The sequence below is a fragment of the Antennarius striatus genome, chromosome 3, assembly GCF_040054535.1.
Source record: "Antennarius striatus isolate MH-2024 chromosome 3, ASM4005453v1, whole genome shotgun sequence".
NCBI classification, from domain to species: domain Eukaryota; kingdom Metazoa; phylum Chordata; class Actinopteri; order Lophiiformes; family Antennariidae; genus Antennarius; species Antennarius striatus.
This window is the reverse complement of record NC_090778.1, coordinates 18,371,459-18,478,572: the sequence shown is the minus strand read 5'-3', so window position 1 is coordinate 18,478,572 and position 107,114 is coordinate 18,371,459. Positions and strand designations below refer to the sequence as shown.

General features: G+C 39.0%; 5 protein-coding genes and 1 pseudogene across 13 annotated transcripts; 3 read left to right on the top strand and 3 right to left on the bottom strand.

Moving 5' to 3' along the window:
- Positions 1–16,035: 16,035 nt before the first annotated feature.
- On the bottom strand, positions 16,036–47,894 carry agtpbp1 (ATP/GTP binding carboxypeptidase 1). 4 transcript variants are annotated; one of them, XM_068310517.1, is made up of 27 exons: positions 47,780–47,894; positions 44,496–44,553; positions 41,769–41,899; positions 36,972–37,039; positions 36,403–36,466; positions 35,937–36,083; positions 35,358–35,489; positions 35,086–35,179; positions 34,894–34,931; positions 33,345–33,553; positions 33,067–33,244; positions 32,777–32,818; positions 32,032–32,132; positions 30,542–30,658; positions 29,625–30,400; positions 29,140–29,223; positions 28,800–28,889; positions 28,440–28,588; positions 28,110–28,197; positions 26,427–26,571; positions 25,806–25,956; positions 25,073–25,253; positions 24,750–24,879; positions 24,073–24,204; positions 22,841–23,017; positions 21,301–21,452; positions 16,036–18,700 (listed from the first exon to the last, which is right to left on the bottom strand). In XM_068310517.1, exons 2-27 carry the CDS (start codon positions 44,525–44,527, stop codon positions 18,520–18,522), a joined length of 3,789 nt encoding a protein of 1,262 aa, XP_068166618.1. In that variant the 5' UTR covers positions 44,528–44,553; positions 47,780–47,894; the 3' UTR covers positions 16,036–18,519. The 4 variants fall into 4 exon arrangements, with proteins under 4 accessions (XP_068166618.1, XP_068166619.1, XP_068166620.1 ...); XM_068310518.1 differs by having other exon boundaries at positions 16,036–18,697; XM_068310519.1 differs by lacking the exon at positions 32,777–32,818.
- A 38-nt stretch (positions 47,895–47,932) lies between these two features.
- Positions 47,933–56,970, top strand: naa35 (N-alpha-acetyltransferase 35, NatC auxiliary subunit). The gene is made up of 23 exons (XM_068310375.1): positions 47,933–48,196; positions 49,094–49,222; positions 49,326–49,359; positions 50,006–50,120; positions 50,302–50,376; positions 50,715–50,882; positions 51,089–51,155; positions 51,312–51,355; positions 51,458–51,508; positions 51,931–52,014; positions 52,169–52,283; positions 52,460–52,638; positions 52,738–52,797; positions 52,940–53,046; positions 53,163–53,229; positions 53,527–53,625; positions 53,707–53,885; positions 53,979–54,115; positions 54,228–54,295; positions 54,419–54,559; positions 54,701–54,823; positions 55,001–55,081; positions 55,351–56,970. The coding sequence occupies exons 2-23, from the start codon at positions 49,102–49,104 to the stop codon at positions 55,408–55,410; spliced, it is 2,175 nt and encodes a 724-aa protein (XP_068166476.1). The 5' UTR covers positions 47,933–48,196; positions 49,094–49,101; the 3' UTR covers positions 55,411–56,970.
- Positions 56,971–58,115: 1,145 nt separating this feature from the next.
- golm1 (golgi membrane protein 1) lies at positions 58,116–67,532 on the bottom strand. 4 transcript variants are annotated; one of them, XM_068310378.1, is made up of 12 exons: positions 67,373–67,532; positions 66,511–66,679; positions 66,006–66,140; positions 65,319–65,498; positions 65,099–65,153; positions 64,878–64,980; positions 64,638–64,749; positions 64,108–64,267; positions 63,710–63,937; positions 62,988–63,143; positions 62,266–62,358; positions 58,116–61,719 (listed from the first exon to the last, which is right to left on the bottom strand). In XM_068310378.1, exons 3-11 carry the CDS (start codon positions 66,132–66,134, stop codon positions 62,267–62,269), a joined length of 1,215 nt encoding a protein of 404 aa, XP_068166479.1. In that variant the 5' UTR covers positions 66,135–66,140; positions 66,511–66,679; positions 67,373–67,532; the 3' UTR covers positions 58,116–61,719; position 62,266. The 4 variants fall into 4 exon arrangements, with proteins under 4 accessions (XP_068166479.1, XP_068166477.1, XP_068166480.1 ...); XM_068310376.1 differs by lacking the exon at positions 66,511–66,679; XM_068310379.1 differs by lacking the exon at positions 66,511–66,679 and having other exon boundaries at positions 67,287–67,374.
- Positions 67,533–68,462: 930 nt separating this feature from the next.
- On the bottom strand, positions 68,463–78,896 carry LOC137593110 (G-protein coupled receptor-associated protein LMBRD2B-like). Of its 3 annotated transcripts, XM_068311729.1 has the most exons (18): positions 78,760–78,896; positions 76,898–77,124; positions 76,610–76,716; positions 74,943–75,041; positions 74,512–74,679; positions 74,137–74,347; positions 73,767–73,841; positions 73,524–73,628; positions 73,254–73,437; positions 72,444–72,625; positions 72,222–72,355; positions 71,948–72,053; positions 71,682–71,779; positions 71,152–71,255; positions 70,439–70,485; positions 70,200–70,308; positions 69,780–69,852; positions 68,463–69,666 (listed from the first exon to the last, which is right to left on the bottom strand). In XM_068311729.1, the coding sequence occupies exons 2-18, from the start codon at positions 77,069–77,071 to the stop codon at positions 69,618–69,620; spliced, it is 2,025 nt and encodes a 674-aa protein (XP_068167830.1). In that variant the 5' UTR covers positions 77,072–77,124; positions 78,760–78,896; the 3' UTR covers positions 68,463–69,617. The 3 variants fall into 3 exon arrangements, with proteins under 3 accessions (XP_068167830.1, XP_068167831.1, XP_068167832.1); XM_068311730.1 differs by lacking the exon at positions 74,943–75,041; XM_068311731.1 differs by lacking the exons at positions 68,463–69,666; positions 69,780–69,852; positions 70,200–70,308; positions 70,439–70,485 and having other exon boundaries at positions 71,152–71,215.
- A 10,010-nt stretch (positions 78,897–88,906) lies between these two features.
- Positions 88,907–99,413, top strand: slc1a3a (solute carrier family 1 member 3a). The gene is made up of 10 exons (XM_068310193.1): positions 88,907–89,043; positions 89,408–89,734; positions 90,123–90,260; positions 94,345–94,549; positions 94,795–94,837; positions 95,454–95,722; positions 95,798–96,031; positions 96,199–96,393; positions 96,658–96,792; positions 97,506–99,413. The coding sequence occupies exons 2-10, from the start codon at positions 89,560–89,562 to the stop codon at positions 97,711–97,713; spliced, it is 1,602 nt and encodes a 533-aa protein (XP_068166294.1). The 5' UTR covers positions 88,907–89,043; positions 89,408–89,559; the 3' UTR covers positions 97,714–99,413.
- On the top strand, positions 99,338–99,442 carry LOC137593266 (U2 spliceosomal RNA; annotated as a pseudogene).
- The last annotated feature ends 7,672 nt before the right edge of the window (positions 99,443–107,114 follow it).

The following is a 107,114-nucleotide window of genomic DNA, read 5'->3' as shown; positions in this document are numbered from 1 at the left end:
TGCCTCTTACCAGAGGGGAGACTCCAAATGTTTGTGCCCAAGGTGGGAGGTGTCATCTATTATCTTTGCCACCTGCTTCAGGATCCTGGAGGTGTAAGGATGGCAGATTGCAGCCAATCACCTTCTAAGTTTAATGGATGAGACGCTGCAATCTGCCCTGTCCTTGGCAGCGGCAGCAGGACACCAGATGGTGATGGAGGAGGTGAGGACAGACTCAATGATAGAGGTGTCAAAGTGCAACATCATTGACCTTAGCAGGCTGAACTGAAGCTGTGACAACAAGAAGCAAGAAGCTCTGTGCATCCCTTGTCAAGCTTTTTTTGTTTTGTTTACGGAACTGATGTTCAGCTTCTATTTGATGCACTCCCAAGAAACAGAAAGTCACCGTGGTATTGACTGGGGACCCCCATAGATTGATGGAGGAGGGAGGAGAGATAATATTGCAGAAGTCTCTTGAAATGATTATGCTGTACATTTTTCAGTTGTGATTATCTCTCTTTGATGGCTGGGGAATGAATTTCATGATACCATTGATCAAGCTCCTGTTTTGATTATTGACAGGCTTAACTGTAGCTGCCTCTTACTGTTAGACTGTCTCTTCATAATGAGATTACTAATTAAAAAATACACCCCCACATACTGTATATGCATATACAGTTCTTGAAGTCATTCACAAGGAATTTTGTGTTTGTGGTTTACAAAAAATGGTTTCTGGGATATATGTTATGTATTTCTCCCTATGGCTTCCACTCTTGAGAGAAATTAGAACTGCCTTCAACTTCAAGGCATTATTTGTTTCAAAGAATGTAAAGCTATTTTCGTGTTGAACCTCCTATGAAAATGACTTTGGTGCTAGCATATAGACACACAGCCAAAACCAGACACCTGCCAACTGACAGCTGAGTCCCAGCAGTCCAATCAACAGTCTTTAGTCCAGCTGAAAGTTCAAAGTGCTGCAACATTTCTCAGCTGTTTTAAAAAACATCAGCACTGTGTTTTAGGCATTCAGCCAGGTCCTCCATATGCATCCCCACCACTGACATTATCTGACCTTGATGGTCTCAAGAGCAACAGAAACTTTACCTCACTCCAGCATGTACTGAATAAACTGAACAACACCCATTAAGAGCAATGTAGGCAATTTCTATGGAGGACTCTGGTCTCTGATGGCTGATTATACCAGTACATCTGAATCTGGTAAATCAGCTTAATAATTTGTAGTATTTAGTATTTACTTAGTATTTAGTATTTTAGTATTTGCAACGTCCATGGTTATCAATCTAGAGCTGAGACTAGCTGACCAGAAAGTGTTCATTTATGCCTGCAATTAACAAATGGTAATGAGAAATTCCTATAATTGTGATTAAACTATTTCCAGCACATGGAGACAGACAAACATGCAGAGAACCCAAGCATACAGGGAGAACATGAAAACGCCACACAGAGCAGGACTTGAACCGTGCCTTGAAAACTTATTTTTTTTAAAAGTTAAGTGTTCTTTTCTTAAAATAAAGTTGCTGCAGCTGAAAACATCAGGAACCACATGTTCTTACAAAATTTATTCATGCTACATAGATATAATTTTAATAAGACAGGTTTTATTTCTTTTCCCCTGTCAGTCTGCTTGGGTTATGATATAGAGAAGGGTTTTTCTGTTCATCTTTTCTGTTATGTAACTCAAACATTACAAAATTTAATCTCACACTGAAAAACAAAGGAAAAAAGAAATAGATTTGAACTGAAATGGTGGAGGAAAAAACACATGCATGATTGCATCAAGCACTTCAGCAAATATGTTGACTAAATGTCAGTGAAAAAGGTGCACTTATTACACAAAAATGTTCTCCTAGAGGATGACATCAACATGGAAAACATAAAAATCGGACAACATCATGAACGAAAGTCATTGCTCATCTTATGTCTCGCCCTGCTCCAGCAAGAGTTTCGTATTCCACTGAAACGGAACAGCCTTTGGCTTTATCAAGATTTATGAGCTAAATCATCATTGGAAATATAAGACACTTGTTGGTGCGGAGAGAAAGAGTGGGAGAGAGTGAGAGAGAGAGAGAGAGAGAGAGAGAGAGAGAGAGAGAGAGAGAGAGAGTGAGAGAGAGAGACAGTGAGAGAGAGAGAGAGGGGATGATGTTGATGAGAGAAAAGGAAGAGCAGACAGAAAACAACAAAGTGAAAGAAGTGAAGAAAGACAAACAAGGAGAAATAGGAGATTGTTGGTAGAACAGATGTCTAAACTTGATCCAATAAACATCTCTGATATTTTATTTCATGCTCCTGCTGGGAGGTTTTTTCTCTAAGTTTACTGACATCCCATTTGAAAGCTGTTATCAAGGGGAATGCTCGAAAAACAAGTATCAGAGATAAAGGGCTGAAAAGACTGGAGACAAATGGAAAAGGAGGTGAATCTCAAAGTCCATCAGCAGCAGCTGTTGTAATACACCACTCTTCTGATAATGTGATTCTTTTCTCAGTTCACATTTCCCCCCCTTGGCAACACAGCTATAACACACAGAAAACAGTGCTCAGTAAAAAGGGACACACAGATTACAATGGCTACATCACATGGCCAGTTCCCAAGTGGCTCAAAATGGTGAGGAGCAGAAGAGTAAGTTAACAATTTTTACAGAGTAAAACGAGATGAGAGGATGGCTCAGTCTCATGTCTCTGCATTAATTTGATTTACAAAGCACAAGTTAGGTGGCCTTTATCTTATCTCATATTATCATCTCATTTTATCATTTCATCTGAGATCATATCATCAAATCACATCTCATCTTCATCTATCCTATATCTTGATTTCTTAGCTTATCTTAAGTTAAGGTCAGGACATTTGTAAAAAAAAAAAAAAAAAGACTGTGGTCTGATTTTAGTTACATGTTGCCTAACATTGTTGCATTATCATTTGCCGTAGATCCATTTTTGCTCAAATCAATGAGCACTTTTCATTCTTGTTAGAGTGAGTTATATAAATCAAAATTCAAACTACAACATTGAATACTACATTGACGTTTCAAAGTGCACTCTGGGGAATTTAGACCAAGCACTATAATATTTTATATTAAAATATTTTAATATTTTAACACCACCAGTCAAAAAAAGAATTCATCAACACCTGCTAATAAGTGACCTTTGCTCTCATTGAGAAACAATAGTTAAATCGTTAATTTCCATGTCATTCAGTTCAGCAATGATTGGCTGTGATGTAAATTAGAACTGGGTAGTATGTTAATAGGACTCATTTCTTGGTTCAATGGAATTGGGGGTGTTAAAGTTAAGTAGCGCTTGAAGCTTCGCTCTCGTGATTCAAAGGCTGAAGTAAAGAATAATTGAAGGTAGTGACTGAAACAATGGCGGATCTTCATTTCACTGCACGTACTGTATGGTCAATATTGTTTTCTACTTTTCTACTTCGGTGTGTTCTACTTTTCCCTGATTTCCCTGATGTTCCTGACATTGAATGTTATGTGGAGAGAGAAAAAACAAGGTAAACTTATATTCTTGTATTAGGACAGGGGTAAATAACTACTTTTTAGTGATCTGCAAACCCTTTGCATATGTAACTGAGCAAGTATTTAATATCTCTTCTATGATGGCATGATTTGTACACAACAAGCTGGTGATGCCTGTTCAGCTGTTCAGTTCAGTTCAGTTTTACATGTGCAGTGCCAAAGTGTAGTAGTCAATTGAATTTAGTAATTTTAAAATACACACAATATGAATTTTTCCCATTTCATTCCAATTCCTCATCTGGCTGCCTTTCATCACATGAGAATGCTTCTCGGAAATCCTGAGGATGGATGGGGCGAGCTGACATTGTCAACTTGAGTTGATGATTTGAATGATGCAGACTAAGCTCATACCATCTGAGGCCTTTTATGATTTATTTTGGTCCATCATGTCTCTGTCAGTCTCACCGTCCTTCCCACCAGCCACATTCCAATTTCCACAAACATATTTCCACTTGTCTACCAGATGCCCATGGGATTTTCTCTCCTTACTCCACCTGTTTCTAACTCCATCATCAATACTGTACTTCTGAGTCTGACTCTACTCTTCCCTGTCAGACCTGCATGTATGGTTAGTCTACATGGACTGTTCTTCTGTAGCTCCTCTCTGGTCCAGTTGATCACTCTTAGTGCTTTACAATAAAGGGCAACATTCACAGATTCACACAAGAACTCCTACAGTGGTGGTAGAGGATACAATGTAAAATTCATCGACCTGGCGACCATTCAAGCAGTCACTCACACCCCAATGAAACAATCACTGGTAGCAATTTGGGAATATACATCTTGACCACTTGGACACTCGCTTTCAAGAGTGGAAAATATAGCATGACTGCTCTGACACTGAACTACAGACATCTATAAATGATGCTCAACAGAATTTAATAAGTATATATTAGTTGTGAGTAAATTTAAACACGGTTGTCCTTTGGCAGCAGAAACAATCAGTATCTTCCCATTTAGAGAGACACAACAGCTTAAATTTGTAGATTATTTTTCATCTTCAGACAGAGACAGGATCAGTAAGGATTGACTATTAATTATTATTCCATGTTCTGCAAAGCAGAAAGGTCAGGCAAAGGTTTGATGATATGTTCGCCAGTAAGGACATGACTGCATGCAAAGTCAAGTGGAGTAAAACCATGTGTAGATTAAATTTAACACTGGTGTGTTTTTGTTTTCTTTTTTAATTGTCTTTTTTTTTCTTAACAACACACAAATGTAAGAAAACAATGCTACTGAATATTCTCTGACGTGAAGGAAAAAATGAAGTGCTTGAAAAAATAAAGTGAAGTGCTTGATAAATGCCAGTACTCATTATTTTGCAGATTGTATTGTCACTAATGAGTCTGACATTAGTACACTGAACAATAAAACACTCTTAAATGACTGCAGAACAAACTGTTTCTCCAAACTGAATCAAACGTGCCTGCAGCTACATGATTTTCACATGAAAAGATTTAGATGGCGGCAGTTTTCCCTCTAAGCTGTGCAATTGCACGCTGCTTGCACATTCTCAGCGCACAAGAAAATTTATGCAGTGCATAAAATAGAATTCAATACAAACTTATTAAATAATATCTAATATTAGACATAATCTGATTAATTAGACCAATACTATTGTTTTCTTTACCATTTTGCGTTGTAACTCAGTGAGTGACAGGTGCCCAGCCAATGATACGATAAGGTTCATTGACAACTTCATTGATAAGTTGGAAAAAGGCAGAGCGAATATTGAGGATGACAGAAAACAACCAAAGGAATGAGGGACAAAGAGAGCTTTAATGAACACAGCAAAAAAAAAAAGGGAAAGAAAAGACTGAATCCAACCCAGGTGCAGACACTGCAGTCAAGCATCGGGAGCCAACAACAGGAAACACTGGGGAGCTTGATGCAGAGAAAGCAATAGAGCGAGCAGCAAAAGAGAGCCAGTGGACGGGGGATGAGCTTTTGATGGAGTCTCTTCTGGAGTGTTTATGACGAGGCAGCGCCAGCAACGTAATGAGTTGACTGATCAATCTTTCCTCCTTGGCCCATTGGATCAATACCACTGTTTTGACATCCTACATTAAGCTCTAACTAATTGCTAGATTGCTAAATGCTTTTAAGAAGGAAGAAAAAAAAAAACATATCAGGGTAATCAATAATGCAGTCACACCAGTGACTCTTCTGCACCGCTGAGAGGAACACAGATGTGCTGGTGTGTGTTTGTTTCTATGTGTGAATACAGTCAGTGTTAATAGCCACGTTGTTACCTGCTTCCTGGTCGTCAATAGAATTGTGGATAATTATCATTTGTGTGTGTGAGCGGTGTTATAGCAGCTGGGAGTTGTGGTCGGAGGAGAGTGGTGGTGTATTTGGGGTTTGAACCTCTGCAGCCTCAGCGGGACAGTTAGGCGGCTTGGCTCACTGCTTTGTGGCTGAACCACTATGATTCAAAAACAGCACTCACTGACAGGGGAAATGAGTCTTAACAGATTCATTTAATAATGGTTTTGTATTTAGGCAGCGAACAATCTGTACGAAGAAGACCTGCCAACCTGGCTTTAATGCTTGTAGGTGCTTGTACGGATGTCGGTACTGTGTTTCTTTCTCTTCTGGCTACACTGTAACAACCAAGGGTATTACAGGGAATAATACAGCATCACTGTGTTAGTGCCATTGTGTCTTTACTTACTGTTGCATGCTGGTTTGCTGTTGGAAATCAGTTTTCATGATTCATTATGTGTTATAGATACTTCTGATGAACAAATATTTCAATAATATTTTCATTGCAAAAACACAAGGTTGAGGTTAATTTCAATGCAGATGTTATTCTGTTTGTCTAACAAGTTATGAATATAACTTCTGTTGAACCTGAAAATCATTGTAGGTCTCTGGATTGGCCCCACATAGTGCATTAGTTCACCACAGTACATACAGTATGTACCTTGTTTAAACTCTGGGTTAAGTGAACCTTTAACTGAACTTGACTGACTGACTACCTCCAGTCGGACACAGTCATCTTTAACACAATGTCTCCAATCCTCAGCTATGCTGTTTTTGAGATTGTTTTGCAGCTTTAACTGAATTAAATCAATAAGCATCGAGTATGAAGTACTTAGGACAGATGACTAAATATTTTAGTATTAAGAATAATTGGTTGGAGGTTGAAGTCATGTTAAGAAACTTCCCTACTTGCTGTGACATCATTACATTGGGTTTGGTATACACTTAAATATAGTGTATGTTTTTATTTAATTATGGGTTAAAATCAGTGAGGTGATTATAAAAGAAACTGGTGTTCACTCTCCGTAATAGATGGGACGTGAATAGCAGCTGAATAAGAGAAGACCTGTGAAGAGATAGAAAACTATAGTATATAATACTGTATATGACATATGACAAGAAATATGATGATAAAATCAAGCTCAAATTGTAATAAATAACAATAAACTTATCAGTCTTTCTCCTGCTTTCTTTCTGTTTGCACGTGAGATGTGTTGCAGTACAATGGGTGAATAAGTAATAAACTGCTACAATGTATCTGTGTGTTTTAACATGTCTGTAATGTATGGAAGCTTCAGGCCCAAAACTCTATTTGTCCACCACTAACAGGGTCAGCAATGCATCAGTTGACATCAGAAGACAATCTCATTTTTATCCACAAAACAGTGTGAGATAAAAACCTTTTTTCATGAATTTTTCAGAAAAGCGCTTCTTCTCAGGCTGAAGAGTCTCTCCTGTACAGACGGTTAATAAATTTTTAACAAGGGGAAACACACCGGACAAAATGTCACAGATTTAAAATGCAGGTATAAATGTGGCTGACCTGGTGTCTCATACTGTTCACCCAGCCAGCAATGAATCAAAGGACGAATTGAAAAGGCGTCCCAACAGAGGAGCACAAACCACAAAACTGTGGATGTGTCAGTCAGCATCTACAAATCAGTACAATATAAAATAAAATAAAATAAATGACACTAAAAAAAACAGCAGAACATATTTTACTGAAACAAACAATTTTTATAAAAATTATTCTCTAGCTTTAAATGTTAAACTCTTAACATCAGAATAATGATTGAAGGAGAAAATAATTTAATGTAAAAAAAATATTGAGATGACAACAAGTGCGTAACAACTGCAGTTTAAAAATGCTACAAACACAAAGAAATATGAACCAGTTCACTTAAGCTGGTCATTGATTATGCTGACTCATTGATTATGCTGACCAAAATGCCTTTAAGATTAAGAATGTAAGATTAAGAAACTGGTTTTCTTGAAGAGACCACCACCATTTACATTTCTCATTTCTCCACTGTAATATCCTGGTTTTATTTCTGTTTTGTTTCAGGGGGTTTTACAATAATAAACTAAAGGCTTTTTTTTTTAAAGAACCTTTCCCAAATCCACCGTATAGTACCACAAAAGAAGGAAATACTGTACCAGATGTGAACCCTCATTAAATACAATTATTTACAAAATACATGTGACTTCAGCATCGTGTAAGAATGTCGATGTTATACGAGGTGCTCAGTTACTATTTTACACTGCTGCTAATTACATTGAGAGAACTCCACAAATTATGCTATAGCTAATGGAAGGAGATACATTCATACACTATCAGAGCTGTACGACAACACAACAGAAAGACAGAAATCCTTCTTCCTACTCCTCCTACTACCTCTTCTGGTTCCAGCCCTACCCCCTGCTGTTCTTTCTCTCCCCTCTTTCCATATCTCTGCTATTAAAACAACTAAATTATTAAAACTATAGTGATAATCAATAATACTCTTTCTTAGAGGGATTGACCGCTTAATAATTGACTAATCTTGAGGGGACCTATGCCCCCAGTGAGTGTGTGTGTGTGTGTGTGTGTGTGTGTGTGTGTGTGTGTGTGTGTGTGTGTGTGTGTGTGTGTGTGTGTGTGTGTGTGTGTGTGTGTGTGTGTGTGTGTGTGTGTGTGTGTGTGTGTGTATGAGCCAATCATCGTTTGCATTTGCGCGTACCTGCATGAGCTCATTGTTACCTCCAATACAGACGAGTCTTATTGAGGAAGATGAGATCTTTCAGGGCCATCGAAGATGAATTTAACCTTCAACTTTCATGTCAGGAAAAGAAAGAAAAGAGCCTTTAATGGATGTAATATAAGCGACTAAGGCATGGGTGCAAAAGAAATACAAACACACATGATACTCCTTTTCTCCACTAACAATTTTCCAACTTTATGGTGAGTGGTGTTTAATCATTAGTGATGTACTTCTGAGAATTGTTACAGGATTTAGTTTTGACTCTATTTCCTGATCAGTCAAAGGTCAGCTTTTGTTGAGGGGTTTTAGTTTTAACATTACATAAATCACCCCATTGACTTTTAATTCATTTGCATTTCTTTGATACAACACATGTAAATTAAAAATCTTACATTTGCTCGTAGGCAGATTTTTAAACAGCATAAGGTCTTAAAAAGGTCAATTTTCAAGTAATAATACCTCCAGCAATGTCACTTTTAAACATTCACTCAGTAGATTGTAAACTATGATTAAGTTCTGGTTGTTATTGTCAGGCTCAGGTATTGTATTTCATGTTCATTAGGACTTGTTGTATTGTACACACGCTGATGTATTGTGCATCCTGTGACTCTGTGCTCTTAACATACTAAAGTGCTCTGAAACCTTTTCAGTCAGGAATTCACTTCTCATCTCATCTCTGCCTCCTGCATCAATAACAGCTCTTCTTTCGAGCGCCGGCTGTCTCAATCCCTAAATTACCTCCTAAATCTTACAGGAGGGTCCACACGACTACTTTTTTAGTTGATGGGATTGGAAACTACCTATTATCCTGACAGACACTCATCCCGCCTCTGGGGTCGTGCAGGAGGTCATACATCCCTACCTTTTGGTGGATTAGAGATGTTTTGATTGACAGGTAGAATGTGAAGACATAGCATTAGCAGAAATGATGACATAGCCTTTGTTGCAAAAAATTCCCTGGTGAAACCCCATAATACACCTTCCTATTTACAGTTACGTCAAATTTCAAGAAGTTGAAATTGTGTTTTTGATTGATCACTAAACTGAGAGATGCTGGTGTTTTAAATAACAAGCCTGTCTGTCACCTAAAATACCTGAACTCCCAACAGTCTCCTTGTTGCTGCTGAACTATCATCTGTTTCCATCCATTAACTCTCCTTTGATAACCACTGCTACCAGTTAAAGAGGGGAAGAGATGTAAACTCCTGCACGAGGATGGAATCTGCAAAGCTGACTTTTTATTACATTATTGTTTGTATTTGATGGTTTTATGGTTAGATGCATACGTACAAGAAAGCATGGTGTCCCTGAAGGCATCACTCTGTCTTTGCTGATATACAAAACTGAAATAACAATCATCATCAGTTTGACACCTATTAAGTATAACAAAACTTTACAGAAGGACCCCAGCCATATATTAAAAATGAGGCAGTGAGTGGAGCCATTGCTTGTGCAACAATACTTTCCAGTCAATCATAATTTGCTTAATTGTGGAATAATCAATGGCTTATAATGATTAACCAGAAGTTTAGTAAAGAAGCTGAAATATGCCAGTCTTTGCACCCCTAAGTTGGACTGTTGACGCACAGATTTGATAGGTTTTTTGTCTTAACTGTCACATGAGGCAACAACAAGAGAAAATACTTTAAGAGTGACGACTGTAGTGTTGGTATTCGTATATCAGGACAACCAACCCATCTCTGATGAAAATCAGGTCATTCATTTTCAATCCCGGGAAATTTGGTGTGTGCTGTGTATATTATCTGTGTATTTTGTCGGGGCGATAGATGTTTTTCATCATTTGCATGTGTTTTGCTTCAGTTGCGTCTTAAGGCTGCTGCTGAGCCCGGTCCCTCATATATGTAGCAGATGTACTTTAACTTCCACATGAATTGCACTCTTGAGACAGAGTGTGTGCCACACTGTCTGTGTCTCTCTGGATCCATCTTCATCACACACTCAGTTTCAGTCTTTTGTTGTTATCTGGTGTATTGTATTGTCTCTACTCCTTTCTTTGTGTTAAGTGTTTCTGTGTGTGTTACACAAACATGTGCACGGTGTGGTTAGTGTATGAAAGTAACAACATTAACTTGAAGGTTATGGCAGTTGACCTTGCTGGCGTCCACCCATTGACGCCCACCCGTCGCGCTGATCTGGGGTCTGACTGCATGCTGACACATGGTCTGTCTTTTACTTAACAACCTCTCCCTACTTGTTTTGACAAAATGCTGACAGACGACTGTAGGTCGTACCTTTTCTGAGGAGCCATTGTACCCCAACCAGGGGTGGATATTAACGGAGTAAATTTACTTAAGTACTGTACTTAAGTACAGATTCTGAGGATTTTTACTTTACTCAAATACTAGAATTCTTTCATACTTATTACTCTTCATACTTATTACTCTTACTCTTATTACTCTTTCATACTTATTACTCCAAGGCAAAGATTTTTGCTCTTACTTGAATTAATTTCTGAGAAGGCTCATGAATACTCGTTACTTTTAGGTTTGCCTGTTGTTGTTTTTTTGTCCCCACCCCCAAAAATGCAATTGGCCACACGCAGTGTTCGTCAAAGAAGGAAACCTATCACAGTACGGGATTCTACGTAAAAGCTGAAATACGTCATCCCCTACCCAATCAGCTCAAAACAAGATCACGGTGGCAATGGCGACTGCCGAAGAAGCCTCCGTTGAATCTGATGAACATGATGAGCCGGAGTTTTATGAGGCGGAGGAAGAAAACCCATGGCCTCATCTTAAAGATATGTTCGAGTTTGTAGAAGTGAAAAAGGACAACGTGGACTCAGACAAGAAAAAGGACATTTTTAAATGCTTATTGTGTTTGCCGAAGAAAAACTGACAAAAGTCACACCTAGAGGCCTCTTGTCACTTAATTTTACAGTACTACAGACTGACAGACTGGCAGACACAGGGCCACAGAGACACACAGACTGGGGGGCAGGGGGAGACACACAGATTGGGTGGGGGGGGGGGGGGTAGACAGACAGACAGGTGGGGGGAGACCGACAGTCTGGGGGAGACAAATATTGTGGTACTGGGATATGTCCTTCCTGTAAACATTGAGTTGTTGAAGGCAGAGATTTAGTTTGTTGTAAAGCAGTGGTTCTCAACCAGTAGTCCACCAGTGTGTCCTTTAGGGGTTCCAGTTGGTCCCCAGTTAAACGAGTTGGTTGGGCCTGTATAGCTCCGTTTGGTCTTGGAAGGGGGGAATTGTTTAATAAAATGTGAAAAGGACATAATTGTCCTCTTTGATGATTCCATTAATTTTATTTCCATTTTTATAGATGTTGGGGAAGGCTTGGTACAGTATAACATAATGGTTCTACAGGCAAGGACATCAGTGCAGGTGGTTTCAAAGAGTTTTCTCTGAAACAAGAGATACAAGGTGCTATATATAAAATTGTAAAATGACAGTCAGGTCCATTCTCACCAAAGATTAAAAAACTAGGAATTTACTCTTACTTCTACTTTAAGTACATTTATAAGCATTTACTCTTGAATACTTAAAAACATTTAAAAGCAAGTACTTTTTTACTCTTACTCAAGTAATGTATTGACTGGGCTACTCTTGTAGCGGAGTAAATTTTGACCAGAAGTATTTGTACTCTTACTCAAGTACTGGGGTCAAGTACTCTGTCCATCTCTGACCCCAACCTTTTCTTCCTTCTGTCTTTCTTTATCCAAATGCATGAATTTGAATTGCTCTGCATATCCTCCCTCTTTTTCATTTCCCCATCTTGAATACTTGGTCTCTCTGCATTTATATCATTATTTTAATAGCTACTAAATTGATTAATTCACTTTCTGTGTGTAAATGAGATAAACTTTTGAAGTGAATTTATTGTGGTTAAGCTTCTTCTACGTTTCTGCATCCACATGGCATCTTTGTGTTATAGTTCATTGCTCTTAAGAGATATAATCTTTTTCCTACTCTTGGTGTAATTGATTGAATTGATTTATTACTTATGAATATGAAATGCTGCTTCAAGGATTCAGAAATGTTTTTCTTTTCTTCTTTTTCTGCAGGAGTACATTTATCTACTAAATGGTAAAGCTATATTAATGGCGGGGTGTGTGAATGTGTGTGTAGAGTGCATCTGTATCACAGCAGTAACTCCAGACTTTTGCCCATGGAGCAATATACACTTCCTATTTCCTGCTTTGTTGGCCAATGATAACTTGATACACCCTGGAGAGATCTGTGCAGTTATCTAGGGGGGAAGTGAAGGAAAAGAATCAAAGGATGAGATGGGAACAAGGTGAAATAGATGCATTGATAAAGTGATGATGCATTTGTGTTGTAAGCAAAAAAAAAAAAATTAGTATATAGAAATAAAGTGATCAGTTCAGGTCCATTGCCCAACTCTGAGGTAAATATACAGACAGGTATCAGCTTCCATATTGTGTCAAAGCCTGAGTCATTATCTCTGTCCAACCACTGACGATACAATGATGTTGGTTATTGTATTCTTTTTAATTGGTTTCAAGTCTGCCTCATTTACATGTACATGCTAAGAGTTTATCTTATTGGAAGAGAGCTGACAACTGAAATGGGTTGAAAAACACCCAAAGAGAGAGACAGAGAGGGAGAGCGATGATAAAGAAGGCTAAAAGGAGGATTGAATGAACAAACAAGTGAATAAGACAGGATCTGAGTAAGTACTTCAATAAAAATCAGTCTTTCAGGTTACTATGGCAACGAGAAGTACAAGCTGGCTCTGCTCCCTACCTAACCAATTATGTGTGCGCGCGTGTGCGCGTGTGTGTGTCTACTATCTAGGGCTATTGATATGCAAAAGAAAAAATGACTCCATGTGAGCTTCTGCAAAAAATGTTTGCAAGACATACAATTTTAACATGGTGTGTTTACACCTGTTATGTGTCCACTGTCACATTAACAACAGTGGCAATTTATACCACACACACACACACACACACACACACAAACACACACGCACAATGTTACTTCACATTAACACTAGTGTGTGTGTTATGAAGAAAAGGTTGAAAAAACCATTCTTGCACTGTAGCTTTGGTAGACTGTTCAAAAAGCTTCGAACCAATAGCTTCAGGTTACTTCACAAGCAGCTTTGTAATACAAAGCACTGTACTAAAATACACCACGATACACAAGAGGATTTTTCTATAAAGGAGTAAACTGTTAGGTGAACTACTAGGGGCACTCCACTAATCTATTGTTCATTTCACAGTAAAGCTCCGTTAAAATCAGGAGGGTTTCAAACAATGCATTCAGTATCCAAGGAGTCGTATTGTGGGAACCGTGGAATTCCTGTTTATGACCTTGAGTGATAAAGGAGGCTCAAAGTCAAAGTATAGCAATTGCCCAAAATCTGTTTCTTCACTGTAACATTTTGCAAATGGATACAAAATTCCAAATATAAAACCATTGTCAGTGTTAAGTTGCTACAGGAAAAGAACAAGGGACAGAGACAAGCTTCTGTGGATCATTTTCTGTTGTTTACATTTTTCAGGATTTTTATTTATGTATTATGGGCACAGACATCTTGTTTTCACCATTAGTCATCCACTGATCTAGCTAAAACACTTGCATTTGTCAGTCTGGTTTGGAGATTAAAACAGTCAAAATCTGGTCTCAAGAGTGGAAACAGGGATTGAAGTCAGGCTTGTACCTGTAAATGGGTTCAGTGTTAATGTCAGCATTTTAAACCTTTCAACCATTTTCAAAACCACTCCCTATAATAACGTGTACCAGTTTATACTGTTTATTAAGGATTTCTAATGTTGAATTACAATGAGATCAAACACATGCATGCACAAGTACGCATGCTTGCACGCACACATGCATACACACACACACACACACACACACAAACACACACACACACACACACACACACACACACACACACACACTTAATGTCTTGTGCAGGTGGAACATGCAGCCTATATGCACAGATCTCTGTTAGGCTGTTTTTTGTGGTCTTGTACCTTTTCTGAGGAGCCATTGTGCCCCACAGTGGGACCACCAGTGAGTTTTAGAGGTATCTAAGTTAGACTTTGGCAGTAATTGGCTACGCTATTAGAGACCCACACAGCCACACTTGGACAACTGAAAAAAGCTCATCAATAGGAGAAGGGAGGCTGGGCATGGTGCCTGTGAGATTGAGGAGATTGATGGAGAGAGATTTCTAATTAAGGGTCTCTGATTAACATGAGAAACATACAGAAATGGTTCAAAATCCTGCAAGGCAGACACACACACACACACACACACACACACACACACACACACACACACACACACACACACACACACACACACACACACACACACACACACACACTCTTTCTATCCTCTGACCACTACACAGTTAACTGGTTGGTATTTGTGGAAATTGGAGGGTGTATGTGTGCAAGTGAGTGGGTGAGGGGTGGGGGTTGGGGTCTTTTGTCTGAAATACTTCGGCTGCTCTGATTGACAGCAGGGACAGGAAGTGAGGGAGTGGGGCTTAAGAGAGGAAAAGAGCTTTTCTTTTTTCGTGGCCGACTTCAGATTAAAATTCTCCTCCACTGCTGCTGATTTTTCTCATCTTCCTCTCCTTTTTTCTTCCACTCCTGCTTTCACCCTATATGACATGTCTTACTTTCTTTTGCTTTTACTTTCACTCTGTCCATGTCTATCCATTTATATTCAGCATGATACAATAGTCCATTTCTTTCACCTTATTTTTGCATTCTTATTTGAACTAGAAGCAAAAGATAAGCTTACTCTGGGCATTTAAGCAGCAGAGGTATGCTGCTAAACAAATGCCACTGACATAAAATGATTCAGTGTCAACTTGAGTTCCATTAGTCCTGAAATAAATCAGCTCAACCCAAACCTAGACAGCGCTCTGTAGAGAAGGTAGTGGTGTTAATACCAGGGGTGGTTTGTCTTTCAGGATAATTGTCATGTTCTCAGGTTCATGTCATGGTTTAAGAAAAAAAAGGAACAAGAAAAACATTGAGGATAGAATAAAAACTCTTTCAGTGATGTACAGAGAAATAAACAACGAAAATCTTGACAATTTGTAAGATTTGAGGATGGGAATAACCAGTAGAATACCAATGATGTCATGAAGCATCAAATCCTCACCTTCTGACAGTCTAAACAGACAGCCTTGTTTTTTCATGCTCACATGCCTGAAAGTACATTGATGCAAACCAGCTTCATAAAATGAAGTTTCAACGCTCTGAGTAAAATCCAGTGAACATGTTCCACTGCACTGTTTATTCAATCAAATCCTTTTTAGAACCGCTGTTTTCATACTGAGCAGTGGTGGGTAGCATGACTGTAACTTTGGAAGTAAACCAATTCATTTGTATAACTCAGACTGCTAAGAATTCATATGAACTTCAGTCGAACAGCGAAATGATTTTTATTGCACAGAATTAGACATGTGTCACGGCTTGAGCACGACTGGCACGGGGAACCCAAAAGCACGACTGACAAACGGGCAGATCAAGAGTCTCAGAGCAGGTTTAATAACGCAGGCAGAGGTCAGGTTCCAAATAATCAGTCCAATAGGCAGAGGTATCCAAAAACGACAGGCACAGAATCCAGCAGGGTCAGGCATGAAACAATCAACAAACCAGGCATGATATGATATGTTGATGGCAGGAAAACAAACAGTAAAATCACAAGACAGAGACGTGACAACATGAGAATTTTTTTCCCTTTCATCACTTGAACTAAAAGAGCAGTAGTGCACATACAGAGATGATTACAAATAACCTGAGCATAGCCTTAAAGAAATGCAATATTGAAGATAAACACACTGCCCAGTTTGTAATGCTACAACACTAATCCCACTTTAAGCATGCAAATCCCATAAATTGGTAATAATAAACTGGAAGTTGAAATGATTATTTTCACACTTTATTTGTCACTGTTCAGTTAAGATTTTCCTCACCGGCTTACTGCAGAGAGCTGACACACGGTTCATTGAAATTAAGATTGATCATTTAAGAAAATCCATTTAACCAAATTATTTAAACCAACATCATCTATGAAAATGAGACTCAGTAATACGACCCCACCCCAACCCCCATGTGTTTGAGCTGCCAATCACATCTCTTCTCTCATAACTCAGTTAGGTTCTGTTTCAGCGCCAATGTTTGTGAGATGGGACTCCACAAGGAGAAATGTTGAGTTAATTCGGAACAAGCAAAAGAAACCATTTTGTACAAAGAAAATAATAACTCAAACACTGTGATTCTACACCACACATTTTATTTTCCATTTTCATTCTAAGCTTTAGTTTTCTGTGACAATCAATTACAAATTTGTATCTGCCTCTTCAAACAAATAAAACACAAAAGTAGCCCAGCATTGTGTCAACAAAAACTAAAAAGAAATCCTTGTGACAGCTATACACAAACAAGAGAAATGTAGCCCCAAAAAAGGAAATAATGCAGTATGCTACTTTATACTTTCAATACAAACTAAGATTTGTTATGCATGGGTCTCTCCGAAGCAAGTTCACAGAATGTACACACAAAATGAAAAACAATTCCAGTATATTCTTTATAAATATCACAGCAAAGTTTCCATCAACTTTGGGTTGAGCTGAGAACTTCAAACCAATGAGGTCACTAAAGTTGTGTAATGGTGCTTCATACAACTTTACTTTATTTCTCTTTGTTTTTCTTGATGCTCTGGATAATTACCCTGCATCTAACCCACAATATATGTACATGCTTATTCATCCTGCAGAAAGGAAGCAAAGAAAAGGGGGGAAACAAGCAAGGAAGGAAAAAAAATAGTAAAAAATTTAAAGTGCAAAGTGACACTACAGATAGAAAGAAAGAAAAAAAGAATACAAAGGAAAATATGAAGGCAGGTTGGTTAGGTCTTTAAGCTGGTTGAAGGAGAAGATCCATAACTCTCCATGACCAAGAGTGTTATAACTAAAACACAGACGCAGGTGAGGGAGGTTTCAAACAGTACTCTTGCACTGCTACAGCATTACCAGATAGATGCAGCATAAGAATAGCTGTGAAAAAAAGGAGCCTTTACCAAGGCTTCAAGTCAAGGATCAGTGGTGCTGCACTGGCTAGCTCACTATATGTGTATTTCAGAGGCTATTTGGTGGCGGAGGTCATGGGTCACAGTTTGCAATGCAATTTTAACAACATTCACAGGAACCTATCCTGTCTAAAAATAAGGCCACGTCCACACATAGCCAGGTCTCTTTTCCTAAGGTTAGGCGTACCATCCACACGACAATGCATATATCTGTGACAAAAACAGGTTTTTGAAAACGCCGGCCAGAGTGAAGCTTTGTGAAAACGCCGGGTATGTGTTTTCGTGTGGACGGCTCCAACCGTCTGTATATGTCTTGCCTGCGACAAAAACTGCTGTGACGTCATGTGTGTGTGAGACCCCTGTTCACATGTACAAACAGAATGGACGTGTTGGTGCAAACTATTCTCCAATCATTATTGGCCACCTTGTTGTTGAAGCCGAGGTGCTGCTGTTGCACATTGAGAACAGAGAAAAAGTCATCCTCCAGGAGGAATGGCGTGAATTTCCAGGTCCGGGTCCTCGCTATTGTCGTTGTTGGAATTGTTCAGGTGTTTTTATGTTTATAAACGTGTTGATCAATGGACTAATGTGGTTATGCGTGGACGGAGATTTTTTTGCAAACTGTCGTGTGGACGCAAATTTTTTTCCACTGCGTAGGAAAAAAATTGCGTTTTCAAAAAGTAATGGCTACGTGTGGACATGGCCTAAAAGACAGACTGGGTTTGCACATTCAGGAACAACAGGGTTGGGAAAAGAGCAAGTGGAGCCGTTATAGCCAGCACAGATACATCAAGTGTCTATAGAGTAAGGGTGCTTGTAATTTAACTTATTCATTCACAAATCAAAGTGAGAAGTGAGGGCTCTCACTATAAAGCTCAAACTGCCAGAGTAATATAGAGGAATAAAAAAAAACCTCAGCGTTAGTCCCTGTGATTTGTTTCAGAGTCCGACTGATGATCCTGATGATTGGAATTCTCACTGACTTCAACCCCATGCTCGCTTTCAGGTTCAACATCTTCATCGTTGCTCTCTGCGCTGTAGTCTATTGCCTCCAGAAACGATGGTTCATCCTCCTCCATCACATAGGTGGTGGGGCTGCTGCTGGATAAAAAAATGGACATTTCTCTGAAAAGAGGAAATAACTGCAGCCATATCACATCAACAAAGGCATATGGCTCCATTGTATTATATGCAAGTATTTCTGCAGGTTGTTTTAAGAAAATATAAAAAATTTATAGCACAACACTTTTGTCGCACTTCTCAAACACAAATCCATCTCTTCATAAGTCATTTAAGTATTAAATATACTGTAGCTATGTTATTAAGACTACTCTGGAAAAGTTAAACACCCAAGGAGGAACACTTGGAATGAGTTTCATTGTTTTTGGAAAAAAAACATTTCTTGGAAACACAAATAAACTTAGCATTGAACGTTCATGCAAAATGCAGCACTACAAATATGTCAGTTCATGTAGATGAATGTTATTTTTCCTGTTCATTCCTGTGTTCATTTAGAAAGAAATGTAGATGAAATCTGTGACTTCACATCTTACACACAGATAATGGCAAATGCCAGAAATTTTCAAGAGCCTCAACGTGATTTGTTCAAACTGATATGTTTAACAGCAGAAAATTAAAGCAATAAAAGTAGCAAATACTTTATTATGAGGAGGTGGAACTAGGCAATACTTTTAGATGAATGATTCATATAAAATGTCTACGTATTCATTTACCAATCAAGTTGTTAATTCAGTTCTGAATAATGACAAAATAAAACACTGACATAATAAAAAAACAGATTGACTGACTGAAATTTTCAGGTTCAATAAAATGTTTGAAGTCTTAACAGACTAAAGCAACTTGTGCTTGGATTTTGTGACAAGTGAAGCTAGAGGTTTTTTTCCTGTGGGTCTTAATGGTTAAATGGTTGCTGGTTCTTTGAGGTTTTAGTGGCTTTAGTGGGTTTTTAATGGTGTTAATGGTCTGAAATGTGATCCCTGGGAGACAGTCGATCAGGGGGCTCAGACAATGATCTCCCACCAAGCTCAGCAGTGGGTGAGTGCAGGAGGGAGAGACAGAGGGAGAAATTGTGTGAGTTTAATATGTACAGTAAATGTGGGTGTGCGTGTTTGTGTGTGTATGTGTATGTGTGTGTGTGTGTGTGTGTGTGTGTGTGTGTGTGTGTGTGTGTGTGTGTGTGTGTGTGTGTGTGTGTGTCTGTGGATTGTCAGAAAATCGTCCTAACAGATAATGAGGGCTGTGAGTCAACCATTATAGGCCATTATAGAACAACCAAAACAAGAGTCTTCTGGAGAAGACACACCCTGCCCCCCCCCCCCCCCCCAAAAAAAAAACTGATTAAGAAATGCTTCAGTGTGACATGTCCTCCATTCTTCTGGTGAGCCTACAGTACTGGATATAGCTTTTGATATATGCAATGACGAAGCAGGGAAACATTCAAAATCTTCTAATATGAAAACTTAATCAATCCGATTAATGCAAATACTAAAGGACACAATTACTAATTTACATACTTCACCTATGTAATCTTTGTTATGTTTGGTGACGTTCGAGTCTACTTTGTGAAACACACTGTGGACAAGATGACCACCATTTATAGTCTCATTAAAAATCATGTTTCCATGGAAACCACAAGAAATAAAACTGTGACAATGATAAAAACGTCCAGATGACAACCAATTATTATGGTTAGTGTGTGTGTGTGTGTGTGTGTGTGTGTGTGTGTGTGTGTGTGTGTGTGTGTGTGTGTGTGTGTGTGTGTGTATACATACACACGTATGCCAATTTTTAAGACTTCCACGTTTCCAAAACCTCCCACATGACATGCGTATGTCTCTTTGTGACTTACACCCATATCCAGCCATTTACTCTGAGACACGGCTGTTTGCCGACGCCCCCCAATGGCCACAACATCATTGTTATGATGACCTATTAAATGGTAAGTGCTAGTACACCAAGCCCCATGAATAAAACCATAAACCTGGCATGAAGAGCTACAAATCCCTGAGGATACTCACACAAACAGACAAGCACAAGAACACTTTTGGATTCCCTTAATGATCAGACATGAATGATGAATGAATATATCAATATGAGAGTGGAGTAGTTTGGTAGAAGAGAACAGAGGAGAGACAGAATAACACATGAGAGAGAAGTAAGCAATAAGTGGTTTTGAGTTTAAAGCAATTCTTTCTGTTGCTTTAACAAATCAGAGATGGAGAAATATTGAAGACAAATAAATTAAGATTGTACTTAGCCAAATTTAATAACCAACTGCACTTTTGAACTGCAGCACAATATTAGTTGGTGAACTTTATCTTTTCTGAGAAGTAAAATATGCTAACAGCTGTGACTCAGCATTTAAAGGTTTTTTTTTTTTTAAAAATGGATAAAAAAAATTGTAGCTGTTTTACATTTTCTTAGAAGAGACAAATAATGACGACTATATTTAATCCACATTGACAGAATTTCAAATACAGCCCTGTATAAATGCTGGCCTTCCTTTGTTTCAGGTATCCAGAGTAGCAGTCACAGCATGGAATATATCAGTGCCAAAAAGAAACATGTTTGGAAAAAAGAAGGGTGGTTTGTGCAGATAAACTAGATTGTAACTAGGCAAAAGAAAACACTTTTATGAAATGTGTTCATAAACTGACTTTTTTTCAGCACACTGCACTAACCTGACTACTTTAGTGTGTGTTCCAATGATGTCACTCTCCAAATCCAGAAGGTGTTGGTGATTGTGGAGCACTGTCAGCCTCTTCAGCCTCAGCAAGGCAACACAGAACTGAGCTCCCATCTCCTCCAGCTCCCTGGTGCCCATATGAAGACCCTGAAAATGTGTTTATGCACATCAAGGTAAAATTTAAATACTAAATAATAATGTTCACCACAATGAGCTATTACATTACAACACATATAACGTGTGCCCATTTCCAATATGCAGCACCATGTTAAATATAATTTGAAATGTTTCAGCCCAGCTTGTTTAAAAATCATTTTTATAGCTGCTCTGAAACTTGGTGATAAAGCTGTTGTCCATCTTCAAACGCCATGATTCTCAAGGCTGGAAAGCTCTAGCTGAGGAGACTTTATAAAAAATTTCACTTGCTGGAAGCCCTATTTCAAATTTCTGTTCAGTCATACCTGGAAACTGTAAGTTTTCTCAGTTGTGTCCCAGTCACACAGACACAGCTTACCCTCTAAACCCAACCAAAAAAAAAAAAAGGTTGAGATTCATTTTCTCCAGAGAGCAGGGCTAGGAACATCAAAACTTGGACGGGGAACAGAGATACAGAACCCTAATTCAGTATTTTAGTTTTTGCACATCTGGATAAATGCTTTGAAACCAGTAAAGGAGCAGATCTGTGCCAAAATGGCATCCTACACTGCCTATGTATGCACAAGATGTTGTTGACACTGGCAGAATTGAGCAGGAAGGAAATCAGCTGGGATGGAAAGACAGAGAGCAAGAAGAATGTGAGGTAAAGGGGTCAAAGGAAAAGAAGAGACTTGAGAAGAGGTGAAAGAGAAAGACGAAAAGGACTGCGTCTCCCCCTGGTGGGCATATGGATACATGTATGACACCTTTCTCTCACTAAAAAGGGTGAACACATTTAAGCACCTGTACAAACTGATAAAATGAACACAAAGGTCCTTTACAACCAAACGTTAATCAACCCCTTTATGTCTTTTTGGAATGCCATTCCTCACATCTGCCCATTATTTCCTGTCATTTCTCTGTTTGACTTCCACAGAATGGTAGATGCATAAGAATATTCAACAAGGCAGTCGAAGACTGCAACATCCCTTCAAAATTTTACCATGACCTACTTGCATAGGTCAAAGATAAAAGCTAGAGCTCTGACCTACTGTCATTGATCAAAGCACTAGCTTTGATCTATGGTCTTACACTGGCCTTCTCCCTCGTCTTTCTATGTTATAAGGTTCCTGAGTGTACAAAAGTTGAAATTTGACCTTGAACTAGCTTTCTCAAGGTCAAGGTCATCATCTCATTTTCATCCCCTTAGCCGCCTGAGTAATGTGCTTTTTGATTCATCTTTCTATCTGCAACTGTTGCAAAGATATTTGGTGGACATACTAATGAACGAGCGGACGGACGAACGGAGGGACGCACACGAACACTGAAAATAACAATACATCACCGCTTTGAAGCGGGATGTAATTATATAATTGTTCTCAAGTCCTCCTTAGTCCTACTTTGTATTTGCCCTGGTCACAACCACAGAGTGTGCTCTCCATTGTGTAGCTGCGTTGCACTCCAATCTCTCTCCACACAACAACACGTGCAGTTGACTCTTTGGAGCGCTCAACAACAAAGCTACAGCTGGCCATGCTGAAAGCTGGAGCAATCTGGGACAGGATCTTGGGAAGAGCCTGAAAGAAAGAAAAACATCTGAGATGTTTGAGTTTTTGTGTAGGCATGTTTATTAAAGTAACAGGGACAGCTGATGGGGTACATTTTATAGCAGGGCCATACACCTGCATGTAACATAAAAGAGTATGTGTACAGAGGAGTCACTTGGAAAAGAAGCCCAGTTGTGACTGCATGTGTGTATGTGTGAAACTTGTATGGAAGTCTTGCTGATCATTCTGTCTCTCACTCATTTGACAAGAATTCTGCAGTGAATGAGAACATTGTCTGATTTACAGTGAAAGCCAGAGATTACAAGTCCTTCCCACCAGACTCAGTCTTTCCATCTGGTTCCCTTCTACTCAAAACCCTCATTGTTAGCATCACACCACAGAACAGGTCACTGAAACAATGTCACACATCTTAAATGGCTGTTATGTTTACAGAGGACTGTACACAGTACATCCTGATAGAATAGTGGACATGACAACTAAGGTGTTTGAAGAAGTGTTGAATCTTACTTGTGTCAACATACTCCATATTTCTTCTCTAACTGAATCTCAGGTCACTTTTAAAATATTACTGCCAGTAGTCTGATGATATCATCCAAGAGTCAAAATCAGTATATGTTCTAGAGGTAGCCTGCACCTTTGACTCTGGGCTAAAGGAAGCCTTTATGAGGGTTGTCAAACACCAACCACTTTTTAATTTCCTCTCAGAGCTGAGTTACAGATGCAAGCTACAGGTTTTCATATTAAGCAACCTATGCCATACGGAAGGGAGGCCAAAAGAGTGTTTAAACAACTTTTGATACCCAAAAAGAGGGCTAAATTACTTGCCGCATTTTGTACGCTACATGCTGGTATTGGTAGCAATAAAATAGTCATGCTGCTATCAAAGCCCCTGAGAATAGCCACGTTTTTCATGATGTCAAGTCCACCTAATGTCATTGGGCAATGATTTGTGAATGCACTGCATGTCTGGTACTGTTCTCTCCGATGGGGTAGTAAATAAATGTTCAAGCGTGCAAGTGTGTGTGTGTGAGTATGTGTGTGTGTGTGTTTGTTTGTCAGTTCACCCTGTAGCCAAGGTCCTCCTGTAAGTCACTTGATGTTGCTTTGATATCAGATTGCCAGACTGTCTCCTTCACGCTGCAGCCATACATGAACACATTTTTCTTTCTGGAATGACCATGGTAGTCGCAAAACACCTGTGTTTATGTGAGCACACATTCACATAAAGAAGGAAATAAAGGGAAGAAAGTATGAAAAATGTAACACAGATAGTACTGTATTTTTCAACACAACATGGTAAACCAAAATTGGGTTAATCTCATCTTCCCTTTCTTACAAACCCTTTATCTGACTGTGTAAAAGCTAAAAACACATGAGCAGTCTCTTTTGAGAAGAGGGAAGGTTGCTTTGCTTTGTCTGTCTCTCTGACTGTAAGGCCATTACCGCAACAGTACAGTGAAAAAATCTCTTCAAAAAAGCAATATTGCAACAAGCTAACACAGTAAATGATGGAGGCAAGTAGAGGCTGTTGTTTATGGCAACTGTGTTACAGCTAATGTTGTGATTTACTGAAATGACATTTTGTGAACATGCAGCCATACACAGCATGCATCTCAGCAGAACAAATTGCTGTCGTTAACAAAGAGGTTAGGACATGCTTTACACTCCTCAAATGAAATATGATGCAGCAACATGCAAAATTTTCCAAATTAATTTAAAATCGGTTGTCCAGGGATCATACCAGTGGTGCTCTTTGTATGTGTGCAAGGTACTGCAGAAGGCCCTTAGTATGGTAGATAGTGGGGTGGAGCTCAGGATTGGGGTTCTGCCACTGGCGATTCAAATCCTCTCCACTCAGAGAACAACGATGACTACAGCAGACAGGAGATGTCAAGTAACAAGAAAGGGAAATATAGAAAGGAGGAGAAAAGAGGAACAGCTAGAAAATCCCTTCTAAGACAAGACTTTGTCCGTGGTATGAATAAAGTTAAGACCACCGTGAAGGTCCAGGTGCAGCAGGTATTTTGAGTATGCATTTAGCTACTTAAATACTTTTTTACTCACTTTCCATTCACAACTCCATCAGGATTGAGCATGGGGACTATCTTGAAGATGTAGGCCTCTCTTAGACTCGCTGCTAGTGGGCTGATGCCCATCAGGAACTCAAGTGTGCCTTTCATCACCCAGCTCGCATTGGTTTCTCCAGGGTGAACTCTGGCTGAGAGGAAGATCAATGGACGATTCCCTGAAGAGGGAGAGGTAAGGAACGGGGACAAAAGACAAACAAAAAAAAATCAATTAAAATGGGTTTAATTATAAAACCACAGGACAAATCTTTAGCTTTTTTTTATTGAATGCAGGATATATTGCAACTCTTTTCAATTCACCGAGAAGACTAAAGAAATAGAGACATTTCCTGAAGAAGTCAATGAGATACAGTTTTTGGCCATAAGTTTGCTTCACATAAAGCATTCTTTTATTGTAGTTCATTATTTATTTCTTTTTTTTTTATTTAACTTTGAGGAATTGCGCTTCAGGACTACAATACAGTTTCTTTTTTCAACAAGACAATATACCCCTATGTACAAAGGAAAATATCATGTAGTATCAACAGGCTATACAGAATGACAAACAAGTACCCAAGATGAAGTGTGCACCAAAAGCCTGTGGAACACTTTGTTTTGACGTGGACCCATCACCATGATTTGGTGATGCTTCAAAGGTTTCTCCAAGACGTGAGAAAATACAGCAGCAGAGACTGCTCTACATTCACAAATACCTACGTTGATTCACTTACTAAACTGACAGACGTGATCATTAGAGTTGGAGTCAGGCATGGCAGTGATGGTGAGGAGGGGGCAGTCGTTTCCTCCTAGGGATTTACACAGGACGTCCTGTCTCAGGTAGATTTGACTGGTCCGCAAAGCCTCTAATTTAGACAGGTGCATCTGAGGATCAAAAGATGCAAAAAACTTTATCATCTTAATTTCTTACAAGTTGGATTTAAGCCCCCACTCCTTTTGGGTTCTCAACACTTGAGTGCCATATCGCTGCACTGGCTACATATTAGACCACTTGTGATTAGTCATATTCTTGCTGTTGCTTGTATTACAACAAATTCTGCTTAGTCACTGTGGACAAATGAAGACAAATGTAATTATAATGACATTACTATCGACCAAGATTTGAGGCCAAATGTCATCAGCTTGAGACTGAAGTAGTTAGCTGACTTTACAATGTAAGGATTTATAACTGATAGGACACTGGAGACAAACAGTGAAATCTACCAAGAGGCAGGTATATTTGATGACATTGGTTTAACAATAAGGGATCAAAGAAAAAATGTTTGTCTGTGAATGTAAACACTACTAAATGTTATGTTCTCTAGAGTTCAGTACAGAATGGACAGTGTTACTACCTTAAGAGTAGAGTATGTATACGGGTAATGATAGGCAAAGTAGCAGACATCATCCTTGTGGCTGAAGTTCATGCTGAAGGTCATTGTGTAATATGACTTTCCTTTCTGACCACCAGTTGCAATGGAGCTCCTTGCAAAATGATTCCTAAGGACAGAGGAAGACATGTCATGAATAAATGCTTTATAATCTCACACACATATACATATGCAACTGAGATGCGACTACAGGTAGTCCTCAACATGTGAACACAATTGGTTCTGACAGGTTGTTTGAAAAATGAATTGTTCGTTATTTAATAAATCGTTACTTATTAAATTTCAGTCTACAGTATAATTGCCATTAGAAGTTATTTAAATGCCACTACTGCTCTAAATCTGAAAGTACTATTCCCTAAGACTTACCAGAAACAATAACAGGTCATAGAAACAACACATAATAAAATAAAATACAGGTACAGGTCATTTTGAGTTAGTTCAGTATCTATTATATTTCAGTTTTCAAAAGGAAATACACAGAAAAATAATAATCAAGTTCATGTAATTTTACTTGACTTCATGTCCACCACAAATACTGGACTCTTAAAATCACTAAAAAAACCATTAAAGCAAATAATTTCATGATATTCAACAATAAATAAGGAAAAAAAAAACATATACTGTAATCATATTAAAACACATGTATGGTTCTAGTATCTATTGTTATACGTCAATCATGACTCACGTGACGTTTTAATTCAGATTAGTTGACGGTAAGATTTTGCTCCTTCTAATTTAGTCCTTGAGAGTAGAAGAAGAAGAAAACACATCAAGGAACTCTCAACCAGTTTCTTCAGTGCATCTAACAAAAACAGCCAGAGTCAGCTGTTGATGATCCACTATACGGTACTGTAGCATGTAGAATGAAGCTTAAGTTTAAATCAAAGGCAGAGGAGGAGGAGGGAGGAATTATTGTCGGAACAAAGGCAGAGTTGTCATCAGAGAGACTGTTCCCACCACCACTATTTTCACAAACCTTTGCCTGATCATACAGGATAAACAGTAAAGTATCCAAGGCACGAAATGTGACGCCCTGAGATGCTCAGAGAAAAAATAACAAACAAGAACAAGTGTTGCTCAGCAGGGTTTGTGGCAGACAGGGAAACTGCAGTACACTATTTTGTTCATATGTCCAAATGTTTGTAACTCAAAAGTCCATTAATTCAGGACTACCTGTGTATGTGCCATCTAGTACATTCATAAACAAAATAGCACTTTTCCGATAGATTCTACCATGTTATTAATGTTCTTTCTTCGGTAATATATTTAGAAATGTGTAAATTCCATTATTATTTATTACAGACGGGATAGTGGTATACTACAGTATTATAACGACAGGCTGTTTAGCTGCCTTTCCTTACAATTATAGACATAAAAGTGCATTTAATGTTATATCAGTTGTTTTAAAATTCAGTGTTCACTGTATCAGATGTATCATGTAAAATTACCACTGACTGTTTGCAACATAATTCATACAGTGGCCAACACATCCAAAGACAAACAACCCTTTACGCTCATATTCACACCTACAGGCAAGAAACCTGACAATTCAACTGTAGTGTAGTATTTGTGTGGTGGATAAAAGCAATGATTTTCCCATATATACCTGTCAAGTTAGTTTTCCCATGAATGTCAAAGTTTACGTACTTGTAGTAACAAATATCCGTTCCTGTCCTGGCCCAGCAAGGTCTGCCACTGATTGCCTCTTGCACAGAGTACATCAGCACTTGCATGCCTGCGTGCCAGCACACACACAAACACAGACACACATAGACACACACATAGACACACACACACACACACACACACACACACACACACACACACACACACACACACACACACACACACACACACACACACATGCACACACAGAAACTGTGTAAATCAAAAAAAACATGCAAAACTTCTGCAGATAAAAAGCAGTTTTACCCGTTGAAAAACCGTTTAACACCCAGATTCAGTTGTGTGTCTCACCATAGTTGAACTGGCTGTTTGACTTCTCAGAGTTGATAATGTTGAAGCGGTAGGTTGTTCCAACTCGCATACCGCTCACCTCAAAGTAGAACCACTGGTGATGATGATTACTGTTGATGTCTGAATTCAGCAAGAGGTCATACTCATATCTGGAGAAACACCAGAAGGATAACTAAAAATCAAAAGCTACAAAAAAGTATTGATGCAACAACACAGTTGGGTGAAGAAATACACTGATATACAAAAGCAGCAAAAAATTTTGACAAGAACTTGATGTGATGAAATGTGATTTTTTTTTAAAAACACACTTCAAATTCTGTTATCTTATTCATTCCTCTGTAAGAGACAGTAATGACTTACTTCCTAACTTGAACAGCCTTCCTGAGATTGCCAGACTCAAACTGTGAGTTAAACTTTAGGGATTCGCCATTTCCTTCAATCACAGGACAGCTGAAATTCAATGAAAAATTTTAGGAGGGACAAAGGTCAAGTCATTACCCTGATGAGTATCACTGATGATGTATTAAGATCATCTGCTTTGTGAATGTCACCCATCTCATTATTACCACAAAAAGGAATAAACTGTCACTTTTGTCACTGTGATGGCACATTGAGAGAAATGTTGAAACACCAGTTCATGATTAGCTCCATCTATTCTGAGTGATGCTTTAGGTTAGTATATTCCTTTCGACATACTCACCTGGGAATGTCCAGGTCATACACTACTTTATCCAGGATATCATTGGGATGAATCAACCTCTCAATATCCTGGAATATTTTCAACCTGCAGGGATAGACATACAACACTAACTGGACACATTTTTTGCATTAAATTTTTTTTATGAATAAAAGTAAATGAAATTACTGATGTCACCACAAAATACTATTTCTGCAATAATTTTCTTCTACACAGCGCAGAACTTGTGTACAGACTAAAATTACAATTTAGACATTCCTTCATTTCTTCCAAAATTTGGCATTGAAAATGGACAACAAACTTTATTAAATCATAACTATTACTGGAACCCTAGAGGACACCTGGAAATGTAACATACTGTATTTGCTGGTTTTTTCCCTACTCTTAAAGACTTTTGATTTATTCCCTAATTCCTAAAATCTGTACAAACTCTTCAGTCTGTATCGCTAAGCCATTTCTGCAAACCATAATTTTTATTGACGTCTTACCTCTGAACACCATAAACTCTCTCCAGAAGAGGTTCTCTACATTTTGGGGTCACATGACCAAAGTAGTCCGGGTAAGCTACTTCAGCATACTGGGGTACAGAGTGTGTCCCCTTTACCATCTCCACATAAAGGTCAGGGTTATGAAGTGGGAGGAGTAGCGACGTGTCTGGAACCTCCAGAACTGCTCCTTCTCCTCCTTCATCGTCAGCTCCTTCTGAGCCACAATCTGAACCCCAGTTACTTCCTCCTCCTCCCACACGACGAGTAGTGATACCTCCCAAGAGTAGTGGAGACTGAATATGTCTTGTGGAGTTGACTGAGGGCCCTTCCTGTTTGACTTCCCTGGCTTCCCTGGGCATTTGCTCCTCTATAGACACAGATTCCAACACATGTGACAGTTCCTGTTCTTTCACTTGCTCTTGAGAGAAAGATCCAGTGAAGTTGAGGGAGGACAACGATGTTTGTGTATCAGCGGAAGGAATGTGGACATTTTCTTTGTGGTCTTGTTCCTTGGTGAGGTGGATAGCGTCCAGTTCTAGATAATTTAGAGAAGCAGGAAGAGTAGAAGTGGGAGCAAACAGAGATGGCTGCATGCTGATTCCTTTGGTAGGGCTGCAATCCGCCTGACAGCTCAGCGCAGGGACGTGTTTTGGGGAAAGGGCCTGATCTCTTGGAACTATGATTGGCTGTGTGGATTGGGTTGAAGCTGACCATGAAGAGAGGGAGACTGATGAAGGTGTTGTGGAGGAGGTCTTTGAGGAGTCAATGTTATAGCCCTATATAAGTACAAATTAGTGATAAGAACAATTAAAGAATTTTGAACAATTTAGAATAAGTTTTATTCTCTGAGATTCCCAAACAGCATGCGATTAAACAAAATGAGAAAAAAAAAATTCAAGTCAGTTTAAGGTACTGACCTGAAAGTCTTCGGAAAGCTCCAAAAAGAACCTCTCATAGACCCTCAACTCCTCAAATGGACGTCCAAGGCTCTTTTTAGGGTGAAGTTTGTTGAGGTCTGTCTCTATGTCATCATTCTGATTAAAAATAAACAAAGAGAGAAAAATGTAAATACGGATAAGTGTCATGCTTTAGACTGATATCTGTATTGCTCAAGTCTGTTGCAATTTCAGGATAGAGACAATGATTACCAATAAAAATAAATAAATACAGAAAATATAAAATAGCAGAAGTGGTAGTCCTGAGCAGCGACACCAAAATCTAATTATTTTGAGATGTTGTTTGATTTTCGGAGGATTTTAAGGGTCTTGGTGAATTTCTTTGTCAAAGTATAAAAGCATTTCAGAAAAGGCTTACATTACTGATGTAGATGCAGCCTTTCCACAGATAGCCTGTTCATTCCCTTTAATTACATTGTACTCATTGTAACCGCATAGAAGGTGATCACAAAGGAACAATTGGAGGTAATTGCTGAAATGACTATGTCCACCTATTTCATTTTGTTTTTTGAACAGGGAAAGCAGTTTTGTCCACAAATTAACATTCTAGCTAAAAATGCCAATTGGTCAGTGAAGGATTTACAACTGATAATGTATAACAACCTTCCTTGAATCTGTCATAAAAGCTACATATCTACATAAAATTAAATTATATTAGTATCTGATGAAGGGGCAGTAAGTCTTTTTATTTTGACATTGTAATTTAGACTTGGTTAATTTTATAGCAGAGATAATCCACCAGGGTGTAACACTGCAAAATAAAATGGAGTGCAGTGGTTAACATCACACCTACTTAAAGAACAGATTTCACAACAAATAAAGAAACCTAAAACTAATGTGTTGTCTCTTCCCTCTAAAATGAAAACATGATGAAAGACAGAAGAACATTTTTGTATATTTTGAACATTTTGGGGCTTCAGCTTCATAGACACCCATTCTTATTGAACTATGTTATGTTAACACTCTGGAGACACTCAGTAAATTTTGAGAGTGGAAAATTTCTTTACCATTGAAATATCTTTGACTGACATGAGAGCAACAGCCTGGTGAGATACGACTGCCATCTGCTGGCGATATATAGCAGTGTAACTGAACTGTGTCAGTCCCACGTAATACTCCTCTCACATATGTGTCATAATATGCTAATCTAATGGTTCGTGTAATGTGAGGTTGAAATGTTTAGTAATTCACACCATGACTGGGTTTCAAAGCTAAATGACCTATTTATGAATGAACTTTAAATCAATTACTATGTGAACATTTTTGTTTATCAATTTTCTTGTAGAAAGCCTTGCAGGACCCAAGTCATCTGGAGCCTATCCCAGTTGGCTATGGGTAAGAGGTGGGGTACACCCTGGATGAAATGCCAGGTCATTGTGGGGCCACATATTTGAATACTTAAAACTGTAAAATGCAAGATTTAGAGTGTAAATATGACTGTAACTTCTTACCAAAGAGCGCTGCTCCTTCTCTTCCTCTTCATTGTCAGTGTCATTCTCTGTGTCTGCATCTGCCTCCTCGTTATCATCACTTTCATCCACAACATCATCCACTGGTTACGCACACACACAAACACACACACATGGACAAATGTTTTTTTACGTGAGAGTCTTTTCAAAACCACATCTTACAGTTTGCCTTTTCTGCCCACAGGCTGGGGGTTTGTTTCTGTGCAAGGCTAATACGTAGCTATAACTCTGTTAATTGAGTTTAATTGTAATGATGGGAAGGAAGATGGAGAATGTTAGCAAAACAAAGTGAGCATCCATGATCTAGGAGTGAGTGAGGGATCTACAGGACAGAGGTGTCTTTCTTGTGAGGCAATTTGGACCAATTACTGCACTGCAGTTGCCAGCAGTTGTTAGGGAAAGGCTGTTTGATAATGAACGGTGCAAAACACAGTAATAAATGAATAGTGTGATTATCTAAATTATCAAGCAGATTCAAATAATCAACAGCACTCTAGATTAGATTCAGAAGGGGCTGAAATATTTAATACAGCCTCAAGACGCTAATATGTTTCGTAGAAAGCAAGCAAAAAGGTCTTCTAGCGCATAAAAAAGCACTTAGCGGTGTGCACTTAGCATCTTCATTACATATTTACTAACATACCATGAGTCAGTTTGGTGAAATTAGAGCATGATGTGATGCAAATAAGAAAGAATTCTGAAGATAAAGATGTGGTTTATGTCTCACCCTTTTTTAAGAGCTTGTTGCAGAGCTGATGAGTTTTTCTTCCTACAAAGCACATTGTGTATAGCGGTGTCAAGAATTTTTCCTGAAACTATTTAGATGTAGGGATGCAATCATTATTTGTATCCGTGCTATAGCAGAATCTGATCAAGGAGTAATAAACGTGTGTGCATTTGTCCATATTGCATCACCCTTAATAAAAGGGTATGTACTGTATATTGTGATAAGCTGGGCTGTACTCTAGTTAAGCGTGCGTGTCTTTGTGTGTTTGTGATTATGTTCTGTGCTCTCACCCCCAGGAGGCTGGCTGTACAGCTGTGCCACAGGCCCTACAGCAGGAACATGTGGCAGCTGGTAGTGGAAGGCTGATTTGATGGTGGGCAAAGGAAGACGGTTCTTGGGAAAACACTTCCTCATGATAAGACTGGAGATGTTGATCAAAGGATCTAAAGTCCGGACCGGGAGACATTCCTTAACAAAACCAAACAGAAAGTAGTTAGCAGGTAAGGCTGGGTGTATGCGCATATACACATATATGTGCACTAAATACGTATGTTACGGTGTCACTTACAGTGGATGAATTGTAGAGGATTCTCATACCATCAGCATCTATGAATGCTTTCCTACCAAGCTTGATATTGGTGATGTTCCTGAGGCAGACCAGCAGGCCTTTGCGAATCAGCATGTGGCGATGCCGAGTGTCATTGCGATGCCAGTCCAGGTACAGAGCGAGTAAAATGGGCACATATTCACCATCCACAGCACGACGAGCATTAGTTTCTGTAGAGTAAATAAGAAAAGGGAGGTGGGAAAGCTCTGGTAATTTGTACTTCTCATAAGAGAGGCATGGGATGGATTTAACAAAAGGCAAAGCATTGACAGGACAGAGTTGGGGATTAAATAGCTTCAAACAGTCCCATATTGTACTGATTCATTTTATTCATTCATCTTCTCATTTGCTTCTTGTGCTTTTTGCGAGCCACAAGGGTTGCTGTAGCCTATCCCAGCGGACTTACAGGTGAGTGGTGGGGGACACTCCAGGCATGACACGCAGCCACATGAAAGACAAAAAAACACTCATGCACACACCCGCACTTATGGACAATTTAGAATCGACCAATTAAGCTAAAGTGAATGTTTTTGGAGGTGGGAGAAAGCTGGGGAAACTGGAGAGACCCATGCAGACATGGGGGAGGACACGCCAACTCCACACAGAACAGGACTTGAACCCAGAATTGTCTTGCTGTGAGGTGACAGCACTACCCACTGCACCACTGTCCCACCCCATATTATACTTGTTTTAACAAATTTCACACTGCTGCCAGATGTCCAACGACACTGTATTTGAAATGTATTGTCCCAAACTGATCCTTGATGTCTTATATTAAAAATTGCTGAAATGAACTCCCTTGTTAATGCTGTGTTTGTCTGGGCTGACCATTAAATGTTGATGAGCTTCTTCTGTCAAAGCTTGCTGCATTCCCCCGCTGATGTTGTGCGCATCATGGAGCTACTTTCTCAGTCAGCCGAATGTAACTCCGTGGCCACATTGTATAAACACGAGATCAGCTGATCGAACTTAAAACAACCGGTAAAAATTGCAGAGGATTTGTGGAGAACAGAGCAAAGTAGTTAGTCAAATACAAGCTGAGTGTAGCTCTGAGCCAAGTCATTGCCGTACACTGCTACCTTCGCCTGAACACAAACTTCATCTTGTGGATGAACATGCCCTTATCTGGAAAAATGGGTTGTTCGACTGCAGATGGGACAGGTTATATCTAGCACTCCTGTCAATCACTCTCGTCATTACGTCACAAGAGGCGCTGAATTTATCAGGACATATTTAGAGTGCTAGATGTTTTTCTAGACATTACAGTCGATACAGGACCCATTTGTTTTTCAGATTTTAGGAGTTGGTAGGCTTACGAAGGACCACTATGTATCTGTAGACACTTAAAAATAATGTTTTTCATAATAGGACTCCTTTAAAGTATGAGTTCAACAATCATTTCCCTTAGCATTTGCTTCAATGTAGGACACAGTGAATAAATGACAGCCAAAAAATTAATGGTGTTGGATTTGAGAGTCGAAAGGACAACACCATAAAACAAATCACTCACTGGATTTGAGCAGAGCTCCAAGTGCGTCCAGAGCTACCCTGTTGGTTAGAAATGAGGAAAATGGGATTACGTGGTCTGTTAAACAAATGTGAGTGACAGATGTTAAAGATTTCTCGAAAGTGGAGAAGAAATGTAGCCTTCTTATTAAAACACCACATTCATGCTGGCACATTAACACAATAATCATTTTACTTGAGCAAGCTGGTGCTCTTCTTGATGTACGGCACAATAATCTTGAACATCAGCTCCACTGCTCCATTCTTGCCCAATGAAATAGCATTCACCACTTAAAAGACAGTCACATAAATAAACATTAAGCATAGTTAAATGGTTACCAATACACATAAATTTTTGAACAGTTTTAGACTACAGTATGTTGTTTTTCTTGCAGGTAATCTGCTTGTAATCCTAAAGAGAATGGTGACATTTTTAAAGAGTGTATTTCATAGTTCAAAATCACTTACAGTTGGCCGAGTAAACCCTGAGGACCTGTAGGCAGGGAAGGAGCAATTTGGAATTTTGTGGGTTCTGTTTAATTAAGTTGACTGTGACGTTCAAAGCTCCGCTCAAACGTGCCTTAACACCAAACTTCCTGTCTGAACACACAGAGGTTGAAAGGTCAGTGAATATGCAGAGAATGAGGTTTTTGTCACTTGGTTTTTAGAAAGCCCTAATAATGATCAATGCCACAGAGCACTGCTGTTGTACATTCCAGTTCTGCAATGCAGATACACAGACGCACATTCAGGCATGCAAGCCCACAGGTGGTTCATCTCACATATCGGAGGTTTCACACTGGCCTACTGAATAACATGACCATTAATGAACAGATGAAGAAATGCAGCAATACACCAAGGACAACAGGCATGGATGTGGACAGTTCACAGTTTACACACTTGAGTTGAGTTTGCTAATGTATTGAATCTGTAGTTTGGCTTTGAAACATAATGTGGTGATAAATACTGAACACAAACTAACTGGTACCAACTGTTGCTATGGATTTAATTGTGTTAATTGTGTGTATTTTGTGGCATCAAATCTACCTTTTGAGCCAACCTTGGCCAGCAGGGAGTGGAGCTGAAGCATCAATTCCTCACTGGGGACCAGCTCTTTGCTGGATGTGATCAGAATATGAAACAATATCCCTGTGCCTCCTTTAGACACAAATACTCCTGCCCTACGGCCTCTGCCTAAAACAGAAAAACCAATGAAATAGTATTAGATGTCATATGATAGAAAGCACTGATATAAATATAAATAAATGGCCGAAAACAAAACGTTTTACAAATTTAAAAATTGCTACAACTGCATAATTTATTTAATTTTACCTAATTATAAAATTTGAATACTTCTCAGATTAACAGAAAAGTACAGAAATGAATGACGTTCCTCCAAGCTCTCTCTTTAAAACATAAAAACTCCAACCAAGAAACCACTCATCAGTTCTCAAGGTGTGAACTGCTCACAATGTTAACTAAATAAAATAAGAAAACTTTATTCTCCACTCACCCACAGTCAGTAGTTCACTGAGAATGTACAGAATGTTCAGAATCGTCTGGACATCCTGAGTGTTCTGTTGAGGACACACAGAGCGCTATTCTGAGACAATATGCAGGAACATATTACAGAATTACAGAGCTGTGTACAATTACATACTTATTTTCTTTGGCATCAGTTTGCAATTTAATCTCAAATCAATGTGTCAAGCAGTAGGTTTCTCATATCTGTTCATACAAATGCATTGCTACTTCTCTTATTTTCCTACATGAAATAGGTTAAAAAGTCAGATAATTCTGGCAAAACTCTCATAATCATTACCAAGAGTGCAACTCAAAGAAATGTTATAAAACTAATAACAGCATGTGCTTTATTGCTGAGAGTTGGATAATGTTTGGTAAGATGTATGTCTGTGAAGTCAGTATGAACCTCCTGTCAGTGGTTTACTTAACCTAGCTCAGAGATAAGTATTTGGTTAAGTTAAATTTAATCACTTTATCCTTTTCTACTAACAAAAGAAAGCATAAAATTAAAGCATAAAGCTAAAAGACTGCAATTTCCAGCTTTTTGAGTGAGCAAACCTCCAAGGACGCTAGGATAACTTCCATGCCACTGGAGCCTTTGGACATCACCTCTTTTCCACTTTTCTCTGAAACACAAAATAGCACAAAAAACGATCAGAAATGTGAAGTAGAACTGCACTGCATTTGTGTAAAACAACCAGGAGTCATCTCACACAAGCAGAGGACTGTAAGTCTAAGTAAAGCAGGTTGTCCTGTATGTGTTGGGTCAAATGTGAAACATAAGACACAAGAGATTAAAGTAACAGTAAAAATAACTGTTCTGTTATTTGTCCTATGAAGTATTCCACTGCATTTCACCATCAATCTTAATCTTTGAGGTAGTTTTACAACATGTCAATATTAGCTTGTTCAGAAATGAACTTTACCTCATAGAAACAGTCCTACCAACAAGACAAAAGTAGTTTATCTAGTCTAGGCTTCAGGTCTAGGCTTGCCCTGTGATGACAGATTCCTGACCTCTCTGAGAAGTTCTCATTGAATGGTCCTGTCTTAAAAGAATGCAACTTATGACATTAATGAAAGTGTAAGGCAGAAGATTTAGAAAGATGCTAACCTCATATAAAAGTAATGGGAGACTTCCATCACAGTGTAATGAGCCTATGGGTTCACCTGCTTGAATAATTACTGATTAATAATTAATAATTACTGACCACATGGAAACAGCAAGTGAAAATGGATCCATCCATCCATCCATCCATATATGCACCCCTTTACCCATCCATCCATTTTTTTCTGCTTGTTGTCCACATTTGTCAAAACAAAATGGCAATAATCCCAAAAAACACTACCCACCAAGGGTAACACATAAAGCTTTGAGCTATTGAGCATGCCAAATGAGTAGAAAATTAAACTTTTGAAGGAAGAAAAGAAGAGTCAATTCAGGCATTACTGAGTTCCGGTGAGTATCACGTTGCTTTTATCCTGATAATTTCAACAACAGCAGTTCATAAGAACAAGGTCAAGCAGCAAACATTGGGGACAACAAAGCTACAGACCAGCACAGGGTGAAAATAACTCATCACTGAATGGGGTGGCCAACTCATTCAAATGTCACTCAACAAAACATCAAGTGGCCTACAAAAAGAAGGGCAAATGACAGCTGAGGTGAAGTGCAAGGGAAGACTGGTTCAAAATGGGCTCTACAGGACAGGGTTGAAGTCATGTGAAGCTAGGAAAAAGCCTGTCATAAATGAATAGCAAAGAAGGCTGAGGTTTGCAAGAAAACATAAAGATTAAGATCCTAAGGACGGCAGTAAGTTTTTGCCCAAAACCTCGCCATCTAATGGTTTACAACGCTTTAGCAAGGCTGGAATTGCAAAGGACGAATGTATCGAGCCACGTACATGGTTATCCTGGACGGTCACATGCCCTAAAACAAATAAAAGCTGTTTGAATTTTTGGACCAGTGGTATAAAGTCAATTTTTATGTACATTTTTGGAGTGGTATAAAGTCAGGGTTACTCAACCAAATATTGATTTTATAACTCATTTATTCATCCATTCATTCATCAGATCATTCATTCATTTTCGTGAGGTGGGTGACACTCCGCGTCCGACGTTGGTACACAGTGGAGCCACATGATTACTGAACTGAAGTAAGATAATTAGTATTGTTTTGTTGGAAAATGATGATGAACTTGTTTTCTTTCTATCTATCTATCTATCTATCTATCTATCTATCTATCTATCTATCTATCTATCTATCTATCTATCTATCTATCTATCTATCTATCTATCTATCTATCTATCTATCTATCTATCTATCTGAGATCTGAAAAAAATATTTTTGGTATTTTGACCAGTTGTAACTTTAATGTAATGTAATATTTTTGTGTTTTATTTGGAAAAAATGTCATTCAATAGAGTTAAACGAAATGTTGATTTTACTCAAACTCACACCTATAAATAAAACCACAGACACTGAAAAATTTGCAGTGGTCTCTCAATTTTTTCGAGAGCTGTAAGAGCATTACAATAAAAAGCTATTAGAATTTTGACTTTAAAATAAAAACTTGCATTCTAATGAGAAATAATATGCATTTAAAAAGAGAAGCAGCCAAATATTTTTGTCATGTTTTCTTCAATTTAACTAAGCACATGTCATTAAAGTTTTTAATGCTGAATACAATCATTAGTTTGCTGAGGCTAACTGCATTGTCTTCATAAATGATGTTTTTTTTCTATCTGTATTTGTGTCTTGAAGCTTTTTTGAAATTATGACAGGTTACATACAATTTACTTTAACCAGTACATTTTATGTCTGTCTGGGAGGTGAGGGTTTCACCAATGTCTGTTCTTTCTGTTGGAAGAATTATGGTAAGCTAAAATCAATTAACCTATTTCCACAAAAATGCATGAAAGGGTATCGCAGGCATCAGACAATAACACATTAAACTCTGGTGTGAATCTGGAGGGGGGTGTAGCTGTAGCAATGCAAGACAGAGCATTTATACACAGTTTCTCAGGAAGTTATCAAAGAATCTTACCCAAACAAATCGCATATTTATGGTGCTGATATCTGTCACTGTGTACAGTGTAGATCAAAATGGGTATATGCAGGGGTGATCTTCATTAAGCTGCTCTACAATAAAAGATGAACATGCATGAATAGGATTGTTCCGGTAAAATGCAAACTATAGTATGCACCTTACCGGGTGTAAGTTTGCCTCCTAGTTTACCTGGTTGGTCCAGGGATTCCAGAGACCAGCGGTATCTCCTGGTATAATGGTGCTCCATTTCAAAGAGCAAACAGATTTTGCAATATCCCCAATTACAAGGTCAATGACTGGCGACTCACAACTTTATATTGTAGATCTGCTGTGAACCAAAATGCTTCAGCCTGACAGCCTACTGGAGCAGTAGTGTTTTTCTAAGACTAGCAGTAAACTACTCAGCTAGGAAATCCTCTGAGCACATATGTACGCACTGTGCTGAATGGCAGGACACTTTGAAACCTAGAAATCAGCACCTCCCTTTGCATGCTACCAGAAACTCTACCACCAACCCCCCCTATAGAATATATGCAGGGCATACTTCTTACGCAAACTCACTTTCTCTTACTCAGTGATACAAGGGCAGCTGTCATCTTTTTTGCTAGTTAAACATCCTTCTCCCCTAAACCAAGCCAAACATCCTATGATCTGTGGACTGACTGTTAAATATTTTTAGGGTATTTCTTTACAGATCTATGAATGTGTCTATTCGACTTGAAATTCCTGGCTTTCCTTTCTCCATGTCATCATAAAAACTTTCCTTCATAACTCTTGAGCCCCTCCTAAACTATCAGACTCTGAACATGAGACCAGAGTACAGCAAAGACTTTACTGGGGTGTACAATTACTGTGAACAGTCACAGACCCCTAGTTTTCCCTAGTCAATGTCATAGTCATGGCATATCAAGTAAAGCTGCAGGCAGGGTGTGACAGACAGAGAAGCCGAAAATGAGAGATGAACAGCTGAAATGCTACGACCGATGGGGTCGCAGAGAGTAACCTTTCCACTGTGCTCATCAGTTATGATGGATTAGCAAAGACCTACAGTACCTTCTAGTAAGATAAAAACAAAGAGTAGCAATAAGTTTAATGCCAGTATAAAATATGCCAACAGGCCCAAAATAGACAATGATTCAGCAGAATTCATCACTCTAAACTAAGTCAAGTGTATACAAGTTGTCCTTACTCAATAAATTCACACTCCAGGACCAGTTTCATGTCAGAACTCCAGACGAGCATGAAGTTGGTGGGCTAGCATTCATAATAGCAGTAGCAAGAGTTAGCATTCACACACACACTGTATGTGTCTGTGCATCAATCCATGCTCCGCAATGAGCTGGCTTCTCAAGGCAGATAAGTCTTGCGGGTCACAGGTCTGCTGGAGCCTATCCCTACATTCCAGATAAGACTCCAAAAGTCATGACAACTATGTCTTTTTCTCCACTAACAAAAATGAGATCCAGTCTAAATTGATACAGTGTCCATCCACCAAAACATGGGAAAGAATGAGATCTGGTCTATTACTGTACATCCAACCGTCAACTAGTGCCTGTGTCTCAAAGCACAGGTTGTATCTCAAATTTTGCGCATGTCGAAAAAAAATAAGGACAGCCCTATAGCTCATATCTCAAATAACTCATATGTCGAGCAGCTTGTATGTTGAGGTACTACTGTATTTCTTTTTGGCCATCTGACAAATCCATGAACAAACTTTTACTTGCAAGGACAGAGAAGTGACGCTTGCTTAAGAGATCTTTACTCATCCTCAATCTTCAATGGTAGCTAGAAGCAATGGTGGCAGAGATATACTCATGTTTCATTCTGATGTACAAAGCAGTGTTGTGAAATGCCCTCATCTGCTCTCATCATCAGCTCTGCTTTCCTTTCAAAATAGTAATTAGAGAAGCAGATCGAGAGACACGGTCTGCATGTACTTTTACTACCAGCGCACATCTCTGTTTACACAGCAACAACACTGAACACATTATTAATGAACTCATCAACTTAGCTTGATAACCTGAAGTTTTTCATTAATTTTTAAATAGGAACCACATACATTTTACAGTGACAGCAGATGCTATTCCACTTGAAAACAAGTTTCCTTTTATTGGGGATTTCTATCACTGAAATTCAACTGTCCTTTGCAAAGGCAGGTACCAAGAGTATCAAAGCAGTACTGGTATATTAGTATGATCCTTGGTCTTTGAACAATACAAATTTACAGTAGATGAAAAGGCAGGATTTTGTGTTTTCTTTTTGTTTTGCTTTTGAGCACACATTCTTTCTCTGTGGTTGGTCTCACCCTGAGTCTGGATGAGATGAAGTATCTTTGCAGTGACCTGTCTTGTCATTGCAACATTCTTCTCCATGGCATCTCCATTCATCCTCTCCAGTTGACTCAAAAGCATCAGCACCCTCGAGTTACTGGGAACACTGGAAATGCAAACACAAACACACATTTCTAAATATGGGAATATTGTAATAACATTTCATGTACAATTCATAAATATATTCCTAAAGATGTTTTGGATAACAAATAAAGAAGGAATAAAATGTGGCATAACAAAGTTCTTCTGTGGGGGCGATACCACACACAGTGTTGTGTAATAAAGTTGTATTTACAAAACATTGCAGAAATTTGTCATAATTCCCAGTCCTGTATCCAAGATCATAAAAGAAGAATGGATCAGACTAATACACACATGAGTAGATAGCAGTGTGTGTCAAGGAGAAAACGCACAAAACAGCCCCTTATATGCAAAAATGCCCTTTTATGAACACATTGATCAAAATGTGCAGAGCAAAAAACAGACCTAAATAACAGAAATAGAATGTTCCATAACATGGCCCAATGTCAAAAAAAGACTAATAGGAAAGTTAAAAATACACAGGCAGTGTGTTGGTGCTTCACTATTTTTGGGAAAGTGACCCCTCCCCCATTTAACTTTAGGAATGAGGTATTCAGGCTGAAGGACAGGGTCAAGGGTCAACTGTTGGTGCAGCAACAGTAAACATGGGGGAGAGAGTCAAAACTCTAATTGTACCCGGCGAGTTTGAGTTTGTAAAATTTCCTTATAAAGACACATTGAGAAAGAGAGAGACAGAGAGCACGGAAGACACAGAGAGAGAGAGTGAGCGACAAAGAATTACAAGTGTGTGTTGTCAGAGAAAAAAGTAGTAAAATGGCTGAATGAATAAGAATGTGATGCAAGTCTTGGAATCAGAAAAGTCTATATGAGTTGTAAAACCTAAGGAAATAATGTATAAAGCTAAATTATTTGTGCAGATCAACTAGAAAATGAAGAAATACTAAACATGGAAAGTTGATGGAAATGGAAGAGGACTGACAAACTTAAAGGTGTTAAGATGTTATCTGTTCAACCATAATTAATCTATATGCATTGTTAAAGCATAATCAATCATATAATCAACCTACTTGAGTAATTGTGATGTTTGCTCAGATATATGCTTACTAAATCATGTAATCATTTTATATACCTTCCTAGTGGGAACCCGTGGAAATTCCACAATACAAAAATAATATCAGATTTCATACCAAACATATGAAAACAAATGTATTGGTATTATAAACCAAGCGTACCCAACATTGTCAAAAATCAACGAGGTGACGTAACGACTTTGTGTTAACGAATCATGGATTGCGCTGGGCGGGCATTGTGAAGCCATAGATGAATGTTAGCAGGCTAACTGGAGAAAGAAAGCTAACTAATAGTGAGATTGGGAATGGAGATAAAGTTAAAGGAAAAGGCACCTGTCAAAAGTGCAAGTGGAAAAGAAATTTTAGAGAAGTGATAGTTCTGTTAGCTGATTACATGAACAGAACTGTATGTAGTTACTTAAAGAGCGTTTTTGTCAGATGCCCGAGGAGCATTTTGGATACTAAATCGATTGTCCCATTCCACATGGAAACCATAGCTGGACAGACTGTTGGTGCAAGCCAGCTAGTTTCACTCAGAATTCGTTGCTGTTTTCTGTCTCGTTCCTGCTGTTTGGACTCTGTTCAAAGACATGAACATTGTAGGAACAGTTATGACACTAAAATTATATTAACTGGGAAGTCCATGTATACTTATTTCTTCTCCTAACATAGCAGAAGCCTTGTGCCATGTTGTTCAAGTGATTGGTTGGGCGCCCTGATTGGTTGGGCACTTGAATGGGTGGGTGGAGTTGGTGACAGCGTGACAGCATGAGACTTTTCAAGTGAGCTTATTCAAATATACAGTTGGGGATATCTATACTTTAAAAGTTCATTCACTGTTAATTTGTAAAATGGAGTCAGTCCTTAAACATATAGTTCCACATAGTCTCATATGTTTAATACTGAATGTCCTGTTCCACATGGACTCAAGGTCTGGCTGATAAAATCTTGAATGTTAGAGTGTTCAGACCAGATAGCAGAAACCATCTAATAGTCAAAACATGCCAGGGTCATTCTGCATTGTCTGTAGGCAGATGAATGATTAAGATGAAATTATCCCCCCAGAAAGACTATTAAGTTCTTAGCATAGTTTACACTGTTTGTTCTTCGAAGATTGGACTTCCTCTTGGTAAGATGTGATGTCATTGAATGAACCCTCTGTGGAATATATATTTCAGTTCATTCTGTCTGATCAATAAACACTGTGATCTGCTGAAATCTGACATCTTTGTCTTATGCAATTACTGGAATAGACAAACACGCTCTCCAGGTATGTGAGGACCAGAGAGTCCTGGTCGGCAGACCCCTGACAAAGATTATAAAATAATAAGAACTGTTAGAATAATATATTTTGAAACATTTATAAGAAATAGTTGTATGAAGGCCATCTAATCATCTGCAACACCACACAATAATCTCATTCATGCAACATGAGAACAAACACTGTTGCAATAATGGTTAAAATGTTGAATAGCACCAGAGCAGGATCACATCATGGAAGCTGACAGAAATTTCTCAGCATGAGAACAATTTTAACACATATTCATCAGACACCGATTTTTTTTGTCTTCAAAAGCAAAAACAACTCACCCTTTCTCTGTGGACATTTTGGGTTTGTTCATTTTTTCACTTCAACATTTCATTTTATCTGCAAAAAAACAAAAGAAAATACTTCAAAAAAGACAATTCCATACAATTCTAGGAATAACACAATCATTCTTGGCCTCCATGAATCAAGAGATTGGACTGAACTGACTCCATTGTAATCTCTTGTCCATGTTGGAACTACAGTATATCAAAGTCAGAACTCCTGTAGTTTTGAATGAAACAAATCACCTATACCATGCTGTGTGATGACCAGAAGTTAAAGTGGATTCAAATGCAAAATGACACAAAAACACAATCAAAGCTTACTGTGTAGCTTGAGGCAATGCACCACAAGCCAAAGTAAAAACCTTGCATACATCTGGGTCACGACTAGACAGTGTGCAAACATGTAACCATTTTGCGGGATTTAGGTTCAAAATACTATAAATGGAGTTGCAAAAACAATACTTTTAACTAGTATCTTTGGATGCTAGACATAAAAGGAAACATATTTTAACTGTAACTGGAAAGGCATTTAGCTCCAGTCCCTGAGGTGATCCAGCAAAGGGTAACTTGGTTGGGTAGAAGGATGGATAGAGCACGTACATCCATCAAGGCCCAACAATTACAAACTTTAATTTACATTTTAAAAAGTGAGTGGAACCCTCCACAGAAATGTCTGCTCTAGCATTTTACAGCACCATGCAATACCCTCTTATATGTAATTGGTCAGGAGTCCATTCTACGGCACAATAATGAGGTAAAATATGCCCCCATGCTATTTCATAACAACATCAGAAGTGCTATTGAATTGTTTTGGGGAATTGTTGTCATATACCTTTTTAATTACAGAATTAGCAAAGTATAAATAAACCAGAACTGCAAGTCTGACATAGTACTTGTATTAACTCCTGATTACATAACAACATTGGTTGGTGCCAACTGATTTTGAACGAATATCAAACATTGGGAAAACATCAACCCAAAGCTGGACTAATCATTTAACTTCACTATGCAGTCCCTTGGTCAGTTTGATGATCGGTCAAACACAACTGAAGGGTTAGTCTGCTGCCCAGCCAGAAATAACAGAAGTCAAGCATAAAAAAAAGCAAATAAACAGGGAAAAAAAGTAGGGCACAAAAACATCAGCTCAAAACTGATCCTCTATATCTAAAAAAAAATTAAATGCAGAGGATTGGGCAATAAAAGACACAACAACTAACAACGAAAATGACTGGAAACAATACAATAATTGTGGAACAATACAATAACAATCTCGAAAAAATAATGGTCAACAATCAGGAGAGTGAATTTGAGTTATCACAGCTATACTAGTCCATGTTGGTTCAACCTACGGATGAAGAGGGATAGCTCAGATTAAATGTCCAAGAACAGAAATAATGCCAGACACACAACTGGAAAATTTCTGTCCAACTGACTAAAAAAGATGCTCTCTCTACTAAAAAAGCTCTGTTTGTGCTGATGTGGAAAAACCATAGTCATAGTGAATGTCTCCAAAACTAAACAATTATGAGATGCACATCATGACAAAGAATTCCATCTGCTCTTGACATGTGGATGTATGCTACCCCCTCCAGCGAAGGCATACTGTAAAAGATACCTCCACGTGGCCCGTTTCAGATATCTAAAGAGAGGAATTGGTAGACGAAATAATATTAAATGAAAATACTGAAAAACCCTTTCTCTCACCTCCAAAAACCTGCACTTCAGGCGAAATGGCTGGTCTCAAATTGTCCGTAGGCGTGAATGTGTGCTTGTGTGATTGAGTGTCTACATGTGGCTTCGCAGTGCACTGGTGTCACGCAGGGAGTGTACCCTGTCTCATGCCCCCAGTCAGCTGGGATAGGCTCCAGCAACCCACGACCCGCAGCAGCGGAAGTAGTGGGTATTGGCGATGATGAATGAATGAACAGAATGAATGAACAGAATGAATGAAATCTATCACAATGGGCCAAAACTGGAGATGATTATTTTACTGATAAAAGTTTCACTGAAATTAAAAAAAAGAAAAGTTTACCTAAAATCAGTTCTATTATTGATATTTGATATCTGCAGAATTCTTTAAAAAAGAGGTCCGTGCAAGTTTTTGGTGTTTTGGGTGCAACTACTCAATTTTGAGAAGGGTAAACAAAAGAAAATGTCAGACAGCCATTGCATAATTTCCCTCCTCTGTGAATTTGCTGTTTCAAAGTCGACTAGCCTGAGGCATGACAAAACCCCTCAAAAAACTAAGCCACCAAAATTTAAACCTGTTTGTCAACCAGAACTCGCATTTAAAATTACTAAAGCCTGAAAGTGACATTTTTTAAAAGGTTGGCTTGTCAGTCAGTTAATTCAAAGATTTGAAGCCATCTAGTCTTTAAGCACAATTAGGCATTCATGCTGGGAAGGTGAATGTCACCTGTGTGACAATGACAAGAAAAGTGAGTTGTTTTACTATTTTGCAAACAGGGAATCAACAAAGAGAGCTTAGAATTCGTCCTTAAACACCTTTCATTAATAATGTTATGACCCACACTATCAAAGCACAAGTATTGATCATTCATGTGCATCAGCATTTCATCAGAATAGCATTGATAATTTACAATTAATTTGAAACTATTTTCTTTAGTGTTATTTGATCAATGCAACTTCTTCTAACGCATACTTTTAGCATGGTACTTTAATAACAGAGTTATGACGGTTCATCATCATTCAAATCTCGCAGTGACAGTGACAGACCGAGCTACCACCGTGTTACTACTACACAGGTATAGCCTGACACACACATCAGAGGATAGAGGTGTTACCTGCATGGACAGATGGAATTAGACCCTAGTCACACAGCAAAGATTCCTGTGTGAGTACCATTCCTCTGAAGCTTTCCCGAAGGCACTATTACTAATGACATGTTATGAAGGCTAGCTTGCATGGTGCAGATGGTGGTCTGGCCAGAGTCATCATCCCAAATGGATGTGCCTTTCACGAATAAAGGTTAAAATATATGATAATCTATTATCAAAACACCAGCCTTTCCTGTGGTGTACTTTGGTTGATAGTATCATCATGTCATTGATAGCAAAGTACCATGTTAGGTACGGCACATTTCTTCTATTATTGTTATAGCTGAGGCACCTGCTGGTCAAGTCCCTCAATAAGGGCCGTCTGACTGCGACGAGGCTAGCGAATGAATATGCTAACAATAGTGCTAAATAAAAAGCACACATGCGACGTTAGCTGAAGTAATAGTCCTGTATAATACTAACAACAACGAGGGGGTTACAAACCTCGAAGGTGAGGAACCGTCGTCCCATTCAGTGTGAACCAATTAAACCATAACAGTGCCCGTTACTGTGCAAGTGAAGGCTGTCTGAAACGCCCAATGAATGTAGTTTAGAACCGCCCTGATATTGTGACAGCGGAGTAAATGCGAGACAGAGTGATCGCTTGTTATCCTCGCGAGAGAATGCTATTCTATGGTTTGGGGTCCAGATAAGGAGAGGAGAACACTGCTTTGGATGAGCCAAAGATTAAAGATAAGTTCCGAATGATCAAATAATCAAAGCCATCAAAATGTAACAGTAATGTGTGTTTTGAAAGGCGATACATTCAAAGAACTACATTTCCCATATGTACGGTGGAATATGACGTCAACTTTATGCGCCAGTCTTCCACACTTGGAAGACCTACATATTAACTACATGGTGAGTGTAAAATACTGAGGTATATGCTAATTTACAAAGAAGTGTTGTCTTTTTATGACAGCACTTTGGTTGTTTTATCCCTGGTGAATTAAAATATCCTGTTAATTGGGTGGTATTTTGGGTGTGTGTATAGTATACAGTCGCCGGACATAATATTAGCTTGCTCGAAGTAGCAAATGCTATGTCCGCTGCCTTGACGTTGATAATAGGTACAGTAGTTGCATTTTACCTAGACGCAGGAGTAAACTTAAAACCTTTTACTTATTGCTTTTAGTGTATTTAGTTTTGGTTTTGTACGACTCCGTAAATCACAAAAGCTAAACATCTGTTACCCCTGTGTTTTTGTTTATTTGACTGTTGCCCAGGTTCTTTTTTGTAGACAATGCCTCCTAATGCCAAATTGATGGGGTGTATGAACGTATCTTGCTCATAATGTTATTGTATTACTGTAGGTGTTCAGGTATAGTTGATATGAGTATGTTATGGTATTGGTATGTCAGTGGATGCTGCTGTTACCTTTTAATATAATAATTGCATATTAGTAAATGTGATCATATGTCTGCTTAGTGGCAGTCGTGAGTACAGACACCTCAGCAAGTTAAGAAATATTTTTGGACAATGTGTTCTTTCACTATATAGCATGTTAAATGGTTTCTATAAGGCTTTTATGCGACTTCCTTTTGTTGGCTAAATTGGATTATATTTTTGGTAGGACTTGGATGCCATTGGAATGTTTAATATAAGAGTTAATTGCTTGAAAACAAGGAGCTAATTTTATGACTACAAATTGATATTACATTTTACCGTTCTGTGTAACTGCAATTTCAAAGTGATATTTTACTTTGAAATTGTTGTAATGCTTTGCCTTGATTTGATTTGATTTATGGTCCTCTTCAGACATCACTATGGTGATGAAGTCAGCAGTTGAAGATGAAGATGCGGGGTGGGGCCTTGGCGTCCCTGAAAAGATGAAGAACCACGCCAACTGGGTTGACATTACACATGAATTCAAAAGTGCATGTAAAGGTATGGGCACTAGCAGTGAATGTGCTTGAGGCTCCTATGTGAGCAGTTACTAAATGGGCTGATATTGTCTTCTTTTCTACTTCCTCATCCTATATTCATGCAGATTTGAACCTCGGAGAGTTGCTTCATGACAAACTGTGAGTAGGACAAAATGCTTTTGCAGACTCATACTTAAATGTTGGCTGTGTTCATTTTACATAAAACATACACCTGGACAGAATATTGGGATTCCTGGCCCCACAGGCATTAATATGTAGTTGATGCTCATTAGGGTTGATGTCAAGGCACATTGCAGGCCAGACAAGTTCATCAGCACCAGACTCACCAAACCAGTGTTATGGACCTTGCTCTTTGCACTGGGACACTGTCGTGCTGGAACAAAATGGGGGATTTCTCAATTTTGTTTCACAAAATTGAAAATAGAGAATGTCCAAAATGTCTTACATGCACAAGCACTGTGGTTTCTTGGAAAACATCCCAGTGCCATTATCCTTCCTCTGCCAAACTGGCACAGGGCAGTCAGTCCGGTAACATTTTCCAGGCATCAGTCAAACCGGACTCATCCATCAGACCGCCAACCAGGGAAATTTGCTCTATATACCATGAGAAAAAAGAGTATAATATGGGACATTGAAAATTGCTTGGCACAAACATATTCAACTTAACCATATTGATGTCTGCATAATCACTCTACAAATGACACTCATTGGTATGAGTTTACAAAGTTCAACAACTTTGTATCATGGACACAAACTGACACCAAACCTTCTGCTGTGGGGGCAGGTTTGGGCTTTTTGAAGCCATGTCAGCCATAGAGATGATGGATCCTAAGATGGATGCCGGAATGATAGGAAACCAAGTCAACAGGAAAGTGCTAAACTTTGAACAAGCCATTAAGGTACAGTACCATTTTCCTCTGTTAGACAATGAAAGACATTGTCAGAAAGAAATACTTTTTTTGTTTCCATGTATGCCACTAAGGGCTATTTAGTTGAGGTGTTATTGTAAAAGTAAATACAGTAATAGAATTTTTCACAATTTTCTATGGGATTAGCTTTATTTTCTTGTGTTCATTGTAGGAAGCTGCCATCAAGGTAAAAGATCTCAGTCTTCCTGAACTCATCGGGATCATAGATACATGCTTCTGCTGTTTGGTGAGTTTCACTATGTGATAAACAATGTCTGGTCTCTGGATGTTATGATTTTATAGGTTTACATTTTCCTGAATGACATTCAAGAGTTCCTGAAATTTTAAAACCAGAGGAATGTGTTGCGGATAGAGGACTAGTTGGGTTTACACTAATGGTAAGATGGTAAAGTTTGTGGCTGACTGCCTCCCACTGGTTCTCCTGCTGTATGTTACCCTGAGTTTACAACTTCATGCTTGGAATATGTGGCAGTCATGTACTATGAACCATCAAATATGTCAGCATATGCAGCATATCTGCAGGAAACCCAGTAGTTATATTTGCATGTGAATGTATGTCCCTAGATCACATGGCTGGAGGGCCATTCCCTGGCACAAACTGTCTTCACCTGTCTGTACGTTCACAACCCCGACCTGATTGAAGAACCTGCCCTCAAAGCCTTTGCCCTGGGCATCCTGAAAGTGTGTGACATTGCCCGAGAAAAGGTCAACAAGGCTGCTGTATTTGAAGAGGTAAGCTTTGGAGTGTGTTGTGGTTGTTTGATGTTATACTGCATTGGAAAGGGGACATTAAAACTCGTGTTAAATACATAACACATTAACATTTCAAGTGATTGCTGCAATCAGCTTGCTGCAAATATTCATTTAAAGTTATCATAACTGGTCATGTATGTGTCATATTACGTTGTCTTGATGATATAACTTATGTTTGCCTGTAGGAGGATTTCCAGGCCATGACCTATGGCTTTAAAATGGCCAGTAATGTCACAGACCTTCGAGTGACAGGTACAAGTACTGTATTGTGATTGTTCATTTAACCTAGAGCTTCATGTTTACTGTGGATTACTGAAGACATTACATATTAATAGTCTTGGCATAGAAGTATGAAAGGTACAAGGAAAGCTGACGTCAATTTTCTCTGTCATTTGTTCTTTTCTCCAGGTATGCTGAAAGATGTGGAGGATGAGTTGCAGAGGAAAGTAAAGGTATATATTTCCTTGTTTAAGCCACAGCTTGTTTGCAGTATCAATAAAAGACTGTTGCTACAAATAATAACTATTATCGCACTTATTCTCCTTCTGCCTCAGAGCACACGCAGTCGACAAGGCGAGCAGCGAAACCCAGAGGTTGAGCTGGAAGTAAGTCTGGCTGTTTCTTTTTCCATAGCTGTTTTAATATTTGTTTTCTTATTTTATTTTGGAATGGTATTAATATTGGGAGACTTAAAATACGTTGTTCTAGTGTATTTTCCATCCATTTATATCAGCCCGTGGGAATCTGATGACCTTTTGTGATGTCACTCTGGAATGTTCAAATTCTTCATTACAGTCATAGTAATAGTAATAATAATGACAGACGCCAAACCTAAAATGGATATTAACTAATTATAATATTGAAAACTTCAGTCCCAATATAGATATTGTCTCAGTGGGCCAACCCAAAATAAATAAATGAAGTCAACCCTTTGTATTTTCTTGTGTCAAATTCAAATTTGTGAGTTATATTTTAAATACATTTCATCTACATGCGAGCATATTCTGATGTTGTCATTCCTTTCTAGCATCAGCAGTTTTTGGCACTTTTCAATAGAATCAAGTTCACACGCCTTCTCCTGACTGCACTGATCACCTTTACCAAGAAAGAGGTAACATACCTAAAAACATTATAAACCTGACTACAATGAAGTTAAAAATATTCCAATACCAAGCACTCTATTGGAGTTTAAAATGTAGAGACAGTCATTTGTCTGTTAAACGATTTTCTTCTTTGTTTTTCTGAATGTTGTGTCTTTTCTACAGACAAGCTCAGTCGGGGAAGCCCAAAAGCTTGTGGCACAGGCGGCAGACCTCTTATCAGCCATTCATTCCAGTATTCAGTATGGCATCCAGTCACAGAACGACACCACCAAAGGAGGTAACACAAAGATCTTGTTGATATTATATGCATATACATTCCATTTTCCATTCATACAGGTTTGTAGTTATTTTGATAGATGTGATGATGTACAGTAAAATCCTTCATAACCTTTTATGGATAATGACAGTTACAAAATGCACCCAGTAAAAAGATCCTTTCTGCTTGTGCTACAGACCACCCTATCATGATGGGCTTTGAGCCCCTAGTAAACCAGAGACTGTTACCACCTACATTTCCTCGCTATGCCAAGATCATTAAGAGGGAAGACATGGTGGCTTATTTTGGCAAACTCATAGAACGCATTAAGACCGTCTGTGATGTGATCAACACCACCAATCTGCATGGAATACTGGTAACCACACATCTTCTTTTCATATTTTATATTTTTATAAATGTCCATGACACCATCAGTGATAAAGACACTGGAATCATGTGTTTGTGGGTTCACCAGGACTTCTTCTGTGAGTTCAGCGAACAGTCTCCCTGTGTGCTCTCTAGATCTCTTCTTCAGGTAAGTTAATAACTGATGTTTAATGTCACATATGTCAAAGTTAATACAACTTTTAGCCCACAATATAATCCTGACCTTAAAAATATATCACTGGCAAAATTCAGTAAATGAGAACTAAACTCTTTGTTTTGTCAAAATCAAGACAACCTTCCTGATTGATAATAAGAAAGTGTTTGGGACCCACCTGATGCAGGACATGATTAAAGATGCTCTGAGATACTTTGTGAGCCCACCTGTCCTCTCCTACAAGTAAGTTTGTCATTGGTTTATTGATTAAGCACTCCACAAGTAAATAGTCAGAGCATTTCATTTGATGGAAGGCATTATTTTTAATTGTGCGTATATGTCCACCCGTCTCTATCCAGGTGTTGTCTGTTCAATAACCATCAGGCCAAGGACTACATTGACTCATTTGTAACACACTGCTCTCGGGTATGTTACAGTGCCTTTTGATCGCTGTCTACCTTAGTGACTGTAGTTTCGATACATTTAAATTTCCTGAGTTGGGTGGAGCTTCTTAATAACATACTGTGTAATGTAGGTACGTCATAACAGGTTTGTTAGACATGGCATCCATTGAGATGGAAAAATAATAAGGATTTTTCTTATTATGTGACGAATGTGTGCATTATGTTATTGTCACTTGGCTGACAGCCAAGAAAATTCAATTCTTTATGACATTCATATGTAGCTGGTGATGTTTATGCAACATATCGATTCTCCTTACAGCCATTCTGCAGTCTGATCCAGATCCATGGACACAACCGGGCTCGACAAAGAGACAAACTGGGTCACATTCTTGAAGAGTTTGCCACGCTGCAGGATGAGGTGACCTTAAGCGTTCTCTGAAGATCCTCCTGTTTGTTCCACATGAATGAACCCCTTGATCTTTACTTTTCCATTCTGCAGGCAGAGAAGGTGGATGCAGCTCTGCATAGTTTGCTTATGAAACTTGAGCCTCAACGGCAGCATCTGGCCTGCCTCGGCACATGGATCCTCTACCATAACCTGAGAATCATGATCCAGTACCTGCTGAGTGGCTTTGAACTGGAGCTGTACAGCATGCATGAGTACTACTACATTTACTGGTGAGGGCACACTTCAGTTTGAAGCTGGAGTGACGAGTTTATATCACACAAAATCTTACAAGTTCATCTGTGAATGACTGTTTTTGACTGTAGGTACCTGTCAGAGTTCCTGTACGCATGGCTAATGTCCACTCTGAGCCGGGCCGACTCTTCTCAGATGGCAGAGGAACGGATTTTGGAGGAGCAGCTAAAAGGTCGCAGCAGCAAAAAGACCAAGAAGAAGAAAAAGGGTAGGTCTGGCTGAGGTCTGATTCTTAGTGAGACTACGTAAACCATGACCATGAAAAATATACAAGTGTAACGTTGGATAGATTTTTATTTCTTTCTTGATTTCCTCTACAGTCCGTCCCCTCAGCAAAGAGACAACAATGAGTCAAGCATACCAGAATATGTGTGCTGGGATGTACAAGGTAGGACTGGGCAACTACTGTATTCACTTTGCTCCTCTCTTTTCCTGTTGCACACGCAGACACACACACACACACACACACACACACACTATAGTATTGCCCTCTCTCTGTTTCTACCCTCAGACAATGGTAGCTTTGGATATGGATGGTAAGGTGCGAAAGCCTCAGTTTGAGTTGGATAGTGAGCAGGTTCGCTACGAGCATCGTTTCGCTCCATTCAACAGTGTGGTCACACCTCCACCAGTGCACTACATCCAGTTCAAGGTACTTCCACAAACATGTTTTCTTATCCATCCTTCTCCTTACCTCTTTTAATACCCCTGTCCACATCGTATTCCTGTCACCTGTTATCTTTTCTTTTTGAACTCCTGTTTTCCTTCTCTCTGCCTTTGTCGCCCTCTATAGGAGATGTCTGACCTGAAGAAATACAATCCCCCACCAGGCTCTGCTGACCTCTATATGGCTGCCAGCAAACACTTCCAACAAGCCAAACTTATCCTTGAAAATTTGCCTAGCCCAGACCCTGAGGTCAGAAAATTTTACTATATCAGATATTTGTTTTTGTCTAGTTAGATCTGGAAAGATTCTCTTATTTACATCTTAAATAATTTCAGGGTATGAAAATTTAAATGGTTTGTACTGTGTAGTGTTTTTTATATTGTAAGAGTTTCTGCTATTCCATAACCAGTTAATGTTTGGCAACAGGTGAACCGTATACTGAAGGTGGCCAAGCCCAACATTGTAGTCATGAAGCTCTTGGCTGGAGGGCACAAGAAGGAAACCAAGGTAACATGATAAGCACATTCCCTGGACTGCTCTTTGGTTCCGTGAATGCAGATACAGTATGTTTATTAAAGTTGTGTTAAACTGCAATATTAAAGAAAGCAATTAAAATCTTGAAGTGAAGCATTAATAGTCGGTAATGTGTATGCAGTTGTGTTTAGTGGTCACACATTGTGATAGGCTTCATTTAAAGTTGGTTAATTTCTCTTTTTAGCAGCCTCCATATTGTTAAAACTTGATTGGAGTAAAATGTTTCATTTCTACATCCCCAGTTTCTCCCAGAATTCGACTTCTCAGCACACAAATACTTTCCTGTGGTCAAGATTATCTGATTCTGCTCTGCGTGTATGTTAGAGTTCCATCACAAAGACCATCAGCCGTAAAGACGACCTTCATTTGAACAAGTGGATGACGGGACAATCCAGTCCACATCTGAACAATGTGTAGCTGTAAAGTTGTATAAAGGCAATTTGTTTTTTCACCTGAATGAGAAATGTGACACCAGAAATCAGAAACAGAAGCGCACAACTGGCCCGAGTGACAATATACTTTGTGTATGTGTGTGTTTATGCCTGACTGTGACTAATGTACCGGTTTGACTGCCTTTGTGCAATCAATTGGCCAATCAATTTAATGGGCTGCCTAAAGAACAGTCTTTTTTAAGAAAAATTTGCATGTGTTCATGTTGTTGAAGGAATGAAAATGTTGACCCTGACAATACCACCATACCTTGTCATAGAAAAATGGTTTGACATGTCGCACCACCTGTTCAGAGATATATTTTATTTTACACTTAACAGCAGCAGCACAGCAAAGTGAACCATCTGAACTACATCCTTAAAGCGACACCAGCAACAGACGTCTGAAACGCTAGTGACATCTCGAGTAAAACCTGTATTGACTGTGGTATTAATGTTATTTAATTTGATGGAAAGGAATTTCATATTTGACGCAAAAATAGTTCAGGACACTCCAAAACAAATCTAATGTGACAAATGATTTCTATAGATTTGTATATTTTGGTGGAGAAACAAGCATAAAAATGAAAAAAAAAAAATTGAACAGGTATTAGATGAATTACAACATACAGGTTAGTTTGTTATCAAATATACATGACTTTCTGACTGTCACATTTCTAGAGTTCTTTTTGTCCCTTTTTGAGTACTACCAGAATGTGCAAGTAGTAAAACTACACATGGGACATTTCACATTCAAATCACTGTACACAAATGACCTCTGTAAGGCCAGATATTTGAATGGAAAAATGGTTTGACAGGAGAAAAGCAAAATGTAAATATAGCACATTCAGTCAAATCACTGAGTGTGTATTCATTTTGGAATGGATTCCTAGTTTTTTCAGTTGTATTTTAAATTAACACAAAATGAAGTTAAGGAGGGCCATGGTGACTCATGGAAATGCATCTTGACTGACATAAAAGAATGTGTGATCTGATTCCTCACATTTGTTCAATGTTTTCTCTGCAGCAACAGATCTCTTTTACAATCACACTTACTTAAAAACAGGGTCGCTGATCATTTCAGCTACATGATTGAGAGGTAAGACATTGTACTGGGGGCTGAGAAGTGAAGCCCCGAAGGGAAGCACCAGAACACGCCCATGGAGGCAGGGGTCTACCACAGACTATGCAAAGCAGGATTAAGATGTAAACTGGGACAACACACAGAATTATGCATCTGAAATTTAGGGTTCAGATGTCCCAAAGTCCCGATGGGACACAACACTGAACTTATTTTAGATTCACTGGGATTTCAAAGTCCTCAACATGTAGCTGCTGGTTAAGCAGTCAGACAGCAGCTGAAATGTGCAGTTGTGGAATAGGTGACAATGAAAAAACAATCAAGATGCAGAAGGGGCTGAGAATCGGAATCAATCTTTGTCATGCTAACAGACGTTTCCACATGAGAGAGTACGAAATTCCCCTCTGAAGGTCCCAGTTAGCCCGTTGGCTAAATACAAGGGAAAAAAAAGAAAAATTGAATATGTAAAATATATAGTGTCTTAACAGAAATTGTATGTACAATGTGACAGATTACAATGTGACAGAGGGAACAAATGTGGAGGATTCATACTCTCCACATCTGTAGCACCATCTGGTATGGATGTCTGTGAAACTAAAGCTACAAATGTCACAGCAACTAAACATTTGCTTAAAGATTGTTGGACAGGAACTTGAAGAAGTGTATAACTCCATGTATAATAACAGCATGCTGAGGCCGGCAAAAAACTTCACCTCAAACACCAGTCAAGTTTATATAGTGAATAGTCTACTGGCCTCAGGAAGGAGATACAAGGGAATACCTCTCAAGAAGGTTAGACTAAAAAAGTCCATCGTTCATTAATCGACTTCAATGCTCAACCAGGAGCAAAACTGGAGATAGGCTGAGTGGGTGATAAGCCCTCTCGACTATTATGTTTCCATGTTGTAAATATGTGTCATGTCAATGTGTGTGATATATGTTTTTCTTCTGTTCCATAAAATGGCTACTGGGTCACAAGACAAATTTCAGCACCTGCTGACCAATAAAATTCATGTTCAAGTGGTCCCAGTGGTGATGGGATAACAGGAAGGAAATCCAAACTGGTACGGCTCTAGCAAATTCTATAACATCTGAAGCCTCCATCCAGAAGAGACTAGTCATTGGAAACTGAAACCCAAAATTCCCAGGAGTCTGGTAGGAACATTAGACATGATCTTATCGTCTATACATATAGTTTGCGACTAAAGACAACCAATTATGCCCATATATTTCATTAGTAACGTTTGCTTCAGATTTGCCCATATGTTGAAATGTAAATGAAAATGTTTGGTCGTTTCATGTCACCATTAAATTTCATGTCCCTATTTATTGAGTTTATATTTATTTGGGGGGATATACAACTGGTGCAACCATGCATGTAATAAATGAAATTAAGCATTACTGGTTTGAACACTGAATTCAAGATGAAAGCATGACATTATATTAGTGATAGTAAAAACAATTTTATTCTCTATGATCAATAAAACCAAAGGTTTAACTCTTACATTTGTTCAGCAGTTCAGAATAAAATACAAACACATGAAATCAGAGAAAATAATGGTTCATTTACATTTCTTCCAACCACAAAAAAAGGTGACTACAACAATAGGCTGACCAAGCTTTGTGGTGTCAAAGTTAACAACAAATTACAGCAACCTTGACAGTTAAATTATAAAATACAATTATTAGAATATCAACAACAATATTTTCCCTGCCAGATAAAAAATCTGAAATCAGCATTCCAAATCTATGAAAAACATAGAAATCACATACATGTAATAAAAATGGCAAAATTGTTCCTTGTTAAAAATACATTAACTTTTAAAATGTCACTGGAAAAAAATGATTCGAAGGATCTTGATCAGGACTGTTCACTCCACAGCATTACTTTTTTGCATTTATATATATATATATATATATATATATATATATATATATATATATATATAATTACGTCAATTAACTTTAAGAGTCCATAGAATGTGACAATGTCTACTATATGGTATGTTCTTTAAATGCATCTTCTTTGAAGGTAATGTATATTGCTGAGCCTTCTATTAAAAACACAAACTACTACACACAAACTTGTGTGTTCTTTAATGGAGGCACATATCAGTCAAATTCAGCATTTGTTTGGAAAATTCAAGAGCAAGAGCAGCAAATTATGTCTTCAGCCTCATTTTAAGACAAAAGTGCTGAAGAAATTTAAGATAAAATAGATGATCCTTCGATGATCAAATGTTTAAACAAATGTAGCCACTAAATACAGAGTTACAGTTGGTATTGACATACGAATAAACACAACTTTTTTGTTTGTGATAATCCACATCATTTCCAGTTATGTTCAGTTTAAAGGTCCCCTATTATGCTTTTTTTAATTCATGTCATTCAGCTGCCAGATGTCCAACTACACTGTATTTAAAATATCTTGCACTAAAGTGATCCGTGGTTCTCAATATCTTTGATTAAATATTGACAAAATCACTTCTGCCCCCAAATGCTCTGTTTTAATGGGGCATAGCTCTCAGCTCCCTATGTTCACCCCCCCTCCCTCCTCTGAGCTGCCTCTATCAACACTTCCCTCCCCCTCGTGTTCACGTGCATTTTGTTTGCACGAGCCACTTGAACGCGCACACACTAGCATTCCATCTGGAACTTTTTAAACTTTCAGTAACTTTATTACCATGTATTTCGCTCTTAATTTTCTCGTGTTTGTCTCTCTTGCGAACAACTGTCGATTTCTCTGCACTGAGCGTAGAGCCGCTTTCTAAGTCAAACGTGATTCCGTTGTTCATTATGTAAACACTGCATGGGCTGATCCTACGTAGTGTTTACATAGGATCAGCCTATGTAGTGTAAACACATAGGCTGATCCTAAGTGTCTACATAGGATCAGCCTATGTAAACATCGCGAAGAATTTAAAACACAGTGTTTACAAATGGGACAAAAATCAGTGGCGACGACAACAGATGTTTACGGACAGGACGTATGCCGTTTCTCGACCATCATCACGGACAATGAGAGATTGCAGGGAGAAAAACTATTGCAGTCTAAATGAAACATGGATAAAGTAAGCCAAAGCAAGTACTGTATATTGAATGACTGTTAGCGCCGTCCCCATTTATCTATAGTGAGGAAAATGCAGGGGTTTTCCACTCTGTAATGGATACAGACACTTCTATTTCAGTCAGATTACCGACTTCTTATGACACAGGGTGCAGGGGATGTTTTGTGTGTGTGTGTGTGTGTGTGTGTGTGCGTGTGCGTGCATGTGTGAACGTATCCAGCCTTTGTCTCTCATAAGGCTGGGAATGAGTGATAATTTCAACTCAAATTCTGCCTGGATTATTTCACATGCAGGGTTTATGTTGACTGGTGACAGTGAATATCTGTTAGGCTGTAAATAAAGGCTAAGGCTGTTTGTTTATGAGCAGTGTGGACACAGGCAGCTGTGTTCGCTATGACGACGAGGATGCGCCTTTAGCGGACACACACACACACACACACACAACTGAAGCAGACCTAACTATTTAGCCAAATGCTAGCTGACTTCAATAGTTTGTGAGGAACTTTCAGTGTGTAGCTCTGAGCCATGTCATTACCACACACCGCTACCGTAGTCTGAACGAACTCTCCCTCGGGGATGGCCAAGCCCTTGGGCATGTCAACCAATCAATATCGTCAATCACTGTCCAATCACAGAGCGCAGCTTGTGACGTCACAAAGGGCAACTCTAGCAAAATCCGATCGTTTTGACTCGATCCAGGCCATGATTTCCTAAAATTGCAAATATTCATTGATGCAGGAAGCGTTTGTTTACCAGACTCTAGGAGTTGGTCGGGTTAGGGAGGACCACTATGTATATGTAGAGACCTGAAAAAATGAGATTTTCATAATAGGACCCTGTCAGTCACCTGACAGACAATTTTTAATCACAGCTACTGAATAGTTCACATCTACTGGATTTGAGAGGTTCTTAAGTCAAACATACTGTTCCTTCATCAAAAAAATATTTTTCATGTTCTTGCAGCTACCCTGGACTCAAAAGCACCTGACCTCATGGAAAATCTAGGACTCACAAAATCGCTAAGACATGCTTACAAAAAAAAGATGGTTGATCTGCAAATATCCCATTCCTTATAGGTAATGGGTTTTTTTGTTTTACTAATCTCACATCAATAATGTGTTGTTGCATCATTTTATGTGTAAAAATTAAAAAGCTTAATCAGTATACAATCCAAAAGATAAATTTGACTGCCTGCACATTAAGCCAACTTTAATTTTTAAGCCATTTTTTGCTAAACTCAAAATAAGCTCCTTTTTTTTCCATTTTCTTTCATTTCAGTTGAATAGGTTTCACATCAAAATGACATAGGTCAAAACATTAATCTGGACTTAATATTAATTTCTTCACATTTACTGCATTTACTTTGTTGAAAGCCTTGTAAACATTCCATGACAAACACTTTGTAGAACAAAATGTCTTGAAGAAAAGACCCTTCAGTAGGATCCTTTCTGTGAGAGACTCTTCAGCAGCAGCTTAATGTACTGAGCTGCAGAGTCCGATGACAAATGACTTTTGCCAGAGGGATCACTTGGATTATATTTCACAGCTCCTGACTGTATAGGGGCCCTGGTCATTATCACCATTTACACTGTCTTCAAATTAAAGTCATTACACAGAGAACATCAAGGACACATCTAATTATTACATCATAAAAACTGATTTCATGGTACACTGCAATGCAGAGGGGGTTTGATTTGAAAGTAATTAATCAAATACCCATAATGAATGTGAGTGCAGGTATGATCCCGAGAGCACCTCAGGGCTACAAAGTGAATTACATTAGAGCAGACACTTCCCAGACAATTGCAATTATCAATATTTTTTCATTTCTTTTCCAGAATATTGTGCACTGGATAAGCACTTTTTAATAGTTTGGATTCAGAAAAACATTAATGAATTAACCCTTCAACCTAATGTGACTTTGTTGTTTTGCATTTACAATATGATGTGGATTGCATTGGCCTGATGTGCAGATGCGTATAACAGGTCCTGTGTCTGAGGAGACAGTGCAAGGATTGTCCTCCAACTCCAGTCCTGCAATAAAAATTCAGCAATCTGTTAACCATGGCAACTTTCTGTTTATATTTTCTTTCACATTATGTGTACATTGCTGACCTATATTACAGCGAATAGAAGTGCTAAAAGCTACATACAAATGTCAGACAGTGTCTGACTCAGCTTTTCCCTGTCATTTCTTCAACTGCATGTGTTAGAATCCCAATACACTGTCTGACAGGCAGTTGTAGCGTGATATGATCCCTTAGTCTTTTTCAAATGACACTGGTCATTAGCAAATGTTAATGACAAGATATAGCCATACCATTTTGTACCATATACTGTGAAACCAGTATCTGCTCAAATCTTAATTATGGTGAAAACAAGTGAGATTAAAAACCTTTATCAGTTTTATCAATTAATTTAGTCCAAACAGACATTTTTGACAAGTTTTTAAAAAATGCCCTTAAGGAATTCCCGTGTTGTACCACTCCATCCATAGACATGTATATATGTGAAGACATTTCTGTCACTGAGGCCTCGAAAAAAAAGCAAATAAATGGAAGTAAGGAGCATAGTGTGTACCTTAGATTTCAGCAAGTTCAGCTTGCTTGTCAGCTTCAAACTCGCCTTCATTCTCATCATCCCCGTTATAGTCGGCCAACTCTTGTGCCAATTCTATCAGAAAACATAACGTGGTTGTTGACACAAAATAAACACAAATCACATTTCAGCACAGTGCTATGATAAAATAAAAACTAAAAAAAAAACTGTCCCTCATTCAAATCTGATCTCTGGCCATCAAATGGTCAACAGTATTTTAATGAAGCCAAAATTGGAGATTAAAAATATACAGGTAGTCGTCAAGATACGAACAACCAACTTAAAAACATTCCCGCCGCCATACTTGACTACTGTTGTTCCGCTTGCTGCCGCAACCCTCGCTGAGCAGGAATGCTGTGTTCACACATCTCCAACCCTCATCTCCCCAATTTTTTTCCTGTATCAATCTCTGGGAGCATCTCAGCAAGTCAGGCTTTGTGCCTTGCTTACTTTACCGTCTATCATGGCTGATAAATCAAAAGCTAGCGCTAGTGGTGTTGGCTAAAGGCACAGAGCAAAATGATGACAGCGGTAGTGGCAATTATAGATTGAAATTTAATAAATACGGACTTACGAACAATTTAACTTACAAACAACATCTTGGAACCAATTGAGTTTGTAGGTTGAGGACTACCTTTACTCCATGACCCAAGTTTTCCCCTTATACACACACTTTTCCAGTTTTAAACTTCTCAGACACATACCTATATTTTCAGGCCGTTTTTGCTGCTCTTGTTTCTCCAGATCTTCTACTCCTGCTACTTGCACATCTGCGTCATATTCATCTGGCTCCTCAGGTTTCTGATTCTCATTGACCTTCGCCTTCCCATCCAGTATGCCATCAAGTGCATGGTCTAATTCTGAGGACATGGGGGAAATTATTGTTTTATACAAAAGATAATCATAAGCTGAGAGAATAGCAAATCCTCTTGTTGTCTCAATCCTTTTTTGGACCATCAATGCAGAGAACTATTGTGCTACATAACTACATGCTGACTTATTTCCTTTGCAGGTGAGTATTTTACATGCTGATCAAGAGTAGTTGGAAAAAAGTAAGAATATAAATACTTAAATGGTGTTCAATAGAGTTGAGAGATAAGGACAACCTCTATTAGCACTAAACGCAGTGTCAGTCAATGTTTTTTGGAGGTCAGGGAGATGCCGTGGTAGTATATGTTTGAGCTTTGCATGCCTCGCTATGTTTAACAGCTATAAAACAGTGAGGATGAAATAGTTCTAGAGCTATTTTGTGCTCATATGTCATTCTATTAACCTATACTTGTTGCACCAGGTCATATTAATTGTTCCTTCACATTTTTTGTTTCTTTGATGCACAGGACGGCAAGGTAGAAAAAGCAGATTTGACACAATAAGAACTTGTGTCTTGATTATTATAAATCCAGTAAAAAAAATGTGAATTGTTTACCTTCCATCCGGACACCGTCTTCATGAGTATCCATCAATTCAATCCCTTTATACTCGGTCAAATTATTGTCCAAGGGTTTGCTGGCATCTGCCTCACCCTTTTTTGTTGCAACAGCGTCCTCTGGTGGTTTCAAAATATCCTGCTTGAGAGCAACAGCAGAGGGAACAGAAGGGAGCTCTTTATCAGAAGGTTTCTTCCCTGGAAGCAGGTCCACGGGGGCACTGAGACCTGAGATATGAGGAAAAACCCACAATGGGACGAAGTAAAAAATATCAATGTTTTTGCATATAATAATACGTACATATATGAATACACAAGTATATTCATAAATATTGAGTGGCATTGGATTTTTTGTTATTAAAATTCAAAAACGCATATTAATTAGTTCCACAATCCACCTTTTTTCACAGCAATTTCGTTGGTCAGTAGTTCAGGTTGTTCCTTCTTTTTGGGCTGAGAGAGGCTTTGTGCGGGAACAACATCAGTTGATGTCTTTACAATAGTAGTTACAGTCACAGCATTCTCAGCCTCTTTTAATGGTACATCCACTGTTTTTTCCTAAAGAGGAAAAAATCAACATTACTTTATGTCATCTCAGAAACTTAGTGAGTAATAAATACAGGTGTCTTAATTTTTTTTTTCTACATTTGCAACATCATTTCCATTTCTCCACTTGCATGCAGAGACAGACTGCAAAAAAAGGAAATAAAATTGTGGTTTGTCAGGAAGAACCATTGAAACACCACCAATCCCCAAGAGTTCCACTGTACTCCAAAAAAATATAAAGGTATGCACAAAAGATTTAAAAAAAAAAAAAAAAGACAAGCATTCACCCTGGTCCTCTGCTCTCAACCTGATGCTGTGGAAAGACTCAAGTAGGTTTAAATCTTTTCAAATGGATTATTGTGATACAGGGAAAAGTTCTTACATGTGAGGAAGTCTCCAGCTTCTCCATTTTCTCCTTAACTTCCAGTCTAGCAGCAGCAACTCTCTCATCACACAATTCCTTCTGGGCCAGTACCTGGGAGTTACAATGGGTCCTACACATGGACAAACCAAAAACCTCACACATATTGATCATAGATGACCAAAATGTGTTTACAAGAGTTGGGCAATTGGCAGCACATGCCTACTTGATACATTTGCAGGTTACTCCTCTTTTACTTACATGTCAAAAGTGAGTTTGTCATTAAGGGTTTTGATGTTGCCTTGGCAACCTTGCAGCTTCTTCTGAAGCTTCCCCACATCATCGTTTAACTGATTTAGCTGACCTACAGTGCAATCACAGACAAAACACGAAAAGCAACATTGGAATATTTTTCTGTACAAATTTGTTTGGATGTGACAAAAGTGCACTTAAAAAAATGCCAAAATATTGTGGTTAGTCACCTTTGAGTTCCTGTATGGTTTTGGTACTGGACGAAATGTTCTTCTGCAATGTTTCCTGGAAGCACAAAAAGCTTTTCATATCAGTGAAATATAAACCAGTGAGGACGTCAAAAAATGTTTTCTCTGCCCCCAAAAGACTCATTGGCTATAGTTTGATTAAAGGACGTCAATACAGTTTTTTCCCCCCAAAGCATATTTAGCATTATATGTTGGTGTTCACCTTCTCCTGGCTGCAGATGTTCTGGGCTCCATCCAACTGTGTCTTGTATAAAGTTTCCATATGGCTCATCTGCTCTTTCTGTCTTTGAATTTCCTCCTGGAACTCATTCTTCTTCATCTCTGCTACGCCTCTCTCTGCTGCCCCACGTCGCACCTGGCCTTCCAACTCGTAGAGCTTAGTCTAAACCACAAAGAGGGTGAAAATTAATTCAGGTGATTTTATTTTATGTCAATGACATATTGTATGTCCACATTTATAACGAGGATGATGCACTTCTGTACTGCAGTACAAAAAAAGCAAGGTCCTAGATGTAAACTAGAAAACATTCATGAAACCATCCACAAGCAAAACCCATCGAGGTGTTGAGTAAAAAGAATGAGGTCTACCCGAAGCCCAGAAAAATGAAATAAGAACTTGTGCTGCAGGTCTGCTGCATTAACAGTTTCATGTAAGAAAATGCTGGGAGAGAAAAGCTAATGTGGCATCTCAGTTTCTTACTTGGTAACACACACACACACACACACACACACACACACACACACACACACACACACACACACACACACACACACACCAGTAGTGTTCTTTACAGAATATAAAGCAACTGTTCTTTGGGAACAGTGACACAGCCACTATAGTAAGAGTACCTCAGGCACACACAGATACACACACTTATTGTACACCGACCTGCAGCTCCAAGTTGCGGGAACTGGATACCCAATAGTTGAAGCCCAGAAGCAGGATACAGGCGATCAGAGCTCCTATCATCAGAGGGGGTGACCTACCTCCACGTCGCCCATTTCCCAGTCCACCCATTGCTGTCTACAAGGTAAACACACAACCTGGGTCAGCAAACTTTCAGTTCATGCTACAATTCTATTTTATTCCATCTCTGAGCCCTGATTTACATTTTCTGCTTAAATCTGATCACCAAACACAAAGCACATATTGTTAATGACCTCTAGGTTTTGCAGGTTTATCATTGACGAGTAAAAAGCTTACCCTAAAGCTTGTGTAAGGAGGGCACCTACTTCTGTTTACACCAATGGAAAAATCACACCAATCTCAGGTCAAATATAGAACTGAAAATGTTTGTGGGGCAAATTCATGAAAAGTGTTGCAAACTGTTTACGCACACAAATATTTGCACACAACAGAATAAAGTTGGTTGTTCAAAAAAAAAAACGTTAACCGAGAAAAGGACACATTCCCCGGGATCAACAAGTTTGAAGTCATTCAAAGGAGCATTTTGTGTGGTGGCGGTAGCACAGGGCAGCCCATCATTAACATGCCCAACCAAACATCCCCATGTTCAGATTCCTCCAAGAGCAAAAGTCCAAACACGAATCATGTGAAAACAGCTGTACAAAAAAAGTAAGGGTAAATAACTACAAACTCATTCGATAATTTGTCATAGAACCATAGCCATGGTCATAAATGAACCATAGAGAGATAAGGTAGACTCGAACCATTAACTACAAGCTGTGATTCTACGTAAAGAGAGAGAGACGCGCGTCGGAGCAAACAATCTAGTCAACTACACTAATTGTTCCGTGTTCGATCTGGACAGCTCTGGTAACAGCAGTGACACTCCAGCCAACAGGGAGTCGCCCTCATCTGTAAATGTCACAACAGAGTGCTAAAATCACACCATGTAGAGGTCTGCGACCAAAACACAGCCCACCTGTAACAGCGGCAGGTTATCCCCAGAACCGAAAGGACACGATTTAAAAAATCACACAGATAGCCGAAAATGCTAATCATGTCATCGGTCAGCTGAATGCAGGTCAGGATTGAGCTTGGCATTTGCACCGCTATTAGCTGGTCGTATTCCGCCAGACTCCCTCGTTCGTAACGTCGTACCTGATGTTATGCGTGTCTATAAACATATAACTCATTCGAATATTTGACATCCGAATGAACTGCAATGAACTAAATACCTTTTGTCGAGGGAACACGAACACCTACCAGTCACTCCACGACACAAGCTAACTGTGGCGCCTTGAGTTTTTGGACTACTGCAGTCAGCTAACGATACTAGCGAGCAAACTTACCCGACAAACCCAATAGCCACAAGGCAGGGAATAAAGGTTGGGCCCACGAAACAGAATGGGACTTGGTGATTTGGTATCGTGTTTCTTCGGTAACTAATAACCCATCACCTCTACCGCCTGCTGAAATGACTGCTGTACGGGAAGAGAGGCGTGCATTGTCCCTCGGACAATCGGTGCTGCCTCTAATTGCTGCAGGAAGTATATAAAGCTTTCACAATTTCCTCTTGTATGATAAGTCACACACATATTCTATGTCATACATCTGTTGCAAAAAGGACATGTGTGATTTCCTCTTCAAATAAACTAGTGCTGTGGCATTTTATTTCAGTCACTATCGATAAATTGATATGTACGATATACCATACTTGATAGTTTAAATGGTCACACATGAGTGCGGAATTTTCGTTTTCGTACATTCCTAAACGCATCACGGGTAACGTAGGATACACGTGTTCGGTTTCTGAGCTTGGTAAAATCAAATTAAGGTGTTTGTTGTAGTAATAAGCAATAAACTTAGGAAGGACATAGCATTCCACTTTTAGTATAATTTTAACTTGAAGTTGTTTACGATATTTAATATTAGTATTATACGGCTGGATACAAGGAACCTGTAGAGTCGCCATAAGACTAATATTTTCACTTTCATGGCCACTCGAGAACACACACCAGTTTAAAATAGTCTCTTTTCAGGAATCATTTTTTTGATGTGTCTCATGCCTCGCATAAAAGAGCTCTCAGTAGACCCACACTTTACAATTGCTGACTTGTATGAAGCTTGAAAAAGTGGCAAAAGTATCTCTAAAAGTCTTGATGTTCATCAGTCCATGTACAAATTGTCTGTAAATGGAAAGTTCAGTACTTTTGCTTCTCTTCCAAGGAGTTTTCATCCTGTAAAGATGACTGCAAGAGCACAGTGCAGAAAGTTCTGTGAGATAAAAAGAACCCTAGGATGTCAGTTTAACACTGAAAAATCACTAGCCCATGCCTACATTTCTTTTGAGAAGTCTACAATATGTAAAAGTCAGAGCACACCATGGAGGAAGCCGAAAAAAAGAACAATGAGGCACTTTTTAAAAAAAAAATATTTATTATGTCATTTGAATCCAGAGAAAAGTTGTGTGTTTCATAACTTCAAGGTTTCACATTTGGGATGTAACAACACAACACTAATTTTTGGGTCAATTCAAGAAACTTCCAAGACTCTGTGATCATACTCAATGCAAGAGCATAGTCATTAATGTAAATAGGCCTGAGACTGAAAACATAATTTTTAGAGAAAGTAGTAATACAAAATGATCTTTAAACCAACCCATATGCATAGAAAGACTAGGGAGCAAATTATATCTGTAGAAATACCACATCTGGGGCAACATAACCAAGATCTTATCATTGGCGTGCTGGAGGTACGCCAATCCACCAGTCAGCATTCCAGGATGGTGACGGCTTGTGTTTCTCTCAGCGTAATGCATCCAGAAGATGAGAATGCCCATTTCCTTGTCTATCACAAGTAAAAACCTAGATTTGGAATTACCTGCTGCAATCCCAGAAAAAGTTTCCACACGGGAATCGCAGCAGTCTCAAGACAATACATGACCACTGGCACCCAAAAAATAGTAATAAAGATAATTGTTAAATAAACATAAAGAAATATATTATAATATATAAATTATTTTCATTTTTAAACCCTTGGAGCCTAATTCCTAATCAAGTAAAGATTGCACAAATGATGTAAATGACAACAGTAAAATAAGTTAGTCTGTCTTTATCTTCCCCTTTAAGACATTAATCATTTTTCTAGAAAACGTGATCTGTTTATGAAGTTATTAATAAGTTAAAACACATCAACTACAATTGCAAAATGTCCAGACAATAAGAAATGTATTGTGAGAGATTATCCTCAGTCACAGCAGGTGCATTGTGTTTCATCTATTTACCTGATCTGCAACACATGATGGTTGTACACAATAACATCAAAAATACATTCTCAATGGATAGACTTTGGCAGTGCAAAGTTTAAAGTCTTGAATAAAAAACATATCCCTTCACATTCAGGTTCTTGCTAAGGACAACAATAATTGATACAGCAAACTTTACCCTGAGAGTTTTTAAATCCTTTTTATCCCTTAAATTATGTCTCCTTCTCAGTTCTCCTTTTGAATTTCCGAGATACCCTTTGCATTAAACCTTCCCTCAAGAAGATATGCTTTTTAGTCCTTTAGAGGAGGCAGCTTGCTTCTTCCCTTCGCTAAACGTCATGAAAAATGCTGGACAGAGACTGGTATCCTCCATTAGATCTACAGAACATGAAAGAGAGAGAGAGAAAGAGAGGTATTATGAAGGAAACATGTTTGAAATTCGATGAAGTTCCAAATTAAATTAAGTATAAATCATTTTACAAAAAAATTACCTTCCATTAGCTGGATTGTCCTGGAGCAAGTTACTGTTCTCCAACTCCCCATCTCGTCTAAGGAATGTGAAAGCTGAAAAAGACAGAGAAAAATTACACATTACGTAAACTGCAGAATCAGGCAACTCTTCACGATAACATCAATACCTTACACTGAAGCAAAGAATTGTTTTTCATAATCAGTTGACAGCCAATACGGTGTCTCGAAATGTATCGTGGGAGATTATCCTCAGTCATAGCATCTGTCTTGCATCAACACATCTGCCTTGCATGGGTTGTAGATGTGTAGTTTACTTAGAAAGCTATGAGCAACTTCTTACAGCTTATACAAATGCTCATAAAATGAGGTAAATGTACCCTGATTGCAGTGTATTCTTATCAGCTTCAGAAAAAAAAAGAAGTTTGAAGATTTTTCTTTACCACTCCTCTTTGTCTCCTCAGTTTGGCTGCTCAGGTCGTCCTTTGACTCAGTGTAGCCAGATCTGGGCCGCCGATTAGCACCTTGGACTCCATATTTCTCCAAAAATAACTGAAATGGAAAGCAAAAAAATGCATACAAGTACCTCAACGCATTTGACACAAACTAGTGAAGTTCAGATTTTTGTGTCTTCTTAGATAGAGAGAAGAGATTATTGGATGTCTTAATTCAGCACTCTAACCCATTTTCGATTTTCTTCATTCTCAGCTTTCAGCCTGTTTCTTCTTTCTGCAAAAAAAAAAAGAAATATACTTTTTACTTTCATATATAAAGCAAATAATTTGTATTGTGGTGTAAGACTGAATAATGAGTCAGTGATGAAACCTAACTTATATTACAAATACAGGTATTCCTTAGCTTGTGTTGTTTGGAGTTACATTGTTCTTTATCATTTGCTGGTTTTCAAACAAGTACACGGCAAAATAATCAATTTTACTTCACTTACAAATAAGAATTCCTGTATTCCAGGGATTTGAGTAGAAGTGTCTGCGAGGTATGGTAAACATTGCCAAATTGTATTTGTAAATTTAAATATTTTCCTGTATTATATTAAAGTATAAATTTTATTTGTTTGTAAGCTTAAAATGGATTCATACTAACCACATATTATTGAAAAATGCATTCATTAATAAAGTACGGTACAAAACTGGAAATGCTTATTTTTGGTTTATCCTGGAGACAAATTAATTCAATATACGTCATTTTTCGACTTATGTTATGTCTCCTGGAAACTATTAACGTAGGTTGTGGTATACCTGTATCAATAAAGTTTATTGAAGTAAAAGAGGAATAAACTGAATTATTTTCATACAGAAGTTACTGAAAGAACTGGAAGTGAAATGACTGAATAGATATGTTAGAAAAGTTGAGCAACTGAAAAGGTGTTGAAACTACCTCTTCTGATGAGTTCCCTGCCTTCATCCACAAGGTCAGCAGTCAGGTTATTGTTATTGGTGAACTGATGGAACCCAAGGAGGTTCAAACAGCGAGAGCCCAGGCTTCAACCAAGACAGACAGAAACACACACACACACACACAGACACACACACACACACACACACACACACACACACACACACACACACACACACACACACACACACACACACACACACACACACACACACACACACACACACAAATAAAACAGGTCACAAAACCAGATTGATAAAATTAGGAAATTCTAAAATACAGAATATAACACATACTGTACTTTCTTAAAGGGCTGACAGTCCCAAGTAATTAGGTAAAACAATTTTTCAAAAATATGCACCATCCATTGTTGCCTCTACCGTTACGGTTTCCATCTTTGGCACATACAGTACAAAACCATTTCAAACTGCTTAAGTGCAATTTATTTACACGCAATTTACACTGCGAAAATTAATGAATTAATAAGACAGTTCTTTGAGCTTTTATCTTACCTGAAAAATGTAGAGAAGCAAAGCAACAACACTAGCATGGGATAATAGATATAGAAGCCATCAGATATAAAAGATAGGACACTCATAGAACCCATGATCTGACAGAGAGATGGAAAAAGAGACAGTGAGTGTAGTCTATATATGTACAACAGTTCAACATACAGCATACAGGTTCTCAATTTATTCCTATTAAAAAAGTGGGGGTGGCAGTAGCTCAGTCCACTGTGCATTATATGTTATCACGTGTATATTTAAATGTGACCCACAGAGGTGTAGGACGTCTGTATTCTGTCCTGGTGTGAGATGGCGGAGTCCAAGTGAATTAGGCCCAGAAAGTTGAGGCACAGAGGAGGGGTGAGACGACAAAACAACCTGAGAAGAAAATACAAAGAGATGGAACATGATATCCTAATACTTGAGAAATGCGGAAGAAAAAAAAAACCAGACTGAACTGGTTCAAAATATTTCCAGTCCTGTAGCGTAGCTGCAAACTTTCCATTCATGTAAAGAGAAATTTAGTCTCTTTTATTAAGAACATACGTTCCACTAAAAAGCAGGCTGTAAGCATCAGTCTGGTGATGTGGTGCCAGGTAATAGTAGTTGAAAATTCGAATCTTGAACACCGTGGAGTAGATGCAGACACACAGGAAGAGGATACTGACGAAGCACACCATCTGGTGGAGAGAAAGCAGAATGAGGAGGAAGCCCATGAAGCTTCAATGGTGGGCCTTTCCAAATGCCTCATCGGATGTATAAATGTACCTCAATGTAAATGTAGTTACGGTGTTTTTCAGCCAAGTCGACAAATATAGCGAAGAGTGAAAGGATGGGTTTTGTGCTGAAGAAGGTACACTCGGACCAGACTACGGCTGCTGAGAGGAGACACAGGAGAGCCGCCAACAGCCTGTAGAACACCTGCCTGAAAACACACTCCCAGTACCACTCTGAGAAACACACACACACACACAAACACACACAGACTAGGACCTTAAATTAAACATACTGCTGATTCATAACTTATTAAAGATTACATTAGGAAGTATCATGATGAAATACATCACTTCTACGACATGTATAGACTGTCTTTTCTATTCAAATACAGAGAACAACACACACCATTGTTTTTCCGTAATACAGCGGTTACCTCAAACAATATTATACAATGTTTCCCAGCAATCCAAGTGAATTCTGGGACACATCAACCCATTTACAAAAATAACCTTTTCATACTATTAGACCAAACACAAATATGTGAAATATGTTTGCTTCTATCTTAATCAAAAACAAACAAAACAGAATTCACCTTTCTATTGGAAAATGTTAATAGCTTTTATATAGCAAATTATATAGACATTCACACTAATTAGAAGTTGGCTAGTAAAAATGACTGGAATTAAAAAGAAAGACAGTTATTCCAAGAAAAGTGGAAAAAGTTTCTGCCTAAAATATAGCGGAATAATTTAAGCCTCAATGGAAATACCCAAACAAATGCTCCTTAATATTGTACTCAAGTAAGTAAATATGTTTTTGCCTTATCGTGAAATGTGAGATTGTGGTTCTCAGTATACTCACCAACAGTAGGAGTGTAGATGAACCTACGGAACCAGCCGTGGGGGTTTGCTGAGGGGAAGCTGTTGATGACCAGACACACAGAGCTGCTCTGGCTTTTAGCGACATCTTCTAGATGAAACGCCTCATCTACCAAAATAGACCACTGAACCTGGGTCTGACTGTGTCTCTGAACTGTCCAGATGACCTAAAACACATGCATATTTGTAGATCAAATTAACCTTGGAAAAGTTTCATTTGAAATTTTATTGAAATGTGAAAATTAATTATTACTTTTTTGTGAAGATTAACTAGGTGGCTTTTTGTAGGAAAGACATTGTTTTCACCACTAGATCTTTCCAAATTTGTTTCTATCTCTTCTCTGTATTCAGTTGGACACTGAAAAGAAATGACACTCAAATAAAAACAGTGGTTCATTGTGAAAACTGTAACTGAAACACTCAAATTTGATGAACACATAAAAAATACAACATTTGAATTAACCCAAATTTGAATATCTTCCAATTCTCCTCTCACCTTTGTTAAAATGGTGTCCATGCAGTTCCTGAGAGAGTGGTTGAGTCTGACAGATCTGTGGACACTTTGCACATCCTGAAAAGTGGACAATTTTCTCTATTTTTACATAAACAAATTTTTTCAATGCAAAGTCTGTGTGTTCTATACAGCACTGGCTTTGGGACCTCCAGGGATCTTCACAATAATACCATCTACACTGAATTACACATTTATGATCATGACTTATAGAGGAAAAACATTTATAAGCGGAGGACTGACAAATAAAGTATTTTAAAAAATGGGGTGCTATCTTGTACTTCAAGTCAGTTACACTTGAAGAGGTTGAGAAATCAAAGTTCTCCATTTATTAAGAACAGTTTATAAATCCCACCTCCATAACATTTGCTAGGTTCTCCTCAGCTTCCACCTTCTCAGCAGCCATTTTTGCAACCTTGAAGTAGCTCTTTGCCAGCAGGTAATCATGAGAGGATGAGAGCCAGTAAAATCGTGGGATCTCCACCAGGCCGTAGCCTAGCAACAGCACCAGAAGAAAGAGGCCCCAGGTGTTAGCGGCGGTAATTCCAATAGTCTGTAGTTCTGTCCTGCATAAAGTTCACAAAGAAGGATAAATTAGTACACATAGTATAAGTTTGGAAATGCATTATTAGTCAACAAGTCTTCTAACTATTACAAAAAAAATTCAACTTGATTTTGCATTTTTTAGGCTCTTTAGTCATCAACAGTTTTCTGAATCGAGTTGACTTACCACGTGAATTTCCATCGTGGGTGAGACATCACATAGATGAGCAGAGAGATGAAGACAAGGAGGTAGGTTCCATAATAAATGGCATTTTCAATGAGAGCTGTCTTAATCTTTCCAACTCTGGAGAAAGCTCCTGACCGAGCATAAGACTGCATAAAAGGTAACAGCAGCCTGTATACACAGAAGAGAGAAAGTCAACACTATACACAACTGTGTTCATAAGGAACGACATCCAATAGTTACATTTGGGGAGTAGTAAAGCATGTGATCAAGCATGGATTGGTGTGTGTGTGTGTGTGTGTGTGTGTGTGTGTGTGTGTGTGTGTGTGTGTGTGTGTGTGTGTGTGTGTGTGTGTGTGTGTGTGTGTGTGTGTGTGTGTGTGTGTCTGTGTGTCTGTGTGTGTTGTGCATGTGTGTGTGTGTGTGTGTGTTACCAAGTAAGAAACTGAGAAGTCCAGTACACAACTCTCCAGAACACTGGTAGAATGCCATCTGGGATATAACTCCATGGTTCCTTGCAAGCCTTTGGTATACTATAAAAACACCCATACACTCAGAGTGTGAGCATACAGTACAAATAAACAGACATACGTAAGGTACACTGAACACTGTGCTGCATATTTTTGGACATGTTGTGTGCCTCCAAAGCCAGAATTATTCAAATTCTATCATTGGTTTTCAGCCATGTAAATGAAAACAGTCTAAATATCTTGAAAGTTAAGTCAATATCAATGTGGTAATTGCAAATTAAAAGTGGAGAGGAATGTTACACAGCTATATTATGAAGTATTTAGATGAAGCCGGAAATCACATAAATATCACAAGTAACCTTGGAATATGACATGAATACAATCCGCATGTGTATGACAGAAGAGTGAGAAAAAGTAATATCATATGTAAACTAATATTCTATGCTGGTTGTTGAAAACAAAATGTTTTGACAGCAAATGCTGTAAAAATGACAGACTGCCAGTTCCATCTATCATGTAAGAAGCACTTTCATGGTCTGACCCTCTACTCCAAATGACTCGACCACAACTACAATAGTATAGTAGAATACCACAAGGACTGTTTCATGGAGCAAAACTTACTACTCATGTCTGAAACATTCACAGTGATAAAATCAAAACAACTGAATATTATAAAGACTTGGACATCTGGCTGGATACAAAACTTACCTTTAAGACCCAAGAAAAACATCTATGTAGCAAGCTGAGGCTAAAAACGGTACTTTTTCTACAGAATAGAATTATGTAGTGCTGCTGTTAGTTGAAATTTCACTGTAAAATAAAAAAAATTGTCAGTGCTTTATTATATGTTATGTTAAATTCCTACATGCTTATCCCTCTGCTGTGTCTCTCAACTGTGGATCACGCTCCATTGTGCATCAGTACAAGTCACTCATCATCTACCCTTCATGAAAAGGTGGAAGTTTCCTTTGGCAAACAGGAGGAGGGCAACACTGCAAATTGTTTATAGGATCCTAATACAAGCTACCTTTGGTCTTTGGGTGAATGTAGAATCATCATCCGTGATGAAGGTCTACTCACAGTTCAACACTCCTGTTCACACAGACCTTGGCAGGAGTTGGTTCGGACACTACACTGAATATAAATGACCTTCAAATAAGTATGAAGTTGGGTCTATTTATGTCATTTGCAAAATGTCAAACATCATACTTTTGCTATTGTTTTCTTTGAAGTATGAAATATTTACACAAGTCTGTATATTATCTGGATGTCTGTCAATGTTTAAACTGTTTGTAAAAATGTGTTTATTTCTAGCACACAGGTCTCAGATGTCAATGAGAGGACCTCTTTAAATAAAAACACTTTTCTTCAACAAACACCAAGCCTTAAAAGAATAACGTATAATAATACAATCCAGCCATCCACTCATGCAGCAGGATGCTACTGCATAGTGACCACAACATGTTTATTGATGTTTTGAGACACAGTAAAATGTTCTTTCAGACTTTAAATGAGAATGTATATTCTGCATCATCGTGGGTGGCCTTGGAACACAATCCAAGGGACCATATTGCTTCGATATGAACAAACAGATGTATGTGTGTCAATAAATTAAATAAAGTTTTGTTGACCTGATTGCTGAATGACCAGAATGGGTGTCATCTGCCTGGTTGTGTCTTGCTTGAGGCACTGGAGTGGGTTGGTTTGCATTGTCATGAACACATTGCTTGTAGACAGTCTAAAAAAAAAAAAAGAGCAAAAGTTCATAATCAGAATGACACCTCTAAGAAAACACATGGGGAACCATTTTCACATCATAAAGCAGATGTGAGCTGCTGTAGGAAAAAGTAACACATAGGAGAATGCTGTTCATTCACATTTAGATACAAATTTCCTTCCAGCTGATTTAAGGCCCATACCGTGCTGACATCAAGTGGCAGGATGAAGACAATGAGGAAGCATAGGTACCACGACAGCAGCGTTCCCAACAGGACCATCCACTGCTGCTTGTGCAAATCTCCATAGCACCACAACAGGTAGAAGGCCAAGAAGAAAACAACCACAACCACAGCAGCCAGCGCAGCACCACTCATAATGATTAATGAACAGACAGACGACTGGAGGTCATGATGATGGACTTGATGTGCTGGAGGAGGTAAGAGAAATAAATACAATCCATGGATTTTAAGAAGGCACATGCCACACTTCGGGAGGTTCAAGAAAATCTCATCTCTGTTTTGAAAGTGTTTATACATCTAAAGGCATGTGTATGAAAGGCCCTGGGAAAATAGAACATACATTCTGCTGGTAAGGCAGGTTCTAACCTGGTTCCTATAGACTCTACACATTAGTACCAGCACCCACATGCAGCATGAATAGACTCTCTGATAGAACATTTCCCTTCATGCTGTGCGTGTCAATCAATCAAATTTTTATTTATATAGTGCTTAATCATGGCAACAGAAATTTCAAAGCACTTTAACAGACAGAAAAATCCAATTGAACCCTCCAGAGCAAGCATAAGTGACAGTGACAGGGAAAAACTCTATCATTGAGGAAGAAACACCGGGCAGGACCCAGACTCTTTTGGGCGGCCATCTGCCTTGACCCAAGCAGTCAAGGCCATCCTTGCCCATTATAGACCTATTTTTGAACCAGTCTTCACACATTCTCATTCAACTGCATGTTATTTTAAAGTAATTTTTCCGTATCTGAAGATGTTATCATTCTTTTTAATAATTTATATTCATGTCTAGAGATATGACTTTTATGTAAGTGCCAGAATATCATGTCAAATTCACTGTAAATGTAATGCTGATAAAACACAGTCCAAAACACAGTGATTGAGAAATGCTTGTCATTATCTTAATAATTCATAAAATCATTTGCATGTTAAACTAACATACCCCTACAAAAACTCATCAATAATTTAAAAGTTATAGATATCTGTTAGTATGTATTGTTTCATACAACATGAACTGGATTCCATCAACACCTTGGAGTTTAATTGTTCGTCAGGCAGGAAGCCGAGAAGATAAATATCCACCATCTACATGCAATGCATCTACGTAAGCATTGCATATTTAGCAAGACATCACTGTTGCCCTGGAGGGAAAAGGCTAAAAGTGATCTTGTGGAATGTGCAGGGATGAGAAACCGCAAAAAAAATTTATGCAAATCTTGTGAGGCTGGTTGGTTGGGTGAGTTTGACAGCACTATAAACTCAGCAGCACCACTTGCAGCTCTGAAGAGTGGGCCACCACTACAAAAGATGATATCCAGGTTGTACTAGTCCATGAGGAGGGGGATTACTGCTGTTATGAATGCTGCTGGGAGACACTATTGATTGTTTATTTTTTTATATACTGATTATGATCACCGCAGGGAAATTAGTGACAAGTTGAAAACTCCACTTGGGACACTGGAGACTTATAGGGTGCTTAAAATTAGGCTGATCATCTGATCTTACTAAGAAACAAAACATAAGTTGATATTTTGAGGTAACATGAACAACCCAATGAACGTGGTGCGTTCAGGTGTTCAGGTGTTGACAAGAGGGGAGGGGGGGGTTACTAGACAAACAGGAATGAAATTACCAAAAATCTTAAATTAAACCTTTGACGAGTTGAAACATGACAAGACAGCCGCAAGCATGAATCATTTTCATTTGAGATCATTCGAAGTTATTATTTACTACTTCAATTGGTTGAAATTCTTTCAGTCACGATAATTCTCAGTACAGTATATTAAGGGAAAACAAGCAAAGCAACCCTGTAAATACCGTATTCGTGTCTGACAGCTGATCCGGATCGTCGGTTCGGACGGACCTACGTGAACACACGGAGCCCCCCGACAGTAACACAAACACGGAGTCTCTGACGTCTTGCCGTGACTTACTCGTTCTGTTGTCAGTCACACTATGTTCCTTTGACGTGGAGTACCGACACATGTTCGCAACCCTTCACGCCGCACGGAGTTATGGGTAATGTAGGCAATCATCAGAAACGAATCCGGACACTGGTGTCATTCCGGTAAACATACAGAATCCGCGTTAAATGACGACTGGCTTTGCAAAAAGCACCCGGAGTCTAGTGAAAGAACGAAATACCAGGCAATGGAATGTTTTTTATTTTAAGAAAATGAAAACAATTTAATTTGAAAACAAAAGCGCAAAACGTAATTTTTCTGAATTATGTTTTTGAATCGTGCATACAGTATTCTCTTCTTTCCCCCTGTTGCTTCATCAATAGTAGCATCTACATCACTATTTAACCGAAAATTAAATCAAGTAAAGTACAGAAAGTTCAAAAATCCTTTACAGCACTCAAAGATGTGCTGTAAGGGGGGGGAATGACTTAACAGTGATGTTGGAATAACCTACAATTAATGCAGAGTAACTGTTAATCAGTGTATATCACAATAAATCGTTTTAACTTGGAATATGCAAGAAACACAGAAGAATGTATCCTTTGTACAAATGATTATGAAAAGAATGGTATAACATGGAACATATGGGAATATTGCAAATATATAATTTTACAATGTTTATTTTACAGTAATATACTGTACAGTTCAAAGTCATTTCAGAGCCCAGTTTGGGCTTATACAAGCAATTGGTTTATAATACCAATACATATGTTTTCATATGTTTGGTATGAAATCTGATATTATTGTTTTATCGTGGAATGTCCACGGGTTCCCGCTGCTGTGATAATATAACATAATAATATAGTAGGCTTTTCTCTTATGTATTATACTAAAAACATAATCTTCTAAACATAGTCTCCTACATGAGCTTTTATAATGATGGTGTAATGAAGCCTGCTGTTTAATTACTGACGAAAGTCGTAAACTGACTGTTGAAAGTAACATAAAGATGAAAGCCCTATGTGGTAACATAGTGACCGAACGTGTTTTACAGAATACTTTCATACATGCAACTGATGCTTAGTAGATTGTATTACTTTGTAACACTTTATTACAATTGAAATACAATTATATGTACAGTAATTCGTTTTCCACATATCTGTTAACATGTTTCATGATTCTAGAATCACAAACATACATAAAAACATAAACATACAGAACATAGTACACCTTATTCTCTGATGTTTTCGTTGTTGACTTCATTCAGAAATAAAGGAGTTGATTTGGATGGGTCTACAGCTGTAATGCCAGAAGTACATGAAAGTTGAAATAGTACTTTATTACTGCTGTCATGAAATTTTATTCTGTTGAACACAGTCACAAGAAACCAAATAAAATCACACAATTTTTTTTATAAGACTTCCTAACATATTTTCATTATTTCTGTCATATATCATAAATACTAAGTCTATGATTGTTACCTGCAACCATAAACTCACTGTAGATGTGGTGATATTAGTATGACAACCCAGCAGTACAATAGTTCTTTTTGCTGTGTCAAAAAGTCAGAATAGAATAGAATAGAATGCCTTTAATATCATCATACACAAGTGTACAACGCAATTTTGAAAACAACTCTCTGTGCAAAAAAAGGACTCAGGAAGGAACAAGCAATAATAGAAATATATTAACGAATCGTCGTAGTGAAAGAGGACATGAAGGTAGTTGGTGTGAGAGAAGAGGATGCAGAAGACAGGGTTAGATGGAGGCAACTGATTCACTGTGGCGACGCTGAAGTGAAAAGTCGAAAGGAGAAGAAGAAGATTTACGAGTCGTCAAGAGTGAACAAATGTACTGTGCAGCAGGGGGCTCAGTAGCGGCAGTTGCAACAAATACACTGCAGAGTATTACAGAGTAATACACTTCAGTGCTGACAGCTTTCACTGTCATTCAAATTTCATGTGTATTTTAAAGCATATGAAAAATGGAAAGGTTACCAGACAATCTGCACCTTGATCAAAAGCGTGATAATAACAGAGAGCTGTGGATTTCCTTCATTGTCTAAATGATATCATGCATAAACACAGAATAATACAAACAAATAACAAATTCTTTAAGCTGTTCAGTTGTGGAGAAAGAGCCACAGATATGGGTCATCGGCATATGCAGGGCCCAGTACACTGAAGCATACAGCTTGGTGTTCCAGTAGAAAGTCCACCTGACTCAACAGATCCAGAAACAGATCTTCTACAAGCCACAAACAGACAGACCAACTATCAGCTGCTCTTGAAATATCCATGGCATCTATCCAAAATGAACCAAATATGTCCAGCGATTCTGTCCAGTCCTCCTGAAGATTGTCCACTAGAGCCATCTGATTTATAGACCTGCTTACAGAGCCAAAAAATAAGAAAAAAACTTTCACACTACACACAATCAGAAAAATAAGTTGATTATAAGTTCCCAGTGTGTTTTGGTTTTTCTCACATTAGTCCTCTCTGTTTTGATGGCATTTACCTTCAGTGGTGATCCTAACAGAGTGAAGTGCAGATAAAACCTGGGAGCATCAACAGGTTCTTAATGAGGCCATCTGTCAGCCTACATTCTCACCTTATCTTCTCTCTAGGATTAGTGTAGTGCACCGTCTAACAGACCCTTATACCTTGTTGCGTACTCAGTATTCCTACTGAAAAACACATTTGAATAGGAACTAGTCCAACATTTAGTATAAAATGTATATTAATCAGGTAATCACTCTCCTACAGTTCTGAGTTGAGCTTTCCCCTCCTCTCTGTGGGAACATACCAACACTATTCAAACAGGTGCACTTTTCACACACACTGAAAATCACATTTTCTTCTTAACAGAATCTGAATGTCTCATCCCTCTGAAAAGAAACATCAAGCACCAATATAACAGGGAAACAGTCTGATTGCTGATAATAATTAAGTTACCGGTAAAAAGGATTTCGAAAACCCATTTGACATTAGCTCAGCTAAAAAAGTAGTTTGTTGGTAAAATCATGCAGTGAATCATTATAAAAAATACATACCACAGCAAATATTTGCCATGAATTCCACAAATAACCAGCAACTAATTGCAGAAGACAAAAACTGTACAGTGTAGAAAATAGCAAAATGCATGCTGACACATTTACACGTAATATCAGTAAATAGCAAATCATCTTTATGGTGGTGAATTGGCTCCTTTTCTGATTACTGAATCTTATTAGGAGCTCATGAACTTACGAAAACAATAATCATAATTGAATAAATAAATAGTGAAAAGAACAACTACATGTCCCGACAGGAGTTCAGATATTTGAGACTGAAAAGGCTCTGTTATAAGGTGACTTAATTTCTGTCTTTATCCTCATTGTATTGTTCTCTGAGCACCCTTATGGGCAGTTGTTCATGATACTAAAGATGGGTGTCATATGTTAATCTTTGAAAATACCACACACAAATTCAACAAAGATAGGTTTCTGGTCAATCCCCATGGTGCCACAGGATACCGATTATTTGGGACACTCAAATTTTGTGCCAAACATTTGTGCTATCTAAGCTTCAATGGCGATACGACAGAATTGATTTCAATGATGACAAACAACAAAAATTCGGGATAACAAAGCAGTGATCAGTCACCAGTCTTCATCAGCGTCCCAACTTTAGGGGACATTTACCGCTTATTCAAAGAAAAGCACAGAAACACATCCAATATAGGTAATAAATTTTGCACTTTGCGAGATGGATGGATGGATGGATGGATGGATGATGGATGGATAGATGGATGGATGGATGTGTGTTTACATATGTATTCGATCCTGTATGTTTACAGTACATGCATATGTTGGTATGTATTTAGGCACACATTAAAGTAAAGTTACTTCAGGTTATTTTTCCATATGTTCTGAGATATTCTTTGTCCGATTCTTTATTTATTTTACGTGTTTTTTTTTCTATTCTCCTTGGTTGTCTAGTTATTCCTGACGGAAACTTTGCCTCTGATTCTAAGCGTCTAGACATCCTCGGTGTCTTTCTCATCAGCCGCTCATTTCAAATCTTCAGTCATCCTCAGCGTCTCCCTTACTCCCTCATTCACCACCTCCATCACTGGTCTTCTTAATATCCAGATGATGAGCCAGTGGTCTACATCCAGTGTGGTCCTATTCAAATAAATGTGAAATAATGAGTGAATAGCCTCGTCTCCCATCATGCTCAATGAAAAACAGTTACGAGTGTGCTGAGACCCCTGGGTTTGAAATCTGGAACATTTGATCCATGGGAAACCCTTGTGCACAATGACACTGGTGGACAATGTGGCCCCAGTTCTGTGTCTCCCCAGGGGGCCACTGTAGACTGCAGATCTTATAACCTGTCCTGGATACACTCCTCAGGGAGTGGACCACTCCCATCTGAAACTGCTGGCCTGGTGAAGCAGTCTGAGCCAGCTTAAGTTACACAAACTCAGTAACACTGAGTTCCAGGATATGTGAACTGTGGATATGTGTATAGGTGAATGTGTGCATATGTGAATGTATGAAAAATGAAGGCGTTGATGACAATATAAACAACACAAGCATAAAATCTCCTAATGAACAGGAAATTACCTCATTTTCATTTCTTGGAGGAATAAACACTGTTTAAACAACTCTCTCCAAATGTAACATCTTCAACTTTTCTACTCATCTGTCATGATCCAATTTTCAACTTTGATCTTTTTATATTACATTGAAGAGGATCAAGTGAACCATTAAAGTCATATGGCTCCTACAGTTAATGACGGAGGAACAGATCTTTTCAGATTGGAAAAACAGTGACCCATTTTGTTCCACATTCCTCCAGTAATCTATTTAACAGAACTGAGACCAAACTGATGGAAGAATTACAGCCCCCCTGAATCCACAGATTATTATGCAAGGAGTAAAAGAGGTGCGAGTGATAAATGAGAACAATGTTACAGTTAAATGTTAGAACCTTAAAAAAATGTATGTCAAATGTATTACCTATGATGTTACTGTATAAATAAGCATTCAGGGACTAGATATTTGTAAACTGCAGGATACTGCACTCACTCAATAATACTCTTTTAAAAAGTTTGATTTTAACTACTCTTTAGAGAACTTCCCTATGGTTTTGGATAATCACTCGTCTTTTTAGGCTTTTAAGAGTTCAAAATCGATCTATTTTATAATGTTTGTGTAAATAAAATAGTATTTTGTGTAAACTGACAACTAAATAGCTTTAAAAAAAATTTGTTCGGCCGAATATAACTGTCAAAATTCCAGTTTGGACTCTTTCAATCTAACCTCTGAGTCGATATGGCTGGATTTGGTCTCAATATGACTCAGGAATCAATTGATCTTCTCTGAAACAAAAATAAAAAAACAGATTTGAAGCAATAGGGAAATTGTGGAAAATAACAGTAGCATTACTCCTAGTTTTGTTTTGCAGTTGAATCTTTTGATCATGTCTTGGCCTCTTCTTTTCCTGTGTTTGTTCCATTTACGTTTTGTGGTCACTGTTTTTGTCTGATTGCTTCCACCTGGCCTCGGTTGTCTGCTCCTCCCTGCGCCCCCTGTCTTGTCACCCTCTTGTTAGTCTCTGTGATTCCTTGTACCCACTGTCACTTCATCTGTTTAGTCACCTGTTTTGCCATGTGCGTTTTTCAGTTCCTGGGATTGGGATTTGAGTGAGACATTTTCATGGTGGATTCTGTTTGGTCATCTTTATGACTTTTTTAAATTTATTTTGGACCTTGCTTGTTTTGTGGATTTTACTTATGTGAATTAATTGGACTTAAAATTTGAACAATGGTTTTGCTTCTTCCCATATGCTCTTCCTATGTTTTATTACAATATTTCTGTGGATTATATTTTTAGCCTTGTGTTGTCTGCTGTTATTTCCTCAAATTGGTGACTCACCATGATGAGTATGCTTTTGGCCCATGTGATGAATGCAAACACACAACCACATTTCAAAGATTGTACATTTTCTACATGGCATCCATGGCAATGTGTCCCATAATCTTCTGTCATGATTCTGTTTGGTGATTTACAAGTTTGATTCTTCAGATAACCCCACCAGCCAAGTGCTTGCTTTGCTAGTTGAAGACAAAGAAGGCTGTTGTCTGTCACTGGTTGTTGAGGTTGTTTGATGGATGCCATGTGGGTCACTGCAGGGAGAGTGACTCACTGTTGCTCCTGTTTTAAAGGTTTCCAGATGAGCTATGTCTTCATAGACAGACATTTGTGTGTGGGATTATTTTTATAGCATTTAATTGGAAGTGAGATTGTATGAAAGATGAAACATTAACATTTTGTTATTGGTAATTTTAGACATATGAGTTTAATAAATGGAAATATTTATGTGTAAAAATTTTGAGTGTCTCCACAATACATCTTAATTTGATATAAAGAATAATTATAACAGTTCCAGTGGAAAACTTGTTCTTTTACAAAGGCTAATAAATTTTACTTTCAGTAAAAGCTTATAAAGCACGGCACGATAATTTTTTCTTTTGTTTCTTTTCTCTAACCGTGAATACCTTCTGAATTAATTTATTGAATTCCCTAAGCTATTCTGTCTGCATTTGGATCACTTTCCTCATGCGTCAAATATATAAGAACAGTTCAGTCACTTAAGGTAACTGTGGATGGACACTTTTTTTAACAGTATAACAAATTGATCAACTTTACCAAATGGCAACACTTTTCGATAAATATTTATCGCTGCACTAATCAGAGCTAACTGCTAATAGATGAAGAGTTGAAACATGTAATGTGAGGATAATACAAAACACGACTGATGACAAATTTTGATCAGTGGGATCAAGACTGTTCAAAGATTGTCATGAGATATGTAATGTTTGATATGGCTCAATAATATTTGAGGGGCAGCGAGTTCAAATCCCTTCAGAGGGTCTTTACTACAGTTGTGTATATTTTCTATTTCATTCATAGTCTTCTAAAATTACAGTTATGCATTAATAGTGGATCAAAAAGATTCCAAACTGGGTCAGGAAGAAGGTCTGAACTTCTCACCAAACCTTTTAACAAAATTCAAGAAAAAAAAGAGGCTTTTAGTCTTGAGTGTAAAGTGAAAGTTTTTATTGTGATCTTAATCAAAAGGCACACAATAAAGCTGAGCTAAAGGCCCAGGACACTGAATTCAACACAAAGGACTGCATTTCACATGTTTCCATTCTTCATACTCCATGAAAAAGACTTTGGATGACCCTGTGAGCCGTTTACTATAGGCTTGCTATGCATTGGCACACATGCTCAAGCTTATTTGTTTTGCCAAAAATGACCTGCTTGAAGCTCGGTCCATGCACAGCTCTTCATGCTAGAGCAGGTCACATATGTAGGAACCATCTCTCCAAATTTTGTTGCAGAAAGATTTTTGACAGTTTTCTCTACTTGACATATTTTAACATGGAAAACAGTTGTTCATGTGATCTAAACATAGTTATGCATTTTAACATTACCATTTTAACATTACCACTGTCTATCTCTGTGACTGTCTCTGCTTCTATCCCACTCTGTCTCTGCCTCTTTCTCTCTTTCCTGACTGATTCTTGTGATAGTCTTGTTATAGTAAGCTACCACAATCTGTGGTAAAGTCATGTATTTACTTTTGGGTCAGTGTTTCAAGAACTTTGGTTGAACAATAACAGAAGCAAAGCCTGATCATTAGCCCGCCACATACAGGCTGGATGTCCAACATATACGCCCATAACAACTGAGTTAAACCCTTGGGTAGCTCTTTACATTCTGGACAGTGACCCTGTGCTACAGATTAAAAAAACAGGCATGCGTCCAATAAACCCCTCCAATAACCAAAAAGGCATGAACAGCAGCCGATGTACGTATGGATAAAGAAAGTATCATACATAGAAAGTTTAGATGTGTTTTGTTGAAGACTCTCAATAATAGTCCGGTTTTGTTTTTTAATTGTCAGTGAATGGTGTTATATTCTTTTCTCTACATGAGGAATAAATAATTTTTGAAAATTTTGCTTCAACCCACAAATTGTTTAAATAATATAAAAGGAAAAAACATACCAACTGACCTTAAATCAGTCAACTAATGAATGAATGGGAGCTGTTTCTAAATAACCTTTCCCCAGATCCAGGGTTGTAGAGGTCTAGCAGATACTCCCCCCACTGAACCTGGATCTCTGTTATGGCGGCCAGTTTATCTGTCACATGTCTTGCAGTTCTTGAGTCACTACTATCAAATTGTAGCATTCGTGAGAAAGTTTTAAGGACTTTCAGTGATATAGTGGCATTGAAAACTACCCTTCCACTCTCTTCATTCCAGAGATTAGGTGCAGCCACTGCTCAGGACCTCTGAACCCTGCAAATTAGCAGCACAGGTCAATCTCATCTATTCCTTTCCCAGTTGTCTTCATATTTATGAAGTCCCTCCATATTAGTTGTCTGAAGCCTGATTTTTCTTTTTATGATGGATGTGATGAACTGGCTAGAATGTTGAGTGATTTACTACCCACTGCTGTGTCAGTCAGTCTTTGTATCCTTGCGATTGTGGTTTTCATGGAAATATGAATGAAGGCAATGTTTTGCTTTTTATGATGTCACTACAGGAAAAGTAATCAAATATTAGAAAAAGGAATATCTATGTAGCTTTATCTGTTGTTAAACATGCTTGTGGATAATTTCTTACCCACAGACAACACAAAGGTTAAACTATGGTGAACTTGCTTTGTGAAAGGCAAGTGAAAATTATACAGACTCACCAGAATAACACTGTATTATTTGATACAATTCTGGGATGAAACATGCCGTATTAACACACTTCTGTAAATGTATCATGATTGATCATTCAGAATAAATGTGACAAACTTCCAATATGTTGAAACAACAGGAAAACTATGTCTTGACCTTTCTGAGCAAACGCTCCTTTGCTCTCATTCTCGGGCAGCTGCTGCTCAAAAATTTAAAAAAAAAAATCTAGTTTTATTCTTTTCAGGAAAATAGAGACTTTTCCTGAGTCAAAAGTTACATAATTATACTAAGCTCACTGGAAGTGTGTGATTGTGAGTCTGTGTGTGCAGACTGATAGTTGAAATATTTTGCATCTCTGCCAAACACGGATTTCTGTGGTATGAGTCAGAAAGCGAGCCATCAGTCCTTGCCTCTCCCCCTGATACTCTCCCCCACTATTTTAGACATAGAAACACGCACACACACACACACACACACACACACACACACACACACACACACACACACACATCAACATCATCATCATCTTATGTGGCAACTTCTGAATTCTTCCTGCTCCACATACCAGTTTAATCTGGTTATCAACCTCCTCTATTGTTGTTTCTAGCAACTGTGTCTCGTGTGCGTAGTTTAGGTAGCTTTTATGCCATGCATGGTTAACTGCACAACGTGGCAAATTTTTCAGTCAAAGCCCAGTAAGCTGTTTACATTGTTTAGCTTCATAGCCAAAAGCTGTTGAGCACCAGTTGCTCCACTGGCATTTGGTAAATATTTATACAAGCTGTTCGTCTTAACAAAAATTCCAGAGGTTTTTCACAAAACAAAAATGGCCGTGTGGATTTCAGAAATGTCTACTGTTGAGGGAAGCATAATACATGAACTGAGATTAACTTGTTGAGTATGTTGGATATCAACCATACCCAAATGTATAAAAGGCTGATCTACTTCCATATTACTTTCTATCTGCATGAATCTCAAGCCATACAGAACTTATCAAGCGTGAAAACCAATTTGAATGGAGGGCTGGGAGGTAATGAAGGAAACAAGAAGCTTCTTTCTCTTTCTTCTGTTTGCAGAGCTCATTATTCCTCAAACTCCCCTCTGTCTGAGAAGCACCACCCCTCTCTAAATTACTTCACTTTTTAGTTCCTGCTCCACATCCCTACACGCCTTCACAGTGTGGGTGACAAACGCCAGTTGTTCTCCCACGATAGCACCGCCCCCGTTCTCTCATTGGCCCATTTATTCCCCTCATCCATGTTACAGCACCCTCTTTTCCTTCCTCCTCCCCTCACTTCTTTCCTCTCTCTTCATTATCAGTTCCTCACACGAACCAGCTCACAGCCAAAGAGCTCATCTATACCTCTCTCATAGATCGACCACTAAGCAAGAAATCTCCCCAGAAAAACTGAAACATTATTCCAAAGGAAGTTATTGGTCAAAACAAAAGGTACAGAAACAACTTTTATCTCTGAGTTTTACTGTATGTGCAAATATGTGTCTGTTTGTCTGACCATTAGACTCAAAGTGTACACGTGTGTTGTGGTTAGGCGACTAAGAGGAAGTCTGCATGCCTTTCTCTGAGTGGGAACTTGATTTCATTATTCAGACATGCAAATGTGTTTTTCTGATGTATGCTTCAGTACACACTACTGTATTTTTCATATCTATATATTTGTGTCCATTACAGATAATTACAATTGGATTATTACTTAATGTACATGTGGCATATGCATTTTGCCCAGCAATGTTATAAACTGTAACTATCTGCCTAACCAGAAAATTAATCTGTTTTTTGTGTCTTTCCACCTCAGACAGAACACTTCTAACCAAAGGATAAGTGTGACAGAGGGAAGAGCGACAAGTCAATCAGCATTACCCCTTTTTTTTGCTGCTCCTGTGACGGTAAAGAGAAGTTTGCATTTCTGCCCATTTACAACATATTGGAAGTTTTCTGAGGCAAAAAATGGCTCAGAGCAGCAGGGACAACCCACAGAGGACCCAGAGAGGCTTCTACCACAGAATCCAGGCCCGGTCACTGCAGGCCAAGAAGAGAGTTCAGAACATCTCAAAGGATGACATGAAAGGATTCTTCGTAAGAAATGCATTTGTGATCTTGACTGTTGCTGCTGTCATTATTGGTATGTGGACTAACTTTGTTTTCTACTTTTTTACATTGCAAAGGTAGCAAATAGAATGTTGTATCATTCACGACATGAAGTTTCCCAGGATTGATTATGTAATTAAATTCAACACTACCGCGCTAAGTCTGCTGCAAAGTTCTAGTTGGGTCCTGTGCTCAGTAACCACTGGGTATATAGCACTACATATTCCTACTCAGTTTTGTTTTCAGTTTTTTTATTCTAATCAGCATTCTAACTGTTTTATTTTTAAGTCAGAAATGTGCCATTACCAATAATGTGATTACATGAAACTGATCTAAAAATCACTACAAAAACTCTTACAAGTTCATCCAAATAGTCTTATCATTATTATGACTTTGGCCTTCTCTTTTTATCAAAACTGCAGGAATAATCCTGGGTTTTGCCCTGCGGCCTTATAAGATGTCTTACCGGGATGTGAAGTTCTTCTCTTTCCCTGGAGAACTGCTGATGAGAATGCTTCAGATGCTTGTGATGCCCCTCCTGGTTTCCAGTCTCATCACAGGTATGAACACATTTTTATGGGCCATCTGGGTCACTGATGGCAACAGATGTCTCTCCAGTCACTTTGTCAGCTCATTACATACTTTTTATTCCGTTCATCCAAACAATTTTGACATGATGATATACAGTATTTGCTTTATGTTTGGCTTCACCTTTTCAGCCACTGATAAACATATTTCTTGTACAAATGAATCAGAATCTGAGGGAAGGTACTCTATTTACCATTTGCATCGTTCATTCATTTTTTCATTCATTTTCTGTAACTGCTTATCCTGTCTAGGATCAAACCCCCCTCCCCATGGGTGGGGGGTTTTGATCTCAGCTGACTTTGTGCAAGGGGTGGAGTACACTCTGGTCACTAGTCACATCACAGGATCTGATCACATGAATAATGTCACAAAAAACATTGTTACAATGTTACATGTTGCAAGACTTTACACACAGACTTTACACACAGACAATTCTGCAAAAGTGGGTCCCTTCAGGTCAAATGAACATCAGGCATCTGAAACAACACACAGGGACATACTGTAGTTCATGCCTGCATTGTACTTTTTTGACCGAAATTTATACCAGACAATTTAGTCACAACATATACTCATTCCCATATCTAAAAAAAAAATCTGGATAATTTTCCTTATACGTGCACATTTGCAACATGTCTGCATGGCTGCTCATTGTAATCTCACAGCTGCTTTCTTATTTATACTGCGGACCCACACACCTCCTCCTGATCTTCCCTGATACTTAAGCCCCATTAATCTGAATCAGATGCATACAGCAGCATGAGCGATTTAAAAGTAGCATGTCTTTTTTCTGTTTAATAACATAAAAGAAATGAGTGCTTTTTGGCTCTAGTCACCTCTGTCCAAGAGGAAGATGAAGCTATGTGTTTGCTCAGCTGACGCCGTTTGTTGTTTTTCCCGGGGCTCAGTGGTGAGTTGATTCAGAGTGACCTCATGGGTGAGACAGACAAATTTCTCAATCACTGGCTTGGCTGATGTAAAAAACTTGATCTTAAAGCAACATGAACAAAATGACCCAAAGTCTGCAGTACTTGGATAACTTAGTTCAAAGACTTGTGGACTGGATCAGTTGTCCTTGCATCTTCTTCCTTCTTGACTTTTGGCCTACATTAAAAAAAAAAAAGATACCTATGGAGACCTGGTTTTTGGGGGTTTTTCTATTCAGGTATGTAGTGAGTTTAGTATTTACTAACAGAATATTTTTTTCCTGACCTGTGAGTCATTCACTGAGACTTTAATGCAACACTTTCCAAAAACACTGGTCAGATAGGCGGGTCATGCTGAGAACTCTGTGATTGGACGGGCAGAACGCCAAACTGTGGAAGAAGAGATGACAGAGACAAGACCCATTGTCTGATAATAACCTGCTTTGTGCTGCAGTGGGGCATAATATTATGTCACATAAGTGCAGCTACATGTGAAAACAATTAAAGTAGAAAATAATCATCTGTTATTGTAATAGAAAAGACACCACTACTTTTGTCGTACTTAATTCCCATCTTTATATAGACTACTTTCTATTGTCATTACTTATCCAACAGGGTTATTGTTTTAGTTTTTTGGTTAGCAGTATTGCTCGGAAATTTATCAACAGATTTTTGTTTTGTGAATTGATATATTTTTTAGTTTAATATATTTTGGTACAGGTATGGTATGAAATTGTAAGACAGGGCTTCTTTGCATTTTTTAGTACGTATTCACTGGAACACAGACAGTTGTACACATGGGTTCCACAGTATCTAAATACAGGCTTGCATGTTGCAGAAACTAGAAGTTTCTGAGTATAAATCACAAGTTCCGACTGCAATCTGACTTCCTTTGCAGACTGACAACTCAGCTAAAAATGTTTAAAAAAGAGCATGGACATAAAGCAGGGAGCCTTAATCTAGAATTCTTTGAATAGGTATAGCCAACCTTTTACCATGTTATCTCCCTTTCACAGTTGGCTCCACGTTGTTGCTGTCTTGGTCTTTCTGGCACTATTATCTTCACTTGCTCATGTTTATGCATTGTTAGCCTTGGGATTGACGTCACACCCCACTGTTCTCTTCATTGCAATAACTGAGGCATCTATTCTGATTGGTTGATACATTTCCAGGGATGAATTTGTCTTCCCATAAACATAAAATGGGTCATTCTACCCAGGGAGGACTTGCCTCAAAAATGTGAAAGTAGGTTTTACCTGGGAAATGAGTTGTGAAATTGCGTGAACTTGAGTAATGTTTGTGGTTATGGATGTTTAGTGCTGCACCAACATTGGAAATTTACAAACATGATTTGTGTTTGTGTGTGTGTGTGTGTGTGTGTGTGTGTGTGTGTGTGTGTGTGTGTGTGTGTGTGTGTGTGTGTGTGTGTGTGTGTGTGTGTGTGTGTGTGTGTGTGTGTGTGTGTGTGTGTGTGTGTGTGTGTGTGTGTGTGTGTGTCACAAATTACTGCAAGTGCCAAGTAAAGGTTGAATCAGGACAGGTGAATATATTGGCAGGAGAAAATGGAAATGGAGGTGGATGATGAAGGAAGTCGGTTGAAGGGAACTCCCTGCTACATTCTAATATAACAGGGAATGGGAGTCAAAGAAATGATCATGACAGAAGAAGAAACATGGATGCTGCTTTCTAAATAAAAGGTTCTGTTTCTTGAATATTTGGACAAATGTTATAAATAACTAGTAATGAAAAACTTGAAATATTTTCTAAATTCTAGTACATAGTAAAACTTTGTCATATACAGTAGAATGTAACTTGAGTACATGTCAAATATTTTTTAATTGTTCAATAAGAAATTTATTTTTATAAATCACGATAAAAATGCTAGAAATAGAAAACCTTTTTATTGTCACTATACATAGTATAATGAGATTTGAGATTCACAGCATTCTAGAAAAGGATCATATGAGAACAACATTCCGAATCAATACATTTGACTTGTAAGAATGAAAACTGGCCACTAAAATGTATCACTTTTTTTGTAAAATCCTTAGAGAAAAACATGTGGAGAGGATTTCTGAATTCAGTCCTTGAGGTAATGACTTGCTTCTGGGCATGAGGAGTCAACCTTTGTCTCACATCAGTGGATGTTAATTGTCCTGGGGCAGACTTCTGGCATTGACATGTCCTGCACTTCAACCCCCATCCTTCTCCTGAGAGAAGGCCCACTTTTGTGTTTGATAAACATTCCCTATACAAGAAAGAAAGTCATTCTCCTTGCTCTCCTTCAATCTTGGTTCTTTCATTCTTTTGAAATGATGGAATTGGTGAGACTGAGTCTGTTGTTGCCTGGACAACAGGTGGAGGATCATTGTGCACACGCAGCGCTCACTAAGTCAACAAGTTTTCCCAGGACTGTCAAAAAAAGGAATAGGAGGACAGTAGGAGAATGTTCACCGGCAGTGAAAGAGGATTGCGGCAATAAGATCAGCCCACAAGAAAAAGATTGAGGGGAAGGAAGGAGGGGTGGGGGGTGACGGGCAGTATTAGGGGCACCCTGAAACAAGAGGTGATGATCGAGGGCATGTAGAGGGAGGAGGGGAAGAATTTGGGACATGAGACTAAGGGTGGGAAGGGTGAGGAGGGGAGGTTGATGATCAAAAAGAATCAAATAAAAGCCTGGGCATGTTGAGACAAGAGGAATAGAAAAGGGCAAAGCAGGGGTCAGTACTCCTATGCATAAAGACACGCACACACACACACACACACACACACACACACACACACACACACACACAAACACACACACACACTTAATGTGTAGTGCCATGTATGAATGAGGCACACACATTATCCATCGCACAAAGCTTGCTTTACCACGTACAGCTCTGAATGAAGACAATGGTCTTGATCCAACTTGAAAACACCCCACTGCTGTGCCTTTGAAGACAACATGACGGCTTTAAACTGTGGAGCACAGCTTCGATTCCAGTCTCTAGTTTTATCATGCAGTTGTTTAACCGGCTTCAAACCGCAAATCAAACTGCTGCTCTTTGCTGTCAGAGATAATTGGGGTGGTGATCCAGATTACTGTACTGTCTTCATTACATTATTCATTATACATTATTCTCTTCAGGTATGGCCGCTTTGGACAGCCGAGCATCTGGCAAAATGGGTGTAAGAGCAGTGGTCTATTACACCACTACCACCATCATTGCTGTGATCATTGGTATTGTTATGGTGCTCATTATTCACCCTGGAAAAGGATCGAAGGATGAGTTCACCAAGGTACAGAAGGTAGAGCAGGTCAGCCCCGCTGATGCCTTCCTGGATCTCATTAGGTACCTACCCAAACATTTAACTGCACCAAAACACACTCAGGAACACTGTTTTATTAAAGAAATTAGTAAATGTTTTCCATTGTCCTTTTTAACACTGTCTGATGGAGGCTTTCAAGCTGGGAGGATTTTTGAATTGCACAATGTATCAAAACATAACCGGTTCTTTCAGTTCTTTTGAAATGAGCAAGTATAATTTGTGATAATTTGCTAATGTTGGCAAAAATATATCTTTCATTGTTTTCCAGGAACATGTTTCCTCCAAACCTAGTGGAAGCTTGCACCAAGCAGGTAACTCTCCCAGTATTCTTCCTCTGCCTTTGATCTTGTGTTAAATTAAGTTTCACTCCTTACATGTCTCATCATATCTAACCTTTACCTGAGTGCACAGTACATGCTTTTTTTCTCCTGTAAATTCACATACTGTACATACAGACTTATGTGCGGACAAAAACTTCAAAATTTTCAATCAGCAGTTAAATCTAAATTTTCCATCCATGAAACACATTAAATATAATTTTGTTTAATTGTAACTAGTATTTAAAAAAATTCCAACATACACAATAAACAAAAGCGAAACAAAGATTTTGGACAGTAAATATTTCAGACAGGGACTGAAGTTTATTCGTAGGTGTCACATGATCATTTTTTAAATGTCTGTGCTTATACCACACACATTTAACTCAGAGATGAACTGAATTCTGAATTGCCCTGTTCACATTTTATTGTGAAGAACTGAAATTTAGATTTTTCTTGAAATGCGCCCAACAAAATATATACTAGATTCCCCAGTGAAAAAGAATCTCATGTTACTCTAAAATAAATTTTCCAGAAAATGTTATTGTCCCTGTAATCAATCACTATTTGAATCAAACTTTGTTTTTGTTTTTTTAAAATTAAACCTCAGTACAAGACTCACTACGCCAAGAAAGTGGTTCATGTGACGATGACGGTGAATGAAACGATATTTGCACTCAATGACAGTCGTGGGATCACCCAGGAGGAGATGATTCCAGTCCCAGGATCGGTGAATGGAATCAATGCCCTGGGCCTAGTGGTGTTCTCCATGTGTTTTGGTTTGATCATCGGGAACATGAGAGAACAGGGACAAGCACTCAAGGACTTCTTTGACTGTCTCAATGAAGCCATCATGAGGCTGGTCGCCATCATCATGTGGTAAGTAGCAGGAGGAGCCTTGGATGGATGATGGACGAATAGAGTTAATTCATTTTGACATTCATTGATCCTCAGGTATGCCCCTATTGGTATCCTTTTCCTGATTGCTGGAAAGATTGTTGAGATGGATGATATAACAACGATGGGTGGCCAGTTGGGAATGTACACAGTTACAGTCATTTCTGGTTTGCTGGTCCATGCCATTATTGTCTTGCCAATGCTGTACTTCATCGTCACCAGAAAGAACCCCTTTGTTTTCATTGCTGGACTTTTGCAGGCACTTATCACAGCTTTGGGGACATCCTCTAGGTATGTGACTAGGTGTCAAACCTTACAGACTAATAGAAAAGTGCAAGTTAATTGTCATTCAGAGTTCTCTGTAAATACTAAGAAATGGGATAATTTTTTTGTTTCATGGTGTTCTTTTCCCTCTTTCTCTTCTTGCCATCCTTCCCATCCGTCTGTCCATCTGTCAGCTCTGCCACTTTGCCCATTACTTTTAAATGCTTGGAAGAAAACAACAATGTGGATAAACGAGTGACCCGTTTTGTGCTCCCTGTTGGTGCCACCATAAACATGGATGGGACCGCTCTGTATGAAGCCCTGGCAGCAATTTTCATTGCCCAGGTCAACGATTATGACCTCAACTTTGGACAGATTCTCACCATCAGGTAAATAATATATTTTACGCCTGGATAGTAACTATTTAAACAGTCATCCAGTAATGTTTAGCACAACGGTTTTAAAATCTAAAGAGAAATTAACTCAATTATTTGAATCATTGTCCATCACCATCTCTGAGTGTCAAATCCGTTTTGAACCAAAATATTTCCATTGCATTATATCATTATGGCAAGAAACACTAATTAACAGAGTGACTCATCTTTTTGACTTTACATGCAAACCACCGCCCTTATTCTTCTTTTTCCCTTCAGTATCACAGCCACAGCAGCCAGTATCGGAGCAGCAGGAATCCCTCAAGCTGGACTGGTCACCATGATCATAGTGTTGACGTCTGTAGGACTGCCCACTGATGACATCACACTTATCATTGCAGTTGATTGGTTCTTGTAAGTTTTGCTGTCTTAGAAAAGTATTCATAAAAATCTAACAATTAAAAAACAAAACAAAACAGGATCAAGCTTCTTTTAGAGGAAAGAAGGGATTCATGAGGAAAATAAAGTGTAATTGGTATGAACTCAATCAATTTTCATCCAGTATGCTCTTACAGATCGCTTCCGGAGGCACTCCCTTTACATACCATGCCACCCAGTCCATCTGGTTTTCATTTAGTTAGAAAGCCAATATTTCTGCTATGTCCTCCTCTCTTTAATACACTAGCAGTGCTTCTCATGCTTTAAACATTGTTTGCAATGTCTAAACCGTGCCTTCAATGTTCCACTGTTATTTTAATGTACTCGCTCTTACAGATTTCTTCAGGAATCAATTTCTTGGATTTCTTCAGGAATGTCTGAAATGAATTTGTTTATTTCAACATCTTTTTTGGCTGTTTTGGCTGTTTAAAAAAAAATTATATACTATTATGATCCCAAAGGGAAATTAATCTTTAATCATTATATTTTCTTAGTTCTTTTTTCTTTTAGTTCTTTTATTGTTTTTTTCTGTAATTTGTCTTTTGATTTATAAAAAAATAATAATTTTTGTCTTCTCTTGCTTAGCCTTCTGTTGTTTTGTTTGTTTGTATTTCCATATTTTCTCATTATATCTTGTCTATTTTGGTCACTATCTACTTTCGGTCCTCAACCACTCTGTGTCTCCTCAGGGACCGATTGCGGACTGTCACCAATGTCCTTGGAGACTCCATTGGAGCAGGTATAGTGGAACACCTGTCTCAACATGAGCTAAAGAAAAAGGACCCAGAGGTCTGTACCACTGTGATGGAGGTAACAGACAAGAAGCCATACCACGCTATCTCCCTGGAGAATGATTATGAGAATGAGAGGCTTCCTGACAGCGACACCAAAATGTAGTGGTAAAGGTTTTGTGAAAGTTTGAATATGGTAGCAATAATTTGGAGGAAAACCATTGCACTGCAAAGAACTATATCTCAACTGAGTTCTTCTTAGTAAGTTTTCCTCCAAGAAAATTTGAGGGTTCAAATTAAAGTTACTTACAGCTAGAAAATATTTCAGCCAAGATGAGCTCCTCTAAGTGTGGTTGAGATGTAGGCTCTCCTGAGAAGCTGCATACAGGAAATAGCAATTATCCTAGTGTGTTCCTAATGTTTTGTGATGGTTTGAATTTAAAGGTACTATGTATCTACCATAGATGGCAGCTGCTCACACCTAAGAAAGAAATACTCCATGTCCAATGGGGCTGGATTATTCCATGTCTAAATCAAAACTGTGATGGCGTATCTTTTCCACTAGAGGTCAGTGTTGCTGCGAGTATAAACAGCAAAGCAAATTACATCGAACATTTTTTTCTGGCTGTAAAGTTGCTTCAGTTTTTCATTATACGTGAAAAAGTACAGTATAGAATGTAATGCACAAACTCCTAACAGCCGTGTGTGTGTGTGTGTGTGTGTGTGTGTGTGGTGTGTGTGTGTGTGTGTGTGTGTGTGTGTGTGTGTGTGTGTGTGTGTGTGTGTGTGTGTGTGTGTGTGTGTGTGTGTGTGTGTGTGTGTGTGTGTGTGTAAATGGACTTACTATTAACAAACATCTGTACAGCAATGAATGGCTTTATTTTAAATGATTTGGTGTAGAGTCAAGGGAATTAATGAATTATGTGTACATCCACATTTCTGTCTTCTATCTAAATTGGAATCTGCTATTGTCAGATAATTACTGCTAGAACAGCCCTCAAACCAAAAATTATCATAAAAAATGAATAACGCAAATTAATCTGTAATGTTTTACCTCTGCAGTTGCTGTGCTTTAAAGCTGTATATATGTACTGCACTATTTCACTGGGACTGATTGTGAACGAATGTCTTACACAGGTGTCCTAACATAGTCCTAGAACTAAAATATTCATTATATTTGAGTGAAAAAGGTGTCAATAGGAAATTTTGGATTTACTGTATATCAAATGAGTGGTAGAGGTTTTGTCCAACTGTCACATTTTTCTGCTTATGCCTGTTAATTATTTAGATTTCTTTTTATAAAAACATACTTTCATTTTTTTAACAGAGTTAAGGTCTTAATAATGGATTTCACTTAACTCTTGGTCTTTTATTTTAGCCTTAAGTTGATTTTTTTAAATTTTTTATTTTATTTTAGATAATTCAGAATATAGAACAAATGTGACATTTACATAGAAGTGGGTTTTATAGAATATTGTTGAGTTTAACTTACTTGTTCAGAGACAAATTTACACACTTAGGATAACGATGACAGGAAGACTGTAAATTTAAAGTGCTGTAACTCTTATCAAACCTAAGTACCAAACTAATGATCCCTTTGGTTCCATCTAAAAATACAAAACTGGCGGATTTTAGAGACTAAATGTTAATACAATTTTATGTTACACTATAGGAAATTGTATAATTATGTTTTGCTAGAATCTCTCTTCATGTGTCTTTTTCCTGTTTCTCTCTTTCTCTTTCTCTGTCTCGCTCTCTCTGTCTGTCTGTCTGTCTGTCTGCTTCTCTCTCTCGCTTCTCGGCCTTTTGGCTAGGATCAAGTGTAGTATCTGTTCTCATCAGTTTCAATAAATGTTTTCAAAAGAACGTTGTTTTCTCACTCTCTCTCATCCTATCTCTCTCACTCTCTCTCCATCTCTCACTCTCTCTCTCTCACACACACACAGAACAATAGTTGTACTTTTATCTTGCATGAATTTTTATAATAAAAATTAAATCAGTGTTGGTTTATTTCTTATTTATTAATGGATGTCCTACAGAACAAATGTATGATCTGTGATTTCTAAATTTAAGCGTCTGGGACAGAAAGATCATCTAAATCCTGGTTTAACTGGTTTGGTCAGACCTGTTCTGCAGTCATGATAATATGCCTGTCATATAGCTGCTTGGAGTGCAGTATCCAGATACCAAGCATTTTAGTGTGTAGGTGACGACAGATAATGGTGAGTTTTTCTCTTTGCCAATGGTGATAGCAGTTTATATTTCCGTGCAGGAATGGGTGCTTCATGAAATCCTCAACTACAGACCGCAACATCCCGCGACATGGCAAACACAATCCTGAAGTTCGCTTTCCCTTGAATTCAAAATTTTATCCTGACCTACTTGCATAGGTCAAAGATCAAAGCTAGTGCTCTGATCTACTGTAATTGACCAAAGCACTAGCTTTGATCTATGGTCTTACTCACAGTGACCTTCTCCCTCATCTTTTTATCTTATCTTCCTGAGAGTACGAAAGTTGAAATTTGACATTGACCTAGTTTTCGCAATGTCAAGGTCATACAGGTGATTGAGATGAATGGCTTCCCCGATCTGAACATGAGTGTTCTGTTATTGGACTATTGTGGTAGACAGTCTTTCCATAATGAACACCTTGTTCAACCACAGGGATGTCCATAAGTGCACATGGCACCAGGACACCCTAGACTGGAGGTTGATGATCGACTTTGTTGTCCTGTCATCAAACCTCTGACTGTGTGTTGGATACTCTGGTGAAGAGAGGGGCAGACCTGTCAACTGATCACCATCTGGTGGTAAGGTGGATCTGCTGACAGCAGGGGGCTGGACAGACTCCGCAGGCTCGGACATGTTTTGAGAGTGTGTTGGGAACGTCTGGCAGAACCCTCTGTCAGTGAGGTCTTCAACTCCCACCTCCACGAGAGGTTCTCTAGGATCCCGCAGGAGGCTGGGGACATTGAGTTAGAGTGGATCATGCTCTCCACCTCCACAGCTCCGAGCGGCTGCTCATTATATATAATATATATATATATATATATATATATATATATATATATATATATATATATATATATATATATATATATATATATATATATATATATATATATATATATATATATATATATATATGGATAGTACAGTGGTTAAGTCAACTGACTTGAATGCAGGAGGTTGTGGGTTCGAATCCTGGTCGGGACAAACACTATCCAGTCAACGTGAAATGAGGAAAGGGGCGTGGTCTGGGATGCAGGAGGGCGTGGTCCTGGAATGCAGGAGGGCGTGGGCGTGGCTTCGAACCCCAGACATGGTGGGCACTATCCAGTGAGGGTCCTTAGGCAAGACCCTTAATGCTATACGAGCCTACCTCAAACATGAGTGAACACAATAATGACAGAGTCATACCGGCTCGGACGTCGCCCGGGTTAACAAGGTCCGCGTCAGATGCTAGGGAACCAGGGCAATCTGATGAGAAATGGGCTACTGGAACAAGACACACATGGACGAGGGCGGAGAATACGGAGTTGTTGGAATGCTACTACACAGGTAATCCCAGAGAGAGGGGATATATGGGGCGGATGTGGGACCAATGGATGCTTCGAAACCCACAATCAAGGCTAACAAAGAAACAGCTGTTAGCCCAGTGTTCCAACATCCGTAACCGAAAACTGCTGTCACAACTAGAGATCGATGAAATACAACAACAATGCTACGGCAAGGGGGAGCCAGGACGCCAGGTCAGCGGGGGGATATCACCCCCCCCACAATCCGTGATTGGGTACCAAGCCCCAAGAGACACACACAGCCTCAATACAAGAGCTGCTGACCTGAGAAGGAAGATCGTGACCCAAATGGAAACCTGGAGCCTCCGGCAAATACCGAAGCTAAGTTGTCAAGTACCTTCAGAAGATCTGCTAGAAGATGTGAATGCTGCAATAAGAACCATCCCCACAGGGAACATAACTGAGACCAACAAGCTGATCCACAGTACAGCAACAGTAATCCTCGAGATGCTGGGATACAAGATCAACACAGGGCATAACAAACAATACCCTCCATGGAAGAGACGGTTAGAGGCCAAGATAAAGGCGACACGGAGAGAAGTCAGCCAGCTAGCCGAGCTACAGAAGGGGAACATGGTGAATAAAGGGGCACCCAGGAAATACAGCAAGCTCTCCATACCTGAAGCACTCGAAACTGCCAAACAGAGACTAACAGCTCTGGCTACCCGACTGAAGAGATACACCAAGGAGATTGAGGCCAGGAGAATAAACAAGACCTTCTCCACTCAACCAGCAAAGGTGTACTCTCAGTGGCAGGGAAATAGCATCCGGCCAGACCCACCAAGAGCTGAGGTGGAGAAATACTGGAAGGGCATATGGGAAAGAATAGGATCACACAACACCGATGCCCAGTGGCTAGTGGACCTAAGGACTGACCACAGCTGCCTCCCAGAACAAGAACCAGTAACCATCTCAATGGCAGACATCCAAGAAAGAGTGTCAAAGATGAAGAGTTGGTCAGCACCGGGCCCCGATATGATCCATACATACTGGCTAAAGAAGCTGACAGCACTCCACGAGCGTCTAGCAGCACAGATGAACCAGCTGCTAAGGGATGGGACGCACCCAGAATGGTTGACTGAAGGCAGGACAGTCCTGATCATGAAAGACCCACAGAAGGAATCTACCCCATCCAACTACCGGCCAATAACCTGTCTCAGTACAACATGGAAGCTCCTGTCAGGCATCATGGCGGCTAAGATGAGTAGGCACATGGATCAATACATGAGTGGGACACAGAAAGGAATTGGTAGTAACACCAGGGGAGCCAAGCACCAGCTACTGGTGGACAGAGCAGTACACAGAGACTGTAAGAATAGGCAGACCAACTTGTGCACCGCCTGGATTGACTACCAGAAAGCCTACGACTCAATGCCACACACGTGGATACTGGAATGTCTGGAACTGTATAAGATCAACAGGACACTAAGAGCCTTCATCAAGAACTCAATGGGGAAGTGGAAGACAACCCTGGAGACTAACTCCAAGCCAATTGCCCAAGTTAACATCAAGTGCGGCATATACCAAGGGGATGCACTATCACCTCTGCTGTTCTGCATAGGCCTGAACCCCCTCAGTCACATCATCACAAAGAGTGGCTACGGATACCAATTCCGAAGCGGGACAACAATCAGCCATCTCCTCTACATGGATGACATCAAGCTGTATGCCAGGAATGAGCGAGAAATTGACTCACTGATCCACAACACCAGGATCTACAGCGACGACATAGGGATGTCATTCGGATTAGACAAATGTGGCCGGATGGTATCAAGAAGAGGCAAGATGATCAGAACTGAAGGGGTCAACCTACCAGGGGGCAGGATAGAAGACATCAAGGACAGCTACAAATACCTTGGAATCCCACAGGCTAATGGCAACCATGAGGAGGCCGCAAGGAAGTCATCCACAGCCAAATACCTACAGAGAGTAAGGCAAGTCCTGAGAAGTCAGCTGAATGGCAAGAACAAGGTCCGAGCCATCAACATGTATGCACTGCCGGTCATCAGATACCCCGCTGGGATCATAAGCTGGCCAAAGGAGGAGATAGAAGCCACAGATATCAAGACTAGAAAGCTCCTCACCATGCATGGAGGGTTTCACCCCAAGTCCAGCATCCTGAGGCTGTACACTAAGCGGAAAGAGGGAGGCCGAGGACTAGTGAGCATCAGGGCCACTGTCCAGGATGAGACATCAAAAATCCAAGAGTACATCAGGAAGATGGCCCCAACAGATGAACTGCTCAGTGAATGCCTTAGACAGCAGAAACCTGAGGAGGAAGAGGAGGAGGAGGAGACAACATGGAGGGACAAGCCCCTACATGGCATGTACCACCGTCAGATAGAGGAAGTGGCTGATATCAAGAAGACCTACCAATGGCTGAATAAAGCTGGACTGACAGACAGCACAGAGGCACTGATCATGGCAGCACAAGAACAGGCCCTAAGTACAAGGGCAATAGAGGCCAATATCTACCACAGTAGATCTGACCCAAGGTGCAGGCTATGTAAAGAAGCCCCAGAGTCAGTCCAGCATGTGGTAGCAGGGTGTAAGATGCTCGCCAGCTCAGCATACATGGAAAGGCACAACCAAGTAGCTGTGATAGTGTACAGGAACATCTGTACCCGGTATGGACTAGAAGTACCCAAATCCCAATGGGACATACCACCGAAGGTGGTTGAGAACGGCAAGGCTAAGATCCTGTGGGACTTCAGCTTCCAGACCGACAAACAGCTACTGGCTAACAAACCGGACATAGTGGTGATGGACAAAGAGCAGAAGAGAGCAGTGGTGATAGATGTGGCGATTCCAGCTGACGCCAACATCAGGAAGAAGGAACACGAAAAGATTGAGAAATATCAAGGGTTGAAAGAACAGCTGGAACAGATGTGGAAGGTTAAGGTTAATGTGGTCCCCGTGGTAGTAGGAGCACTTGGGGCAGTGACCCCCAAACTGGAAGAGTGGCTCCAGCAGATTCCTGGAACAACATCTGAAGCCTCAGTCCAGAAGAGCGCAGTCCTAGGAACAGCTAAAATACTGCGCAGAACCCTCAGACTCCCAGGCCTCTGGTAGAGGACCCGAGCTTGAGGATGACACACAAATACCACCCCACAAGGGTGAGAGGGACATTTTTTTTTTTTTTTTTTTTTTATACAGTAATCCTCGAGATGCTGGGATATAAGATCAACACGGGGAATAACAAACATTACCCTCTATGGAAGAGACGGTTAGAGGCCAAGATAAAGGCGACACGGAGAGAAGTCAGCCAGCTAGCCAAGCTACAGAAGGGGAACATGGTGAATAAAGGGGTACCCAGGAAATACAGCAAGCTCTCCATACCTGAAGCACTCGAAACTGCCAAACAGAGACTAACGGCTCTGGCTACCCGACTGAAGCGATACACCAAGGAGTTTGAGGCCAGGAGAATAAACAAGACCTTCTCCACTCAACCAGCAAAGGTGTACTCTCAGTGCCAGGGAAATAGCATCCGGCCAGACCCACCAAGAGCTGAGGTGGAGAAATACTGGAAGGGCATATGGGAAAGAAAAGCACCACACAACACCGATGCCCAGTGGCTAGTGGACCTGAGGACTGACCACAGCTGCCTCCCAGAACAAGAACCAGTAACCATCTCAATGGCAGACATCCAAGAAAGAGTGTCAAAGATGAAGAGTTGGTCAGCACTGGGCCCCGATATGATCCATACATACTGGCTAAAGAAGCTGACAGCACTCCATGAGCGTCTAGCAGCACAGATGAACCAGCTGCTAAGGGATGGGACGCACCCAGAATGGTTGACTGAAGTCACATCATCACAAAGAGTGGCTACGGATACCGATTCCGAAGCGGGACAACAATCAGCCATCTCCTCTACATGGATGACATCAAGCTGTATGCCAGGAATGAGTGAGAAATTGACTTACTGATCCACACCACCAGGATCTACAGCGACGACATAGGGATGTCATTCGGATTAGACAAATGTGGCCGGATGGTATCAAGAAGAGGCAAGATGATCAGAACTGAAGGGGTTGACCTACCAGGGGGCAGGATGGAAGACATCTTGGACAGCTACAAATACCTTGGAATCCCACAGGCTAATGGCAACCATGAGGAGGCCGCAAGGAAGTCATCCACAGCCAAATACCTCCAGAGAGTAAGGCAAGTCCTGAGAAGACAGCTGAATGGCAAGACCAACGTCCGAGCCATCAACATGTTTGCACTGCCGGTCATCAGATACCCCGCTCGGATCATAAGCTGGCCAAAGGAGGAGATAGAAGCCACAGATATTAAGACGAGAAAGCTCCTCACCATGCATGACTTTCACCCCAAGTCCAGCACCCTGAGTCTGTACACTAAGCAGAAAGAGGGAGGCCGAGGACTAGTGAGCATCAGGGCCACTGTCCAGGATGAGACATCAAAAATCCAAGAGTACATCAGGAAGATGGCCCCAACAGATGAACTGCTCAGTGAATGCCTTAGACAGCAGAAACCTGAGGAGGAAGAGGAGGAGGAGGAGACAACATGGAGGGACAAGCCCCTACACAGCATGTACCACTGTCAGATAGAGGAAGTGGCTGATATCAAGAAGACCTACCAAAGGCTGATTAAAGCTGGACTGACAGACAGCACAGAGGCACTGATCATGGCAGCACAAGCACAGAGGCACTGATCATGGCAGCACAAGAACTAAGTACAAGGGGAATAGAGGCCAATATCTACCACAGTAGATCTGACCCAAGGTGCAGGCTATGTAAAGAAGCCCCAGAGTCAGTCCAGCATGTGGTAGCAGGGTGTAAGATGCTCGCCAGCTCAGCATACATGGAAAGGCACAACCAAGTAGCTGTGATAGTGTACAGGAACATATGTACCCAGTATAGACTAGAAGTACCCCAATAGGACATACCACCGAAGGTGGTTGAGAACGACAAGGCTAAGATCCTGTGGGACTTCAGCTTCCAGACTGACAAACAGCTGCTGGCTAACAAACTGGACATAGTGGTGATGGACAAAGAGCAGAAGAGAGCAGTGGTGATAGATGTGGCGATTCCAGCTGACACCAACATCAGGAAGAAGGAATACGAAAAGACTAAGAAGTATTAAGGGTTGAAAGAACAGCTGGAACAGATGTGGAAGGTCAAGGTTAATGTGGTCCCCAAGGTAGTAGGAGCACTTGGGGCAGTGACCCCTAAACTGGAAGAGTGGCTCCAGCAGATTCCTGGAACAACATCTGAAGCCTCAGTCCAGAAGAGCGCAGTCCTAGGAACAGCTAAGATACTGTGTAGAACCCTCAGACTCCCAGGCCTCTGGTAGAGGACCTGAGCTTGAGGACGACTTACAGATACCACCCCACAAGGGTGAGAGGGACATTTAAAAAAATAAATAACATAAATAAATAATTTTTTTCAGAATTTTTTTTTTCAGAAACAATGGTAATGCATGGCACATCACAACAGCTTGGCTTCAGTGTAATAGAGTCTTGCCATTACACAACTTCTGCAGTCCATACCTGCCCTAGGTTGAAAATGTGTGGCACTATACAGTATGAAGCACCACACACAGAAAACAGACAGCTTAGATATAACCAATATGACACATCAATGGTTAGTGTCCTCTCTTTCCTCACATGCCTCTGTCAGAGCTTTTGAAATGGGAAAGGCTTCAGAAGAAAAGTGAGCCTATACTTTTTATTTTTTAATCAACTTTACCTCTTTGGACAGTCACTGGACTGCATTGAACTGCATTTGGGTTCATTGAGGTTTATACTTTGTATTGACTGCACTCATTGTATTCTCTTAGTTTTTAGGTTGTAGATTTTGAACTGAAAAAATTGCACATTTGACTGTAAATTGTCAGTATGTATATCTGTATTTATTTAAGTATCTATGTTTGACTGAGGTATGTATGTTTGAAACCCTTCTCTTCTGCCGCAACTGTGCAAATTTCTCCACAAATAAAGGTTATCTATCTTTTATTGACCTTTATATTA

What these genes read in the sequence shown, in the direction of transcription:
- LOC137593110 (XM_068311729.1), bottom strand. Translation starts at nt 77,071, where the DNA reads ATGAGTGGTGCTGCGCTGGCTGCTGTGGTTGTGGTTGTTTTCTTCTTG. An exon ending in TAGTTAATCTTCACAAAAAA is followed by an intron (nt 73,438 to 73,523) that starts GTAATAATTAAT and finishes CATGTGTTTTAG; the next exon opens with GTCATCTGGACAGTTCAGAG. An exon ending in AGCCTGCTTTTTAGTGGAAC is followed by an intron (nt 72,054 to 72,221) that starts GTATGTTCTTAA and finishes TTTTCTTCTCAG; the next exon opens with GTTGTTTTGTCGTCTCACCC.
- golm1 (XM_068310378.1), bottom strand. Translation starts at nt 66,134, where the DNA reads ATGGGTGGACTGGGAAATGGGCGACGTGGAGGTAGGTCACCCCCTCTG. An exon ending in GACAAACTCACTTTTGACAT is followed by an intron (nt 64,750 to 64,877) that starts GTAAGTAAAAGA and finishes GTCCATGTGTAG; the next exon opens with GACCCATTGTAACTCCCAGG. An exon ending in AGCTGGAGACTTCCTCACAT is followed by an intron (nt 64,268 to 64,637) that starts GTAAGAACTTTT and finishes TTTCCTCTTTAG; the next exon opens with GAAAAAACAGTGGATGTACC.
- naa35 (XM_068310375.1), top strand. Translation starts at nt 49,102, where the DNA reads ATGGTGATGAAGTCAGCAGTTGAAGATGAAGATGCGGGGTGGGGCCTT. An exon ending in GAACGACACCACCAAAGGAG is followed by an intron (nt 52,284 to 52,459) that starts GTAACACAAAGA and finishes CTTGTGCTACAG; the next exon opens with ACCACCCTATCATGATGGGC. An exon ending in CCAATCTGCATGGAATACTG is followed by an intron (nt 52,639 to 52,737) that starts GTAACCACACAT and finishes TGGGTTCACCAG; the next exon opens with GACTTCTTCTGTGAGTTCAG.
- slc1a3a (XM_068310193.1), top strand. Translation starts at nt 89,560, where the DNA reads ATGGCTCAGAGCAGCAGGGACAACCCACAGAGGACCCAGAGAGGCTTC. An exon ending in TGTTGCTGCTGTCATTATTG is followed by an intron (nt 89,735 to 90,122) that starts GTATGTGGACTA and finishes TCAAAACTGCAG; the next exon opens with GAATAATCCTGGGTTTTGCC. An exon ending in GGACAGATTCTCACCATCAG is followed by an intron (nt 96,394 to 96,657) that starts GTAAATAATATA and finishes TTTTCCCTTCAG; the next exon opens with TATCACAGCCACAGCAGCCA.
- agtpbp1 (XM_068310517.1), bottom strand. Translation starts at nt 44,527, where the DNA reads ATGAACAAACCCAAAATGTCCACAGAGAAAGG. An exon ending in AAGAGCACCAGCTTGCTCAA is followed by an intron (nt 34,932 to 35,085) that starts GTAAAATGATTA and finishes TCTAACCAACAG; the next exon opens with GGTAGCTCTGGACGCACTTG. An exon ending in ACACACACTAAAGTAGTCAG is followed by an intron (nt 18,701 to 21,300) that starts GTTAGTGCAGTG and finishes TTTTTTATCCAG; the next exon opens with CAGCAGCCCCACCACCTATG.